The sequence below is a fragment of the Artemia franciscana genome, chromosome 10, assembly GCF_032884065.1.
Source record: "Artemia franciscana chromosome 10, ASM3288406v1, whole genome shotgun sequence".
NCBI lineage: Eukaryota > Metazoa > Arthropoda > Branchiopoda > Anostraca > Artemiidae > Artemia > Artemia franciscana.
In genome coordinates, this window is record NC_088872.1 from 21,584,130 (window position 1) to 21,706,716 (window position 122,587).

General features: G+C 34.4%; 1 protein-coding gene across 1 annotated transcript; it reads right to left on the reverse strand.

Annotated features, from left to right (window-relative positions):
• Positions 1–32,460: 32,460 nt before the first annotated feature.
• Positions 32,461–99,804, reverse strand: LOC136031909 (zinc finger CCHC domain-containing protein 24-like). Its single transcript, XM_065711904.1, has 5 exons — positions 99,779–99,804; positions 93,171–93,333; positions 72,807–72,905; positions 40,952–41,125; positions 32,461–32,638 (listed from the first exon to the last, which is right to left on the reverse strand). The coding sequence occupies exons 1-5, from the start codon at positions 99,787–99,789 to the stop codon at positions 32,513–32,515; spliced, it is 573 nt and encodes a 190-aa protein (XP_065567976.1). The 5' UTR covers positions 99,790–99,804; the 3' UTR covers positions 32,461–32,512.
• Between the last annotated feature and the right edge of the window lie 22,783 nt (positions 99,805–122,587).

Below are 122,587 nucleotides of genomic sequence, written 5' to 3' on the forward strand. Positions count from 1 at the left end.
AAATGAGTTTTTTCTTTTTTATTTTGATATTTTGTCTTTTTTAGTCAGTTTTTGTTGTTGTGCTATTCTTATGATTTTTTATGGTTTTATGACTCCGATATGCGAATTCGGCTCTCCAGGGCTTGTGACAGTCATTTTTTGAAGTTAAATATCTCTCACTCTCTTTAGATATCTCCTTCCTTAGTGTAAATTTCGTTTTCATTTCCTTCTTAATCGCTTCAGTTGGTTTCATTTTGACGGATCGATAATAAAAATGTTATAAATTTCAACAAAAAGGATAGCACATTTATCCAACGTTTTCAATTATTATGAGTAAAATATGTCCATAATTTCTCTTTGATTTTTTTTATTGAACCGTTCAACTATTTGAGCTTTAATTCACTTTCAGATGAGAAACAATGAATTTCATGGCTCCCAAATAACAAATGAATGTTTTTCGTAACAAATTCTTTACCTTTGATTGTTAGTAGTTTTTTAGGTTTTCTGTTTTAAATAAATCTGCAAAAGCCTTAATAATTTTCTTAACTGTTTTATCATTTAAAGAAATACACCGAGCACATTCACTAAAACAACCGATGAGATTAATAATATAATTAAAATTAATATTTTTACATTTTTGCTGTTGTATATCAACTCTGCTTGTCACTGATCATCGACACTATGAATGCAAACACCTCTTTTTTTTAGATCTATGATAAGATGAATGTTATAAATAATAACTATTTTAATTTCACTTCACTTCTTTGATTTTAGGTTTTCGATACATTAAAACCATTTTCTTTTGATTGTTTGGGTAAATCGTCAATCCCTGAAATGTTTGAATAATTGAGTTCTAAAAGTTTGTTTTCTATGCTACTTTGCCAAGACAAAGGCAGTTTCCTTTTATATTAGGATTTTTTCATTGCTTCCTTTTTTTAAAAAGAATTTTCTTGCAGCCACTATATGTACAAATACTTTTAATCTTTGGCATTTCATTTTTTTTAAACTTCCCAAGTTAAAGAATCGGTTGCAATAATCTGTATCACCTTCTGTACCAGCTTCTGTACTAGCTTTTGAACTAGGATTTCTTTTGAGGCTAATGCCTATGTAATGTGTTTTTTTTTTGTGTGTGCTAACCTTGAAGTTTGAGATATTTTCCCGTATACAAAAATATTTTCAAAATAATAGCTGTGAAGCGACTTACTAGCTCACCTAATATTCTACTTTATGACTTTGCGAAGCAAATGTTTTTGTTGGGTGTCCATATTTTGAATATTCAAAACAATTTTCCAAAATTCGCTCTCTTTTCTATGAAAAACGCCATAAATCTAATCCCTCCCTCTCCTTCAACTCCTAAACAAGTTTGATATCCACTTTCCATTATTTGAGAATTTATACTACTTATTTTTACTACCTCACTTAGTATATTATTTGATGAAAAACAGATTCTCTTTACTGAACGTCCATATTTTAGAAAATTTTAAATAATTTGTCAAGAGTACGCCACTTTTTCTGTGAAAAGCCCCTTTATCATTCAAACTCTTAAAATGCCGGAAGAAAATCTCACTTCTGTCAAGCCTTAAATTATTACTTTTCTAGATTTTTGGTTTGCCACTGATAAAAATATATTCCAAATATTACAGAAGAAAAAAACAATTCCTCACATTAAGTGTAAGGCCATATTACTTAGCAATGTTGTTAAGTCTCAAAAACGCTATTTACATCGCTTTAAATAACAAAATTGGATAACTATCAATATTATATACATCGCATTCAATAAATATCAAGTTATTGCAGATTTAAATCATTAAACAAATTAAAAATTTTAGACATATTAATAAACACTAACAGATTTCCACGGTCTCTATAAAGTCTTAAAAATGGCATATAGTAAGTAATAAAATTGTTCAGGGACGACTATCCTTAAGATTTACAATTGTATTTAATAAATCAGTACCTAATGAATGGCTGACATTGCAGAAGTGCTTAAAAATGCTTACAACAAAAATTCAAATTCGTCAAGATAAAAAATTAACCATCGCCTTAGAAAAACTATTTATAGATAAGAAAACCTAAAGATTTAATATTATTCCAGATTTAGAAACAGGATTAGAAAATGAAATAATAAAAAGAATAAAACAATATCAAATTTACGAAATTAATTGAACAATATAAAAAATAGCTATTATTGAATTTAAACAATTTCTAAATCAAAACAGAACCCAAATACAAGAAATTATAAAGAAAGTGAAGAATAAAGTCAAAGTTTTTTCGATGAACAAATTAAGATTAACAAGAAAGTGACTGGGGATACTCAAAAACTCAATAGTGATCTAAGCGGTAAAACTGTATTAAGAACAATAGGAATATTGACATTTTGAATTCGTTTATAAAAAAGAAAAAAAAAACAAGGGAAGTTCCTGATATATCAGAGTATACGTTAAAGGAAGAAGAATGCGATAGTGTTCCAAGTATTCGATGGATAAGAACATTTTTGACACTGTTGTTAGAGTTTAAAAAATAGAATGAATGACACAAATATTTGCAGATATCAATTTACAACACGTGCAATATTTCATTTACAGAAGGATAATGATGAACTCAAACCTATCAATTATCATATGTTGACCTGAATTTTTAGTAAGAAATAGTGATATCGATGAAAACCATCTAAATAGTCACCACTGGAATACACAATACACAAAAGTCATATAGAATAGGCTCAATCAGGCTTACGATTTAAAGAGTCGATGGAATAGACACATTACGAAATTAAGTGGGAGGTACATATAAAGAATTACCTGAATATATAATAAATACAAGCACTTGCATTTATATAAAAATATTCATAGTAAATGCTTTTTTTGGTCAGTACTCGCTTATATTATATTAATGATAGAAATATAGATAGATTATCAAAATGTAAATCCCTTTAGTCTCGCAACAATGAAAATAATGCCACTGTGATTATCTCCAAGGTTCCGCCTGATTTGTGCAATCCAATGAATCGTAGACAAGCTCTCGAGCAAGTTTGCGGTCATGAACCGATTCTGTCGATTAAACCTGTTGGTTACAAGATGATTGTTATTCATTGATAAAACTGCTGCCCCAGAATTTTGTGTCTCGGCCCAGTCTGTCTTACAACCCTCAATCGTGAAAGTGAAAGTCAAAAAGTATTATAGTTTAGTTAAAGGTATTGATAGTGATTTTTAAGTTGCTTTTTTTAAGGAGGTCCATGGGTTCACTGATGTTACTCGTCTTGGCAACTTGAATTCTGTTAAGTTCTGTTTTATGTATACCAGGTCAATCGACCATGCTTTAGAAGATGGTATCCGAATTTAGTATGAATAAAGTCAAGTATGTGTTTTCACGATCTTCTGTGATGCTTGAAAAAGTGTCATTCACCCAGCCACCTACAGGCGGTGTGTGAAAGTTCTTTCCCGAAATGCTCTTGATGTGCTGGTCTTCATAAGGCAACACGTGATTTGCCGTGTCCAATGTAAGCCAAATGTGCTAACTGTGATTGATCCCATGCTTTGTATAGCCTACGATGCCCTATTCTACGTTATATTGTTAACAGCAGAAAAAACCCAAACCTTAAATGAACGAATTGGACGTTTCAACAGTTTCATATAGCATAAATGGTACCAAGATAAAGATGACTCTCTTTACTTACTATTAATGACACTATGTGGCTGGAAAAGCATCTCCTATGTTCTTCATCAGTTAATTTCCTAAATCGAAGCAAAGATCATTTTTATTTTGTGGTGAGTGCTCGACGTACACGTGGTCGCCCTTCCGGTGGTCCTGCTTGCATAGTACACAAGAAACTGCCCTATTTATATCCGGTACAGTTTTTTTCAGATAGCTATTTTTTGGGTGTCCGGCTAGGCAATGCTGTGCTTGTAAACTGCTATTTGCCGTGTAAAAAAATACATTGTTATTCCTGGATACTCATGCAAAAGCTTGGAAACAGCTACAGAGCTTACTTAAGGACAATATTAAACGGTCTACAGTGGGTTGTTTTGGGGTATAAAAATACGGCTTTAAATGCAATTTTTCCACATTTAGAAATGTATCTGGATATCTTTCCTAACCCATACCATGTTGTCAAAATGATATAGGCTAAATGTACACTATGAATACACTATGATCAAATATTGATCATAGTGTATTAGGTGCATGCCAAGTTTCTTCTGTGGTTCATGTTGACGACGATTACTGTGACATTGACCACCTTCCTATTTCCTTGATACTTTTTTTGCCCTCAGTTCCTCAAGCTATTGCCCCAAGGAAGAAAAATTGGTTCGAAAAATCAAACTGGGTAAAGGCAAAACTGAGCACTTATTTAATAATGCTTGCTTCCCTTTTGTCTACTGTGCATGTGTCCTACAATCTTTTGCAACTCAGTGCCCCTTGCCCGAATAAAAAACTTTATTTGAATATTCATCATTTAAAAATAATTTATTGTATGAAGCAAGCGGAGGGTGTGGCAGTGCCTCTTGATCAATGTTGCATTAATACTTGGCAACCAGTGTGGAATATTCACCCAGCGCTTAAACCTATAAAAAACAAAGCGAACTTTTGCCTTCGAATTTTTGTAGAGTGTGGCACACCTCCTGCGGGAAAAGTGCTTAACTTTAAGCAGTCAACTAAGATTGCCGATAAAAGGTAACTCAGAAAAACATGTCTGAGTGGGAAAAATTTCCCTAAGAATATGAAAGACTAGAAAAAGATTTCAAATATTCCCAAGTTTTAACGAACATAATACTCAGTGTAATTTTTTTTTGTCTCAATGAATGTCACACTACTCACAAATTTTTTCGAAGTTAAATCATTCTGTGCATTCGGTGTTTAGTAAGTTACAAAACATTTGCTTACCTCTTAACCTGTCACAGCGGCATGTCTTACTTGTTTTGTATGACCTTATCATTAAGTCAGTGAAGTGGCTCAAATCAAAATCATATGATATAGATGGTATTTCTGTTAAAAATATTAAGCCTGATTGCACAGAACTGATGTTTCATTTGCTCTTATTATTTGAAATGTGTTTGGTTAGTTCCATAGTTCCTGAGAGTTTCACGGTAAGCAAGATTTTGAATACTTTTTACTTCGGTCATTCAATGAAAGCGCATTTCATGGAGAAAATCAGTTTGGGTTCAAGCAAAGAATAAGTTGTACACACACCCACAGGGTACTCACGAATATTCTACGTCAAGCCTCTCAACAAAATGAGCAAGTTCATATGTGCTTGTTAGATATTTCTAAGCTGTTCGATAGTATTGTTGATAGTCAGGCTTTCAATTCTCTTTCTGTAAATGGTGTAAATATTTCTATTATCTTTGTTCTGATATATTGGTGCAGTCAAGCACACTTGCGTTTAAGACTTAATGGGACTCTCTTGCAAGAAAATATTGCAGTCCATCGTGGTTTACGTCAACGGAGTATTGTCCCTTATATTTTCAGGATGTGTATTGCCAGGATTATTGCTAACATCTCTCAGACGTATCACTGACGTTTCATACAATGCTTACGCAGATGAAATTCTCCTTATCAGTAGATGTAAATGTTCCCTGTCCCGCACAGTTCAAAAGGCTAAAAAGGTTTTCCTTGATATTGGACTTTATCTGAATCTTGAAAAACTCTAGTACGTTCGTTTTAACTATACCTTGCCAAATACTCCTCTTTAAATTAAAAATACATATATTCTATCTGTGGAAAATTTTTGGTGGCTTGTTTTAACAATTTGTAAAAATATTTTGTCATTCCGTCAGACTGTAATATCTGGAACTTGTAAAAAAAAGTCAGATTTTGGTATTCTGAGATTGTGTCAAACCGGTCTAAATGTAATCGAAAGGCTCCTATTTCCTTGTATTCAGTTTTTTGTGATCACTCTGTACTTTATCTTTCTGGGACCTACTGAAAAAAACATTTTCTTGGACCTGCATTCTACTGAAAAAGAGTGACTTATGTAAACTACGTAATGCTGTAAATACTTGCTTTTACTGCCTCTATTGTAGCAAAATCGGAGAGTAATGCAAAAATAAAAAGCTCCCGATATAACTGCAAAACTACAAGAGCATCATGATAAGTTTTCGGCACAAGCATATCGACGGCTTACCCCATATTACGAGCTCATCCGTTTGTTCTCTTCACCTTTTCCCTTGTTTTTTTTTTAACTTATTGTGTTGTACCTCTGCACCTCTGTTCTCATTTGTTTGGTAGTAGTTTTAGCAGTAGTGACCACACATTGCCTTAGTCAAATGATCTTTCACTTTAAGCAGCTCCTGAAACTTCAAACATAATACCCTAACAAATTCTAGAGGATAAGCCTTTTTAACAATCTACCTGTATATAGTGTGTTCTGATTTATTTCGAATTTTTCCTTAATTTTTCTCTAAAATTTTTATCTTCATACCTTTAGCCTTATTAGTAATAGTATCCTATTGTTAGTAGTAGTAGTGTGACCAGTAATAGCACTAGTAGTGTTTGAATCATAGCAATAGTAACAGGAGTACAAGCAGTATTAATAGGTGTAGTAGCAAGCATATATTGCTTTTTAGTCAGTTGAAGATCCCCTCGTGATGCCCCGGAATCATTATATGGATATGGTAAGCCGTTCCAAAGATATTGGTGATGCGCCCATTTAACAATCTGTAGATACAGCATGTTTTGATTTAGTTTCACTTTCTATTTTATAATGTGAATAATGTCAACTGTCATCATCCTCATATCATAGAGACCTTTTTTCCTCAGTTTCTCCTTTTGATTTTTATCCTTATTATCCCTCATTTTGTTCACCTTAACTCTTGATTTACGTTGCCTTCATAAAGATTCTTGCAATGACGTCGGTACATATTCTTTCTAGATCCTACACTAGTGATATTTTCTTTTTTCAATTACATACGCCATAGAGTTTAATCCCATTTTATATAAATCAAAAGTATTTTGTCTTTTGGTTTTCTCTGTTGAGTGTTTTATAAATTCAACATTTCAGGTGTTCTTGTGGAGTTTTAGTTCATCTTGATTGTTCATTGAATTTACAAATCTGTCATTATGTCCATAACCGATATCATAGACACAGTTGAAAAATATTTCAAATTCATTACATTAATCGCTGTTAACCACTTTTTATTCGTTGCAGTAAGTTTTGCTTTACAATTGGCATATTTCATCTCATCTATATTTAAGAATCGCATATTTTTTATTATTTCTGTAAGACAATAATGAAAATTATTTAGTCAGTTCTTTGGATATGTAAGGTAACCATGACGTTTTTAATATAATGTTACGAAACTATGATAGAATATACTAAACATCAAACGTACTTTTTTCTAAATTGATGGATCAAAAATAGTTTATTCAAATATAACATGCACAAAAATATTATGTTAGAGCTTAATAAGCAAATGCTGAGAGAAAAGTACAATTATAAGGTAAATATATTTTCTCATTAATCTCATGAAATGAGGATGACTTTAAACTAATTTCGGATTTACTTTAAACTCCTAAAGGGTTTAAAGAAGATAAGTTGTATTTAGTACATGATCCTGAAATATTAATGAAAAAAGAACTTCGAGAAGAAAACAGTTTTATTAAAAATAGGTCAAACGAAAAAATATATTATTAGAAGTTGAAGAATATCCACTACGGTCACCATAATTACAGTTTACGAGCATTTCCAATTCCTTTTGTGGTCGTTGTTGGTAGTCTTTTTGTTGTTATTATTAGAATAAGTTTCGTTTTTCACAACGGGCAGATTTTACTTCATAAATGGGCAATGGCATATAACAATAATGTCATATATAAGGGACGTCTATTTTTCGATTGTAATAGTATGAAGATCGGGTAATCTGAACTCGATGCATGGCAAACAAACTCCATACTTTTCAAGATAATATTAAGCAATTTTATAAGCAATTTAAACACATTTTATAAGGCTTGGTGTAAAAACCGATTGTTTAATGTTAGTTAAATGAAAAAAGTTGTATTAGACATTAGCTAGCAGTCACCGAGGAAGAAGAACATTTATAAGATATACACACATTCAAATTCATTATATGCAGAAAAGGGTAATAAGAGACTTCTTTTAAATTCAGACCAGACCAATAAAATTTATTTAACGAAAGTTTGATCTATTTAGCATCTGGCCGTGAAATGTTAGTAAGAAAATAGAACGGCCAAGAAAAAAATTGATTAAAACTCTATTAATCTAAAAGAAAATAATCAGACTTATTATATTGTGATTAACTATAGAAGGATCGTTCTTAACTAGATGGAATTTGGCAAAATCTCTAGCAATTAATACATTATAAATAATATATTTCATTTTATTTTATTAAAATTTATTATAAATATAAATTTTGATTTTAGATAATCTTTCTTACATATTTTACACTTGAATAGATTTATCTCTGGACGTAACAAAACCACCCCTTTTAAAGTAACGAAAGAAAAATAAAAATAAAAAAGTAAAAAAATCAAGAACCTTAAATAATTTAAATTGAGAATATTCCAAGCTTAACAGATAATAAATCTGAGAAAAATTTTGAAGGCACCATCTAATTTTGTCTTGCCCGAATGTTAAAATTAGATCACTGTTTTGATTATGTCTTACAAATGTCAACCACAACAGATTACGGAATAGAGATAATCGCCTATTTTTTATTATTTTTGTAAGACAATAATGAAAATTATGTAGTCAGCTCTTTGGATATGTAAGGTAACCGTGACGTTTTAATATAATGTTACGAAACTATGATAGAATATACTTAACATCAAACGTACTTTTTTCTAAATTGATGGATCAAAAATAGTTTATTCAAATATAACATGTACAATTATAACAAATATATTTTCCCATTAATCTCATGAAATGAGGATGACATTAAACTAGTTTCGGACTTACTTTAAATTCCTTTTGAGTTTAAAGAAGCTAAGTTGTATTTAGTACATGACCCTGAAATATTAATGAAACAAGAACTAATGTAAGTTAATATATTAAAAAATAAGTAAATAATATATTTTATTCTACCAGTATGAAAAGAATATCATTTTATTTTTGCTTGACAAAATGAGGCACTGCTTTGTACTTGAAAAAGGAATTTAAACTATATTTTATTTTTTTGGTGATTTGGTATATCAATACACCTCGTATAAATTTTCAAATGCTTAGATGATGTTGACTTATGAGTAAAGTTTCTAGCAAACATCTCATATTTGTGTAGTTTGTCTACACCATAAATTCTAGTGTTGAGTTAAATTTAGATTTTAGATAATCTTTCTTACATATTTTACACTTGAATAGATTTATCTCTGGACATAACACAACCACCCCTTTTAAAGTAACGAAAGAAAAATAATTAAAAAAGTAAAAAAAAAATCAAGAACCTTAAATAATTTAAACTGAGAATGTTCCAAGCTTAACAGATAATAAATCTGAGAAAAATTTTGAAGGCACCGTCTAATTTCGTCTTGCCCGAATGTTAAAAGTAGATCACTGTTTTGATTATGTTTTTACAAATGTCAACCACAACAGATTACGGAATAGAGATAGAAATAGTCAGGAGAAGAATCTTTAAGAAAATAAAAAGAGCACAGATACTGGTAAAACGAAAAAAGGAAAATATGCTTGTCAAGATTTTTAAAAGCTTCCAGTTTTTGCTTTTGGAATCATATCAAGTCTGTTCACGCATGATTTGGAATTTTTTTTTTATGAAGCCTATGAGTTTCAGTTTCGTGAAGGCGGAAAGATCGTGAGAGAATCTCAGTTCTATGGCCTAGATGTAGTCCCAGAGCCTAATCTAAAAATTATAATTTATAGTCAGAAGTGTACGCATATGTTTCATAAGAATCCTCTCTTACCATCTTATCGTTCCTCTCGTTGCTAAAATTCCAATTATATCCCGATAATATGTTTTGACCCTTATATGAAGAACACAAAATTTATCGGGTATGCAAATAATTTCTTTTCCTATGGCCGAGTTTCTAAGGACCTTCTTAGTGTTATCAGAGAATGCCAGCAGCTCATCGAAATTGTTTCAAGAATTTGAAATACCTTCCCAGCGTCTAGTCCTTATTAGCATAAAGTCATAAAACTTGGGTTCAGAACATGACTTGCGTCATTACATTGGTTCAGGATTCGAGACGACGAGGGATCTACCCTTCTAGTTACAAGTACTAGGTTAGATGCAGATATGTTCCGGTGCCTCCATTCTAGCTTTTTTACGATCTAACTTACCTGGTATAGGTCCATCAAGGAGGCACACTCGTGCCTCTTTAAAGAGGCGAACCACGACAATGTTAAGCGATCTTCGGTTCCAGTGGTCACAGAGGGATGGGGGGGATGCATTTTGTAGCCCGAGCTCCAACTAAGAAACCTGTTAAATTTCATCCCCCTCTGACTTTTCCTTCATGGAGAAAATCTGGCTGAAAGTTTCGACCCGTCAACCCCACCCCCCCTTTAACGTTGTCCGATCGGGCTGATTCACAAGTTAAGGTCCCCTAGGGCCCAGGAGCTTATCAGCAAAATTTCAGCTTGATCCGATAACTCCTTCCCTGTTTTCCAGAAACCACGCATAGCCACTTAATGTTCATGTTCTTTTTTTTCTGAGACGCCTACAGGTTACAGCCGACATCGGATCTGGGTGTACGAAGACTCATTCGACGCGGAATTCTCCGAGTAATTTTCCTGGAAAGCTTCGTCGGAAAATCCTAACCCCCCGATTTTCTAGCTTAGAAAAACCCATTTCCCCATTGAAGGTAAAATTTTCTCTTGTAATAACAGCACTTGTTTGAAAAATGCTTACACTAACAGCAGCTTGGCACAGCGGAAGCGTGCTGGGCCCATAACCCAGAGGTCGGTGGATCGAAACCGCTAGCTGCTAATTTTTTAAAATTTGTAAAATTAGGTAATTTTGTCAGTTTGAATTTATTGATACAGAAAGGGAGAAAATAAACATGGAAACATGTGATCAGAATTACATACTGGAATGTTCACAAGAATTTATACTGAAGCGGAGGTAAGGCTTGATGGAAGCAAGTTAAAAGAACCATTTAAATTGATTTCCTAATTGAAGCCGTTGGTGAAATTTTCTATTGTAATAACTTGTTTGATAACAAGCATAACAGCAGCTTGGCGCAGCGGAAGCGCGCTGGGCCCGTAAACTGAAGGCGGGTGGGCAAAAACCACTAGCTACTAAATTTTTAATTAAGCTGCTAAACTATTAAAATTATCAAAATTAGATAATTGTGTCAGTTTGAATTTATTGATACAGAAAGCGAGAAAATAAGCATGGAAAATTATTATTAAATTACATCCACCATGGATTGTAGAAAAACGTACAGAAATAATATGAAAAAAACTTCGTTTTCTTGAAGAGTTAAAGAGGCTGCGTCCCAAAGTCGAACCTTAAAACGTACAGGAATTAGGAGAGGCAGTTGGGGGGCTGCCACCCCCCAAACCCCCACTTTTAAAGACTCTTTTGTACAGGTTTTTTGTTGTGGGGGGCTGCCGCCCCCCTACCCCCCGTTCTTGGCTTCGGAAAGGCCCTCTTTTAATTAATAAAAAATTGAAATGAATGAATAATGGAATAACTTCGAAAAATGTTAAACACAAGAGGACAGGAGAACCATTGCGCCGAAACTAGTAATTAGTAACAATGAAGTCCCCCCACAACAAAAAACCTGTACAAAAGAGTCCTTAAAAGCGGGGGGTTTGGGAGGCGGCAGCCCCCTAACTGCCTCTCCTAATTCCTGTACGTTTTAAGGTTCGACTTTGGGACGCAGCCTCTTTAACTCTTTAAGAAAAGGAAGTTTTTTTCATATTATTATTCATAGCGTCGAACAGTATATTAAGTAACTGAACATAAATTAAGAAAGAACAGAAAATCCTGAGTAAATGAAAAGAGATCTTGAGGAAGAAGAGTAGATTGAAACACGGTGTGTGTATCCAGCTCATCAAAATAGTTTATTTGGTATTTTCTATCACTAGTTCAAACCATATCTTAGAGAAGAGGAAGAAGGCTAAGAAATTTTTGCCTGTGGCCCAAAAAACAGTGTTTGGACTATAAATTCCTATGGAACATAGTCAATGTACAGATGAGTAGCAAAGTAAATCAAATAACATTGTACGTTGCCAAGTTAGCAACAGGTTACATTTATAACATTCTGGGAAAAGATTTAGAGGCCATATTTGAAATTTCACTTAGTTTTGATGAAGGAGTGTAAGAAGAAAAATTAGCCTTATATTTTGACTTTGTAGAGGGATTAAGTGATATCAAAAGACATTAAATACGTCCAGGTCTTCGAGATTGCAGTGTGCCGTATGATATTGAAACTTCAAATACCTTCGAAGAAAAAACTAGGCAGTCTTCGGGGTGACAGGTCTTAAGCCTTTGCACAGAGGGAAGAAGAAAGGATCTAACAGTTTTAGTGCCTGACCCACAAACACTTGGGCACAAAATGCAGCCATGGGATTTGTAACTTATACAGAGGTAAATTCCAAGATAAATCAAAAGATACATGCTCTATGTAATATGTCGTGGGAACGATTTAAAGTAAAATACTGAACCTCTCAGGGTGTGTTAAAGGGGTGTAGATACAGAAAACTGAGCCAAGATTTGGGGTGAATTAAAAGAAAACCAAAATGGAATTTGGGAATCCGGATTACTGGAATTTACAATATCTCAGGAGACAAGTGGTGGTAAGTCAGAGAAAACCAAATTGAAATCTCCTTGGAGGAGGAGCTAAATATGTTTTGTCACCATCCAATAGAAATATTTTTGAAGGGCATGCTGCTAAAAGACAAGTTATTATAGAGTACCTGAACAATCTAGGGATTTTCTTGGAAGATCAGGTTAAACCTTTCGGGATGTTTCTTAGGAAACGAAAGGGACACTTAGAACTTATATTTTGAGATTTGTAGTGGGGAAAAGAAGGGCTAGGTATGTTTCGTAATATTTCCGGGAGGGTCTTTGCTATTTTTGGGTGGGTCTGGTGATATAAAAAAAGTGTATTTGGAGAATTTCTAAAAGGATTAAATGTATCCACTTTAAACTTTTAGGGAGTGTTATGGAGGCTAATTGAACCTCAAGTTTATAATTAGGGGAGGAGGCAGAGGGATGTAGCCTGAAATATCGATTCTCTGACCAACTGATACATTCTTTTTACCTTAATCCTCCATGTGATCTACAATTGCGCAGAATTAGGTGTTAAACTGGAACGGTGACAGCCCTTCTACCATAGGTGTCACCATCTCGAGGCTTCTGATCTCGCATGAGGGCTATACTTTCATCTTAGCTAGCCTTCTATTTTGTATAGCTGGGTTGAAATTAGTCTATGTAATGCTCATTGTTGTTGACTCAATTACGTTAACAAAACGAAAGTGTTAACCAATTTTTGCCTAAACCTTTTCATTTGCTACCTGCTGGAACCTGTGCCCTTTTTTTCTTTTTCAGATAAACGCCCTTTTCCCCTTTTACATAAATTTACCTGCAGTATGGTTTTTGTTTACAAATTTAATGCCCATAGAGACAATGCTCATAGAGACAAGCCTGTTTTCATTGTAATTTTGCAAAAGGGAAGAAATTTCTTTGAAAATCTATCTTTACATAGCTCTGGCAATTGCAAAAAGAAATGTATGAATAAGGCTTTTTAGACTTGGAGTGATAAAATGTTTGATTGTTCCGTGTTCACGCGGGACAATCGTTTTACTTGGAAATATATTTTGTAAGCTAGTTTTTGCTGAGACTTCAAAGTCCGTTCTTAGAGTTCAGAGTTAGTTAAAGTTTGTGTTTAGTCTTCAGGGTCAGTTGAAATTCGCTTTTAGACTTCAGACCTCGTGTTCAGACTTCATCGTTTGTGTGAAGACATTGGAAATGATATGACAATAGGTACCAAAGTGAGCTATTTGCTATGACTCTATGCGATTATTTTTCGCCGAATCCTGGTGGAGTTACGAAAGAATATTGAGATGTGTCGTCATTTTAATATCAACCGAAGGACTCGTCCCCCACAAAGTATATGTTTATTGGTGATGACACCGGTTTTAGAACCTCAATCAAAACACCGTGGTACTTATCCCCCTCCACAGGCAATACAATAGTCATACCAACACTGACTGTAATATCAGTTCGGGAAGATAAGAAAATTACTTAGCTGGGTGGGGAGTTTCACAATCTGAATTACAAGCCTCTGGCGTAAGGATTTCAGCCATTGAGACTCTAATCGCAAATTTTTATGCTTAGCAGGTTTTTAAGACTCAGATTTGTTTAATTCTTGAAGTTCTAATTTAGTTGTAAATATATGTAAAGTTTGACTTTCAACCTATCTCCCAGTCTCTGTTGTGTTGAGGGTAAGATCCAAAGTCCCCCTCTTGAAAATTTATGTGATATGAGACACCGAAGAGGCTTCACAATAATAATAACTCCTATTTGTCATTCAATTAGACTCATATATGGAGACTCCAGACATTATTAGTACAAGATTTTATAGCACATCTCCCCGCCCTGAGTGCTAGATTATAGCTAGACTTGTTTCATTTTCGGATGAAGTCTTATGCTTAAGCCTTATATCCATGAAAATTTCAGCAAGTTTTGTTAAAACTGAACTGTTTTATTTTAAACCTCCCAAAATATTATCAGGATTTGTTATTCAAATATTCAGTTTTCCATAGTCACTTCTTAGTAAGTTAGAATATATACATAATTTTGAACAAAGGTTGAAAAAAAAACATGTTCTACACGGGTTCTGCGTCACTTACTATAGTAGTTTCTATTTTAAACCTCAGACCGCTTAGTTGTCTTTCCTTTCTATGGTACTAAACATGCTTTGAAAATAAAAACTATTAGGACATTGGTAAATATCAGAGAAAATTTCTTCTATGTTCTGTGATCTATTAATTTGAAAAAGTTCCTGCTTTTTTTCGCATGTATGTTTCCTTGCTAAAGTCTAAAGTTTCCGTGCTGAAGTGCCGTTCATGAGACAACACTAATTTACAATTGTAGTAAAGATACACATTTTATACGAATATACACTATATGCAAAAAGGATATTTAGAATAGGCATAGAAATTATATGCACACTATATGCAGAAAACATATTCAGATTAGGCATAAAAATCATTTCAGCGACAGGGAATGATTTTCCAATTTACACAAATTGCTATTATAATAGTAAACTTGTGTAAGGGGCCACCCTTTATGAGATGGGTTAGTGACTACTACTTGTTTGAGTATGGTAGCGTGTCACCAGTAGCCACAATACGTAAGAGTTCACTTCTCTATTTACGATGTCAACGGTTTATCTGTTTCCTACTCACGATCTTTCCATACGAGGAATTTTACTTTAAGGCCGTAACTAAGTGAACTGATGGAACTCGAGAATCCCATGTTAAAGTTGAAAATTTATATTTAAAAAGTACTCAAGTATTCATTGGCGGAAGATACCACTTTTAATATTAGGTCGTAGCTTCTTGAAGATGCAGGATTTTCTACAAAATGTTTTCTAGAGATCTTGCTCTATTTCCTCTAATTTCTTACAAATCTTAGAAAATATCTAGCTCTTTTTCACAAGTGTACTCTGTGAAAAATATTGCTTTTAGAACAAAATTGGTACTATCATCAGCAGAAAACAATAGCCTGTAAGATGATTGCAACCATTTTTCGATGTATTTTACTGTTTTCGAACAGTCCCATAGAATATTTTCAGCTACCTGAAATTTTTACAGGTTTTTTACCAGAAACAATTGTTTCAGATCGCTGATAACACCCCTAGAGACTAGATTAACAAGCTGGTATAATTAACCTGCTATTTATGGTAATGAATAAGAGCCATTTAAAGAGTTTTTGACAATCGACGGTCTCTAGAGAATTGAAAAACAGAAGGCTACCCTAACTTCAATTTTGAACCTCGATGTTTTCAAGTTCACTTAATCACGGCCTTAAGAAGAGTGTGTAAACAAAGCAGGTAAAAGAAATATAAAGTGGAAAGAAGTCGAACTGGAGAGTTCTTCCTGGCTGATGCAATGTCGTGATTTGGACGATGAAATATAAATCCGGAAATGAAAAAAACGTATGTTAAATCTTGTTTATACACACGACAGGCTGTTTCTCATGTTAATAGAAATGCTAGGATCCAAAGAAAGAAATATGATCCAATAGGGAAGTACATAAGCCAAATCAGAGTAGCAGGATATTATAACTATCTGTCGTCCAGACATTGTGAATCTGAACTTCTCGAATATGTTTCTAACATTCACACTTTAGAAGAGTCCTCTTCCATCCGGTTTTGCAATAAATTAGAGATTTGTGTTTAACCGTTGGGATAAAGTTAACCGGTCAACGGTCGAGAAAAATAAAATTGATTAATGAGAGCAGATAAACAAGATGAATAAATAAATATATGAGGACGTCAGCCTGTTGTAAAGTGATCATAAGAATGCAATAATTGTTCACAGTTTTGTGCCATATTTTCTGAAGTTTCTATTTCCTCCTTTGGGTATTTAGTGCTATAAAGAAATCTTTTAGTATTTTGGTATTTTCCATAGTGATTAGAATCTGTGTAGGATATTGGGTCTTCGGTTTTCTTTTTTAAAAGAACTGAAATTAAAGAAAAAATTTCTGCAATAAACATTTTCGGCTAGAGTTTATGTTAATAATTTTTAAAAGGCCCACATTACAAAAACAGGTCTGGATAGCTGAGTATTTCTAATTGCTCTTTTGATTTTAGCTTATAAACTTCTTATAGGGTCGTATATTTTATCTGTTTAATAAGAAAAGAAAAGTTAAATTTTTCTGTATTATGGAAATCCTCCATGTTATAGTGTTTTTATATATGTTTAAGGAAATATTTTCCGTCATCCATGAAATTTGATGTAGGGGACCACCCTTATCGGGTAGGTAAGCTACTGCTAGCTCTTTGAATATGGTGGCGTGTCACCAGTAGCCACTATGCATATAAGTTCATTTCTCTTTCTACTTTGGCAACAGTCAATCTGCTTCCTAAGGCCTATTAGAACTCAAAATCTCCCCAGACAAGGTATTTCATTTTAAAAAGATTATTTAAATAAACAGGTAAAAGAAATATAAAGTGGAAAGACGTCGAACGGGAGAGTTCTTCCTGGCTGATGAAATATCATGTCTTGGGCAACAAAGTGTAAATCTGGAAATAAAAAAAAACTTACGTTAAATCTTGTTAATTCACACAAGAGGCTGTACCTCGTGTTAATAGAAATGCTAGTTTCAAAAGAAAGAATGGTGATACCAAAGGAAAAAAGATAATTCAAATCAGAGTAGCAGGGTCTCTATCTTTATCTGTTGCCCAGAATCTCTATCTGTCGTCCAGAAATTGTGAATTAGAAATCCCCAAATATTATTCTAACATTCACTTTTAAGGGCAGTCCTCTTCGATCCGGTTTTGCAATAGATTACATAAAAAAAAACTAGTTTTTTTAACTGAAAGTAAGGAGCGACATTAAAACTTAAAACGAACAGAAATTACTCCGTATATGAAATGGATTGTTCCCTCCGCAATCCCTCGCTCTTTACGCTAAAGCTTTTAATTGTTTTAAAAAGCAGAATTGTGACAAAGAGTCAAACTTTAGCGTAAAGAGCGAGGGATTGCGGAGGGAACAATCCATTTCATATACGGAGTAATTTCTGTTCGTTTTAAGTTTTAATGTCGCTCCTTACTTTCAGTTAAAAAAACTAGTTTTTTTATGTAATTTCTGAACGTTTTTGAATTAATGCATGTTTGATTTTGACTCTCCACGCGTAAACTATTCAAATGAAATTTGTATATTAATTCCTTTTTTGGCTAAATGGCTTTCTCTTAGTTTTGATCATACGATTTTGAGAAATATGGGAGGGGAAGGAGGCCTAGTTGCCATGCAATTTTTCGGTTACATAAAAAGGCAACTATTAATTTTAATTTTAACGAATTTTTTGATTAGCAAAAAATATACGTAACATTAGAATTAACTTACGTAACAAACTTTTATGTTCTTTAATTATTATTATGTATATGAGGGGGTTTGTACCCTCGTTAATACCTCGTTCTTTACAGTAAATCGTAAGTTTTGTCCCAATTCTTTAAGAATGACCCTGAATCAGAAAGGCCGTAGAATAAATAGTTGAAATTACTAAAAATACTTTAGCATAAAGAGCGAGGTATTTATCTCCTCCTAAGTACCTCGCTCTTTATTCTAAAGTATTTTTAGAACCCCTCATATGCGTAATAATCTCAGTTCGTTTTAATTTTCAATGCTACTTCTTCCTTTCATTTGAAAAAACTTTTCATGTTTATTTTTCATTGTTTTCTTATAGTAATGCTAGAGAATCCTGCGCCCTCTTCATTGAATTTTTCTTCCTCCATGATAGATTCCTCCAAGGAAAGATCCTCCAACATAGCCCCCTCTCCTCAGCCCCACCCCCAAACAAAATAAAATCCCCCTGAAAACGTCTGTACACTTCCCAATAACCATTACTATATGTAAACACTGGTCAAAGTTTGTAACTTGCAGCCCCTCCCCCAGGGATTGTGGGGGAGTAAGTCATCCCCAAAGACATAGTTATTATGGTTTTCGACTATGCTGAACAAAATGGCTATCTCAAAATTTTGATCCGTTGACTTTGGGAAAAAAATGAGCGTGGGAGGGGGCCTAGATGCCCTCCAATTTTTTTGGTCACTTAAAAAGGGCACTAGAACTTTTCATTTCCGTTAGAATGAGCCCTCTTGCGACATTCTAGGACCACTTGGTCGATACGATGACCCCTGGGAAAAAAAAAAAAAAAAAAAAAAAAAAAAAAAAAAAAAAAAAAAAAAAAACAAATAAACACGCACCCGTGATTTGTCTTCTGGCAAAAAATACAAAATTCCACATTTTTGTAGATAGGAGCTTGAAACTTCTACAGTAGGGTTCTCTGATGCGCTGAATCTGATGGTGTCATTTTCGCTAAGATCCTACGACTTTTAGGGGGTGTTTCCCCCTATTTTCCTAAATAAGGCAAATTTTCTCAGGCTCGTAACTTTTGATGGGTAAGACTAAACTTGATGAAAGTTATATATTTAAAATCAGCATTAAAATGCGATTCTTTTGATGTAGCTATTGATATCAAAATTCAATTTTTTAGAGTTTTGGTTACTATTGAGCCGGGTCGCTCCTTACTACAGTTCGTTACCACGAACTGTTTGATTAAATATTTGAGTTTGACCGTAGGTGAAGGCTACTGGTCAAAAGGTCGACAAAAAAATTGGTAAATAAGAGCAGATAAATAAAATAGGTAAATATAGATATGAGGCCGTCAGCCTGTCGTAAAGTGATACAGCAATAAATAAATAAGAGAAAGGGACTGTTCGCAGATTAGAAACTTTTTTATCATGGCTGAACGAGATGTAATTTCTCTTGTCTGTATATGTATCATAGTCTAAATATTTTCAATGTTGCATATTCTTGACCATCCGTAGAAGATACAGTGCTCCCAAATCAGATTGAGCAAAATGAAGCTTCTGTCCAATGGGAACATATTCATCCCATTTATTTCTCTCACTATATAGTGATAATCAAAATTGTATGGCTGCAAAAGGAAAAAAAACACCTTCAAAAGTATTTTCTTGCGATTTTAATCTTCGTTTCCAAAGAAATATTATGAATATAAAAAGAAAACAAATTATGTTGGTTTGGTGAATATGATCCGAATGGGTGTATCGAAGCATAGCCTTCTCGGATCGCAATTGTATTTTTTTGCAGTGGACAACTGCCCATGTCAGTAAAAGGTAAACATAAGGGTCGCTGAAATGCTAAGTTAAGTTGCTATTCTTATACAGTGTTTTTTAACTTGCATCTCTTGCTGAGCAAAAACTTTTTTGCACTCTTTTTAGACTTTGACAGTTGGCAACCCTAGTTTAGAACAAAAATCCTTTGAAGCCTGAGCTATGGTAATAATAATAACAATAATCTAGGATTCGTATTCAGAAAACATTCGAAAACCCATTTATTTTGCTAACATTCTGTCTGATCATACTATCTTTATGAACTAAGTTAAAGGAGAGTATTACCTTCGTTTTTAAGCAATGCTCTTGCGTTCGTTTTGTCCCATCTGTTAGTTGAAAATAGACGGGCGTGGGACGTCTTTGAATACTGAATAGTTCTTATAGTTCTTACAGAATCGTGCAGGAAACAAGTATCTAATATTTGAGTGAAAATCTTGTAGCTATATTATCAGATACAAAAACATTTAAAGGAAAATGATAAGAGTTTTTAGTATGCTCATCTATAAAAAATACTGTTTTGTATGCAGATCAATTGTTTGCGTAGCGCAGATACTTTTTCTCTGATTCTCTGCCTTCAGTAGGGAGTGCTAAGGTTGGTTGGGTGCAAACCATCCGACACTTCCTGTTCCCCTTCCCCCAAGATTTATACCGGTACCCATTGGAAACAGTCAATAGATCTACCGAACTAAGATATTGAGTAGCTTCAAGTAATATGAACAGTGCAAAAAGAAGTTTAAGATGTTGACACAGTTGTTTTTAAGGTTTCACAAGTTGCAGTGACACGTGGCTATCTTGACTGTCGATACATTCTAATACTGGTTCTTCCTATGGAAGTTTTACCTGTTTCATTAAGCACTGGACGGAAAACACATAGTTGGATCCTCTTTGGCGTTGCATCCTTGCAAACCAGGTTGAAATTCTTGAAACATGCAATTATCAATAGAAAGAAGAAAAATGGTGGTGCTCTCTGATCTGTAACCAACCCAAATCACAGCCTAGTCATGTTTTCTGTTGTCTCTGCAGAGACTATTTGAGACATAAGCATTGACCCCAGGTCGTAGAAGAATGTGTCTCACACAAATGTGCTAAATGCAGCTCTTTGGTTCTGGCTAGTGTTTTGGGCTTTCAGATCTATAGTTCGCTATTTTGTGTAAGTTAGCCAGTCGAGTCCATTTTATCGTTTTGTCAACTTTTAGGGGATGTCAATGAAATATGTCTCACTCTTTTTTTTATGTCTACGGGCTATGGAGTAAACGTCAACAACAAACAACTTGCAGATCTTGACTTTGCAGATGATATAGTACTACAGAAAGATCGATTACAGCTGCTATTCGATGAAATCTCAGAAAAAGCCCGAGAGGTCGGATTGTCGATCAACGTCGATAAATCAAAAAGTATGCTTACATCTGGCTCCCCCTAACTCTTCAATGCTCCGATAAATCTGTTGAACAGGTCCAAGAATTTAAATACTTAGGAAGCTGGATAGAAAATACTGGCGATGTAACATTTGAAATCAAGAGAAGTATTGGACAAGCATCAGGTGCCTTCAACAGACTAACACCAATTTGGAGAAGCAACAAATACTCACTTGGTTTAAAATTGCACCTGTTCAACAGAAATATGTTGTCTATATTGATGTACGCCAGTGAATGTTGGAAACTCAACCAACAACTTGAGAAACGTATCCTTGGATTCGAAAACATTTCCTTTCGAAGGATCCTCGAAATCAGTTGGCATCAGAAAATTACCAATAGGGAAATCCGGCTGTAAACAAACCAGCCCATAGTGACCGAAGTTTTAAACGAAGATGGACATATCTTCGCATTCCCGAAGACAGACTGCAATCAAGAGTGTATCAATGGCAGCTTGAAGGAAGACGAAGACGAGGCCGACCAAAACACACACTGCGGAGGCAGTATGATCGGGACCTCAAAAGGACAAAAATTTCCCTCACTCCGCAATGGGAAGATATCACCGCAGCCACACAGCTTCGTGATGAATGGAGAGACTTTGTCGACGCCCTATGCACCACCGATGGCTCAGGAGGATCTAAGGTCTAAGGTAAGGTCTTTTGTTTATGTATTCAGGTATTTTTGTGCAGTTGACAAACTGATGACGATACTTAAAGCTCCTATTCTTAATTCCTTATGAATTTTTTTTTTATCAATATGTTCTTCGGCAAGCTGTAATTCCGCTATGGTCTCTTTACTGTTTGTAGCTTTAACTTTTACCTGTGCTTTTTCTTATTGTTTTACAGCATATGTGGTAGTCTACTTGTATGTCTCCATACGGCTCACCAGACCTAACAATTGGGCAAATATCTAAAGTTTTTAATTACCAAGTTGTAATTTTCTATTTAAATATATGAAACATCTGACAACTCCTGCTTTTTAAAATTGGTTGATATAGGTGAAGATTATCATGATCACAGTGTGAGGAAAGTGTGCAATGTAATTCTTGGGCATAGGAGCAGGGTTGTCACCACGGTCAGTTTCACAAGTACTACAATTGTCCTTATTTACGTGCGACACAGCGATTTTTGTGCTACAGTCATATAACTCACTTTAATAGTGCTAAAGTATTACTTTTCCGCTGCAGGTGGCAATCCTGTTTTGGAGCACCATTTAGGAATCTTTTGTAATTCACAAATATGGTCTTCTTGTTTGGCATATTCTACCTCAGGGTGACAAAAACATTCCTAGTTCAGTCTTGGGGGGGGGGGGTGTTTTTTTTGTCTCAAAAGAGACTTTGCTGAGTATTGCGTTTGGAATTTAGTGTTACGGATAAACTTCGATTGCTGCTTAAAAATGGAGTACATTAAGGCTTAGCTAATGTAATGGTAACCGTGTTTTTTATATTTCTTGTATTTAATTGGGCAAGGTATTGGTTTTTAATTGTTTCCTTGCATTAATTGTGTTGGGGCTGATTTACATGAATCAACCCCATTTAGACAGGATTAAATCCTTCATTGTGATTCTATTCATTGGTGTGATTTAGTTTTCGATGCAATTCTGACCCAAAAGAGGTGCTTCCTTCCAGCAAAGAATTCGATCAAGCTTTTAGGCTTAGCCTCTTCAGGACAGATGCAGGGTTTCTGAATTGCTAGCTTGCTCGTTTCATCGATTTTCAAAGCATTAAATCCTTCATTTACAACCATTTGTACTTTTTTTCCATGCTATTGTGACTATTAGCCTTTGGTATCCTTTAATCACAGACATAATTCAGTTTTTAGTAAACAAATAAAAAAAACGCCTTCAGGGTGTTTCCAAATATGTTTGGATTTTCTTATATTTGTTCGCAAGTGTAAGTGTGGAGAACAAACTGCTGAGGGACTCTGCTCAGGAATAAGTTTTACAAGGAGACCAAAAACTATTTTCTTATGAGTAATAATAAATGACAAATAAAATAATTTTTACCAGAAAAATTGGGTGCCTGAGACAGATCAATCTATGTTACGATCACAATGTTTCCTTTTTTTCAGAGGAATATCATTTTATTAGTATATTAAGTGAGCTTGTTAACGGATGAATAAGATATTTAAATTTACAATATTTTTAGCTTTCTCCAAAACCATCGTATTTTGTGTCTTCCACTGACAGTCCTAACATTTTGTCCTGTTAACAGGATTGACAAACAAATGAATTATTTTTGTCTTCTTCAAGTGTTTGTATATGGATATATTCCCTGTTCTTAGTGGCCCACATTTATTCCTGAATTGTTTTTAAATTCGTTTTTGCTTTAGATATTTTCTTCTTTGATTAATATACTATTTGACAAAGCTAGCTGTAAAAAAAAACCTGACTCTGTTCCTTCCACTAGTTTAAAATGATTTCTTATTTTTTTAGGTCTTGATTTATCACAATCCTTATTTGCACCCTGGTGACACCAGTGTTGTATAAGCCATAAATAGGTCGGAATATCAAATGTACTGAAATGTACTAATTTTTCCCCCGAAACTGAGTTGCAAGTACATTCTCTCTGCAGCTTGTAGTGGAGGTGATTTGGATGTTGATCAATTTTCTGTGATCTTAGACGCAAGACTTGTGCCACCAAAATCCGTGCTTGTATCTCCCTCCAATTATGCTAAATTGAAGATTAAGATGCCCTCTTGCACATTGTCTTGGAATCTAGAAAACCTTAGCAATATTTTTGCTAAGTGCCTATCCAATGCTATGCCAGGTCAATTTCAAAATCTCAATCTTGCTCTTTTTGATTAACTTGATAAAGGGGCTTGTGATTCCATTGCTATGAGATTGGCTAAAGCAGAAGCTTATGCTGTAGACTTTATCAAAACAGGAATACTGCCGGAGGTTCCTGCTGATTTATGGTATATTACTAGTACAAACAGTTACCCTGACTTTATAGAAAAAAAGATTCTCAAAAAAATATCCAAAAAAATAATTGGTCAGCTATATTAAAGCACATTGGCCTTCAATTATTCCAGGCATAAAGATTTCTTAATGCCTGCGTAGAAGGACTTTGAACTTTATTCTTTATCCTTATAAATATAATGTACCAATGTGGGTTTCAAGATGAATATAACCTCGTTATTGGAAATGATCCATTCGCAGTAGCTGAGAAATCTTTTCCAACCCATAAAACATCCATGGCTCAAAAGACAATTGACGATTTAAAAAGCACATTTAAAGCGAAATTCTATGACGTAATTGCTACAAATAGTCCCATAAAGGCAAAAGCCTTTGCTTGGTATAAAGTACTTGTACTTGCTTTTACCTGTAGCGGGACCAGACCCGGACGCCTCACCTGGCATCTAGAAGACTACGTATGGTTGAATCCCTTTTGTCGCTATCTTGTGCTAACTCTACTGCAAACCGGAGCCAGCAGCTCTCCCACCTTCTGCCAAATCTTCGAAATCCTCCAACGGGGTTGAGGTCGTTTTTTACAGTTGCCTACCAATTCTTAAATTGACCACCAGGTTGCCTGCGCTACCTGGCAACGGGGGAGCTAGAAGTACTTGCTTCACAATGCGTTCATTGTGTCTTCTAAGCATATGACCAAGCCAGCGCAGTCTTGTCTGTTTGACAATCGTGGCGGCGGGTTCAATTTTACAGCAGTGGTGGCGCACATCAACATTTGAGATTCTGTCAAATCTTCAGAATTCTTCATAGACAGAGGTGGTAAAATACTTCCAAATCATGGAGATGAAGAGCCTTTGGTGGCCAAGTTTCAACTGCATAAGAGAGGACAGATCTAACAGCCACTTTATATATAGAAATTCTTGTCTTCAGGCTGATATCCCACCGGTTCCACAAGTGGCGGCGGAGTTGTGAGAAGATAGCCTGGGCTTTGTTTATTCTGTTCTATACGTCAAGGTCGCAGCCTCCCTGAGGGTCTACTACTGAGCTAAGATAAGTGAAGCTATCAACTTTTTCCAACTCTTGTCCGTAGAGAACAAGCTGATAATCCGACTGTATATTTAGATCCATGACTTTAGTTTTGGCCGTGTTGATCTTCATGCTCAGTAGCTGAGAGAAATATGCTATTTCATTTAACATTGTTTGGGCAGTTGCTGAATCAGCTATAACAGCCTCAATGTCATCCGCGTAGTCCAGGTCAGACACATTAATGCCCAGTCCCAAAACAACACCATCAAAACTTGAGAGTGCCCTTATTAGAATCCAATACAATAGTTAAACAAAACAGGGGATAAAATACACCCCTGTTTCACACCGCTTTCTACACTGAAGGGCTCAGTTTTTTCACCCAGCATTCTTACGATCGATCTGCAATGGTCTTAGTAGGGTTTCAACAGTTCCACGAATCCAACTGACATACCGTCTTCCACCATGATTCACCAAAGGTTTTTGCAGGTTGCTGAGTCAAACGCAGCCACAAAATCAAGAAACATGTTAATTATGGGGAGGTTGTAACGTTCGCACTGTTTAAGAATAAGGTGAAAAGTAAAGATCTGGTCAGTGCACCCTCTCCCTCTTTGAAAACCGCAATCATTTTCACGTGTTTGCTCATCCCTTGCTTCTTCGAATCTTTTAAGCATAATCATTGCAAACACTTTGGTAGCCATATCTATGAGTGATATCCCTCAGTAGTTGCAGCTGTCGTATTTGTCCCCCTTTTTAAATACTGTGACTCTCACTGACACCTTCCAATAAGACGGGAATGACTTCTTCTCCCAGATTAGACTGAAGAGGGTTTCTAGCTGCTGTGCTACAACGTGTGGTGAGGCCTTGTAAACCTCAGGAGGGAGACCATCTTCTCCAGGTGACTTATTGTTTTTTAGCCGTTTGATCGCGTTTAGTATCTCTGAAGCTAAAAGTGTTGCCATGTCAATTTAATATGGTGGTCTTTCAGCTGCTGGTGGCAGCAAAGGCGTTGTATCTTGCCCATTTGTATTTGAATTAAGGAGGTCTTTAAAGTGATTATTTCAATGATCACGTTTATCTTGTACATCAGGGATCAAGCTTCCGTGACTGTCTTCTAGAGGATCAGCAATAGGTGACTTTTTTCCAGTTACTTCTTTGAGGGTTCTATACAGCCTTCTCGTATCATTATTTCCATCTCTCCATCTCTATAGCAAACTCATCCCAGAAATTGTTGGTGGTCTTGACGCAAGCTGGATTTAACCTGTTTACGTAGCGCCTTTTTTACTGCAATTGATGCGCTTGTTGCCTGTCTCCTAGTCTCGATTAGCTTCACAGTTTTCTGAGAGCCACAATTTTTCTTTGTCTTTACAGGAGAATAGCCGATAACTTCAGCAGCCACCTTTTTCGTGGTTTTCTGGCATTTTTTCCATCAGTAGGTAGGGTCTTCATCGCAGTCTGTCAAGGTTGCAAACTGGTTCTGTTACTCCAGACAAAAGTTTTCTTACACTGTTTGGATTTTCAGTTTCTACACGTTTAACTTCCTTTTTAGGGGTTTTCTCTTCCTCGTGCTCAACTTCAAGAGTATTATCGCACCTACAAGCGTATGATCGCTTCCAGATTTTGACCCCGTACACGCCCCTCTGTAACCTTGATGACTGAGGAGCACCAAAGCTGGCGGATCAATATATGGTTAATTTGGGCAGCTGCGGAACCATTATTTGAGTACCAAGTTATCCTTTGAGAGGGTTTGTGTTGGAACATTGTTTAGGTAACGAAAAGATTATGAGATCTTGTGAACTGGTGTAGTCTATCACCATAGGAGCACCGCTGGCCGTATGTGAATGAACCAACAACATCGCGAACATTGGGGTCTGTTGGGCCAACACGGGAGTTCCAGTCACCCGCTAAAATTAGGAAGTCTCGTTTAGGGCATTTCTGCATTGTAATTTTCAGATCAGAGTAGAAGGAGTCCTAATCAGTATCTGTTGCCAGTCTCGTTGGTGCGTAGACAGTTTTAATAGAAATGTTGAATAATCTTCCTTTAAGTCGTAGTCTGGCTATTCTCGGGTTCACTGGATCCCATTCAAGAAGAGTTTTTTGCACATGGTGTCCTATCATAAAGCCGACTCCATGGTCACCAGATCCATCATGCACACCAGAGTTGAGGAATAAGTAAGAGTTGTCAGAGTCACGGACTGGCAGAGTTCCTTCAGACACTCCGTTTAATCTTTTCTCTGATAAACAAAGAACGTCTGCTTGGTAACAATTAATTTCCATAGCCATCACTAGCCTTGTTGATTCACACTTCAAGGATCTCACATTCCAGGTATAGACTCGGAATTCATACTTCTGTAGATTTATTTAGCAGGGAATAGCTCGCACATTTTTCGATCTCGCTGCTATTCCAGAGAGCGAGTTCGTGTCGATTGAAACCGGGGACGCCGTAGCAGGCACATAATTTCTGGGAGTATTCATTTCTTCATAGATGTTTCATGGGAATTGATTTAACCGACGGGTCCCCTCCCCCGTCGGCCCCTCCTCCTTTCTCAACTGGGCTTGGGACCAGCTATGGTGGAGTTAAAAGTATCGGAGTTAAAAGTAAAAGGCAATTGACGATTTAAAAAAGGACATTTAATTCTATGACGGGTTTGTTATAAACAGTACCATAAAGGCAAAAGCCTTTTCTTGGTATGAAGTATCATAAAATACTTATCATACTCGAGCAAAATGTGGCTCAGTAACGTTTCTTAGTTTTTCTTGGCTTGTACCTGATGTACTTTGCAAGATTAAAAGATCAAAACTGCTGCCTGAAAATGGTTTAATTGCGAAAAGTTACTTTTTAAGGAAATAGGGGCTAGTGCTAGGTCTTATTTCTTTGAAAATTTTAATGGTTTAAAACAAGTGAACTCTCAGAAAACTAAGAGAGAAAACATGATCGCTGCATTGATTAAAGACAATTCAAGAATTTTCTTTTCCGACACTAAGATTCACGGCTCGATAGGAAATTTTATTTGTGATCTATCACTAATTCTGATTTATATCTTCTATTGAATGCTAATACTCTCGGTTCAGACATTACATTTGTGCGCTCGAATGGTCTGTTTCAGTACTTTCATATCATTTATGAACGGTATCCTCAAAAACTTTAGTCTGCCCAGTTTATTAATGACTTGAAAATGGAAGCAATTGAAAGATTCACTGCTGATATTTGCCATCAGTTTTCAAAATTCCCTATCCGCAGTTAGACTACTTGCTAATCTAAAAGTGATGGCTTGCCTTGGTAATTTTCTTTGTTTTCAACATATCCTCGCATAAAAATTTACAAATATCTTTCCAAAACAGTCATGTGTTTATCTCACGATGTTTTCTAAAGAGCTGAGTCGACAGTAGTACACTCACCATAGATATCATTAGCTGCTTGAAGACGATATCACTGATTTAAAGGTAGCAAAACTAAGGCCATAGGACCAGCAACCTATTTTGCAGAGTATAAAGCTCCCACAATTTTTGAACTATTGTATTACAATTGTAATAACCAAAAACCCAATTAGCAGTAGATTTATTTCAGGCTTTTAATTAATATCAAAAGTAATAAAAATGAAATGAAATAGGAGTGAGATAGGATTTTTCTCTACTAATATTCATTATAAGCCTCTAAAAAGAACTTTGTAAACCACAAGGGCATAGTTTTGGGGGAGTCTCGTTTGATGCGCGAAACTGTAAACATCTAAGAGCTAGAGGATAAACCTTTTTTTTTCATTCAATACAAAGTGTTATAGCTTGCATTGGTGTTTAAATTTGATTTCAAATTATGCTCCTTGATTTATTTTTAAGATATAAATCAGAAAAATTGAAGATGTTTTAACAGAAAAATATTTTGGTTAAGAATTTGTAGGGGGCCAAATTCTTTGAGTTCAATTATCCTAGGACCTAAATACATTTCTAAGAATTAAACGTTTTTCTTACAACCTTTATTGCAACTCCAAAAACAGCAAATACTTAGCCTAAAGTTTGGCACATTATCATATATTTATATTTGCGTTGAATTGCTTTTGGCAGTTCCATTAGTGTTTTTGTTTAAATTCAACGATCTCTACGTGGCATTGGACTTCAATAGAGTAAGTAGCGTAAAAGTTTGCAATTGATAGAGCTTTGATGATCGGCTTAGGATGATCCGCTCCTGTGTTAATTTGTTCTTACCTTGGCTTTGCTGCTCTTCCACCTTAGAAGAGCAAATCCCAGATTTAAATATGAAAAAATCCCAGAGGAAAAAGAAGCGAACATCCCAGAAATAATCACCAGGGTTCTTTAAAAAGTAAAGGTAAATTCATCATGGTTAACCAAGCAAATGACGAACAACGGCCCATCGTAAATAAAGAATAAAAAACCTGTTTTATAAAAATGGCAAGTAAAAAAATTGTCATTTCTATTTGATTCAGGAATGGCAACTATTATCTCGATTATTCTTAAAAGTAAAATTCTATTTCAAAAACAAATTTAAGTGAACTGTTTTAATTAAAATTAATAGTACGGTCTGATTTCAAATAAAAACGTGGTGTGCACTTTCTGTCTATCTGACATCTAACTAAGACAAGCCTCAGGCAATAGAATTAGGAATATAGGTAAAATTTTGTGCCCAAATAAAAATGTATCTTGTGTATTGCATAGGGAAGCTCTGTTGCCCAAATAAGGATGTATCTTTTGTAGTGCATAGACAAGCTTAGTGTCCAGATAAAGGCGTGCTAACTGTGGTATTGGCTAGATTTAGTGCCCAAATAATGATATCCTGTCTGGAGTACATACAGTCATACTACCTTCGTTTGTCTTAGACCAGTGTACTACATATCTAAGGAGTTGCCGCAAAAACTTCAAAAAGGGCTTATTCGACTAGACATTGAAAGGTCTGGTGCCCTTTTAATAAAGAAAGTGACTGGAGAGCTTCTAACCCCCCTCCCACGCCTTCCATCTAATAAAACATATCCAATCATAATTTTAAGATAGCCATATTGTTAAACTTAGTTGAAAGGTTCGGATATTATATCTTTGAGGATAACACAGTCCCACGGTCCTCAGGTCAATTGTTGTAAGTTATCCCCAAAGGGCATATAATTTTTTTAAAGAAAGGATGGTCATCATATACACTTCATAGGGGGCTCTATGCATTGGTAATCGGAAGTTCTAGTGCTATTTCCAAGAATCAAAGGGATTGGAAGGTAGCTAGCAACCACTCACGTCATATATTTTCAAAATAAATCCAATAAAAATTTTGAAATAGCTATTGTATCCCAAATAGTCTAAACATAATACAAAATGGATTTTTGGGTTGAAACAAACCCACAGAGCCTGAGTACAACGGCTGTAAGTTATGCAACAAGGCCATTTAAGGTTTAATATGGCACGGATAGTTCTATAAAATCTAGAAGAGCCTTATTTGGGTGAAATTGAAAGTTCTAGTTTCCTTTTAAGAGCTAAAAGTGATGGAGGGCAACAAGCCCTTTTCCCAAACAATTCCTCTTCACCAGACGCATCTGATTGAAACTGTGGGACAGATATTTTGTTCAAAATAGTCAAAAAATATATAACAATACTTCCAGGTTTGACAAAACCCCCTAAAGCCCTATGGCAAGAGCTGTAAGTTTTGCCCTGGGAGCATGTAAAGTTCTTTTGGAAAGTTTATTTGGTATATTGCCCTTTTTAAGAGTCAAAAATGATTTGAGAACAAATAACACCAAAAAAGATTATGCATTTGGGGATGTCAGCCCCCCCCCCTCCTGGGCCACTGAGCAAGGACTATATGTATGTTAGTATGTTACTAACATATTACTCGTATGTTATGCTATTTCTTCGTATTTTACATATGCTATATGTTATTGATACAAGGTATGCATCTTTGACTTCTTCTTTCCTAAAATACGAAGGGCATTAAGGCAATTCTTTCATGGAATTTTGAGGGGAGTGTTGAAATTCATCAAAATGTGTTCTATGTATATGGTTTGTCAAAAGGGCGTAGCTCAGAAATAACTGAGTATATTATAATTTGAAATGAAAATTGGTAATTTTCACGAAATGATCAGGGAGATGATCAATTGACAAAAAAGGCAATAATTGCACATTAGCTCTATGGTCAATAGCTTTAATGTGGATATCCCACTTTGAATTAGAGGAAATTGTAACCCCAAGCAAATTAAAGGAATATACAGGTATATCTGAGGGGATAGAGTTAAGGAAGAAGAGTGGGGTTCTTAGGAAACATATTGGCATTATCGTAGATTTAAAAGGACTTAATCTCATGCCCAAGACCGCAGTGTCATCTGCAATATAATTAAGAACACTTATAGGGTAGCTTACAAAGTTTCATTAGCAGGTTTCAGCAACTGTTAGGTAATGCACAAATTTCCATCTGTCGGGAAATTCCTTAACATGGTAATTTATCATAACAGAAAAAAGGAGGGGGCCTTGGGGTTCTCCATTGTGGACAATAGGGACTGGGATAATGATTCTGATATCTGACTACCTATGATCTATTTGATAAAAAGGAGGCAACCAATTTAACCAGGAATGTATCAATATTGAAATCAGTTACAAGTTTCTCAACCAAAATATTGTGGTTGACAATGGCAAACGCTTTTTAAAAGTCAATGGAAATTAAATTTAGCCAGCAATCTGGTTTTTCATGAATTTTTACAAATGAGTCAATAACATTAATAAGATAATTGGTAGTTGAAGTGGATTTGATATTCCCAAATTGTCTCAGGTCAGTAAAAGGTAGAATTTTCTCCTTTAGCTAATCCGCAAGGAATCCTTCAAATAGCTTATAGGGCTTATCCCGCAAACATATATTTAGGGGAGAAGTTACGCTTCTATATTAGTATTTCGTATTTATGGGTGAGGACAGAACGGCCCTCCCTTCACTCAGATGGGTCTTAGAACATATATATTTTCAATTGCTCTTACAAATCCTCATTAATCTTTATGCCTTAGAATTATATCCATGATTCAAAATCGTTTGCTCAATCGAACCGTTCTCTTTGCTAATCAAGCCTTTCACTTGTAGAGTCACGTTAGGCCTCCTGCTCATTTTGGCCGAAATGTTGCTTGTCAAAAACAAATACCAATTCTCTGGCTTGTGCTTGTTTTCCTGATTCCTTGTATTGTCAAATATGACTGTTAAAAGGCTCAGATAAATCCCTCAGAGGTTGAAGAATTTCAACCAGAGGGGTTAATATGGCTCCAAAAATTAACACCACTGTCTAGCATGTGTGATTTAATTTTCAATTTCTGTTTTTTTTCAGTTTTATTTGCGCTTTTACTTAAAAACATTTTATGAGAGCTTTCATTACATTAATTACCTAGTAAAAACCTTAAAAAATTGTCCTTCAACCTTTATTAAAACTTAGGAAACAGAATATTAACCTTTTAGTTTACACATAATCAGGTTTTTTAAAACAGGGATACCCAAGCTCTTGGCACTTTCCGCAAAGATGTTGGGGATGTTTCTTACGTTTGTCAATGTCTTTTCCAAGTGATTTTGGGTTATCCAAAGGCTCCTGCAATACAAAATATAGTAAACAAAGGAACACATGCAAAATAAGTATAAACTATATATGATATTTTATAATAATGTATTAACTTGTACTGAAGAACATGATGCAGGTGCTTCAGCGAGCTCCTTGGAGGTTTTGACTGTAATACCATTAAAAGTTTCCAAATGTATCTAGAGCAGTTTTGTTGATAATGCATTTGAAAATAATATGATTCCTTTAACTGTTTTTGTAGATTTCCGTAAGGCTTTTGACACTGTTGATTTTAATACTCTTCTTAGTAGACTAAGTGGGCTTGGGTTAGGTAGTACTTGTGTAAAGTGGTTTTCATCGTATTTGCATGGCCGGACTATCAAAGTTGCTTTATCAGATATATCAAGCAGAGAGTTCGGTGTTAAGTGTGGAGTGCCTCAAGGTTCCGTGCTGGGACCTCTACTTTATCTTATTTATGTTAATTCGTTGGCTTCACATGTTGGAGTTGAAGCGCTGACCTCTTTCGCGGACGACACTACGAGGACGACACTACGAGGACACTACGAGGACGACACGTGTCGTCCTCTTTCGCGGACGACACGCGGACTAACAGTAATTGGTAGTTGTTTGGTGCAGGTTGCACATAAGGCTAATTTGGCACTTGAACGTTTGCGCAGTTTTACAATAGGTAGTTCCCTAGCAGTTAATGCATCTAAAACAAATTACATTATATTTAGTAGAACAGGTAGGTTACTTAATGATAATAATAACATTTTTTTTGGACATTTACCCATTAAACAAGTTTTGGAAATTAGGTATTTGGGGTTTTATTTAGATAATAATATTAGTTGGAAAAAGCATTGCAGTGTTATTGGTGCTAAAATGGCTAGGGGTCTAGGAATTTTGAGACGTGTAAAAAAAACTTTTCCGTTCAAGATTTTAAAAATCATTTATTTTTCCCTTGTTCATCCTTATATAGATTATGGTTGTGTTCATTGGGCTAGTAATTTCTTCTCTAATTATAAAAGGATCCAGATTTTGCAAAATAAAAGCATTCGATTGATTGCGGACATAAAAGAGCAGGTTGAATCCAAAACTACTGCTAGCTTTTCCCGGTGTAATGTTTTAAATGTTGGTCAGATTCGTGACTACCAGGCATCAATTTTTGTGTTCCAGAGCATGAAACATATATGCCCTGAGTATTTTCATGATTATTTTTCCATGAATCAGGAGTACCATAATTATGATACAAGAAATTCACAACTTTTAAGCCATGAACAAAGAAAAACAGTTCGATCATCATATGTGGTTCGGAATCTGGGGCCTTCTGTTTGGAATAGTTTGTCGGCTGGCATCAGGGAGTCTGTCACTTTATATAGGTTTAAAAATAAATTGAAAATGTTTTATTTAAGTAATAGGTTTTGAAGGGCAGAAGGTTTTTGATGTCTTTTTTTTTTTGCAGTTTATTGATGTGGGGTGGGGACTGAATACCTGTAAATGATATTTAATATGATTATTTTGTTGTATTTTGTTCATGTGTATGTGTTGTTATTTTTTATATATAAGATAGGCTAGGTGGTTAATCATGAGATGTTATGTTTAGATATTTATTTATAAGATGTAAATCATAATATGAAATTGCAGCACAAGTCCTTATGACTTTCTTTTTGCTGCAACATTTTATTAGTGTTGTCATTTTTTTATTTATGTTTGTATTGTGGATAAAATAAAACTTACCTACCTACCTACCTTAGACCTGGTTTATAAAGCACTTGTAATCATTTTTTCGTGTGCGTGTACAGACTGTTTTAGGGGTATAGAGGGCCCTATTTTAACTATTCTGAAATAAATTTTACTTCCCAGCCTTGCTGCTAGGAACACACGTGCCAATAATGTCTTTCAGAGCTTCTATGTATTGGCTTAGAGAATCTTGCTTATTATTTTATAAGGTGAAACCTGAGACACACATTTCTGGCCTTTAATCCATGAGCCAAACTCTAGCCAGTATTAGACTTTTAACCCCAATAGCCTGAGAGATACTTACCGCCTTTTTTGTGCACGAGTATATTCCACATGGTTATGGTACATGATATCACATGCACCATAAGTACATGGCGCAAGACATATCATGCACCATAAGCACTTGGTAGTAAACATGACACGATTGAATTCTAAGCGGATCAGAATCATAAACAAACTTCAGAACCAAGCTGTTAGACTCCTAGGTTTAGATTTCTTAAGGCATTTTAGGACTAATGGATTGAAGAAACAACGCTTCCTCATGGCGTTAAATTAAAATAGGCTAGTCCATATGGCATTGATTTGAGAGCATAGGTTATTGCTAACAAAATTGCATTAGTACATAGGATGATTTTGCACACATTGTTTTGGATTATAGAACATATACGGACAGAGTCAATTGGGTTATAGAGGATATAGAGACACTATGCCTTTTTTGAAAGTCGTAACCCTGACTTTTCTAGTTTTGCCAAATCCTTCAGGGTGGCCACCGCCTATCGCTCTATTTCACAAGCTTTCAGACCATAAGTATTATTCGTTTTTTATTAGCGATTAAACTTTTTTCAAATTCGCACAGTTCCGTAACACAATAAATATAAATAATCTTTATTTTATTTTTTTGAAAAACCATGTTCTTCATTCGAATTTCCAGATGTAAAGGGGCCCTGCATCATGAATTTTTGACCGCAGAGCAAGTTCTCTGCGGTCTTGCTCTGCAATCTGCGGATTTTTAACATCATATATCCAAATATACAATGGAACTCTACTCTCATTATATCTCTTTGCGTAGCCAATGATTATTTTTTGTTAATACTGTAATATTCACGTCTTACATTCTGTTTATTTGAAGAAATATCACACAGAGTATCTCAAATGAAGATTCACTTTCTATAACTCCCAAATAAAAATCAGTAGACTTTTAATCATAAAACCATTGTCTTCACAATAATGACATAGAAACCAGATTCTCTTGTTATTCCAACAATTGAATCGTATACCCGGTTCTTCCTCCAAAAGAAAATAAAATAAATAAAACACGATAATAGCAGTCTCATAGATTTAAGCTAAAATTTTGCTAATACTTTTTTTCAATCATTCCAGGATAGATATTTTCTGACTGATAAAATTTATCATAGCTGCAAGGAAAGCACGGGAATCCTCTAGTTCCAAAGCCTCAAACCTCTTCAGTACATGAATTGTAATCGCCAATTAGTACTCCGTATCCTTCTTGTAGTCTGCAAGGATTTTATAATCTACTCTTTTCATCGTACTCGTCAACAATAGTGCAGTTCTCTGTTGTTACGTTCTCTATTAAGAACGTAACAATTCAGTAGAGCAACAATAGAGAACACAGCTGTTCTCATTTAAGATAACCAGCTGCCCAATGTATGCAAACAAAGTGGAAATATGTTGAACATTTTTCGTTGTTTACTCTAACACCGCTGATCACTATCCGACATGTATTCAAGACAATCATCCTTTACTACTTGTAACGACTTAAACTGATCACCTGCATGCTCACCGAAAATATAGAAGGAGTAATTGAAACTCTGGGAAATTTCGCAACTAACCTTCAAGTATCTCTAAAAACAGTTCAATAATTTGGCTAAACGCTTTGGTACAATGGTATCTAAGTCTCCTCCAATAATCCAAAGCTGTTGACTCAAGTTTCATCATGTCCTCAATCAATCTTTGACTGAATATTCTCTTCTAAACAGAAAGTCTTTTAAACTTATCATTTAATTTTAACCATTTTTCCTATAAATTTTGTCTCTCCACTTTATTAATTTTTTTTTACTGTTCATTACAAACAGTGAAAATTCAAAAAGATAAATACTTTATTTCGGGTATCAGTTAAAGGTGATCGACTATTGGTTTCCAGAGAGAGAGAGAGAGAGAGAGAGAGAGAGAGAGAGAGAGAGAGAGAGAGAGAGAGAGAGAGAGAGAGAGAGAGAGAGAGAGAGAGAGAGAGAGAGAGAGAGAGAAAGAGAGAGAGAGAGAGAAAGAGAGGGATAGAGAGTAAACGAGTGATAGCCAATTAAAATACTTAACAAGAATATATAAATCATATATATATATATATATATATATATATATATATATATATATATATATATATATATATGTATATATATATATATATATATATATATATATATATATATATATATATATATATATATATATATATATATATATATACATCTTTATAGGACCCTTGGTCCTGCCAAGTTTTCGGGAATACGAATTACGAATGCTTTTCTTTATCTTGACTACGCCCAAATAGCCCAAGTACTTACAGATATACATTTTTAGTCAGTAAAAAACATTTTTTTTCTTGACTTTTGAGAGGCTGGTTCTTTTGATTTCTTTTGTTTCTAAGTTATATTTTTCTCGGCCATAGACTTAAAAAAAATTTAAAGCAGTTTAAAACAATAACTCTGAAAACAATGGACTGGATATCTTGGGCAGTTCCATCGGATCAGTTGGATGGAAAAGACACGGAGGGCCGGCTCCTCTCCACTCACTTTCGATTCTTTAGAACAGGCTTAAATAATCGGTTTATAATTGAATGATTCCATTATAAAGTTTTTGTGACTTTCTGTTTAATACGAAGTGGTAAGAAAAAAAGGAAGCCACCTTTTTACGCCAGTTTTACGTCACCGTAAAACCGATTACTCAAGATACAGCAGTAGATAGCCTCGGATTGACTTCTTCTTTGATGACGACTAACGCACGCCCCCGGACAGGATTCTTGAATACGACCGAGTGTTTTCGTATTGGATACTGGAATGTTAGAACAGTTAATCAAGAAACACAGCCAGGAAAAGTTAACAGTGCTATGAGAACCCTTGATAAGTTTCGTATTGACATTGCTGGACTCTCTGAGACCAGACTTACCGGTTTTGATACTTTGAATAATGAAACATACCATATTTTGTATTCTGGAATTGAAATTAGAAAAGAGGCAGGTGTTGGAATGGCATTAAGTAGTCGGGCCAAAAAATGCCTAGTGGACTGGGAACCTATTAATGAGCGGATCCTTCGTGCTCGCTTTGCCACTTCTCAGGCCAAATTGACAGTTATTGTTGTGTATGCCCCAACCAATGATACCGTTGATCAGACCAAAGATGATTTTTATCGTGTGTTGTCAAATGTTGTTGCAAAAGCTCATCGGCACGATATTGTGGCTTTGTGTGGGGACTTTAACGCTAAAGTTGGAAGTGATGCCTCCAATGTCCCAGCTATTCTTGGTAAGCATGGACTGGGGGAAATCAATGATAATGGCGTACGTTTAATTGACTTCTGTGCGACTCATGAACTTATCGTCGGGGCATCATGGTTCCCTCATAAACAAATACACAAATATACTTGGAACTCGCCTGATGGTGTAAGAAGAAATGAAATACCCCATATTTTAATTGCCAAGCACAGGCGACGTTGTTCAGAGGATGTTAGGACCTTTCGAGGTGCCGACTGCTATTCCGACCACCAATTTGTTGTTGCTAAGTTTAAGCTGAAACTAAAAACTGTCATAAAGCCCCAGCGGTCAGTAGAAAGATTTAATGTAAGAAAGCTGCAGGACCCGGATGAATTACAAAAGTATACATCTACTTGGTCAAATAAGTTTTCCATGCTAAGGGACGAGTTGTCAATTGATAATCAACGGGAAAAGATCGTCGAGTCCCTTAAAGAAGTGGCACAAGATGTTGTGGGATATAACAGGAAGAAGAAAGAGAAGTGGATATCTGAAAGTACCTGGGATATCATTGATCAAAGGGCAGAAGTCGAAATTCTCGTAGATAGACATGAGCATAACACGACATGCACTAAAGAATATCTTGATGATTTAAAAACGCAGTATAAGCGTCTCAATAAACAAGTAAAAACACGGACTAGGAATGAAAAGAGGGTGTTCCTCGAAACTATGGCTGATCAGACTGAAGTAGCCGCCAGGCGGGGAGATAGTCGTACTGTGTACGCTATAACGAAGGAGCTTGCGGGTATTTCAAAGGCTTCTTCAACCCAAGTTGAAAACAAAGAAGGCATCTTAGTAACCCAGACGGATGACATAAACCGACGCTGGATGGAGCATTTTACCGAGGTATTAAATCAGGTGCCTCCCACAACTTCTTTAAATATCCCTGAAGAAACACTGTTTGATCTTTGAATATATTCCGGACCTCTCTTGCTGAGTGAAGTAAAAGAGGCTCTAATAACTTTGAAAAACGGAAAGGCTGCCTGTAACAATGACATACCCTCAGAACTGTTGAAATATGGTTGAAGCGCCCTAGCAGTGCCCATGTTTGAACTTTTGTCACGTATTTCGGATGATGAAAAAGTCCCGAGTGAATGGTCAAAGGCAGTAATTGTAAAACTATTCAAAAAAAGACAGAAGACTAAATTTGATAATTGGAGAGGCATCACTTTACAATCAGTTAGCAGCAAGGTTTTGTGCCAAATTATTCTCAATAGAATTTAAAGTAAAGTGGAGAAAGTTCTGAGAGATGAACAACATCGATTCCGCATCGATTCCGCCAAAACAGATCGTGTTGTGACCTAATATTTAGCCTGAGAGTCCTGCTCGAAGAATCTAATGAATGGCAGGTTCAACTACTCACAGTATTTATTGACTTTCTCAAGGCCTTCAACTCGATACACCGCGAGACCATGTGGAATATTTTAATACATTACGGGATCCCGATTAAAATCGTAATAATAATTAAAGCTCTATGCCTCGATATTATGTGCGCAGTACAAACCGAAGGTGGCCTAACGGACTGGTTTACCGTTCAGTCTGGTGTAGGGTAGGGCTGCAGTCTATCGCCACTGTTATTTGCCATAGTCATAGATTTTGTACTTCGTGGATGTAGCTTCAGTGGGGGTCTACAATTAAACCCACTAAGAATCCTTCATGATGGTGTTTTTTGCGGACGATATTGTACTCTCCGCTCACGAATCAGAAGCTATATAACACAATATAAATGAACTTGGGCATGTGGCAAATACTGTTGGACTCTCCATAAACGCTAACAAGACTAAATCAATGTCAAATGCGGTCATTCCTGACTTAGCTGAGGGACTTTTGGTCAACAATGAGGAAATTGAAGTAGTGAGAGAGTTCAAATATCTCGGCAGCATTCTTCCGCAAGATGCCAATCCTGAAAGAGAAATTTTGTGCCGAATTGCATTGGCTGGCTCTGCCTTCAGTTGTCTCAGAAATGTTTGGAGAAATAGCAAATATTCCCAGAACCTAAAACTCAGAATTTATAATAGCAATGTCCTCTCCGTCCTTACATATGGTTGTGAAACTTGTAGTATCACTGCGCAACTAGGAAAACGACTACGGGCATTCTATAATAACTGCCTAAGATCTATTTTGAATATACATTGGACTGAGAGAATAAGAAATGATGATATTTATACCATAACAAATCATACCCCCATCCTTGATGCCATTAGGAAGTGACGATGGATGTATTGGGGGCACACGGTGTGAATGGGTGATGGAAGGCTACCTCATGACATATGGTGTTGGATACCCCCTGGCCTCCACAAGTCAGGGAGACCCAAAATGACCGTTGGCAGGATGTTAGAGAAGGAGGCGAAGCTGGCAAGGTCTTCGACGGAGGAGCTTTGGTCGAAGGCTCAGGACAGGTCGTCGTGGCGAACCACTGTTGCTGCCTTATGCGCCCTCAGGCGGGGGAGGACCGAAATCTAAGTAAGTAAGTCATTTTGCGTAAGCAGTATTTAACTTCATAAAAAAGTATTTATAATGATCTTTCCCCTTTATTTAAGACAATGAACTTATTTCTATGATGGTATTATTAAGTCCTCATTGCTATCATTGTTACATGAAAGCACAAGCACTTTTTCATTATTATTATTAAGCTTAAATTACAAATGACTTTAAAATTTTAATTCTTAGAGGAAAAGACTAGCTATGGTAGGACGATTTTTTTCACCATTTCTAGCAAAAAACTAGATTTTGTTACGAAACAGTTTCTAAGCCATATCGTAATGCCCTTGCGGTGCCGAACTATTACTAGTCTCATATTAGTCAAGACACAAAGTTTGATATCCCCAACCACACCGCTTTAGATAGAAAAATTTAAGTAAACTAAAAAACAATGAAGCCTAAAAAAATAAAAACTATAAAAAATAATTTCGTATTGTATTTTTAAAAGACTTTCCTCAGAATGTTTTATTTAATTTAGATACTTCTTATTTTCGTTAGGTTCAAAAAAGGACTCCAATGCTCTATGAAGTCCATGTAATTCCCTAGCATTATGTTTATGCATCTAAAATTTCTATAAAGAAACCAACCTGTCGGTAAGGGTAGACTTCAGATTTGCAGACGTTGCATTTTTGCCAAGTGTTTGCATATGAGAAACATGACTCCCAGTATTGATTGGTACAATATGAACACTTGTACGCACCAAAACATCGCTTTTTACCTTGGTACGGGGTAATACCTTTACCTTCAGCTTGATAACGACACTGGATAAAAATGATAAAATTAATGAACATATAATTTTAATGAGTACCTGAGTCCAGGTGAGTAGGTTTTTATTTTATGACTCAAATTAAACTAAAATAAAGACAGATCTTCAATTTTGCTTTCATTTATTTTTGTGCCCTTATCAACTTAGTGTTTTCTACATGTTTGTATTTTTGGCGTGTTTTTGTATTTATAGTCCAAATTTACTGCTTTTGCAGATTTTTGTTTTCTTGGGATCAGCTTGGGATGTCCGAAATTTGAAATGAGTTTTATTATCCTAGTACGTTTACAATAGTATGGAAAGCTGGACTCATGTAGATCATTTCTTTTCTTTCAGAACCTCTGGAAAGCATTATTTATATTATTTTTATTGATTTTTACTTTCCAAGAAATAACTACAGAAAACTGGATTAAAGAATCTTTTCTTTTCGTTTTGAAAAACAGTCAACATAGGCTGGATTGAGCTGTTTAAGTTTCTTAGATGTGCCTGTCAAGGTCGGTAAAAGGTATTTCTGTGCCTGTCCTTGTGGCATTAATCTGCTGGTTGGTAGCGGAGTTCTGCATTTGGTAACCAGAGATTGATCATTCGCAACACGTAGCAAAGGTGTCTCCGTCAACAAACTTTTATTACACATGTCACAAGAAGCTGGTCAATTTTATCGTGGATGAATTGGTTGGTTATGCTTTGCTTGCCATGGATGTTGAGAATTCTTCTGATACACGTTTTCTCGAAAGAAAGCGGACAGCTTGAGGAAAACTTGCATGACGTTACTGTTAGAGACGCGATTTCAGCTGTTTCGAGAATCATTGGCAAAACGAAACTTTCCGTAGTCTATTTAAGGCTCTGTTGTCTTGACAAATTCTTGTTTTCACTTCTTTTGTGTTGGATCTTGCGTTGTCAATTATGCATTATAGGTATTTTAATCAGACGACTTGTTCTTACTGTTGGTCTACACAAACGACCCCCGGAAGTTAGTTTGCTCTTACCATGCATTCTGTTTCTCAATCTTCATTTTAGGCCAACCTGGGAGCCTATCTCCCTCATTTGGTCTAAGAGTTTTCGAAGTAGTTGCTTGCAAGATTATAGCATGGCAACGTTATCAGCAATACTTAAATTCTTGATGCGTACTTTGGGATTTAACTGGATGCCATATTAGCTGGTATTTTGCATTGTGTAATCAGTTGCAACTAGAAGAGTAGCAATGACATGATTTGGCCATATTTTTGGTCAATAAATATTGAATTTCAGTTTTGTATTTTGTTCAAATGTTCAAGTTTATAAATTGACTTTATTGCTTTGACTGACACCGTGGATTGCAGATTGGCCCACGTTGGCTTTGGACGCAGATTCACGGTCCTGTGTCCATTCTAAATTCTTGGTCAACCTGCATAAAAAAACTCTAGGTGGGCATGCCCTTCTAAAAGCTATAAACAAATAACGGTCCAATAACAGAGTCATATATATTTTATATTTTATAAAAATCCTAATTGTGGCTTAGGCCAGATATTTTACCTTTCACTACATCCAACTATCACTGTCCTGGCTTTTTCTTTACAATTGAGCTATGGTTTTATGGCCACAACTTACTTGATTTTTAATACAAAAATTAAACGCGTGCACCCGAGCAATGTAAATTTTGCTGATAACATCACCATAATAAAAATTTTGCGAATAACTCCTGACAGGGTGTAAAAAATGGGTTTGGCCAGTTGGCGCCTTTAAATCACTTTTATTGTCTTCCTAGAGATTAAAGATCAGGAGAATTATTTTTACGGAATTCCGTAGTATAGTAAGAGTTTCCACTGATTCAAAGATATTCTCAAAATCGATTCAATAATATACAGATCTTTGATAGGAAATCTCGACTTCCTTTTGTCAGTAGCTGTAAAGTGAATATCAGGTCCATCAAAGAACGGTGAATCCAAGCTGCTTATTACAGAGATGTCTATTGAGCTGTAAGCTAACACTTTGCAGTAATATATGTGACATCAATTTGCCAGGCACCGGGTCCACGCGATCTGCCTGGGAGGGTTGTGTCCCTTTTCGTGAAGATCCTCAAAATGGTAGGCTACTGTGTTCAAAGTCAGGTGCGTGAGAACCTTCATTTTTAATCATCCTTGCGGAAATATGTTTTTTGCCAGTTGAATTCCATTTCCAACTTTTTTGCTGCTGCCTTTAATTCATTGGACTACGGAAGATTCGTATTAGTATTTAAGGAGAACAAAGTTACCTCTCCTCATAGCTTCTTCTGCCTGTGCTGCTTTCCAGTCGATTAATTTTCTCTTGTCTTCTTTGACACTCTTTTTCACTGCTTTACCCATGGTCCCATGTTTGATCAGACAGCCAAGAGCCCTCTGAAACCTTGTGATAGCCAAAGTTAGCTTTTGGAGAATCGTAGTAGCAGAGGTTTATGCTTTCATAGGTATTTTCACTGTTGGTATCTTCCTGTAAAGACTCGGTTTCAAATCTCTTTTGCATCTCCAACTTAAAGGCTTTCTGAAATTCTCCCACCCAGAGCTTCTCTGAGTCAATGATCGGGTTTGAAGGAGCTATTTTGGTGCTTTGTTTGCTTGTAGTTTGAAGAAGACTTTTCCTGCTATAAGGATTTGGTCAAGGCCAACGTTGGCTCCTCTTTGGCGAGTTATATCAAAAAGTCTTGATATCTACTTCTTACTCCAGAGACAGTGGTCAATCTTTTTTCTCGAATGGCCATCAGAGGATGTACATGAGAGTTTGTGCACACACCAGTGGACAAACATAGTCCCTCTCATTACAAGGTCGTTAAGGAGTTTGAAGTCAATCGGTAGTTTCCCGTTTTCATTTTTTCGGCCCAGACCAAGCTCACCAAGGACTTTTGGAGAGACCAATTGGTCATTCTCAACTTTTACCTTAAAGTCTACGAGAGAACATAGTATGTCTTGCAGTGGTCTGTCAGTTGGGTGCTCTGTAGATTTTGTCTTTTAATTTGTCAGGGGTGTCATTGGCAGGTGCAGAGCACATTGCTACTGTCGTTTACACAGTTTCACCCTAGAAGTGACTCGGAAATTTAGGTAATATTGGAGTTCACTGCAGTAGAGATTGAGAGGTTTGGTCTGTCATTATAAGGGCAACTCTGAATTTGCATTTGTGCTCAGATCCACTATAATCAAATCATTTATAATGAAATAATATAATTATAATCAAATAATGTATATTTGAAATAATCAAATACAAATTATTTGATTATTTATAAAATAAATATCGAAGCAACTCTGCAAAAACCGGATGAAAAGAAAAACAAAATATCAAATATATGATATTTTATTTTATTTTAGATATTTATTTTAGTTTATTTTAGATATTTATTGAATTTTATTTTTAGAAAAACTAAAACATCTTAATATCAAATAATTATACACTGTCCTAACACGAACAAAAACTAATAGGAAAACCATAAATATCATAAAAACCATACAAATAAACACACTTACGAATTTAAACTACACACGACGCATTAGTGGTGGGTAACAAGTATAGTTCACTGTTTTTGCATTATATTTCCTGCTTCATGAGGATATAGCTTCCTATCACAAACTTCTGAACTCTTCTAGAGTTTAATGACCATGGAGAGCATAAAAGTAGGGATTTAGCGGATGGAAAGAAACATGAACGGATTTATATTATACTGGAAGCAGTAAAATCTCCCGAAAAGGGGCAACATACAAAAAGTGGAGAAAGACGAATGAATTAAAGAGAGATGCGGAATGTGAGGGTTGAAACAAAATTTCCCAGTAATCATAGGTCTTTTTACAGTGGCAATTTTATGAAAAATATAGCTTATCAGAAATTGGAAAGGGTTGAACCAATCGGGAGGCCAAAGTAAGTGATACTTTCTACAGGCTCAGCCATATAGAAACCACCAGTCATAGATGTGACCAGGGTCCTTTCAAAAAAGCTGAAAACAAGGAACTCACGTTTCCCAGTATTAAATTTAAGACCAACGCTTAGGTATTCATCTTACGGGAAGATTTCAGAAAGTCAATTAGTTTCCGGCTGATAGCCTGTGACACAAAAGAAGCATTGACATAATTGGAAAAGCAGGAAGATGGGGTTTCTTCTCAGGGATCAACGATGTTTTTAAGGAGAAAAAAACAAAAAAATTGCACCATTGCAGGCTGCAGTTCGGACAAGGATTCTTCTAGCTTGGTGAATTGGCTTCTTAGATTTTAAAAAAGGATCTTAGGACAAATTTGAAGGCGAGAATATATTTCACGAAAAGGGTTCATTGTGCAATAGTTTAGATCCCTCTTAGCAGAAAAAGAAGCGTATAAGCAAGTAAAAAGGACTACTGACATCAAGTTCTCCAAAAAACAGTGTAAAACATGAAGCACCAGATTCATTGAGCAATTTGGCAACTTGAGGAAGTATCTCTGGACAACTGAATCCGCGCTAAAAGTTGAACTAATGAGGTGGAGCAAAAAATATAATCTAAAACTAACCTATTACGACTATTCCGAATAATTTTTATGGAGTTGCTGAAACGGCGAAAACTTAGTGCAGTGAGTGGTAATTTTACCTTTCTTGGAAATGGGTTTGACGTCACTAATAAATATAAAAGACCAGATTCAACGAGCAAGTTAGCAACCGTAGAAAGTATCTCAGGGTAACTAAATCGATGATAAAAGCTTAACTGATGAGGTGGAGTAGAGACCGTAGTCTAAAGCTAACCTATTACGACCAATCTGAATAATTTTAATAGAGTTGCTGACACGGCGAAAACGTTGTACATTGAGCGGTAATTTTACCTTTCTTGGAAATCGGTTGGACGTCACTAATAAAGAATGATGGTAGGACAATACCTAGGATAAATATCATCTGAGTGGACATTGTTAGATGCTGCAAGAGAGAAGGGGAACCATATTTAATATAGAACCACAAACCTCATTCATACAAGAAAACAACTTTGGTTTTACCATCTTAATTGCTGACTCAATCACAGATACCATAACCACAATATGCAATAACCACAATGCCATAGCCCTTGATTCAGAGTTCATGGTGTGAGGACCTTTTTTTTGGATATAACCTATCACTAAAGGATTATAGTCTCTCCCTGACCTGCAGCTAATATTTTGATAATAATTAATTCAGTGAACAAAAGATTATAATTTGAATAAGCAGATAATTTTGCTACTTGGGTGAAAATTCCCTCGGGAACTGTTGATTTTCTTATTAGTATTTCTTTGATCAGTGACCTATATAATATAGGTCGGGATCAAGCAGTAAAAATATAATTAAGACCATCTGATATTTATAGACCATCCGATATTTATAGACAATTACGAGAAAAATAAGCAAAATAGGAAATGAGAGAGTTGTTAAATATGGTGCCCGCCAGACCTGCCTCTTAAATTGCAGAGACAAAGTAGACAGCCCCCAACGTTTCCCTACTTCTCTTACAAAGTGTTGACAACCCTGTTTAGTTATAGCGGAATAAATTGCAGATTTATTTCATTTGAACTATATTGGCAACTGGCAGTCCCTGATCAAGGGAAGGTTATACATCAGAACTTACCCTTTGATGAGTACGGTTCATACGTTTTCTCCAGTTATTCTTCCAAAATTCGATCAATCTTACTGAAGAAAGTAAATACCAGTATATCTATCTTGAGGAATAATTTCAGAGTTTAAAATCAGTGTTGCCAGAGACGCGTCAGAGCTTTTACGCCGAATCAATAGAAATTGATTCGGCTGTATCAACGGAGTGTTGGCAAACTGAATTTTGCGTCGTTAAAGGCCATACTGGAAAATCATCAGCTTGATATTGCTGGCATTAAAGCAGAGTTGTAACTACTGGTGAATTTGCTCTTATAGAAATGCGATCAAAGGAGGATGATTAAAGGTTGTCTGCTGTTGAGTAAATAACGTCACCCGTAAGAGTTGTTAACCTGGAAGAAGTCACTCACGGAAAGAGTCACTGACCGCTAAGAAAAATCATTCAGTATTGAATGAGAGCTGAAAACAGAATGAATTGAATGAATAACACCTAGCTGAAAACGGATATTTTATTGCCTTTAAAATAATGAACTGGTTTCTTTGACTAAACGGATTAAAATACAGCATTCACTTCGGACTTAGATAGATTGCATTACAAGTTCAGTAAGTGATTACAAAATGAATTCAAATAGGATATTGGATTGACAAAAATAATTGATGAAAGGTTATGCATTAAAGAGAGATTCACTTGATCTATTGTTCAACTTTTTTAAGCTTGACACATTACTAAGGACAGTTTTGCTGACTTTTAAGTCTATGGTTCAACCACTCAACGAAAAGGTACGATCTTTTTTGTGTTATCAAAGCTATTTTTCTTACTAATTTCTGGCTAGTTGAGCAGACGGCTAAATTTACTGTTTATATGCTGGTATTGGCTTGGTTTAGAGGCTACCCTGAATGGCCTGTACGTATTGTTGAAGTAATAGATCCAAAGGGAAAGAAAAAAACTGGAAATTACAAGTATCTAGTTTTTTGTTACTATACACCTGATACCCAGGTTGTAAATGAGTCTCAAATTTTAGATTTTGAATGCAATAAAGCATTCCAAAATGTTTCCTGGACGCTAAGAAGTTTTTTCATCGGCACCAGTTTGGTTTTCGGGAGAAGTGCTCAACAGAACACGCATGTAATATGCTTCTTCATTTTGTACAACAGTCTTTAGACTTCGGCCTTATCCCTGTGGCAATATTCTTTGATGTGAAGAAAGCCTTTGACAGCCTTATACACAAGATCCTTATTGGTAAGTTGTCACATCAAAGTGTTCGTGAAGAAGCTCTGTCCTGGTTTTCTTCATTCCTAACTGGCCAATCCATTGCAGTTGAAGCTTCTGCTGAGCATATTCTAGTTGAATATGGACTGCCACAAGGCTCAGTTCTTGGACCGTTCCTTTTCCTCATATATGTGAACAACCTCAATCAACTATTTAGCGGCACACGATCTAAGTTCTGTTGTCATTTGTGCCAAAAAAGAGATGCTGTGGTTGGAGCCTTGGATACGCCTGGTCAACATGAAGAACTGTTTGCATTCACCTACGACAGCACCATGGGGGCTGCAGTACCTGATGAATCAACCCTTACCCTCAAGCTACAATTGACGACAGAAAACATATATCATTGGTTTGATACAAATTTATTAGCTTTGAATGTAAAAAATTCTTTCTTCTTATATTCTCCCGCATAGCCAAAAGCTGCCCTACAGTGACAGAGCTTCAAACATTTAATGGATCCAAATCCCGCCCAGCTGACTAGTTTGTTCGATTCATTGGGGTACTTCTGGATGAAAACCTATCTTTCAAGCGACATATTGAGTAAATGATATTAAAGGCTTCTCAAGGCCTTGGATTTATTCAGAAGCTAAAGCGAGTCTTTCCTTTTTCTATCCTTCGTCTATTACACTTCTCTCTTATTAACCCTTATTTATGTTACTGCTCGTCAGTGTGGATATCTATATTTCCATCTTTACTTACTCCTTCACATAATCTCTAATTGAAATCAAGAAAAGTCCTACCACCCATATTTCTGTTGAACTTCTGAAGATTAAAGATAATCATACATTACACCTCTCTTTCATTGCATTTCAATATTTCTGTGGAGACCTTCCATCAAGTTTTTCCAGGCTTCTTGAGATTGTTAGAAATTTCAGTCCTTATGAAACTAGGAACCAGGATGACATGCTAGTGCCATCCACCCCTGCACTGCTCTCAGACTTTGGTCTGATAGTTGCTGTCAACGTGCCTGGAATTCCATTTATATTAGGATTTGACGGTCCTGTACCATCAAATCCCAATATTTGAGTAATATTTCAGTATATATATATATATATATATATATATATATATATATATATATATATATATATATATATATATATATATATATATATATATATATATATATATATATATATATATATATATATATATATATATATATATATATATATATATATATATATATATATATATATATATATATATATATATATATCAATTTTATGGAACAGTTGAAGAATTTTCTAATTAGAAAAAATAAATTAGATTATAATATTGGTCAGTTATTTATATTCTTTAATTATTTAGATTTTATTGGATTGAATTATTTAAATTTTAATTATTTGGATTGAATTTAATTATTTAGATTTGGGTAGTGTGAGTTACGGTTCCTCGATGTATATATATATATATATATATATATATATATATATATATATATATATATATATATATATATATATATATATATATATATATATATAAATATATATATATATATATATATATATATATATATATATATATATATATATATATATGTATATATATATATATATATATATATATATATATATATATATATATATATATATATGTATATATATATATATATATATATATATATATATATATATATATATATATATATATATATATATATATATATATATATATATATATATATATATATATATATATATATATATATATATATATATATATATATATATATATATATATATATATATATATATATATATATATATATATATATATATATATATATATATATATATATATATATATATATCGCGGAGCTCGGTTGTATTCGGGTGAGGATTGGTGAGTAGAATCTAAATATATTTTAAGTCTGAGTGTGTTTGATAGTTATTTATATTTTGTTTTGTTGTTGTGTTTTTCCGAAAAAAACGGGCCATTGAGCCCTTTGGGATATTTTTGTTTATAAATGGATGGATATTACTAATAAAAGAAACTTGAACTGGAACATAGTAATGTGCAAAGACAAACTTAAAGGGCAAGCTTCTGGATATATCAATTTAAATAAGTCTTTGGGATCAACCTCTCTTATTTACGAAACTACAGCAACGGAACAAGAAGTTTAGTCTGTCACGGAAAACCTTGCTCAGAAAATCGGTCAGAGAATAGATGTAAAATTTGCAACTGTTGGAGGCAAACAGTCATATTCTAAGGACACAGTTAGTGCAATCAAAGCGCAAAGCTAGTTGATTTCAAGTGAAATTTACAGAGCATTAGTTGTTGAATTCGAGCCAAAATTTGTTTTTTCTTATCTGATGATTCAAAACATTTACAAAATCAATGCTCATTTATGAAGGAACGGATTAAAGTTGAAGAGCAAAAGCTTGATGAGTGTGAACAAGAAAAAAGATTAAATAGTCTCATGTTCAATTGGGTTAAGAACCCTCCCAATAGTGACTTGAAGTTAGTGGTTCTTGATATAGTATCAAACACAATTGAGCTTGAAATATCAAATCAGGATGTGATAGAAGTTAAAAGATTAAATATAAGCAAAGGTAAACAGAATGCAATTGCTCCTGTAGTTGTAACATTCAAGTCTAAAGACCTTGCTTCTAAAGTGTTCAAAGAAAAGTCAAAATTAGCTCGCAGAGGTATTTTTGTGTTGGAAAATCTAACAAAACAAAGACGAGATGCTATGAACTTAGCACGGGATAAATATGGAAATAAGCAAGTGTGGTCTCGTCAAGGTCGAATTTATGTGTGTCTATCTAGTGATTCGTATCCACGTCGCTTATAGTCTATCGATGATATTGTTTAATAGTGTGTGCTAATAGTTAAAAGTTGTTGTATTCTCACCTTCTTTTCGTTTTTTGTTCGCTTATAGCCTCTTAGTTTATATATATATATATATATATATATATATATATATATATATATATATATATATATATATATATATATATATATATATATATATATATATATATATATATATATATATATATATATATATATATATATATATATATATATATATATATTGCTGTATTTTTTCTATTTGTCGTTGCGCAGGTTTGATCCAACATCTCTTTAAGTCCTGTGATTTTTTCTAGCTCAGGCTCTGGGGATGTTTACTCCATTGATGGACGTCTACTTCAATAGCAAAGTAATCAATAGATGTTTTTAGTATTGTTTATAATTCTATTGGCCAAATTCAAAATAATTCTTTAAATTTTTCCCTTTCAATTACTAGTAAGTATGTTTTCAATTTAAAGTGGGCTACTAGACGAGACGATAATTTTTCAGTCCTTCAACTCAATACTCAGGGACTATGTTAATTGATTGATCAGTTGAGGCAGATAGTTTCTGATGGACAACCTGATGTTGTCGAGGTACGTGAGACCTTTCTGAATTCTAATAATGAAATACTTCTTGATATACGGGGTTTTAAAATGGAACGACTACATCGCAGAAGGATGGCAAAGGGTGGTCTAGTCTTGTATATTTCTGATGTTGTTCCCTATTTTGTTTGAAGTAATCTGTCAAAGAATAATGAAGGGGTTTTTCAATCCCAGTTTATTGAAAATAAATTACAAAACAAGGTTTGATAATTGATAATATTTATAAATCTCCGAGTGGATCCATCCCTTCTTTTCTTCAGGTCTTTGATGGGGTTTTGGATTTAATAGGGAGACATTCAAGTGAACTAGTAATAATGGGAGACTTTAACACAACTTTGATTGATATGGCGTCCTCCACTACTGTGGATTTCCTCTCAATTATGCTCGCCGCTTGGGTTCTACCAACAGCCTGTATTCCGACACGTTTGAATGATGCGTCAGCGTCTTTAATTGATAATATTTTTTATCTTTTAGTGTGGTTCAGAATTCTGTTGTAGTGAGTGATATTTCATACTATTTTCCTGTATTTTCCAGTTTTAATTTAGAATAACGTTTAGTAGGAATACTCCAGCAGCTTCTTTTAGGTTTGGTCTAAATGAATTAATCCACCTCAGATCCCATTTAGCTGAGAAGACATTGAATATTTTTAATGAGGATAATGATTTTTGTTCAAAGTTTGATTCTTTTTATGAGTCAGTGAAAGCGTTGATTTTTGAAGTATGTGCTCTGAATTCCTCTAATTCAAGGTAAAAAAAAAATATCTATTCCTCTTAACCTATGGATGACACCTGGGCTTCTAAGGTTTTGGAGAAGAAAAAATAATCTTTGGAAAGCCTTTGAGTCAGCAAAGCCATATTAGAATACTGCACGTCTTCAGCAGTTCAAACTCTATAGGAATATTTTTAACTCTTTGTGCCGGAAAGCCAAATTACTTTATTATTTCAAGAAATTTTCAGATTGTGGGAAGGATATTCGTAAGACTTGGCAAGTGATTAATTCCGTTCTTAAGCGTTCAGCTCCCTCTATCCCTCCGAGTCTTGGGGCTAGTGATGTCTTTGTTGAGGGCGTTCCATCGGTTCAGGAAGCATTTACATCATTTTTGTTAATGATGGAAAAACTAATGCTTCTTCAGTCAGGTCTTGTCTGTCACAAACAGATTAAAAATCTTATCTTTGTCCACCTTGTCTCAGGTCGATAGTGTTGTATCCTACTACTGATGTAGAAGTAGCCAAGGTTGTAAATAGCTTGTAAGGTTCTTTGGCGTCTGACACTGACTGCATTCCGCCTATGGTAGTTAAGTTCTTTTTTCCTTCAATTATTTCTCCATTTATGAAGCTTATAAATCTTTCTTTTGAAAATGGGATTTTCCCCAGTTCTCTTAAACCAGCTAAAGTAATTGTTTTGTATAAAGGTGGACCTCGAAACGATCCAGCCAATTATCGCCCTATATCCCTGCTGTCTGTTTTTAAGAAAATTTTGAAAAGGCCAGACTTTCCAGACTACTAGCTTTTCTAGAGGCTAAAAGTTTTTTTTTTCATGATTTTCAGTTTTGCTTTCAAGCTAAACATTCTACGGAAGATGCATGCATAGAGCTTTTAAAATTTTCTCCACACTGCATTTGACTCTGGTTTGATCCCTGAGGCTATATTCCTGGATATCCGTAAGGCTTTTGAATCCTGAATTCTTGGGATCCTTCTGTATAAACTATCACACATTGGTATAAAAGGACATGCTCATAATTGGCTTGATTCCTATTTGTCCGATAGAACTATCTTTATCGATTCTCTTTCTCACTTTTCGTCTGAAGTTAAGTTTGGTGTTCCTCAAGGTTCTGTTCTTGGTCTGTTTCTGTTTTTGATTTATGTTAGTGACCTTATTGTTACGGTTAAAAATCAGAAATCCTCAGTTTGCTGTTGCCTATGTCATCCAGGATCTTGCAGTTCAAAAAATAAAAATCCTTCACTTTCGCAGGATGAGGACGCTATCTTTGCCTTCGCTGATGACAGTACTATTTGTGATGGAGTTAGAACTAAGTCTGAGATGCGTCCTAAACGATTGAACCTCTTCGAGAGAGTCGTTCTCTGGTTTGATGCTAATTACCTTGGCCTAAATGTTGCTAAGTCAAGTTTTTAAATATTTTCCCATATTTCTCTTGCGTGCCCTTAGTTAACTGATATCCCGCTTTCTAGAGGCTCTCTCAGTAGACCTAAGGATCGACATATCCGATTCATTGGTATTCCTCTTGATGAGAACCTTTCGTTCAAGCTTTCTGTTTTTGATTTATGTTAATGACCTTATTGTTACGGTTAAAAATCAGAAACCCTCAGTTTGCTGTTGCCTATGTCATCCAGGATCTTGCAGTTCAAAAAATAAAAATCCTTCACTTTCGCAGGATGAGGACGCTATCTTTTCCTTCGCTGATGACAGTACTATTTGTGATGGAGTTAGAACTAAGTCTGAGATGCGTCCTAAACGATTGAGCCTCTTCGAGAGAGTCGTTCTCTGGTTTGATGCTAATTACCTTGGCCCAAATGTTGCTAAGTCAAGTTTTTAAATATTTTCCCATATTTCTCTTGCGTGCCCTTAGTTAACTGATATCCCGCTTTCTAGAGGCTCTCTCAGTAGACCTAAGGATCGACATGTCCGATTCATTGGTATTCCTCTTGATGAGAACCTTTCGTTCAAGCATCATATTGGACTAATTAATATGAAGACCTCAAGGAGTCTTGGAATTCTCAGGAAACTAAAAGATATTTTTCCTGGATCAGTTTTAAAAATTCTGTTCCATTTCTTAGTTCAGTCCAACGTCCGTTATTGCCCTACTGTATGGATGTCAACTTTTAATTTTTTTTTCTGAAACCACTATCTAAGTTGTAGTATAAGGCAACAAGGCTTATACAGGAAACTAATTGTTCTACAATTAACCTAACTATCTCTTTACTTGGTTTGCAGCTACCCTACATTCTTTTTTGTGTGTCATTTACTTTTCATCAACTTCATGGTGATGTTCCCTCATTCATAAAAACTACTCCTTCTTTCGTCACTGGTAGGTCTGCATCACCTCCGCAATTCAAGGAATATTAATATTTTGTTTACTGCATCGGTGAGATCCGACTTTAATCCGTTAATCTACTTATCATATAGTATGGAACAGCCTACCTGATTCAGCTCAAGAATGCCACTCGTTTGGTAGTTTAAAAATAATTTTGAAAAATGTTCTAATGTACTGATATTCTATGTTTAAAAACTTTTTTAGGGTCTTTCCGATTGACCACGTCCAATATCCAAAAAATCAGCTACCTCCTCCCTTCTCCCTCTTTTTTCAATTTATATATTCCAAATGCTTTGCTTGGTTTGGTATGATTTTCACTTTTTTTTCTATATTCAGTTATTGATTGATTTTAGTACAAAAGCAGATATTTCATTATTTTGTTTTGTTATTTTTCGTTTCTTTAGTTTACTATATTTTTTTCAATTCCTTTATCAATTGATTTTGCTACGTTATGACGCATATATGACGCATATAATGACGCATATATGTCATTGTTTCATTTTTTTTCTATATTAATTAATGTAATTTTAGTCTCCCACCATTACAGGTCAAAGAGCCTTTGTGGGGGTCTAAAGCATTATAATTTTTCTTTATTTTCTCTTAATAAACTGATTGATTAGCATCTCTTGTAGCACCTGAGCAGAAGACACAGCAGAATTCGACGCTGCCTGTGGCTAAAGACGATGTTGAGAATACTGTCACAGCAGAACAAAACAAACAACAGAATCTGTAGATTTTTTTTAAAGGCGAGTATATGGAGAGCAAAGATTGCAAGTTCTTTCATCCCTGAAAACCTTATCTAGATGGAAAATTTACCAGAGAAAATGCACATTTGATCAACCCAAAATGTGCAGCATGGTTCATTCAAACAGTTCCCACAAAAGAAAAGTTGTAGGTTCTTAATAATGCTAGAGTTCCTAAGACCAAACCAACAAAATAGGCCTAGAACCCTTGATGTTGTCAAGTACAGTAATGCCGGTTTGGATTTCAGGCCTCGTACATTCTTCTCTTCCACCCCTTATGACCGTTTTACTGCCCCTTTTTTCTTGCCATAACGTTCAACCCAACCCAGTTACTCTCCCCACTTGAGTATGGCAAATCAGTGGCCAATCCTGAGCAGCCATGCTGCCCATCCACCCCCTCTTCCTGTTCCCGCTTCAACCCACAGTGCAGCCAACTGGGGAAACTAACAGCTACCAGCCTTCGGCAACCCACTTTAGAAGCTGAATTTCCCTATGTCATGCTGTCGAACGTCTGTTCAGTAACAAGCAAGATCTAGGAACTGGACGTTTTAATGTGAGGTAAACAGATAGACGTTGTCTGTCTCACTGAAAAGTGGCTAGCAAATAGCAAAATACTCAGCATCGATGGATGTATCGCTTACAACTTACTTCGAAAGTCGTTAGACCAAAAGGAAGTCTGCCATGATGAAGGTGTTAATATGCCTAGCCAAGTAGTCGTTTCACCAATACCCAAGTTCCTAGAACTGTACGTGCTATGAGTCTGGGTAAGACTGCGCTTCGTGTACTACCCACCCAAAGCACCATTCGGAAAGTCTCTAGTAAATGACCTACAGCTCTCTGTTGACCACTTTTGGACGATATTCACCTCTGCTAGTATTGTGATATGCGGAGATTTCAGTGATATTAAGCCTTCTTTGCTGGAGTCCTGTCTATCAGCGAAACAAGTGGTAAAGTCTCCAACCCGTGGCAGTTACTTATATGACATGGTCTTCACAAACCTTGAACAATACTACAAATAGCCAGAAATGACAACAAGCATTGGCCTAAATGACCACCTAACAGTGATTTAGAGACCGTCACATTTGCCACGTTGAAAGGCAATTAAAAAACTGCAACCTACCGGCCGATCAAGGATGAACACATCCTGACATTAAGGAAAAATTAGCACTGCAGAACATGACATTCATTTACAGACTACCGTCCGCTGAAGGCATGACAAGCGCCTTCTGTGACCAACTTCAGAAAATGTTCGAAAAGCATTTTACCGAGGAGAAACGGGTAATAAAAAATGAAACAAAGCCCCGGATAACACCAGATGTAAAAGAGCTTATCCAATGGTGAGATAACTTAAACAGCTCTAACAGACCAGAGTCCAACAAGTTGCGTAATATCGTGGTGAGAAAGATAAAGTATTCTCGAAAGCAGCACAGCCACTTAACTGTAGAGAAGCTTTTATCTTCAATCCCTAAAAAGTTCCTTAGCACGGTTCAGAACGTTCTTGACCGAAAGCACGAAAGCATCGGACTAACAAACAAAAAAGGAGAGAAACTTGCCGCTAAGAAAATTAACGATTACTTCGCTACAATCTGTAAAAAATATCCTGGCCTTACATAACTTCTTGACCTCCCGAGAATCACTGAAATCCCAGTCATTTAAGCAGAAACCATCCAGACCGCTTTCTCAAAACTGGGCGTGTCAAAAACCTCATTTCCAGGAGTGCTATCGATCAAACTGATCAGAACATGCAGCAATGAGTTCGCAGTACCTTTTACTGCCGTAGTAAGCCAATACTTGAGTGAGGGCACCTTCCCAACAAGATTCAAAACAGCTGTTGTCACCCCTATCCGGAAGAAATTAGCCGTAGAATCTGCAAATGGTTTAAGGCCTCTCTCAAAGACATCAATCTTCTCTAAAGTCCTGGAAGGAATTGTTTTCAAATGGCTCTTAGAAGATATTGGCGATCAGCATGATCCTCTGCAATACAGCATCCGTGTAGGCAACAATACTCTGACCACCAGGTCCACCTCATTAGATACATCCTGGAGCATCTGGAGAAAGACGGCGCTTATATTGACTGCTTCGTCGTGGACTTTGTGAAAGCGTTTGACTTGCTTGACCACACAGGTGTTATCAGCGAGGCGACATCTTTTAAGGCAAGGCAAATCGTCTTGCGAATGGTCGGTAGTTTTTTGACGAACCGAAAAAAGAATGTCCCACTTCCAAATGGTGAAGTTACTGATGTCAGGGATTTGACATGCGGTGCATCACAAAGGTCGAAGCTAGGCCCTTTAGCTTTCCTCATATTAATTAACAAGCTTCAGCGCGAAATCACTGAACACTACAAATTCGCAGATGACCTCTCAACTCTACTTCCCGGACTACTTTCAAAGAGCATACAGCCAGATCCAGTCCTCACAATAATGCAAAAGATCGAAGAAGAAGCAAACCAAGTAAAGCTTACACTCAGCCAGGAGAAAACTGTCTTGTTAAGGATTAACTTCCTTAAACGGCCAGTTCCAGATCCGCCATATGATGGACCGAAAGCTGTAAAATCGGTGAAGATTCTAGGTGTCCACCTTAACTCCGACCTCAGATGGAATACCCACGTATCGTCAACTGCTTCTAAAACCACATACCCCTTAAAATCTTTCGCCTACCTTCGCGATTTTGGCATGACAACTAAAGTTGGAGTGCCTTAAAAAGAGAAGGCATAAATTGGTTGTGGATTTCGGTCGAAAACTCATTGACTCGGAAACACACGGTGATCTTCTTCCGGGTTTTTACACATGCCAAACTCAACATTCCACTAGGCTTAGAGAGAGAAGAAAAACGATGCAAAGCTGGAACAACCGCCTATCCACTCATCTGAGCAGTACCTGAAGTCATTTGGTCCGTACTTCGTAAATCATTGTAAGAGCGACTTTTGATTAACCAAGTGTGAATAATTTAAATTTGTAAGTGCTTTAAATTGTTTTGGCCTCCACTGTTATTTTTGTAATTGACAAGAATATTAAGGCAAAATAAAGGGGATTTGAATTTGAATTAAATTGACACTGAGGCCTGTTAAAATGTCTTCTAGAACAGACACAATTTGACTTAAGCAAGGAAGATGACGAAGAGAACTAAGCTGTATAATAATTAAATCTTTAAGTATTAGAATTATCAGAAGTAAAAACTGATAGATGACAATCAGGTTTACGAAGCACCTTCCTGAGAAAATTTTTATTCAAGGTAGCCTTAGAGTAAATTTTTAAATGAGAATTCTCTAATGGCTTGCTAATTCCTGAGCAAATTTTGCTTTAGTATGTGCGTGAACAGAATTAACGAAACCACTACAAGGATGACCACATTGATTCCCCAAAATCAGTTAAAATTATGAATAATGATCACACTTCCGTCCATTTAACTAATCCAGAACCTAACCATCAATTTTCTAACAGAGCCAAAAGGTCGAGCTGGTAACTCTCCAGAGCTCTCACCTCTTGTTTGGTCTTGGAAGCTTGAGAAATTGTGCGGGTGCCCCAGAAACCAAATATTAGGAATTATTTCAAAGGTGTATGGTAGTCGTTATCAAAATGGAGTTTCGAGCTGAGGCTCAGCCGTGGTATTTCAGTTGCAGTAATATGTTCCCCTGAGAGCAGGCCCTTATTGTCCAGGGTCAAGGTGACATGTTCCTAGCCCAACCCTCCACATTTAATAGACTTGGGACTGTCATGGTCCAATGACCTCTGTGAGGCCAGGTTTTTTACATGGTTGACTTAATTAGTTGGATTGAATTACAATATTTGGAAAGAATGCAAAAAGATGCTTCCAGTGGTGCATCATCTTTATTCTAGACATATAAAATAAAATTTCAAAAATTTACTATTCTGACTATAAAGTGATGTGTAAGCTATAAAAGTGTCAATCAAGATGGTTAAACGAAGTAAAAGATAAAAGAGCAGAAAAGATCAGAATAGGTCTTATGATTAAATCTAAAACACTCTAATATAAAACATGTGTCATCTAATACAACTTAAAAGCTGTTACCAACATTTCTTATTTGCAAGAACAATGAATATAAAAATTTTCAATCATGGAAGCGACACTGAAAAATGTGTATTGTGACATGGAGTTGCCCTTTTTCTCTAGACTGAAACTTGCTTTTCTTTGACTCTTTAAAAAATTACTTTTGAGCACGAAATTTATCTCGTAAACGTAATTAATGATTTGTGATAGCTCTGTTTTGCTATGTTTTGATTATTGAAGAGTCTAAAACAATGATGCGCAAGCTAAAAGGGTCAATCAAGTCGATTAAATGTGGTAAATTGAATATAGGAGCACAGTATAATGCATAATTTTTATCATATCACTCTGAGGCGATATACGTTTCATTGCAATTTCCAAAAACTATTATTAACAACTTTGACGGTTGGCAGCTGAATAACCCTTCCCGAGCAAAGAGTAATATTGGCATTATATATTATTTTTGTAAACCCAGGCGTCCTGCATAAAAAGAGATTTAGCACAGACATTTGGAGGACCACACTGGACTAAAAATTGAAAGTTCTTGCTCCCTTTTTAAGAGTCAAAAGTGATTAGAGCGAAATCACCTCGCCCTCTCTTGGCAATAAATTTCACAAGAATATTCAATCAAAATTTTGAGAAAACCATTTTGTTCAGCCAGTTAAAAGGTCCAGGAACTATTTCTAGGGAGATGTCACCATCCCCCCTGCTCCAACAGCCCTTGGAACAAAAGTTAAGCCTTTTGACCCTTGTGTATATATAGTATTTAATATTTAAAAAGATCGGAATGCTTGACTTTTGCTATCTTAAAAGAAGGAATATATTCAGGTAAATATTTTAGAGAAAACTGAGCGGGATAATAAATCAAATCAAAACAAAATATGTGCATAGAGATTGTCAAAAGGGCAAAATCCACGAACGAATGATTGTATTTTTGAACTTTCAGAAAATGATGAGAGGGATGATGAATTGACCAGAAAAAGTAGTATTAGCAAGCTGTTGAATTCGTCCAGTTAAGACCAGTTTTGAAAAAAGATTATAAATTGAATTATTCAGATAGTGATTTCAGCGTTTCGCAATAAAGAAAACTTATGTTTTGTAAAATTACTGGATTTAATTATTCAGTGACCAAAAAATTAATTTTTTCCCGCTACATTTAAACAGATTGACTATCATAAACTGTTAATTGGATAGACAGCCGATAACTTGGATTATTGGTTTATTAGGCGGATCTTCAAACACCTTCCTTGGCAGCAAGTCACTTTGACATGGCTTAATATAAGTTGGGTGATCTTGCTTTTGCTAAATTCGTAGGTTATTCTCAATGGCCCGTCGGATTTGAAGATTCCATGAGGATTATATAAGGTGGTTAGAAATATTTTGTATATTGTTATGGGTCTCAAGATAAGCAGACGCTAGCGAAGTGTAAGCAACTTAATTTCAAATCAAATGAGAATGACGCTTCGAAAAAAACTGCAAAAAAAAATGTTAAAAAAATTTTGGTGTACTCAATATAATGCATGATATCAACCTTGAAAAATTTAATAAGACAAAAATGAACTGACCAGTCTCTTTCCTTGGTTCCAAAAACTGTGGCTGCTTACAGCACAATTGATGTTATTGAGACTAATGAAATATTAGTACGATTAAGGGTGACAAAAGAAATTAATCGTATTAAGGATAACTTGAGAAAATACAGTGAAACAGAGGTTTTTCGGAGAGGAAAACAACGTTTCGGAAGTCTATCAGTCTATTATTGTGGAATAAACCCCAAAATTTACTTAAATGAAAAAACAACTGAAGTCTGTGAAAGATCACCTTGAATCTTGATGATAGAAAACTTCAGATTGAGCAGTGTATAGATATCAACCAAGACTAGAGAATAGATTCGCTCATGTTCAATGGCGTTAAATAAAACCCAAATTTGGACCTGAAAATTGCCTATCTAAATATCTTCCGAGGAAAGATGGAACTCACTAGAATATCTGATGCTGATCTAAGCAGAGTGCACCGATTAAAAAAAAAATCAGTTTGTAATTTCGGTTCAGCCTGATAAAATTACCACTGTGCTGACTACGTTTCGTGACAAAGAAATCGCGAAAAGTGTTTATACAGTTAAGAACAAACTTGTAAAAAGTGGTACGTTCGTTTCGAAAAATATAACCCACTAGCAGCGGGATATTCATACTGCGGCTCGGGACATATATTGAAACAAGTGCGTACGGTCTGATCAAGGACAAGTTTTTGTCCGCCTTCCCAATAAAAACCCTCCACGTATACTTGGTCAATTGAGTACATGTCTTAGCATTTCATTGTTTCACTTTTTTTAATTTCCCCTTGTGGTTTTTTTCGTGTTACCCTTCTCCTATCTATGTTGATCTTATTAAATTTGACAAGTTTCACTTATGAATTATTTTATCATGTGATTGTACCTATTAAATTGAAAAGCCTTTTCTCAAGGTTAATCCCTTGTTCAAATTTTACCGTTAAATGTTATCAAACAATCAAACAGTTCGTGGTAATGAACTGTAAGGAGCGACCCGGCTCAATAGTAAACGAAACTCTAAAAAACGGAATTTCGATGCTAAAAGATATATCAAAAGAATTGGATTTTTATGCCGATTTCAAATATACAAGTTTTATCAAGTTTAGTTATTGTCATCAAAAGTTACGAGCCTGAGAAAATTTGCCTTATTTTGGAAAATAGGGGGTAACACCCCCTAAAAGTCATAGGATCTTAACGAAAATTACACCATCGCATTCAGCGTATCAGAGAACTCTATAGAAAAAATTTCAAGGTCCAATCTACAAAAATGTGGAATTTCGTATTTTTTGCCAGAAGACAAATCACGGGTGCGTGTTTATTTGTTTGTTTTTTTTTTCCCAGGGGTCATCGTATCGACCAAGTGGTCCTAGAGTGTTGCAAGAGGGCTCATTCTAACGGAAATGAAAAGTTCTAGTGCCCTTTTTAAGTGACCAAAAAAATTGGAGGGCACCTAGGCCCCCTCCCACGCTCATTTTTTTCCCAAAGTCAACGGATCAAAATTTTGAGATAGCCATTTTGTTTCGCATAGTCGAAAACCATAATAACTATGTCTTTGGGGATGACTTACCCCCCACAGTCCCTGGGGAAGGGGCTGCAAGTTACAAACTTTGACCAATGTTTACATACAGTAATGGTTACTGGGAAGTGTACCGACGTTATCAGGGGGATTTTTTTGGTTTGGACGTGGGGTTCAGGGGAGGGGGCTATATGGGGGGATCTTTCCTTGGAGGAATATTTCATGGGGGAAGAGAAATTCAATGAAAAGGGCGCAGGACTTTCTAGCATTAGTATAAAAAAAAACAATGAAAATATAAACATGAAAAAGTTTTTTCAATTGAAAGTAAGGAGAAGCACTAAAACTTGAAAAGGAACAGAGATTATTACGCATATGAGGGGGTTCTAAAAATACTTTAGCATAAAGAGCGAGGTATTTAGGAGGAGATAAACACTTCACTCTTTATTCTAAAATTTTTTTAAATAATTTCAACTATTTATTCTACGGCCTTTCTGATTCAGGGGTCATTCTTAAAGAATTGGGATAAAACAAGATTCAGTGTGAAGAGCGAGGTATTAACGAGGGGATCAACCCCCTCATATATATAATCAAAAATATAAGAATATAAAAGTTTATTACGTGAGTTAATTCTTAAGTTACGTATTTTTTTTACTAATAAAAACGTTCGTTAAAAATAAAAGATCTAGTTGCCTTTTTAAGTAACCGAAAAATTGGAGGGCAACAAGACCTCCTTCCCCACCCCTTATTTCTCAAAATTGTCTGATCAAAACTAAGAGAAAGCCATTTAGCCAAAAAAAGAATTAATATGCAAATTTCATTTTAATAATTTATGTACGGAGAGCCAAAATCAGTCATGCATTAATTAAAAAACTTTCAGAAATTAAATAAAAAAAAACAGGTTTTTTTAAATGAAAGTAAGGAGCGACATTAGAACTTAAAACGAACAGAAATTACTCCGTATATGAAAGGGGCTTTTCCTCCTCGACACCCCGCTCCTTGCGCTAAAGTTTGATTCTTTCTCGCAACTCTACTTTTTAAAATAATAAAAAACTTTAGCGTAAGGAGCGGGGTGTCGAGGAGGAAAAGCCCCTTTCATATACGGAGTAATTCCTGTTCGTTTTAAGTTTTAATGTCGCTCCTTACTTTCATTTAATATAACTTGTTTTTTTTATTTAATTATAATTTAGACCGATGTTCACAGCTTCAGCTGTTTGAAAGTAACCCTATTCAAGCGGATAATTCTTTGGCATCGAATATTGCGAATGATGTTGTATATACAAATGTTAAACTACCGTGACAGAGTAAATATGAAGGTTTTATGAGTGGGGATACATATGTATTGGAATATTTATCACTTTGTCTTTCACAATGGAATTGCCGATATTACGTCATAATTTTCAGGGATGTCGAGTTTTCAAGAGTCTTTTGATGGTCGAATTGATATTTTGGCGTGTGTGAGTCTTTTTTTTTCAATGGATAGTTTTCTCTCCTCGTATTCATTTCCAGTTTATTCATCGATTTCAAAACTAGAACTGTAATACAGCGGGGTGGATTTGCTCTAATACTGAACGATCGACTATGGAACAGGGATAGGGATGATGGTTGAACTGAAGGTAAGCTTGACACTGTTACAATAAAGATGCAGCTAGAAAACAAAAAGATTTCGTTTTTCATGGTGCACTAGCCTCCTGGCGAGGTTCCCGAGGAGTTCTTTGGGAATTTTTAATGTTTTATATGACAAAAAAAAGCGAGTAATATAAATTGTATTTATATGGGTGATTTTGATTTCAACCTATTACCTCTTAATGGAGTGAATCTTGATCTTTGTGGTTTGATGGTTTCGCCTAATTATTTTCCCGCAGCTGGAACTCCAATTTAGTAATTCTAATTGATAATTTTTGTATCTGGAACTTGTATTTCTATACGTATTTACAAGGTTGTGATTCAAGTCCTTGAGTTAAGAGAAGTCTGGGAGTCAAGAAAAAATGGAAATGCGGCAACTTAAGTCGGCAAGTTTGAGATGATTTCAAGAGACTATTAGCTGTATATCATAGGATGAAGTTTTAGAAAAAAAGAAAGATTTTTCAATCGCTCTCGATAAGCTTTTAAATCGATAAGCTTTTATCGGCTTATGATTCTTATTGCCCCTTAAACATTTTGAAGAAAAGGGAAAAAGAATCTAGAAAACCATAGATTAGTGTGGCGATTATAGAAAATATTAAAGATTGAAATAAGTTTTACCGTTTGTATCTGGAATCTAATACGCAAAAAGACTGGGAAAGATTCAAGCGAGCAGGGAATTCGGTGAATTATTTGAGAAGATCCTCCGTCAGAAATTATTATTCTGAAAAGTTTAGTGAAAAAGTTGGTGATACAAAATGAACCTGACAAATTATAAATGACGATTTGAAGGGTGAACATAGAAAGTGTAAAAACTGATGAAATTATTGTGAATGAAAAACGAGTGGTTGAACTGAAGCATATTGCTGATGAGTTTTGTAAATATTTTTTAACGATTAGGACTTTAATTAAAAGTGATATTTCTCAGTCTAGTGATGTGAGTGTGAGTAAAGGCTTCATTGGTGAAAAAGAATCTGGAAACACGAGGATTATCAAGCCCTGAACTATGCTGGAACTTGAAAAGGTTATTAAGACAATTACATCGAAATCTCCTGGGACAGCTGGATTTTAATAGCTTTCGAAGTTGTTGCATACTAATTATTGCTATCTATTTTATTTTCATTAATCTTTCAATGGAGAAAGGCTAATTTACAGATGCTCTAGAGCAGGCAAGAGTCATGCCACCGCACAAAGGTTAAAATAAGCAAGCGATGACTAATTGGAGACCAATATAAATCCTACCTTTATTTTGAAACTTTTTTGAGAAAATTTTGCATGGGTGACTATATAGATATCTTGATTCCCTGGGATTACTCTGCAATACTCAGTTTGGATTTAGAGAGGGCTACTTAAAAAGTCATGCGTGGCATCATTGGGTTGATTGTATCAACATTGCATTTGGAAGTGGAAAAGTTCTGTTGACAATTTTTATTAATTTCAAAAAGGCTTTCAATGCGGTTGATTTTGAATTATTGCTGCGTAGACTCAGTCATTTGGGTATCAGGGACACCTGATACCCAAATTCTTTAAATCCTTTGGAAAAGAAGTTAATGAGGGCTTTGATTAATGGTACTTCAAGTGCTGTATCACAAGTAAATTATGGAGCTCCACAAGGATCTGTTTTAGGAGTGACTTTAATGTCTATACGTTAAGATTCTTCTCTTTTAGGAGGAATTTTTACATTATTTGCAGACAACAGAGCAATAAAAATTGTAGAGGCAAACTTTTAGGTCTCGTATTTCACGCAAATGATATCCTTCAGCACCTGTATACATTTACTAGCCGTGTCAGTATTGCTATTTCTATTTCAAAGATTGGCTAGTTACGAGATCACCAGTTATTAACATCGGTATACCAATGTTAAAATTATGTTTTACCGGCTTGTCTGGGGGATATTTTTCTACTATTTCTGACTATCATTCCTATCATACTAGGAATGTGGCTGGACTAATATATTAGAAGATAAATACACTGCGATAATCTCATGTGTTCCTCACGTAAGTTTAACCCTCTGGAATAGCCTCCCGGACAATATTACGGGCTCTAAATCAGCTTCTTTATTTAAATCCTAGATCAAAAAGTTCCTACTTGGTCGATGTAAAGGGTGAGGTCTGGTCCCTTATGAGGGTTTTCTCTTTTTTTTCTCTCTCTCTCTTTTCTTTTTCTTTTCTTTTTATTTCTTCTCATTATTTTTCTTTATTTTTTTTAGTTTATTTATTCAAATGCTATTGATTATAAAAGAATTTAAAGGAAATGGGGAAAGCGTTAAATCATGAACTAAGGACTTAAAAAGTGGAGGCAATGGATAAAATTGCCAAGAATCTACAAGATTCAACTAGACGGCATAATAGTAAAATATTGTACTGGCGTGTTAATAACTTAAGAGGGAATAGTCAATCCGCCATTTTTGCAGTTATAGGTAGGAACGAGGCCACAATTAGAGATAGTGAAAAAGTTAAAGAGATAGGTGGAACATTTTGAGAAAGTGCCAAACCAAGATACAGTTGCAGGATACGATGTAAAGGAAAATAAAAAAGTTTTTTATAACTTGGATGGGAAGCAAGATTTGTTTAGTGAGGAAGAATTGGCGACATTAGTAAAAAGACTAAAAAATAATATGCTTCCAGGTGCTGATACTGCTGCAAATCTATTTTTTGCATAAGGTGGCTCCGAGGTTAGAAATAAGTTACTGAAGATTTTGAATATGATTTTGGAAAAAAAGGGATGTACAGAAAGATTTTAGGAAAACATTAATTAAACCACTCTATGAATAAGTGTCATAGTTATCAAGGCATTAATCCGTTCTGTGTAGATAATAAATTACGCAGTAATATGTAATTTTTTAGATTGAGGGATTCTTTAGACACAGTTTTAAGAGAAGATTAGTGCGGTTTTAGAAAAGGTAGAGGATATGTCGACCTATATAATTTCTTCTCAGCTACCGCTTCTGTGGCAACTACTATCAGGGCTGAGGATATCGAAGTAAATTCTAAGGAATATTGAGGGGAAAGTAGAGCTAGATCAAAATATACTATTTGCATACATATTGCGAAATGGCCATATTAGCAATATTCTAGGAACGGCTTACAATATCAAGCTGATATTTACGCAAATATGTGCATAGTACTGCTGTTAATACTGCTGGTACCGTGGTTAATACTGATACTAATCTAACACTACTACTGCTCTTACTACTGCTCTTACTACTGCCACTACTACTAGAATGCTGATGCTATAAAGGCTAAGTGTAAGAAGGTAAAATTTTCAGAAGATATGAAGGAGAAATACGAAATAAATCAGAGCACATTGTGTGCATGCAGACAGTCAAAACAGCGCATCTCAGGATCAGATTAAGGTATTAAGTTAAAACTGTCAGTGAATGTTTAAATGGAAATATCAATTAACCGAAAGGCACTATGTGTTTGTTACCGCTAATGCTACTAACACTGCTAATAATACACTCTGAGTACTACTTCTATTGCTTTTTATGTTAAAAATGTTAAGATGAAAATCTCAGGAAGTGTTGGGAGGGAAGCTGAATTAAATTGAAACTTACTTTGGACATACATTAGGGAATATTGGCGATAAGGTAACAACGCCTATCTGTATTAAATTGAAGCTTTCACTACTACAACTATTGCTACTACTCAAGCTAAGGGTATTACGATGAAAATTTCAAGGAATGCTTAGGTGAATCTAGAGCTAAATCCTAACAAACTACTACCATGTAGATATTAAAAAGTTTTTAACAGAAATATCTCTGGAGTGGCATATATCATTAAGTTGGAACTTTCTGGGTATGTGTTGTATTGGATTTTGAACCAACCAAAAGGTATTATATGCATACTACTTATACTACTACTAAGATTGTTGTAACTAATGAGGTTAAGAGCATAGAGGTGAAACTTTTTGGGAACAGAATTTTTGTTAAACCAAAAAACAAATTATATGCGTGGATGTTTTAAAATGAGTATATAAAGTACATCAAAGATATCAGAGCGCTATAATAGAAACTTCTAAAGGACCTCATTTGATTTGAAATTAAAATTTCTTGTCAACCCCTTCAGATATCAGAGTAGGGATTGTAAGTTATGCAATTTTTCTGTTGTTATATATAGTATTTGTTATAGGGAATAGAGTGTATTTAACCTTTGGTGTCGACAATGACCAAATGCATTCAAATGAAGGTTTTAGATAAAGTTGACAAGAGTGCTGAATTGAATTAATCCATAATATGTGCATGCAGATTGTCAAAAGGGAAACTTAGGAATGACTTTGGATATTAAGCTGGAACTTTAAGGGGACTCTGGGGACGAACATTTGACCAACATTTGCTCTAATATTTGTTCAGGGGGATGTTGAACTAACCAAAAGGCTCTAAGTGCACGCTACCACTATTTTTACTACTGTTTGTGCTTCGATTACTTCTTAGACTTAGACGTTTTATCCTTTAGATTCATGCATGGAACATAGGGTGTCTACGATTCCTTGGAAGCTGTATCAGAACTAATCTGCAGCCAAGACATCCTCCCATTGTGGTTGAAGAGACAGCTCCACATTTCTCAGGTCCCGTTCGCGTGTGTCTTGGCCGACCTATTATGCACTTGCCCTCGGGGAACCACTCATGTACAATTTTTTGGAAACAATCATCTGGCATGTGAAGGACTTAACCAAGGTGAATCCATCCCCCACCAATAAGGAGCCTGGTGATATTTTTCTGCCACAATCAGTTCAGGATCCTTCCAAGACACATGTTCTCCACAGCTTGGACACCTTTTTCCAGTTAAACGTTTAATTTCCAACATTCGCTAGCATAGAGGAGGATGGACATGATATTACTATTTAGGAGTGACAGTTTTAAGCATAGAGAGAATTTACTGCTGCGCCAAACTGTTTATAACTTGTTGAAGGCCAATGTCACTTGTCAAATTGTCCTCTTGATCTCTTTATCTATTTTGTCATCACTTTCAATCCAGGTCATAAGATACTTAAATTCTTTGTACTGATCAATTGCTTTGTCTTTACGTTTCACTATAAGGGGAGAGTCAGATGTGGCCATTCTCTTTGTCTTGCTGACATTCACTGTAAGTCCTTATTTCTCAGCATCTTCATCTACAGTGTTGAGTTACAGCTACTGTCACTGTTTCGCTTCTTTGAGTAACAAAGCGCCATATGCCCTGTCCAGATCAGTGTCCAAATGCGTTGTCCTGCTACTAATCTTCACTGAACAGACTGAAGCGTGCCACAGAATTATTCCCATTACAATGGCAAAAAGGAACAAGGACAAGACACATCCCTGTTTGACTCTAAATATTTCTTGAAGAAGAAAATCGTGTCCTTCTTTTCTGTGTGAGTCAATTTTAAAAAAGGAAATATCGGTTACTACGTCTTTAGTGATCAGACTAGGTCTATTTAAGGTCTTTTAAGTGAGACCCGTCTCTTGTCAGTTTTCTTTGGATCCGAGAGTACATCACCACTTTCATCTGTTACATTGGATGTTTGGCTTATTTCCTTTACAACTATCTCGTTTGAAAGTTGATACACAATTTTCGAGTCTCCTTTTTAGCAACTTTATCTGCATGTGCTGCTTTCTCCTCTATATCGTTTCTTTTGTCTTTCCTAATACTTCTTTTAACCACCTAGTCCTCTACTCTTTGATTGAGCTAGCTGGGCTTTAATCAGGGCTCAACACATTTAGAGTAAGATTTCTGGTCTTCCTGAGTTACTGATATATCTCTAAGTGTTGTCCGATATCCATTCTTCCTTCTTTCTAGTTTCGAAGCCAAGGCTTGCCTTTATTACGGCATGATATACAATTTTAACTGAGGTTCACATATTTTCAAAACCAGATTCTTCAGCTCCATCGAACAGGTTTAACACTTCAAATTTGTTGCAAAGTGATATGCAGAGGCTTCTGCGCATATCACTATCTTTCAGCTTGTGAGCGTCTAACTGTATGTGCGTTGTGGCGTTAATTTTCGGCTTCTAAGCTTTCAGGTTAGTTTTTACTTTGGCTATCCCCAAAATGTGTTCTGAATTCCTATCCACTCCTTAGTCAATTCCAATTCACGCCAAAAAGGGTATTTTTCCAACGTCTTGATATGAGGAAATTAGTAGTTTTTTGTCCTACCGCCGGAGAACACCCACGAGTACATGTGGATTGTTTTATAGTTGAACATAATATCATCAGGTCGTTGCTTAGGCCGTAGTTGAGGAGAAATGTACGGTTTTAATTCCTAAGAACTTTGTATTTATAAAAACTATTATGGCATCTAATCCCAACATATTTGGCTATTATGGCAACTAATAACAACATATTAACCAAAAGGGGGTTCTACAAACAAGTGATCAAGCCTTATATTGAAAGTGGTACAGAACAAAAGACTGTTCAGGAAGAAGTGAAGAAAATAGCGGCTTTTTGGAACTAAAAAATTAATTGTAAAAGATAATGCTCCTACAGATAAACTTTTAACTGAAAAATTTGAACCTTATATTTTACTTTTTAATTTAGAATGCTTTTTACGGTTTTCTGTTTGATTAGCTTAGGTTAAGCTAGTGTGGAGTGCCTATTTAGCCTACCCTATGCAAACCTGACTTAAAAGCATTAAATCAAACCTATATTAGGCATTTTGGGCTTTGTAATTCAAAAACGTTAAACCTAACCTAGCTTAACAGTAATAAATGTAAACCATCTTAAAAGCAGTAAACCTAACTGCAATGAATTATTTTGTACAGACCACTTTATATAAACTTTTGATTTTTTGCAAGAATTATTCTGTATTTTGTACGAAGTATTTTCATATTGTGAGAAACCTATTTGTCGGTTTTTTAAACTACGTTGAATTTTTATAGTGCTATTTCACATTCTATGGAAAAATCGTGTTAGAAAGAAGTCTTTTTTTTATTAGGTATTCTGTGAGAGGTATTTGGGTGTGCTGTTATAACTTTTGTTAAACCACTTTATAAGAATAATTTTTGTTTTGTAAGAATTATTTTTTTATCCTGTAATAAATATTCTAAGCTGTTTATAAAGTTTTTTGTAAAAAGTATTTTGATTTAAGAAATTTTTTCCATTTTGTAAGAACTATTTCATATTTTACTTCTATTTTTTTTTCCTCTAGGAACTGCTTTTTATTTAGTCTGAAGGGCTACACAATCTGCAAGAACTGATTCGAATGCTGTGTTGAATAGTTTTTTTTTTATTTCTTAGGAGCTATTTCAAACGTTATTTGAGTTTTTATGTGTTTTGTAAGAACTATTTTGTATTTTGTATGAATTATTTTTGTTTTGTAAGAACTATTTCATATTTTGTGACATATTCTATATTTTATCATAATAATTTTGTATTCTGTCTCAACTGTTAAGCATTTTTTAAGAAGTATAGCAAATATTGTAAGAGCATTTTGGATTTTGTATGAAATATATTTTTTTTGTAGTAAGTATTTTTCTACATTGTAACAATAATTCCAGTTTTGTAAAAACTCTTTTGTATTTTCTAAGAGCAACTTTGTATTTTGTTAGGGCTATTTTGTCTTTTTGTAAGAATAATTTTGTATTTTGCATGAAATGTATTTTATTTTGTAGGAACCAATTTGTATTTCAAAATCTGTAAGGACTCTTTTATATTTTATGCGAGTCACTTTTGTTCTGTAAAAAACATTTTGTATTTTGTAGAAATTATTCTTTGTTTTTCAGGAAGTGCTTTGGAGTTGTATGAATTTTTTTGCATATGTCAGAAAAATGTTTTGTTTTTCTAAGATCTATTTTGCTTCGTAAAAATTATTTTGGTATTTTTTAAGAATGACTTTTGTATTTGTAAAAACTATTTTATATTTTTCATATTCATTGTGTGTTTGGTCATAACTATTTTGTAAGAAGTTAAGAAGTATAACAAATTATGTAGGAGCATTTAGGATTTTGTTTGAAATATTTTGTATTTTGTAGGAAGTTTTTGATTCTGTATTAATTATTTTTGTTTTTTAACAACTATTTCAAATTTCTTCAGATCTATTTTGTAATTTATTAGAACTGTTTTGTATTTCACAATAGCAATTTCGTATCTTGTATGAAGCATTTTGAAAACACTTTTTTTTTGTATTTCATAGGAACCATATTGAGTTTTGAAAATACCTCTTCTATTTAATAAGAAGTATTTTGGTTTGTAAGAACTATTTTTTATTTTATAGGAATTATGGATGCAAGTTATGATCACGACGTATCAGCATTATCTTAAAAACGGCTTAAAATATTATATTGAAACTTCATGAGAACTAGGAGAGGATGATTTATTAGACCAAAGAAACCCAATGTTATCAACTTTACTACTTACTGTTAGTACTAGAGCTGATATCACTACTGCTCCTATTGCTAATGTGTAGAGCAGACAGTTATAGGATATAACAAATACCCTACAATGGCTATAAAAAAGAAACTTTCTTGGAATGTTTGTATTCCTTTAAATCTGAATCAAAATCGCTATTTGTATGTTAAGACGTCTCAGCAATATCCTAAAGAAGAACCGATGGTATTAATTTGGTATTTCAAGAGTTAGTTCTATTCATTTTAGTTTCTGCTGGTTTTTAGGCTGATTCGGTTATTTATTGCAATTTGTATACGTAATAGCTTTATTTTATTTATTGTTGGTATTTCGGATTGCATTACGTTTGGAATATTATTTGACTTTTTATTTGGTCGTTTTTGGTGTAATATGGCGTTTTCGAGCCTCAATAATCGAGTCTCTACCCTTTGAAGGAGCCAGAGCTGAGAGTCCACTAACCTTATTTTGAACATGTAAGAAAGCTCTTTTTAGTTGAATAGATCCTATTTAAACTTCTACTTTGTAATCCTCCGAAAGGTCATTGACAAAGGTCTACATTATAAAATCTTTCCATTTTTTTAATTTAAAATGAGTGACCTTTTTTTGTAGAATATTGTAAAATAAAAAGAAAAAAACTTAAAACTACTACTGTAGCCTGTAGATTTATCTCTTACCTCAGTTTCACTTTCCGGTGGATTTTCGGTTAATTCAGTCAATAATTTTGAACCAGCATAGACAGCAGCAGCAGCTGCTCCAGCAGCTACAACAATACTCTGAAAAAAACTAATATTCTATAAAAAAGCACTTGAATAGTTAAGCCTAAGAGGATTTTTCTTTCTAAGGCTTTTTTCCCTTTCTAAAGAGTTTTGTTTTTGCAGAAACCCCCCCCCTTTAGAAAATAATTGTCAGATGAACGTGATAAGGTTAAAACACAAAAATAAAAAGTTTAGAAAATGAAGAAAATTAAAGTACATTATTTATTGTTTATAGTCTTTGTGTGATGTAGAGGTTTGTGAATATCATACATTTTTTTACATACCTCACTGTTTTAGAAGCAAGGTGTAATTTATTTTTCTTGAATGTCACCTGAAATTCATTGCACTTATAAACTAGAACGTTGGCTTATTTATAACTACACTCGTTTTTAGATATAAGAGCTATCTTTAAAATTGTGAATTAACATTTGCTTAACATTTTCAAATATAAAAAGGGTTAACCCCCCCCCCCCTATATATTTCGGTAATATTTGATTTTGGATATTTCTTTATAAATAAACCTAGGTAGTTTGTCGTAAAGTCTTCCATGATTGTTTGATGTACAAATCTGATACGTTATGTAGCTGAAACTTGTCGTCCAACATCTGCTATCACGCAAAATCTCCTAAAATCAATAAGTGTGTGTAGATTAGGTAACCATGGATGTTAGTGTCATTTCTTGGAATATGATTAGTAACAAGCGCCATATTATCGAAGAATTCTTGAGGAATTAGGATGTGTTGTGACTGCCAGCATATTTTATGATGGAATGCAATAAGAAACTGCAAGAATTTCCTGAATCCCACGTGCTGTTTATTAGCTCACGCCAAACGTCTTCTAAGTCACAGTAGACCTCTGGTGGTATTTGCAGCCTGGTTCACTACTGGAGATTTCAGCAATCTATCGAAATTCCCAGCGAAACTTTTATTAATATTTACCTTTCAAAAACCACACATCTAAAGAGTCCGACAAAGGCTTTGATCTCACGGCTAAGCCACCCGAAGAATTTATTTCCACAATACTATGTTCGAAAATCTTCTAGCTGGTGACTTTAATTATGATATATAAGACCTGGGCTCTTGCTCAAATCTGAGTCTATAGCTTAGTGGTGATAAAAAGTTCTAAAGGAAAATCGTGACACAGCTAATCTTCACCATACTGAGACCACTAATAACATCCAGAATTTCAAAATAAGAAAATCTGTCCCATAACCAAAAGAAACACTTGGTCTCCAGATATAATCTTAATCATTTTCTGACAACAGTCGAAAGCTAAATTTTTGCTGGAGCCCCAACAGCCAAGCTTCCTGAGTTATATGTCACAAAGGGTTTGAGAAGGATATATCATCTATCAAAATCCTCTGTAATCTTAAAAAGATGTATCATCTGTCCAATGGATCTCTGAAACAATCCACCGTAAAACTAAGATCCCTTTCATCCTATTAAGAAAATCCACTGATCCTTTCCTTGATTATGCTCGTCTGCTTAAAAGAATTTAATCTGCTCTTAGATAACCCCGAAGACAATACAGCTTTTCCATGACGAAAATATTACAGTTAGAAATAGGCATGTAACCTTTTAATTGACAGCAAAACAATTAAAAAATTTTTAACTGGATATTTCGAACACATATACAGTGTCTATTATCAACAGTAAAACTGCTCTTATTCCATCACCAAGCCATTAAATGAAGCATGAAAGAAACTATGCCGATAGGTATGAAGCACGATTCCAAGGTTATCCTGAAATTTCCGAATTGAAAATCTTGTATGAGAAATCGAGGCACTGGTCCTAAGTCGGGCTTGATTGTCATAAACCACGAACATGCTAGGTTACTTTGGTCTGGATATCTGCAAACAATTACTATGTTGAAAGCATAGGAACGATATTATAAAGCAATTTTCTGAACGTCTTATTCTAAGTCCAAAGTCCCTGTGTAAGAATGTCAAGTAACCGCAATTAAAATCTACGCAATTCAAGTCGACGCTAGGTTCCGTCCCTAGCGAGAAATCTCGAGGCTGAACACTAACAGCGACAATTTTCACCTCCCTCCTCCACTTTTAGTACAATTCTTGCTGAAAAACTTATCTACATGCTTTGGCACCATACAAATAATGATTTGTTGTGACGTGAATCACGGTTGATTCTGGTATAATGTAGGACATTTCAACCTATTGTTTTAAATGATATTTTTTTGTTGAAATGGAGGCAAAGTTTTCTATGAAGGAAAAATGATTCCTGTTTTAAATTGAAGTAGATCTCATTGCCTTAGGAGTTTCTACATACCCATTAGTGGGAGCATTGTTTTTTTATGATGTTTGAATGGCCTACTAGTAATAAAATTAGGTCGAAACATTACGTTGCTTCGGCGCAGTTTAGTTTTCAGAAGGGATTAGGGTGCGGTCATACCTTGTCAGTGTTTTGCGCTATGCTTTTGGACGATACGACAACATATTTAGTTCTTGGCAGTCATGATGTATATTCCACTCGCTGGCAGATAAATATATCCTGTATTTCAAAACTGTTCCGTGTAATAAAGTCTATGTAAGGAGCGACTCGGCCCGATAGAAATCAAAACTCTTAATAAGTATTTGACAATAACTAATGGTTCAAAATAGTTTGCTTTTCAATCTGCTTTCAAGTGTAGAAAATCTTTTTAAGTTTAATGTTAATTTTAAAAAGCTACAAGCCTGGATTTTCGAAAAAGAGGGAAAATGTCCTCAAAAAGTCAGGCAATCTTAATGGAAATCACACCATAATATCTAACACATTAGAAAACATTGCTATAGAGGTTTCAAGCACCTATCTACGAAAATATGGAATTTTGATTATTTTTTTAAGAGAAGAACGATTATGGACACGTGCTCATTTATCTATTTCTCTTTTAATTTTTTCAGAGCCTATCGTTCCGAGGCAATGGTGCTATAAAATAGGAAGAAAGTTCAATTAAAAAATTAAAAGGTCTAGTGCCTTTTCTAATGGTCAATAGTGATATAAATAGTGACAATGACTACAACAGCAAAAAAAAACAAGAAAACAATGGGGAATTTCTTCTGCAACGCAGTGGAAGGTAACTTTAAGTGAGTATTTCTACCTTATATCCAAGGGAAAACCAATGAGATAAAAGAAACACTAAAATGAGATCATTTAAACTAAAGTCTGTTACTTTTTTATCTTTTTAAACAGTCCTGGTATCATTACTTCAGGGAAGTTCAACAGGGACTTGTAAATCACGTAAGGTGAGAAAACGCAATTCATTCGAGTGAAATAAAAGTAGTTAAAAACAAGCTTTCAATGTTAATCATGCCTTTTTGGTAGCTAGCCTCAAAGGTAATAGGTTCAGTGGTATTTTTGACTGATTTTATAATATAACTTGTTGAATACTTTCTAATAGAATTTGTATATAACACATTTAGTGAGCACTCCCCCAAACGGCTATTTAAATAAAAATTATATTTTAATTTGAGTGTAATTTCAATTCCTTCTCGAGCAACCTTTTTTTATGCCTAATTCATTGCTAGTACAGGAAGTTCCTTCGAAAGTATTTTATGGCTAGAGTCATAAAAATATGGCCGCTTAAAGCAAAATCTACAGATCTATTAGCACTATTAGAATTTAAAAATATAGTTTCATTGTCTTTGTGGTAATGTAGGCATTTTTTTTTTAATTCTGATGGGTTCTACCAACATTGTAGTTGACACAGTCAAGTGATATTTCATATACCCCTCTTTTTCCAAGAAACTGGAGTTTTATTTTTACCAGAGTTTAGGAAGTTAACGATTTTTAAATTATTAGTAAATACTACATATAGATTGTCTTGTGTGCAAACCTTTTTTAAATTTCTAGTGACTTTTGGTATTTGGAAGATATATTATATTCTAGGGCTTGACCGGAGCCTCATATTCTGGAACGCCCTTGGTTTTACAGGAGTGTTTTTCCAGTCTACGGCTAATTGTATTATAGACTGGCTGTTGAGGTGGCACTTCACGCCACCCCAACACCTAGTTAGTGGGGGCGTTTCGCGCCCCCCAAGCCCCCCCGCGAGCGTAAGTCGTTACGCGCCATATTAGTTACGCGCCATTGTAGTTGTGTCCCTGTGTACCACCTATGAATATAGATAGATTTATATATGTGTTTTGAACGACGTAAAACTTGCGAATATACAACATTCTTGGCTTTCCCATTGTCTGTGCATATACAAAGCCTTATGTACTTATAACGACGTCATATGCAAACGCTCTTTTTACAAACAAACATGCATACACACAACTCGTTTTAATATAGATTAAATAAAAAAACAAGTTTTTTTAAATGAAAGTAAGGAGCGACATTAAAACTTAAAACGAACAGAAATTACTCCGTATATGAAAGGGGCTTTTCCTCCTCGACACCCCGCTCCTTACGCTAAAGTTTTTTATTGTTTTAAAAAGTAGAGTTGCGAGAAAGAATCAAACTTTAGCGCAAGGAGCGGGGTGTCGAGGAGGAAAAGCCCCTTTCATATACGGAGTAATTTCTGTTCGTTTTAAGTTTTAATGTCGCTCCTTACTTTCATTTAAAAAAACTTGTTTTTTTATTTAATTTCTGAAAGTTTTTGAATTAATGCATGTCTGATTTTGGCTCTCCGTACATAAATTATAAAAATGAAATTTGCATATTAATTCTTTTTTTGGCTAAATGGCTTTCTCTTAGTTTTGATCAGACGATTTTGAGAAATAAGGGGTGGGGAAGGAGGTCTAGTTGCCCTCTGATTTTTCGGTTACTTAAAAAGGCAACTAGATCTTTTATTTTTAACGAACGTTTTTATTAGTAAAAAAAAATACGTAACTTAAGAATTAACTTACGTAACAAACTTTTATATTCTTATATTTTTGATTATATATTTGAGGGGGTTGGTCCCCTCGTTAATACCTCGCTCTTCACACTAAATCTTGTTTTATCCCAATTCTTTAAGAATGACCCCTGAATGAGAAATGCCGTAGAATAAATAGTTGAAATTATTAAAAAAAAATTTTAGCATAAAGAGCGAAGTATTTATCTCCTCCTAAATACCTCGCTCTTTATGCTAGAGTATTTTTAGAACCCCTCATATGCGTAATAATCTCTGTTCGTTTTAAGTTTTAATGCTTCTCCTTACTTTCAATAGAAAAAACTTTTTCATGTTTACATTTTCATTGTTTTTTTTTATAGTAATGCTAGAAAGTCCTGCGCCCTTTTCATTGAATTTCTCTTCCCCCATGAAACATTTCTCCAAGGAAAGATCCTCCCATATAGCCCCCTCCCCTGAACCCCACACCCAAACCAAAAAATCTCCCTGATAACGTCGGTACACTTCCCAGTAACCATTACTGTATGTAAACATTGGTAAAAGTTTGTAACTTGCAGCCCCTCCCCCAGGGACTGTGGGGGGTAAGTCATCCCCAAAGACATAGTTATTATGGTTTTCGACTATTCGGAACAAAATGGCTATCTCAAAATTTTGATTCGTTGACTTTGGGGAAAATATGAGCGTGGGAGGGGGCCTAGGTGCCCTCCAATTTTTTTGATCACTTAAAAAGGGCACTAGAACTTTTCATTTCCGTTAGAATGAGCCCTTTTACAACACTCTAGGACCACTTGGTCGATACGATGACCCCTGGGAAAAAAAAAAAAAAAAAAAAAAAAAAAAAAAAAAAAACAAATAAACACGCACCCGTGATTTGTCTTCTGGCAAAAAATACGAAATTCCACATTTTTGTAGATTGGACCTTGAAATTTTTTCTATAGGGTTCTCTGATACGCTGAATGCGATGGTGTAATTTGACTTTTAGGGGGTGTTACCCCCTATTTTCCAAAATAAGGCAAATTTTCTCAGGCTCGTAACTTTTGATGACAAAGACTAAATTTGATGAAACTTATATATTTAAAATCAGCATAAAAATCCAATTCTTTTGATATATCTTTTAGCATCGAAATTCCGTTTTTTAGAGTTTCGTTTACTATTGAGCCGGGTCGCTCCTTACTACAGTTCGTTACCACGAACTGTTTGATAGATAGATAGATAGATATAATACAAATTAACTGCGTAAAACTTGCGAATATACAACTTTCTTCGCTGTACAATTGTCGCTGCATATAAATAGATTGTCATAGAATAGAATTTTTAATATAAAAGATAGATAGAATTTTTCAGGCAAGCATTCGTTTCGTCTGCAGGAGTTGATCTAGGTATTATAGGTAATGTTTGCCTGAAATATCCCGCAAGCAATATTAATGTGCTGCCAAATGGTTTCAAATTCCCTTGCAAATCTTTCAAACATTGATCCAGAGCCTCGAGAGATTTTTTGTGTGCCATTGTGCACTCGTCCCAAATAATAAGTTTGCATTGCTGCAATACTTTACCCATCCCAGATGATTCGGAAATATTGCACGTGGGAGTTTCTGTAGAATGCAAATTCAGAGGCAATTTCAAAGCGGAATGAGCAATTTTTCCACCAGGCAGCAACGTTGCGGCTATTCCGGACGATGCAATTGCCAACGCTATATCATTTTTTGAACGAATTGATGCCAGAATCAGTTTTATCACAAACATTTTACCAGTACCTCCTGGTGCATCCAAAAGGATAATTTCTCTAACGTTGTTATCGACACAATGCATTATCGTATCATAAATGTCTTTTTGTTCCGATGTTAAATTGGAAATGTTATTTTGTACATACGACAATAGATCACTCGTACTGTAGCTTTGTTCAAGATCCAATTCTACACATGTCGAAACAGCAGCGGTACGATTAGGTGAAAGCATTCCCAAATCATGAAGAGGTTTGTTTGCCATACATACGCACAAATCTTCTATAATAACGAAAGTGTAGTTATATAAATTTCTGATGTAAAATCAAAAGTCATATCTGACGTCTCTAACCGTTTTCGATGGAGTATATCTTCGGACATTTTTGATTTATATTTTTCCCATAACTCTGTAGGAACTGATGGAGAGCAAGTCGTTAGTATGATGCCAAACAATGCAAGAATTTGACTTGGAGTTGATGTTTCGCACGCGTCATTGATGCAGTTATCCCAGTGTTGGTCATTCTCCAATAAATTCAGAGCTTCGCATGCACTACGGTAAGTGTCATGTATAGTACCGTTTACAGTTCTCAAATACTCAAAGGACCTCGGACCGGGTACATTCACCAAAAGCAAGCGTAGAAAGAAGCATTCATGTTGATTGGGGTGAACGGTGTAGAGTCTTCCTATCGTGGTATCTTTGAAGATGGTAGGTTGGCCGTCGACTGACTTACCCTGTTTTCGACGTTCAAATACTTTATTTTTAGTATTCCACGTGTAATACGAAGGCACTTCAGTATACCGCCGTTTTTTTTTGCAAAAGAATCATTTTTGCTTAGCGAAAAGAAAGCAGTTAACTTTGTATCCGGTGGATTCAGGGCTCTTTGTTGCAGGTTGGATTCCGAAAAATAAACACGTTGACCATTCTGTAAATGTACCGCTAAGTGAACAACAGCTGGACTGTGTTCATTTATCGTAAATGAAAGAATTCGCCAAACAGCTTCATTACTGCTTATGTATCTTCCAGCCTGATATTGTACGAAATTGTCGATATCTTTGATTTCGGACTGCAAGCCAAAAACTACTATGTCACTGCCTTTGTTGACGTATTTACATATGTATTTGATTGCCTTTACGGAGTTACAGTATTCAACGTTTATGTGTGCCTTAAATGTTTTTGATAATAATGGGGAATATGGAACAACCCACTGGTTATCTACGTCGATGGTGGTACCGTTACGGTTCTTTATTATTGCTGTTTTACCACCATCTTCAGTAGATCTTCTTCTATATTGTGGGTAACCATCATTACCAGTAATTGTGTTGGATACTAAAAGTCGAGGATATTGCTTTGTGCACCTTCCTTTGGCCATGCATGGTGAATTTTCGTTCAGTGCACCGCAAGGTCCATGTATCATATTTTTTCCAACAATATCATATAACCCCTTATTGACATTCATCAGGTATTTGAGCAGAAATCACATCATCAATTTCGTTAGAAGTAATATTATAATGTAGCCAGATTAGTATATGTGCGTGTGGCAAACCTCGTTTTTGCCATTCCACTGAGTACAACCAGCATCGCACTGACCCAAACACTTCAAGTTTTACTATGTAGTTTATCAGTGATTTCAACTTTTGCCGGAAGACACGGGCCGTAATGTCATGTCTATGAACCGCCGATTGTCCTTGAAGTAAAAGCTGCTGTATCTCGTCCCAAGATTGATTACATGTAAATGTAATAAATAAATCTGGACGACCATAGAGACGAACATACGCAATAGCATCTTGAGCATATTCATGCATATGACGGGGACTGCCAGCATATGACGAAGGTAATCGTTAATCTTCCAACGTTTGTGGTATTACCGTCATTTACAACTGCATCCCGGAAATGAATATATTGTTCAGAGCGGAGCTTGGTCTGATTCAGAAGGATAAATAGCAAACGTTCTGATTCAATTTTTGCATGTATATCAACGACGTACTGGTGAAACAATTGACGGCATTTTAAAATATAATTGTCTTCATCCTGCTGAATCATTAGTCTATAGGAATAATAATACTTTGCACTGCATTTCTTATTCATTTCTTTGTTAGTGGCTGGATTCATCAATTTAATATTAAAGTGGTAGCCCTCGGATCCATCCCAAAAAATGATAGGATATTGTAGGAAATCGTAGCATCGATGAGTTTCAACAATTCTTACCAACTGAGCGTTTCGTTTATTAAGAATAATATCTTGAGGTAAAAACTGATCACCGACCATAACGATTGCCGCTTCGTCGATAGTTGGAGGATTGTATCTACGCACATGTTTGCCAGGAGGCGTTTTGTCAGCGGAAATAACAATTTTATGCGAATCAGTAGGCATCAAATCGATGGCTGTTTTGAACAGACGCACTAAATTATTATTTTCGCGGAAAAGATGTTGCAATTGGGAAACGATTGTCCTTTCAACTTTGGGAGAAATTTTGCAACGTGCATTCAATTCAGAATTTCTATCACTGATGAAGTACAATTGTAAAAATTTATGATTCTCGCCTGAGAATGGTAGAAGGGACCCTGCTCTATGATAAATTTGCCCTTTTAATTTGAAAGTAGGCATAAATTGATCTGGATTTTCGATTTGGGCACCAAACGACGTCATTTGGAAACATGAGTTATATTTTCTGATCTGTGATAAAAAACGCTTAGATTCTGACGCAGTTCCAGTAAGCAAAGTCTTCAATGACTCTGGTGGTGCAGCCAATAGAGGAAGTTTAACTTTTCCTGAGGCGCAACACATTCCCATTGTTTCACCATTGAATTTCAAGGCCTTGCAATAGGGACAAATTTTAGACATAGTCCCGATTTGAACACATCTACTCAAGCTATAATCATCGACTGTGCTGTACCTGAATGCCAGGCGATAATTTTCAGGTTGCTCTTGTGATTCCTCGGCACGCTTCCTTTTCTTACTTTCTCTATCAGCCGCAAGCCTGTTTTCTTGCTGTTCTTGTGATTCTTCGGCACGCCTTCGTTTTTCACTTTTTTTTAGCAGCAAGTCTGGTTTCGCGTTGCTCTTGTGATTCCTCGGCACGCTTTCTGTTGTTACTTTCTCTATCAGCCGCAAGCCTGTTTTCTTGCTGTTCTTGTGATTCCTCGGCACGCCTTCTTTTTTCACTTTCTCTTTTAGCAGCAATTCTGGTTTGGCGTTGCTCTTGTGATGCCTCGGTACGCTTTCTTTTCTTACTGTCTCTATCAGCAGCAAGTTTTTTGGCATAGACTCTTTGAGCAGCTTCCTCGGCTGTTGACATTGTAGGTTCTTCAGTCATTTAACAATTAAACATTTTTCCGTGAACGAATGTCTTAAATACCTTTAATGACGTCATTGTCATAATGACGACATGACGACCTGATGACAGTGACGTCACTCGACACACAGACACACAGACAACTTATTTATATATATATACTAGCTGTTGGGGTGGCGCTTCGCGCCACCCCAACACCTAGTTGGTGGGGGCGCTTCGCGCCCCCCCCAAGCCCCCCCCGCGCGCGTAAGTCGTTACGCGCCATATTAGTTACGCGCCATTGTAGTTGTGTCCCTATGTCCCACCTGTGAATATAGATATATATATATATATATATATATATATATATATATATATATATATATATATATATATGTTTTTAACTACGTAAAAGTTACGAATATACAACATTCTTTGCTGTCCCATTGTCTGTGCATATAAATAGATTGTCAGGTTTACCGACTCTTGAACATGCAACATATAATGGTCCATGGTAAAACAATCCGTATTCAGATCTATACCTCATGATTCTAATGATTGCCCTTGAGCTTTGTTGATGGTGATTGCTAATCGACCATTCCCTGAGTCGCCATCGTCATTTATATATCCCCCTGTGCACCCCGGCGTTCCCTTTGTAGTTATTTCCCTGTGTCCCAGTCGTCGTCATTTATACTCCCTGTGTCCCGGTGCTTTGTTGATTGCTAATCGAACATTCCTTTTGTCCCGGTCGCTTTCTCTTTGAGTGTCGTCATTTATTTAGATTGTCAGGTTTACCGACTCTTGAACATGCAACATATAATTGTCCATGGGAAAAACAATCCATATTCAGATCTATACCTCATGATTCTAATGATTGCCCTTGAGCTTTGTTGATGGTGATTGCTAATTGAACATTCCCTGTGTCCCGGTCGTCATTTATATTCCCAGTATCCCGGTCGTCATTTGTGTCCCAGTGTTCCCCTTTTAGTTTTTTTTTATTGGTTTTGACCTTTTTTTAGGTTTTTTAGTTTTTTCTTTTTTCTTTTTAGTTTTTTTTTGAAGTTTTTATCTTTTTAGTTTTTTATTTTTATTTATATTTTTTTTTTAGTTTTCTTTTTCTCCTTTATTTTTCAGTTTTTTTCCTTTTTTTTAGATTTTTTTTTCTTTTTTAGTTCTTTTAGTTTTTACCTTTTTTAGTTTTTTTAAGTTTTTTAGATGAAAATTTTTTTTAGTTTTTTTCATTTTTTTCTTTTTAGTTTTTTATTGGTTTTTACCTTTTTTTTTAGCTTTTTTAGTTTTTTTCCTTTTTTCTTTTTACTTTTTTTTTTAGTTTTTATCTTTTTTATTTTTATTCTTAATTTTATTAGTTTTCTTTTTCTCTTCTATTTTTCAGTTTTTTCCTTTTTTTAAGTTTTTTTTTTAGTTTTTAGTTTTTTTAGTTTTTTTTCCTTTTTTTCTTTTTAGTTTTTTATTGGTTTTTACCTTTTTTTTTTAGCTTTTTTAGTTTTTTTTCGTTTTTTCTTTTTACTTTTTTTTTTAGTTTTTATCTTTTTTTTTTATTTTATTCTTAATTTTATTAGTTTTCTTTTTCTCTTCTATTTTTCAGTTTTTTCCTTTTTTTTAAGTTTTTTTTTTAGTTTTTAGTTTTTTTAGTTTTTTAGTTTTTTTAGTATTTTTAGTTTTTTAGCTTTTTTATTTTTTTTATTAGTTTTTAGTTTTTTTTGTAGTTTTTGCCTTTTTTTAGTTTTTTCAGTTTTTTTTTTAGTTTTTAGTTTTTTACCTTTTTTAGCCTAACCAGGATTTGAACCTGGGACCTTAATTCTCCGTTCTGACACCCTCTCTCACCGAGTGACTACTCCAGCATGTTCATTTTGGTGTTTTAAATGGTATATTATTAACCAAATTAATGTGTTTTACAATATACTAAGCATCGTCAAAGCAAAAATGACGACAACTAATTTCATGACGTCAGCCGAAACATGACGTCACCTGATCCACAGATCCACAGATCCACAGACAACTTATTTTTATGTATATAGATATAGATTGAGATAATAAGAAAACTGGTTTCCAAAGAGTATGTCTCTGATAAAGTTTATCTCATCTTTGATATGATATTCGGAGAAAATGTTTAGGGCACAATCGATTATAACAGCTTATTTAACTTTTGGGGGTATTTTGATTTAAAATGGAGATACTGGCTGTTTTTTCTGGATTTACTGTAGCTAGTAAAATCCAGTTATCAAAACCACGAATCATTAATACATCTGGAAACGGTAATCTATTTGTATTTTCAATTTCAAAGGCAAATTACAAGTTTTGGTCATCTGTATTAAGGTTATCTGAAAAATCCCAGGTATATCTTCCCAATAATTCCATTATGTTATTACGTCATCTGTGTGACGTCCCCAATAGATATGTTTCAAAATATATGAGTTTATAGCCCAATTTCTGAGGTTTTCTACAAAAATATTTGCCAGTAGCCTGGATAGAGTTTCCCCATTAGTAGACCCTTTTTTTATGATACACAGAATTAAGGAACTAAAAAATATACATTGAATACTAATTACTAAGTTTATATAGGGACATTTTATTCCTGTTGTTTAATCTTCGATTAAATGATAATCTGGATGTATTCTTTTTTTAATAATTGCTCAGATAATGCCACATCAAAATTTGTTTACATATAAATTATGTAAAAACTATTGTTTTTTTTAAATACATACATTTTAAGATTTTCCAATAAATCTACCAAATTACTCACGTATTGTTTTTGGGAATAAAGCAAATGCTTGAAGACTGTTCGTACCCACTTTTTGATATTGGAAGCAAGGGCTTTCGTACATGCTACGATGGGCCTTAAGGGAATATCTTACTTATGTAACTTTGGTAAACCGTAAAACTTTGGCCAAAAGCTGATGTGGGGTAAAAATTTGTTTTATAATTGTGGCTTGATTTTACCGTTTTGTTTTAGATTCTTTAATTTGGTTATAATTTTATTAGCAAAGCGATCAGTATGATTGTGAGTCATTGTTGTATATGTATGTTTGTCTCTTAAGTGTGAATACAATTTTGTTGTCGCAATGTATCGTATCCATGACAACAAGTAAATTGCTTTTTTCTGCTTTAGTTATTATAAGAGGCGGGTCTTTGGAAAGATTAGATAATGTTTTTAAGGTGTACGAATTTTCTGGTGACAAATTAGTAGGGAACATAATTTTTTTTGCTGCTGTTAAGGGTGTCTATAATACAAGGTCTAACTTCATCTGGGTTAGAAACAGATGTATTGTATTTGTGCAAAGAGGATTCTAGGGAGAAAACTATATCTGCCAGTGGAACTTGTTTTGGTACAAAATAGAAATTTGAACCTTTCTAATAGTTTGGATAGCCGAAGGTTTAAGTGTTCTAGAAGAGGGATTAGCAATAGCGGGTCCATTTCGAACATAAACGCGATGTGAAGCGTCTACTACCCTTCTACATGCTGGGAGGAAAGACGCTTTCGTTTAATATCTTCATAACCCCCATTTGGCGTTCTATCCGAATATATAATTTTTTTTCCATATTCCCTTAATCGATTTAAAATATGTATATTCTCAAAAAGACTTTTTGAAAAATCTGATGACTTTTAAAACTTACACAAATGAGTGTCAAATGATTCAAGTCGTTAACGATTTGCAATCAAATCTGATACTAAATCAATTAAGTTTTAACTCTTGCCATGGATATAACTTCATTCCTTTGACACCAATAAGTACAAGTTCATTTTCAGCAAGATGTGTCAAGAGTCTTTTACTTTGGTCACGATAGGTTCAAAGTAAAAGGCATTAGGCCTACAACACCTGATAAAACTTTAGATAAATCTTCTTCCTGTTTTGGCACTTTCACAGTTTCAGAATTTTGAGCTTGATCAAAGACATTTACTCCGAGCGGTCTTTCACGATCAGGTTTATGCTTGTCGACATCTCGAATGGCATCTTGAAGCAAAATTAATTTTTCACCGTCGGCTACCAAGATAATCTTTAAAGTGCTCTTTTGGTGAAATAGTGAGTTCAATTGGCGGTAATTTGTAAGACTTAGCCATCTTGAGAAAGGTGTTCACAAGTTCCACGATTATCGGGAGTAACATTGAAGAGAAACTACCACTGGCTTGAACAAGCCGTTTTCTTTTAAAGTCTTTTCCTTTTCTTTTGCAAGCTAGGGCACGTGCACGTGAAAGATGTGATTTGTCTGTTGCATAGCCACTTCTGGCAGTTGAATAATGCCATTGGTTAAATTTAAACCAAGCTCAGATAGGAGATTAATGAATTCATTGTCAGCACCATGTTGGAGTGTAACTTTCCTAAGTTGCGGTTTTGAATTACCTAGGAGGGAAAATAAAGGTCTGTTCTGATGTAGTTTCTCGGAGTATAAATACGGTTACTCATCAAAGATAGGTAACTCGGGCATTAGTCGTTTTTTTACAGGTAAAAATCATGACTAATTAAATTCCTTTCCAATCTAACCACCTTAGAAAAATAAACTGTGAATAGAATTTTGAATAGAAATTCTTCAAGAGATATTCTTTTTGAGGAAATAATATGTCTTTTTTGTTTTTTGTCCTAAATTTACTGTTTTTACTTTCTGTGTATGAGAAAATTGTGCTTCTTTCCGGGTATTTAAGTATAATTTGCATCTTAAAGACTTATTCATTTCTGATGACTAAAGACTAAATCATTTCTATAGGATTCTAAGAATTTTTGTTGATTGATAAACTTAGTGTATTTTTTTCCTAAGTTTTTAAATAAACGATGTCATACCTAACTACTCCCCATGAGCTAGACGTACATAGTGACGAAGAAAATACTGCCTTTCCATCATAAAGAACAAAATACATTGATTTTAAGGGGAGTTTCTTATGTATTTTTTTTATTTGTTTTGTTGGATTTATGGATTCATTTGCAAGGATAGCCCATGGACATAGGGTCAAAATATTGATTTAAAGTTCATGTTCCAATGTCTAATAGAAAAAAATTCTTATTGTTCAACTTGTATTTTGTTGTTTTTTCAAAAGTGATGGGGTTGCAGTAATATGCAACTTAAAAAAAACGCCTTTTTTAGCATCAATTGCAAACTGCTACAAGGGCACCGGCAAAATGTTTTTCAAGGGGGTAGACACCAGAATAGCCGTGTTGGCTGGGGGACTATAAATATATTATTTTTAAGTAAAATTAGGAAAAGAATCTCAAATAAAAGGAACGAATAAATTTACATACAATTGAAACAAAAAATAAATTTCCAACGACAAGGATTCCTGGCAAAAGGATCAGTCCATTTATTTAATAGTGTGTTTGATTATAATGCATTTAACATTAAGAGAAAATCAGGCTCAAATTAAAGTTACAGAAATTTCAATTGCTTCCAAAGATTGAAATTGATGCGGACATGTCTTTCCACAATTTTCTAAGTCTTAAAATAGGTTACAAAAGGATCAGATATAATCAAAAATTATCCTACCCGCATAGATACCAGGTTAAGATTTTATAACGGCCTAATCCTCCCGCTCAAACTGAAATCTTTTATATCTTCAGACTTTAAAAAATTACAGAATAGCGAAAGGAAAAAACTAAATTTGCACTTACAATCTAGCTGTCAAATGAATCCTTTTCTTTTGATTGTCCAATTCTTCTGAATAAAACAAACATAGATAAAATGTCAAAAAATATTATCACAAGAGAATCCTATCAAATAGTTTGTGATAACAAATTGTAAGTAAAGCGTAACTTGGACCAAAATTCACTGAAAATAAAAATGGATTTCTTTATGACAATTGGTAAGCCAACAGAACTGGCTTTAAACCCTGATTCTAGATGTGTAAAGTTAATTCAGTTTTCTTACCCACCAAAAGCAACGAATCTGAAAAATATTGTCAAATTTTGGAAAACGTGGGAGCATCCTCCCCCCCCAAAAAAAAAGAAAATCTTAGCGAAAATCTCTTATCAGATAGACCATATCAGAGAACCCCACCGTAGAGGATTTAATTTTCCATTAGAAAATGTGGAACATCGCATTTTTTCCAGAAGAAAGATTTTTTTTTTGTTGATGCATGTTTTTGTTCCTAGGGATGATCGTATCAAATTGGTGATCCTAGATAATTGGGTTAGAACTCATTTCAGCATAAATTTAAAGGTCCTTTTTAGTTGACCATAGGATTTTGCCAGGGGATAATGTTGTTTTCTGTCATTTTATGGCTCCAAACTAAGACTCTGTCCCAAACAAAACGAATTTGCAATCAATTTAGAATTATGAGGTGACTAAATGATTTAACAGTATCAAAAACTATATTTTAGGCTTCCTATTGTAGAAAAAATAGTGCCCTGTAACAGTGCTCGATTAAGCCAAGTTGATTCACATTATTTTTTAATGAAATCACGTTTGGTGATGTGTAATTGCATATCAGCTATAATGGAGGATAGGTGAGTTGTTCTTTAGGAGGGGCAGGGGTACATGCGTATGTTAGCGTATTTTAATGGCCAAACTGATTACTCTTCATGAGCCTTCAGATAAATGTTGAAAGTGGTAGGAGAAGGAAGTGGGAATTAATATTTCTCGATGGAGCAAAAATATTCCATTCACTTGAATACACAAACAGGGGGGAGGGGTTTAAGAAGGGCTATCATAAGCTCTACTAGGAAATTTCTTTGTGGTGGTGAATACTGCTAGGACCTTTTTTTCAACAATTTTAAATGGTAATAATTTGCTATTCTATATATGGGAAATTTTTCAGTGTATATTCTAATAGATAAGGGATTTATTTATTAATCAGAAAATTATACTGTAGAGGTTTTGATGGCTAAAGCTATGTAGAACATCAAAAGTCTAACACAATTTCTATCTATATAAACAATAATACCCCTCTCCATTCAATTGAAATTTTGGAGTAGAAATATTAACCAGGACCTTTTCACCAAAAATACTTTGGTGAAATAGATTTAAAAAAGACTTTTTCCAACTGAAAGCAAGGAACAGATTAGGAATTATTAAAAAAAATATTTTTATATGAAAGGGACTGTTTCCTCCTTACTAGTTACCCTGAAGTTTGGATTTTTGTCCAAATCCCTTAAGAACATCTACTAAAATATAAGGGCTATTAAATTGCGAAAATTTTATTTTTTAAGCACTTAAATGCTTTTTTCATAATAAGCATGGTATCTAAGGGGGGGGGGGTAGTTCTTCTTATATACAGATCAATTTCTATTTGTTTAAGTTTTAAACTTGCTCTTTACTTCTAGTTGATTTTTTTTTATTTGTTTAATTACATTCCATGAAACGGTATATTTTAATGAACACAATACTTTTGCTAACGCACAAAAATCAGTCAATATTTCAATGATCTTTGTTTGGTTTTTGATTTAAATGTAATTTTAAATTTAGAATTTGATTTAAAGCTTAAGGACCAACATTTTCTCAAAGGCAGAGAAAAAAGTATGCCAAGTAAAGCAAGATTATAGAAAAATAAAAAAGTAAAGTAATTACAAAAAAAAAATACACAAAACAATAGCCTAGTTATGAGAAATGTAATATGAGCTCCCAGCATTCAGTTCAAATGAGCAATTAAATAAAAAAGACAAGTTTTTTCAGCTGAAAGCAATGAATGGGGTTTCCCCTCCTCAAAACCTTGCTACTTACGTCAAAGGTTGCTGAGGAAGGGGCAACCCCTTTCACATGAATAATAATTTAGGTTCGTTTAAGTAATAATGTTGGTCCTCCTCCAAATTAATTTCCGATCGTTTTTTAAATAATGCCAGGAAGTTTGGCCCCACCTCCAAGGAGAAATCCCTTCTCCCCACGGATAAATCATCTAGACAACTCAGTACTGGTGAAAATTTTTCATGGAAAATTACCCTTACCGAAGCCACGCGTCAAATTAAGACGGAAAAGAGAAAGCAAGACATGTAAAAAGAATTTTGTATAGGAATTCTGGCAAATTCCCCCTGTCTATAATTTTACCTGAAAATATCACCCCTTGGAAACCTACCACCCAATGAAAATCCCCCATTAAAAACCAAAAGCTGAAAATTCGTCCCCTCAATCCCTGAAATGGTATGTATATTTCCCAATAGCAAATACTATAGGTAAACAATGGGCAAATTTTATAACTTAAAGATCTTTCCACTGGGGCTATCTGTCAGTACAGTGCAAATGGTACCAAGGCTTTTTGTCAAAAAGTTCTTGATAACGATCAAACAGTTTGTGGTAGCTATCTGTTGGTAAGAAGCGATACACCTCTACAGTAACCAAAATTCTAAAATAGGGAATTATACGACCCTGAGAATACTTGCCTGATTTGCGAAAAAAGAGCAATACACCCTCTAAAAGTGAACGAATCATAGTGAAAATCACACCATCATATTCAGCTTATCAGAGAACCTTGCTATAAAGGTCACAAGCTCCCATCTGTAAAAATATGGAATTTTGTTTGTTTTACCAGGAGAAAATCTCGGATGTGTTTTTTTTCTTTTTTCAGGAGTGAGTGTGTCGAGCCATAGTCCTAAAATATCGGGAGTGGCTCATTCGAACGGAATTTGAAGTCCCAGTGCTTTTTTTCCAGTAACAAAAAATGTTGGAGGGCAAATAGTTCCCCTCCCAATCCCCTTTTCCCCATAGTCATAAGATTGAAATTGTAAGATTGCCATTTTGTTTAGAATAGTTGAAAGGGGCAAGTAACTATGCTTTGATGAATAATAAGAAACCCCATATCCCCTGGGAAAAGGTCTGTAAGTAATGAATTTTGCCTATTGTTCACGGATAGTAACTGTTATTGGGAAGTATACTGACATTTTTTTTTTCAGTGGAAGGATTTTCTGCTTTGTCGATTTTCCATGAGGAGAAGTTTTCGGGAGACGAATAGACTCACCAGGGGAGACTTTACACTGGGGGAATCATCCAGAATTCCTTAAAGAAACTCCTTTATTTCTCTTACTTTCAAAGTTCGTGGTAAAGAACTGTAAGTAAGGAGCGAGCCGGCTCAAAAGTAACCGAAACAAATAGATACATCAAAAGAATTGAATTTTTATATTGTTTTTAATAGATAAGTTTCATTGGGCTCATAATCAAAGATTATGAGCCCAAGAAAATTTGCCTGATATTTGAAAAAAAGGAAGAAACACCTCCTAAAAGCCTTAGGATCTTAATAATAATTACACCATAAGATTCAGTGAATCAAGGAATCCTACCATGGAAGTTTCAAGTTCCTATCTTTAAAAATGAGGAATTTCGCATTTTTTTTTGCCAGAAGACAGATCACGGATGTGTGTTTATTTTTGTTTGTTGTCAGGGCTGATCGTATCGACCATGTGGTCCTTGGATATCAAAGGTGGGCTCATTTGAATGAAATAATACATTATAGTGTCCTTTCATATGACCAAAAAGCTGGAGGGCCTCTAGGCCCCCTTTCACGCCACATTTCTCTCAAAATCCCCCGATCAAAATTTTGAGACATCCTTTTTGTTCAGTATACTTGAAAGGTCAAATCACTATGCCTTTGAAAATATCATGACCCCCAAAGCCCCTGGAAAAAGATCTTGAAGTTACAAATCTGCCCAATATATACGTATAATATTTGTTATTGGGAAGCATGCAAACATTTTGGAGAGGGAGGCCAATTTATCGCTTCTGGGATTTTCTACGGGGATAATTTTTCATGTGGGAGGGAATTTTCAACATGGTAAATTTCTTAGGGGTGATTTTATACTGCAAGATTTTGCAAGAATTCCTATACAAAATTCTACTTCTGTCTTGCTTTGTCTTTGCTGACTTGATTTTACGCGTGGAAATATTAAGAGTAATTGTCCGGGGTAAATTGTCACCCGGATTGAGTTTTCTAAAAAGTAAATCTGTGAGGAGGAGGGATTTTTCACTGGGTTGTTGCTACAGAAAAAGCAAAAAGGCCTTTTTCCGTGTGGGGTAGACTTAAGGATGAATCCACTAAATCTTGGCCACCACCCAAGTAAGGAACAGGTGAATTCTGGGCTAATAGTATCTGAAACTTCAAGAAAATGCATATAAGATGGGTGTCGAGCCTTCGCTCCTAGGAACGTATCAAGATTAGTATGAATTCTGGTGGCCCGTAGATGTTAAGAAATGGAAGTATATCTGGTCCAGGTGTTAAGAAATGTTCTGTATTGTTTGTGGTCATTTTTCTTAATCCGTTTGTGGTCTTTTTTGCTGTTACGAACTGACGGGTCAAAAAACAAAAAAAAATAATAAGTAAATAGCTCAGGTGTCTCTCATATTCCAAATGTAAACTCTTTCTCCCTTGAGTCTATTGTGCTTCAAAATTCATGAAGGTTTTGAAATAAAGAAATTTGAATATACCTGAATGATTGGCATCACTGAGTTGTTGGGTATGTGAAAGAAATAAGGTAGAAAAAACAAACTAAAAAACTAACTATCTTTAGCTTACACGGAAATAGTTATTAGAAACTAACCCCAAAGTTCCACTCATTTGTTCCAGGAGTATTGGACGTGCCCGCATTACTCGTGTTTCTTCTGTTGGTGTTTGAGCTATTGCCGTAATCTGTTGCATTTCTGGTATTGCTAATTTCATTACCCATGTCAAGCAATACCTGAAAATTTGGCAAGACGAAAAAACTGTAAAGAAGAGAAAGACAAGTATAATAATAGCCAGTGAAAGAACGAAGAGCACTATTCAAACATTTCAGTCATGACCTGCATTTGATCGTCTTCAGTGCAAATGGCCAAAAAAAATCCCAAAAATATAAAATAAAAACTAAAACTTAAAACAGAACCAGAAACTAAAATAGGAAAGACACTTTCAAAGCAACGTTGAAATGGGAACTCACCGTTATACTTTCACTGTCGAGGAGATTTGAGTTACCCTTATGTTGCCTTTTGGGGTTACAAACCATAATAAACATTTAAAATCTCAAAATGAATTACAAAATGGACCTGTTTGAGTACATAACAAATTGTTGAATATATAAGCAAGAAAAATCTGATAAATACTTTGGTTATTTTCATCTAACGAAGTAAAAAAAAAAAATGAGCTATAGATCGTAGTTGTAGCGGAATGCTATGAAAAGTCAATAATTAATTTTCAAAGTTTCATTTGAGCTATTGAGATGAAACTATCAAGAATATGATAGGGAATAAATTTTGAATTAAATCTATGAACTAAATAAAAGTTCAACCTTCAGTGGAAAGTAATGAGCAGTACTTAACTCTAAATAATGCGTAAATAAAACCTTTGAGAGGTTTCCAAAGATACCCCTTGAGGCAAACTTCATTTATTTCAAATTCCAAAAATTTTCGTATTTAGAACCTGCTCTGCATCAGCATAGTGTATTCAATGGATTGAATACATGTATTCTATGGATTAAATACACTATTCTTCTTCTCGACCTTTCACACAACAATTTTCTCTGTTGGATGTTTTCTTCTGGATGTTCAACGATAGATACAAAAAAAGTCGAAACAATATCGTTTTCGATATCGATGTTTATGTTTCGATATTCGATATCTACATTTGGTAGATTCAACTCCTCTGCTTTAATTCCACTCCTCGGCAACAAAATTTTTAAATTTCTATTAAATAAGCCTTAAGGATAAATTTTGTTATTTAGAAGGGGGAAGGAGGAATAGATTTGGGTTAAAGCAGCATTAAAAAATTACATAAGAATTAAGTGATGAATGAAGACCATTTCATTTGAGCTCGACCTTGTTTAACTTAACCCCAAATCAACCCCACCCGTGTGCAATTTGACCTTCATTTAAAATTTCCCTAAGATAGCTCAACCACCCACTTACTAAAATCCCATTTCACTCCAGCATTATTCAACTTCACAGCTGCAGCCATTAAATGCAAGTATATGTGGAGCCTGGTCATGAAACATTTTGCAAATTTCAAATATATAAGCCAGAAGGATAATTTTTGTTTTTAGAAGGGGGAAAGAGGAACAGAACTGCGCTAAGACAGCATAAAAGAAAACACTTGCATAAGAATTAACGATTGAATAGAGATCATTTCATTCGAGCAACTCTTATTACTTAATCCGAAACGTGCTGGAATACCTTTTCTAAGTATTAAAAAAAAAAAAAACGTTCGGAAAAAGAAGTTTTTCGAAGAAAAGTAAAGCCTGCATTCAACTTAAGATCAGCCAAATTAAAAATCTATAATAATTCAACCTCAGAATGACTAAAAATTACTATAAAAGAATAAATGTACCCGAAAACGAACAGAAATTGTATAAACAATCATAGCAAACAAATATACCAGAGGAAATAAATGAACAAATTAATCTTAGAACGAGTAGAAGTTAAACTGAATATGCGAATCAATCTTAAAACGAACAAAAATCGCTACAAAAAAGAGTTTGGCTACTGTCTCTAAAAGTAAAACTATTAAGCCTATTGAAAACGAATTGCATTACAAACACTTTCTTTTTCACTTTTTACAACATTGACAATAAAATGAAAATTACTATCTTAAACTGATCACCTTTCAGCAATTAATATTTTTTTACATCAAATATTCAGGTTAATTTATTAGTTCTTTCCACGACTGTACAAGACGCATATAGTTTTCATCACAAACAAGAGATTGCCTACTGCCTGTTTCTCTAACCTTAAAATTCTAAGGCCTTCTGCGTATCTTGCGCTTTACTAAAACAAATTATATATTCTTTAGCACTTATCACAGTATTGAAAATAAAAGACAATTACATTGGAATAAAATCTTGAACTAGTGAGCTGTCAGTAATTAATATCGATGTATCAGTTTGATTTTATTAGTTATTTCCACGGCTGTTCAAGACAGATATAGTTTTCAGTAAAGACGCAATAGGCTTTATACTCTTAGAGTTAGGGTAGGGGACAGTATCAAAACTCTCGTTTGTAGTGATTTTTGTTTGTTTTAAGCTTGATTTCAATATTCAATTGAAGTTCTATTGGTTTTAAGATTTATTTATTCATTTTTATTAGTCCCTGTTGTACATTTGTTTGCCATTATTGCTTATTTTATTTTCTGTTCGTTTTGGTTTCATTAATTCTTTAATAGTAATTTCTAGTTGTTTTGAGTCAGAATTATTATAGATTTTTATTAACGCTGATTTTTTGCGTAATAAGGCCTTTTTTTCTTAGAAAAGCTTCTTTTAAGGAAAGTTATTAAAATTTATTTCTGTTTTTCTTTGATTGCAAAAGTTTCACGTTTTTCAAAATTACCTATTTCAAAATCAAATCTTGTTTAAACATCAAAGTTTCATCAAACTGTTAAAACTAGTATCAAAGTAACAAAGTAAACGAAGCATCCAAGCAGAAAACAAGCAGCTTGCATAGCTTACAGCCTTTGCGCTGTAATTCAAATTTGCCCTGTAAATAAGGAATTCCAAGTATCAAAGTAACAATAAGGAGCTTTAATAGCTCACATTTATTTGGACTATTTTCAACAAAAAGGTTATCTCAAAATTGTGACCAGATACCTTTGGGGATAATTGGGATGGGAGCAGATTGCCCCTTTATCACTTTTGAATTTTAAAAAAAGAAATAGAAGTTTCAATTTCCAATCGAGTGAGACCACTCCGAACTTGTGAAAGTTAAAAACCTTGCCCCTAAATCATAATTGGAATTTTCAACCCCCTAAATCATAGTTATTTGTATTTTAGGACTATTTTCAGCTTGATATTTAAAAAAATTAACTGGGTGCAATTGGGAAAAAGCGCACGAGGAGGGGGGCTGGTTATATTCTGATCACTCGTTGATATTTTGACTCAAAAAATTCGGGGAAAGCGGACGTGGTGGTGGAAACCAGTTATCCTCCGATCACTTGTGAGTTTCAAAAGGAACTAGAACTTGCAAATTTGAAACAAATAAGCTTCCTTCAAAAAGTTTCGACCATTACTGCATTAAAAACTTGATATAATACTGAGGCATAACTTATAATGCTTGTCCTGGGCTTTGTGGGGTTATGTCAAGCCCAGAGGCATCGTCATATGATACAGGGACTATTTTGAACAAAATTGTTGTTTCAAATTTCGACAAGACTCATTCAGGTAAAAAGGTCATGGGTAAGGGGCTAGTTGCCCTCTGATAATTTTTGACTATTAAAATGGAACAAGAATTTACCTCCTAAGATTCTCCCCGATCACTTTTAACTCTTAAAAAAAGAACTAGAAACATTCAATTTGCAAACAAATAAGCCTTCCTCGAGGTTTATAAGACGACTCATAAAATAAAAACCTTTTATTCTCCAACAAAACTGTCTTGTGACCACAAACAACTTCATTTCGATTTTTAAAAGAAGACAGAAAAGTATGTTCAGTCGGTCAGACATGGCGAGGAAATCGCAGGATGAGGAAAACTATCAAAAACTTAAGCTCATAGTTGAAACTGCAATAATGGGCAGTGAGCAACAGGTTACACTTCGTACAAGATTTGTCCTTCTTTTTTGTCGTGGAATGAGAACTCCTTTCTGAACAATGGCACCTTCCAAACTCTTCTGATAATGAGGACGAGAAATGGTGACAAAGGTCTGGCAGAACATCTTCTCTAGAGAGTCAAATGTGTCACATTTCTTTCAGAATGGCCTGATTTCTGAATGCCTCGTTTGTAGGACTTCTTGAGAAACCCATTGTAAAAACATAAGCGTAGCCATTGCTTTTAGGTGCATGCTGATGAAACAGCCGATTATACCGATGGTGACCAGCTATCTGTCTTCGTCCACTGCCCCTGCGCCGAAAGCATTCATGATGATAGTGTGTTAGTTACATATTTAACTGGACCTGGTCTTGGTTCGTTATTCCTTCAGTTTTTTTTTTTAGTTTTTGAGATCTGGAAAAGCTGGTTGATCAAGGCTATGACTGAGCAGTAGTAGCGAGAGGTCATCTTAAAAATCTTCAAACCGTTATAAGCGAAAAATGCCTACCGGCACTTTTTATGCATTGTAGTGCACACAGTGTCAGCCTTGCAATCTCTTCTTTTCATTCAATTACAGCTCTTAAGCATTTCTTCAGAATGTTATAGCAAATCTAAGAAATACATGGTAGTTTGCCATTCAGAGCAAGGAATCTCGAGGAAAAAAATACTGATGTTCTGCTTGATTCTCAAAAGCAGGATCAGACTAGTCTTTTTTAAAATAAGACGGAGAGTGCCACAGATCAGTTGCGCGTCTTTTTTTAGCACTTTTGATTTATTTTGCGATCTCTGAAAGTACTTTAGAAGAATAACAATGCAGTAACGTCTGTAAAGGCATCGCTGGACTCTTTCAAACTTCTAAGGACTGTCCTATCCAAAGCAACAGAAGTGGATAAAAAACAGCACCACTACTTTCAATTCTTATTTTGACGAAGTTCGGTGTTTTGTAAAATCACTAGGACTTGAGATGACTCTTTTAAGACCAAGATATGGAAATATTATACATCTAAACAATCATAATATGTAAGTTCAGCAAAAAACCTCTCAATCTACTGCTTTTCTAGACCACTAAATATTTATTCACTTTTTACTTTCATTATTTTGATCCCTACACCATGAAATAGGGATCTGAATTGTTCAGGCTGAATCGTCCACAAGACATTTTACGGGGGCAGAGGGGAATTTCAGGGAGGAAGGGACTGTCTGAAGGGAATATAATGGGAGGATACATCCTAGATAGCACAAAATAAAGCGTATTGGCATCCTTACTAAAATTATCTGAATATTCCTCAGTACTTAAACCTTTATTTGCACTAGGCATCTTTCACTCTTGCATAGGAACCGGGATTTTTCATGCCATCTAACCCCAAACTCTCATCTGACCATTTTTTCAACAAAGTATTTAGGTTACTAGTATTCATTCAACTTTGCATGCAAAACATCCTGCATTAATTAACAAACGTTCAGGAATTAGATAAAAAAAACTTTTTAACTGAAAACAAGAAGCGATATTCAAACTAAAAACCAATAGAAATTATTCCGTAAATAAAGGGGGTTGACCCATCCTCAAAACCTGGCTCTTCAAGCTAAAGTTCTAACTTTTTGTTCCAATTCTTTAAGAACAATTTCTGAAACACTATTGCCGATACTAGTATAGAAAATGTATGTTCTGGACCACCTACCTCATCCATTTAGTTTGCATCGTTTTCAGACAATTTTACATCATTTTAATATCGATTATTGCACATTTTGAACATTGTTGAATGTTCTTGAAAATCAAATTTAGTCATATTCTTATAAAATTTCTCAATTTGAATCCGGGTTCTAGATAAACCCAACGGTTTACCCTCTTTTCAATTGAATGGACACCATTTTATATTAAATTTTTCGACATTTTTATAATTTCACATCCTGAGCTTTAAGATCAAAGGAGATCCTGTGAAATAAGGGTCTAATGATATTCCATTTTTCCTGTACTACCGATAAAAATAATAATTTAATGTTTAGTGGATAGGTCGATATTAATATTTAAATATTTTATTTTATATTTATTTTTTCTTTCAATAACCTTTAAAATCATACCTTTATCTAATTTTTGAAATTTCTTTTCAAGATCAGCTGCTTTAGAATCAAAAAGCTTAGGTGCAAATAGATAAGCAATTTCACCTTTAAAATCGACAGTAATAACGGGTTTATTTTCATATTTAGATTTAACACATTTCAGTCGTGTAATCATGTATTACATTCCATGATAAACGACTTCTTTCCACTCATGCACTCAAGAAACCAGTTTCATAATGAGCACATATGACGCAAGTCTTACATACATCTCGAGCCTAAGAGACTCCACGTGATATTCAAAACCATTTAACTTCTCTTGTTTATTATATTTTTCACAAGGAATAAACTGTAATGTTTTGCATAATTCATTTTCTCGTATAATTATTTCTTCATAAGCCAATTCACCTGATATATACATAGCAAGCAATTCTAAACAAAACCGATAAGCAATTTTATACTCAGCCTTTCTTTTTGTTATTCTGCGACATTTCTCAAGTATTTCAATTAGAACTGTCCCAAGACTTAAAGAAGCAAGGAGTAGCAAAGCAAATGTAGATAAACTTGATGCACTAAATAAAAATTTTGATAGTAATAAAGCATTACTAACATTTTGATCATATTTAAAACTTCTGCAATAAACCAATAATCTCTTTTCTAATTCTTCTTAAATCTTCTTTTATATAATCAACAAATAAATGACCACAATTCAAATCATTAAAATTTTGATAGAATGTAGAATGATAGGCAATTTAGCTTCTCTGAACTCTTTAAATAGTTGAAATTCCATTTCCAGGTTGAATTCCGAAAGAATCATAAAATTCTACAAATAAGTACTTGCGATAATTAAAATGACAAGTCCAATGCGTCCCAGGCAATTTCGTAAAGTCATGATTGATTACACCACATTCTTTTTTCTTTATTTTACTTATTAGGTTATCTTGAGAAACAACTCGAAAATAAGGAATATGATCTAATTCTTTCAATATATAAGTAATTGTCAATGCTAGCATGTGATTATTTATTATTTCTAACGTTCCTTATTTTTTGGGAGTGAACATTCTTCGAATTGTTAAATCTAAGATTCAGAAACTTCTCTTTCCACACTGTTTGGGTACTTTATTAGCATCTAATTGTATTTTCTTGGTTCTTCCCTTGTCTTCTTTTATATAGTCAACACGCAAATGACCACAATTCAAATCGTTAAAATGTTGGACTTGAGTAGAATAATAGGCAATTTGCTTCTCTGAAGTCTTTAAGTAGTTGACAATTTCATTTCCAGGTTGAATTCTGAAAGAATCATGAAATTCTACAAACAAGTACTTTGGATAATTGAAATAACAAATCTCATGCGTCCAAGGCGATTCCAAACAGTCATATTTGATTACACCACATTCTTTTTTCTTTATTTTACTTAGAAGGTTATCTCGAGAAAAAAACACCTCGAAAATATGGCCTAACTCTGTCAATATATCAGTATTTGTCAATGGTATCATATGATCATTGCTTTTTTCTGACGTTCCCCGTTTTTGGAAGCGAGCATTCTTTGAACTGTGTAAGCTAAGCTCCGGCAACTATTTTGTGTCTTCCACGCTGTTTAGGTACTTTATCTACTTCTAATTGCATTTTCTTGGTTCTATAATGTTTTTTAAATGCTTCAAGAGCCACTTACGATCCAGATCCAACAATTTTGTGTGTACCTGATAATTTTAAACCTCAACTTTTAGGTAACGTTGCCGGTGATGTTAAAACTTCGCCTTTAGCGTTGAAAGAATCAAGAATTTTATCAACAATTTCTTTCCAGCATGTGTACCTAATGCAGCTACACTACTTGTAAGAGCAGCATTACCTTTGCCAGTTGCTAATGGTATTGAAAATAGAAGTAAGCCACCATTTTGAATTAGTTGATGATACGATATAATTATATAGACATCCTTATTCTTTATGCATCCTTCCTCAATTTCTTCAATTTGTTTTCTTTTAAGCAGTAATTTAACAGGTTCTATAACAACAATGATATTGTCTATTCAATAATTTTTTTCCATAAAATGCTTGTTTATTTTTACTTTATAAAAAATAGATAAATGAAATGTGTATTCAATCAAGTCGGATTTTTTATTGATTTCAAATTTATCAAGAAGGGATAAGAACGATAAGCTTGAACGATTTTGAAATAGTTGTTTGAAGGATAAATCGATATCACATTCTTTATTTTCATTTTTATATTTTTCAATCTTAGTCCCCTGTCTTTTGTGAAGTAATAATTTAACAGATTCTTTTTCATTCACTTTTGTATGCGTAACTCAAACTTTAAATTTTTGTTCTAAATCAAAATAGATTTTGTTTTAAAAATTCTGATTAATAAATTGTATTCTCTTCCATTTATTAGAGAATTATTTTATAGGTAAAATTCAAAAATAGATAAAATTCGTAATACTCTTTTCAAAAAAACTTCATAGGATTGATTTTTACTTAAACTTTCCTTTCATTCTCTTTTCAAATACTTCGTAAGGATCTTTTTCAATTAAATCTATTATAACATTTTCCAAATTTTCTAAACATTCATATAACTGGATAAAGCCATTCAAGTATAACAATAAAGTTGAAAAATTAATTGCATCTGCCCCAGTTTTTAGGTTTGCAACATTTCAAATTCTTCTATTTTCTGCGTTAAAATCTTATTTGGTTACTTTTAAGGTAGATTTTACTAATGGTCCTTTATCATCAACTCTACTCAATATATTGTCAGGTGATTGATAAATATTAGTTAGTCTGTTAACATCCTAACTTAAAAACTGAGTTGTAAGAATTTTCCGGTAAACATCTTCACCCTTAGAGTCCTTTAAAATAATTTTCACATTTTGTGAATTCATGGCATCTTTCTCCTACTTTGGATCACCTATATTAGGTAATCGTTTCAATTGTAAATCGAGATTACCATCATCATCCAGTAATCTGCTTTCGTTCCTAATATGCTTCTGAAATTTACATCCTGACCATCCAAACTTTTCCATTTATTATATCCAAATTTTATTAATTGAATATTCAAGTTCTTTCTGTACTTGAAGGATCCATCGTTTATTTTCAAATCAATTTGTAAAAATCCATGATTCTCTATTGCCTCATTGAACTACTTAATAGATTTTTCTTTTTCATGTATGATGCATGGTTTTGTTGGATTCTATAAATTTTGTTTGGATTACCAAATTTGAAAAATGCAAAATAGTTACAATTTAATCGTATTATTTTAGGTGTATCAAAATAGCTCTGGCGAATATAGATTATTTATGTATATTGCTTTCTACTTCTCATGAATAAATCTTCAAACTTTCTGATCTTTTTCTATCACAAAATTGCCCAAGGTAACCAAATTTTGAACCTTCATATCTAGGTCATCTACGCAATTGATGCCACTTTTGTCATTACTCGTAAATAAAAATCCATGTCAGTTTCTTCTTCCAAGACATTCATGTTACTCATTAAATCTTTATATATGTCTTCTTCAAGAATTTTAGCTTACGGATTAATTTTTTGAATGTATGGGTAATCATAAATCAAGTTCTGAAGTAAATTGATTTTACCACACCCAGAGCTACCAAGAATCCATACTCGAAACGACTATTAAGGTGCTATAAATGTTTATATTTGAAACGATCTTTATTTTTCCACATTCATATACTTTAATAGGTACTTTTCCGTCCATTTACTTGGAAATTTTTTTGCTAAGTAAAATTCAACTAAAAAGCTTATAGCTTTGAAGCTTATAGCTTTGAAGCTTATAACTCCAAAGCTTGGAGTTGAACTTCATGGATTATAGCATATAGCTTCAAGTGATTAAATGTCCAGGGTACCGTAATTACTTTATTTTTCTAACCCTTTCTTTTAATGTTATTAGGGTATAGAACTTTTCTATTTTGGTTTTTAAGAATATTCTATGTTTGTTTGCTCTTCAAGTATACTGAGATTCTGATAAGCCTTCCACTTTTCCGAATAATACATCTTTATAAGTCTGTTATGTAATTTTATCTATAACCGATTTTTTACCTTTCTTTTTATTCTTTGCTGTGGTTTCATCGCCACCCTCTTTTAATTAAGCATATACTTTTGATCTTAAACCTACAAATTCGAAGATTAATGTTCCAGATAATTCATCCTTCATCATACCAGTCACTTTTTTTATTGACTGTAGGGAAGTTATATAATCGGATATTTCCGATCTTATAATCGGAAATATCAAATTTTTCTCAGAGGTCAGATTTAATGTCTTCATAAAAATCCTCAGTTTGAATATCATAAATGAAGCAATCTGTATCCATTTAACATAAGTTAATATTTTCGTTATTCTTTGGTTTTCGGATTTCATAATGAAACTCATTCATCAGTAACTTGAAAACTCCAATACACCAAATCCAGTATAAATAAGTTTATCTAGATTAATTTTTTACTTGGCCATTCTGGCTACTTAGAAATTCTCTCTAAGCCGTATTTGCGATCTTAAGTTATTTTTTTAAATATATTTTGTCTTTTTTAATCACTAGTGATTATTTCAATACTAGCTCTTTTTCTAACATTTTTCCATGGTTTTCCAAAAACAAGCATTACTCATAAGTTTAAAAAAAAAATTATCCAGAAAACATTTGTTCCCTTTTGTCGTAATTTACTACTATGATTGATAGATTCTTTTGAATAGGGTGACTCATTAGTTGCTCGTATTCTATGTACGTTTTTGACAACTAAGCAATGCTTTGAATAACATTCTAAACTCTTATAATTCAAACTATAATTTATTTTATTTTTAAAGTTTTACTTAATTTATATTTATTTATATTAATTTATACTTAAGATATTGAAAAGGGTCAAGAGCTAGTAGTAAATCCTTATGTAAATTGTGTAACTTTCTTGGACATTCTGATTCAGCTTCGTAAATGTCTCCTACGTTATCCTTATTCATTTCTAACTGAACTTAATCTTTATATTGTTTGTAATAGTCTGAGGTGTTATTTCTTTTAGATGGACGGGCATATTAATAAAGGTAAAGTCTTCTCCAGGTAAATTTTGTGACATTGTCCAACCATAAAAATTATTAAAATTTAAATATATTAAATTGTGTTTTTAATTGTTTTGTTCAATTGTGTTTGATTGAAGCTTTTAATTCATTTATTAGTTGCTTTAGCAAATCATTTCCGATTTTGAGATACACCACCTCTTATTCCGTTTTAAATAAAGGTATACATATCTTCGTCAGAAAATAATGGCAGTTCAGCTGTAAAGTGTTTGAGAAAAGCTTCCCATGCTAATCTTGGTGCTGAGAAAAAGTGCAGTGGATCTATTTTATAATTTTTTAAATATATATTCTTAAAATGTTCAATAACATCTGACAAAATTTAAACATCAGTTTTTAGGTATTCACTTTTTTAAGTACTTTTCACTTTTTATTTCCAAAAGATTTCGAATATATTCTTCTTTAGAATTATTTTCCCTTGTTAATCCAGAATAAAACTTGTCTATTGAAGGTAATTTTATATCACTCATTGGTGTCTTAGTTATCAATATATTCATATGGATATGTTATTTTATTATTTTTTTGAATTGTTCAGTATTTTGAACTGCATCAGAATTATACTTGAACTTACTTATTAAGCAATTACAATTTATTTGACATTCACATTTAGCTAAATTTTCAAAAAACCGATCTAACGATGAAGCTATTAAATGGAGTTAATCTATGAATCGCATTTTGTATTGGGATTCATTAACAGTTATTGTCTTTTAAAATGATATAAAACCCACTGCTGAATCAAAACTACCGTTATCAGTTACTAACACTCCTAAAAATAAATGAGGGTCATACTTTGAGAGATTATGCATTAGAATAGGGATATACTTAGGAATTCTAGAGTTTTTATTTCATTCTGCATGATTAAATTAACGTATATTAACAGTCATATGGTCGTGATCTAAATGGAAATTATTATCTACTATTTCCTTTTCACAATTATAACAGCTCTTATTACTTTCATTATTCCATTTTTCTCTTACTTGTCCTTGTTTATAGCCATAATCTCTCCGTCAATTTTCATATTAATTGGCTATTTCTATCAAAATTCGGTTTTGGCATTTATAAAATGTCATCTAGTATCTTAACCAGAATATTCGTAATATTTAGTCTTAGTTGTATCAAAAGGTGTATCAAATTCTTCACTACACGATTCAAAATAAGCTATAATACAGTAAGGTGTTTTCGTTTGCTTAGCTTATTTTGAAAATCAATTTTAGATTCTGTTTTAGGCATAATGATGGCTAATGGTATTGAAAATAGAAGTAAACCACCATTTTAAATTAGTTGAAGATACGATATAATTATATAGACATCTGTATTCTTTATGCATCCTGGCTTAATTTCTTCAATTTGATTTCTTTTAAGTAATGATTTAACAGGTTCTATACCAACAATAATATTTTCTATTCAAATTCGACAATTTTCTTTTTCCATAAAATGTTTGTTTATTTTTACTTTATAAAGTTTAGATAAATGAATTGTGTATTAAATAAAGTCAGCTTCTTATTGATTTCAGATTTATCAAGAAGCGATAAGAACGATAATCTTGAACAATTCTGAAATAGTTGTTTGAAGGATAGATTGATATCGCATCCTTTATTTTCATTTTCATATTTTTCAATCTTAATCACCTGTCTTTTATGAAGTAATAATTTAACAGGTTCTCGTACATTCACTTTTGTATGCGTTACTCGAATTTTAATTTTTGGCCCAAATGGAAACAAGAATAGGTTTTAAAAATTTGATTAATAAATTTTATCGTTTTCCATTTATTAGAGAATTATTTTAATAGATAAAGTTCAAAAGGAAACATTTTCGTGATACTCTTTTCAAAAACAAACTTCATAGGTGATTTTACTTAAACCTTCCTTTCATTCTCTTTTGAAATGCTTCATACGGATCTTTTTCAAGTACACCTATTATAATATTTTCGAAATTGTCTAAACGTTCAGATAACTAGATTAAGCCATTCGAGTATACAAATACAGTTGAACAATTAACTGCATCTGCCCTAATTTTTTGGGTTCGCAGCAGTTCTAATTCTTCTATTTTCTGAATTTAAATCTTTATTTGTTAATTTTAAGGCGGTTTTACTAATGGTTCTTTGTCATCAACTCTAGTCAATATATTGTCAGGTGATTTATAAATATTAGTTATTCTGTTAATAACCGAAGTTGAAATCTGAGTTGTAAGAATTTTCTGGTTAACAGCTTCACTTTTGGAGTCTTTGAAAATAATTCTCACATTTTGTGAATTCATGGCATCTTTCTTTTATTTTTGATCACCAATATTAGGTAATCATTTCAATTGTAAATCGAGATTACCATCATCATCCAGTAACCTGCTTTCGTTCCTTGTATGCTTCTGGTATTTACTTCCTAAGCATTCAAACTTTTCCGTTTAGTATATCCAGATTTTATTAAGTGAATATTCAAGTTCTTTCTGTACTTGAAGGCTCCATCTTTTGTTTTTAAATCAATTAGTAAAAATCCATGATTCCTTATCGGCTCATTAAACTAGTTTATACATTTTCCTTTTTTCAAGTCTGATGCATGGTTTTATCGGATTCTATCAATTTCTTCTGGATTTCCAAACTTGAAAAATGCAAAATGGTTACAGTTTAATCGTATAATCTTAGGTGTTTCAAAATAGCTCTCGCAAATATAGATTATTAATATATATCGTTTTCTATCTCTCATGAATAAATGTTCAATTTTTTTTATCTATTCTGTTACAAAATTGCCAAAAATAACAAAATTTTAAACCTTGAGATCTAGGTTATCTACGCAAATGATACCACTTTTGTCATTACTTACGATTAAAGATCCATGTCACTTTCTTCTTCCAAGATATTCATGTTACTCATTAAATCTTTATACCTGTCTTCTTCAAGAATTATAGCATACAGATTAATTTTTTGAAAGTATAGGTAATCATAAATCAAGTTCTAGAGTAAATTTGATTTTACCGAACCCAGAGCAACCACAAATCAATAGTTGAAACAACCATTAAGGTGCTAGAAAATGTTTATCTTTGAAACGATCTTTATTTTTCCACATTCATATACTTTAATAGGCACTTTTCAGTCCATTTTCTTGGTTCAATTTTTTGCTACGTAAAATTCTTTGTTCTTCAGTTCATGGGAACCCTCTGGATTTTTAATATTTTCTTGTAGAGATCACCCATACGTTAAACCTTGCTGAACTTTCAGAAAACTCTGCGAAAATGGAAAAAGAATCAAGTCTCATATACATTCCAGTCAGTGCAGAGCAATATGTGGTTGCTGCAGAAAAAGGTGACTCACACATTCCAGTCAACTTTGATACATCATATTACCACAGCTACCAAAAATTAATTTTTCGTCAATGTTTGCAAGTGATCCATCACCAATTAATACAAAATCCCAAGTGTTACTGCAGAACCAATTGCCAAAGGTAAATCCTAAGAAAAACCATCTCACCATTACACATCCCATGATCCTTCCACAATACTTGTATCCTCCAAGCAGAAGAACCTCTGCTGTAGATAGCCTACAAGCACAGCAGTTGCAGTAAGGTTCTCATTTGCTATTTGAATACTTAGGTCTGACATTCCAGATAATTCTGTCCCGACAGTATGTTCCTAAGCCACAGTGTGGAGGGCTAGTTGTAAGTGCGTCTAAAAGAAACAGAGATCCGGCACATTTTAACTCTTTTAGACCAATACCCCATTCTTGGTGGTTATTAAGTTAGTTGAAAAAGTAATTTATTCATTTCTCTGTGGAAAGTGATATTTTAAGGATCTTCAGTTTATTTCAGACACGGGGTTTGATTTCCTAAATGGTAAATCAGTGTTTTCACTGATTTACCATCAGTGAGCACGGTCGATTATCTAAATCGACCATTTTATATTCACAAGCCATCTTTGCTTTGTTAAACAGTGGGAATACTTGTTTTGTTTGTTAGTACCTATGTAAATGGTACCACAATTCAATAATCCATACTTGTGATGATATTATAAGCCCCATCCCTGTGAAGCTTGAAGTGCAGCAGGGTCCTGTATTAAACTCTTTAATTGTCAAAAATCCACTTAGAATGTTCCACTTTATATTATTGATGATCAAATTGCCCTTAATCACCGTTCGTATGCATTTAAAATACAGGATTTTTCATTCAGTGCACCGCAAGGTCCATGTATCATATTTTTACCACAATACCATATAAGCCCTTATCGACATTTTCATCAGGTATTTCAGCGGAAATCACATCGTCAATTTCATTAGAAGTAATTTTATCATGTAGCCAGATTAGTATATGTGTGTGTGGCAATCCTCGTTTTTTCCATTCCACCGAGTATATCCAGCATCGCACTGACCCAAACATTTTAAGTTTTACTATGTAGTTTATCAGTGATTTCAACTTTGCCTGAAGACAAGTCCCGTAATGTCATGTCTATGAACCGCCAATAGTCCTTTAGGCAAAAGCTGCTGTATCTCGTCCCAAGATTGATTACATGTAAATGTAATAAATAAATTTGGACGACCATAGAGACGAACATACGCAATAGCATCTTGAGCATATTCATGCATATGACGGGAACCACCAGCATATGACGAGGGTAAAATCGTTAATCTTCCAACGTTAGTGGTATTACTGTCATTTACAACTGCATCTCGCAAATGAATGTACTGTTCAGAGCGGAGCTTGGTCGGATTCAGACGGATAAATAGCAAACGTTCTGATTCAATCCTTGCATACATATCAACAATGTATTGGTGAAACAATTGACGGCATTTTAAAATATAATTATACTCGTTGTGACGAATCATTAGTCTATAGGAATAATAATTCATTGCGCTGCATTTCTTATCCGTTTGGTTGTTAGTGGATGTATCTATCAATTTATTATTAAAGTGATAGCCGTCGGCTCCATCCCAAAAATGATAGGATATTGTCGGGCATCGTAGCATCGATGAGTTTCAGCAATTCTTACCAACTGAGCGTTTCGCTTATGAAGAATAATAGCTCGAGGTAAAAACTGATCACCCACCATAACGATTGCCGCTTCGTCGATAGTTGGAGCATTGTATCTACGCACTTGTTAACCAGTAGGCGTTTTGTCAGCGGAAATAACAATTTTATGCGTATCAGTAGGCATCAAATCGATAGCTGTTTTGAACAGATGCACTAAACCATGTGGAAAAGATGTTGCAATTGGGAAACGATAGTCCTTTCAGCGTCGGGAGACATTTCGCAACGTGCATTCAATTCAGAATTGCTATCTCTGATGAAGTACAGTAGTAAAAATTTATGATTCTCACCTAAGAATGGTAGAAGAGACCCTGCTCTATGATAAATTTGCCCTTTTACTTTGCAAGTAGGCATAAATTTATATTGATTTTCAATTTGGGCACCAAACGACGTCATTTGGAAACATGAGTTATATTTCCTGATGTTTGAAAAAAAACCGCTTAGATTCTGACGTAGTTCCAGTAAGCAAAGTCTTCAATGGCTCTTGGGGTGCAGCCAGTTCAGGAATTTTAACTTTTCCTGAAGCGCACACATTCCCATTGATTCACCATTAAATTTCAAGGCCTTGCAGTAGGGACAAATTTTAGGCATAATCCCGATTTGAACACATCTACTCAAGCTATAATCATCGACTGGGCTGTACCTGAATGCCTGGCGATAATTTTCACGTTGCTGTTGTGATTCATCGGCACGCTTTCTTTTGGCATTATCTCTTAAAGCCGAAAGCCTGTTTTCACATTGCTCTTGTGATTGCTCGACACGCCTTCTTTTTTTACTTTCTCTTTCAGCAACAAGTCTGGTTTCATGTTGCTCTGGTAGTTCCTCGACACGCCTTCGTTGACGTAAATTGAACATTCCTAATCTGGCCCTTTCTCTTTGAACCGCAAGCCTGGTTTTGCTTTTTGGTAACATTCTATCTTTTTCAATGTTTTTCAATTTGTCAATGTTCATTCTAACATTGACATTTGGAAAAATCTTTACGTGCCAAGCATGCTAAAGCTCAACAATTTATAATAAACCTCAAAATTTTGGGTATCTGTTTTAAGGTTTTCGAATTACTTTAATCTATTGTCAAAATATATTGAAATATTTGTGCAATTCCCAGTTTTTTACATTTTAAACATTTTAAGCTGCTCTTTGAGCAGTTTCCTCGGCTGTTGCCATTGTAGGTTCTTCAGTCATTTTAAAATTAAACATTTTTCCGTGAACGAATGTCTAAAATACCTCTAATGACGTCATTACAGTTAAAAATTTGTCTTTGAACCATTTTCTTAAATACTTTTAGCCTTTTTTTCACTTTCTCTTTTAGCAGCATGTCTGGTTTCGCGTTGCTCTTGTGATTCCTCGGCAAGGTTTCTTTTCTTACTTTCTCTATCAGCAGCAAGTTTTTTGGCATAGACTCTTTGTGCAGCTTCCTCGGCTGTTGACATTGTAGGTTCTTCAGTCATTTTACAATTAAACATTTTTCCGTGAACGAATGTCTTAAATACCTCTAATGACGTCATCGTCATAATGACGACATGACGACCTGATGACAGTGACGTCACTTGACACACACACAGAGACAACTTATTTTATATATATATATAGATAGATATAGATATAATTTAGCGTAATAGACATAACAGACATACAACTTATTTTATAACTTAATAGACATACAAGTTTATATATATATATATATATATATATATATATATATATATATATATATATATATATATATATATATATATATATATATATATATATATATATGTATCATGAAAAGAGAAATCACCAATGCAACAGCACAAACACAAAAAAAAGCGAGACAGAAGGAGAAAAGGAAGACTGTTTTCCTAAATTAGTGATTAATATAGACCAGCACTTGAATGAGGCCTTAACCCTACTCATCCATACAATCACATAGGTCAAACAGCATAGCCACACACCATCAACCATAAAGAATAATCCATGGACAGGCAGTCATGTCGTCAATAAGTATAAGTCGTCATTTACCAAACAATAGAAAAAATAATATAGACAAATAATTCAGAGGCAACACCCAACATAAGGGGTCATCAGGAGAATACACTGGCCTATATAGGGTTTCGCCACTCTAAATTCTCTACCCAGCACAGTATTGTGGCTACCACAGAATATCCATGGCATCCCCGCGTCAGGTATCACCCCCAAAATATATGCCTATGAAAGAAAAAAAAAACAGCAAATGTAAAACAACCAAGTAAAACCAAAACAAGCTTTTCCTGTTAATATATCCCTCCCTTTAGCAACAATAGGTAAACTAAATATTATAAATTTTAACAAATCACAAATATTAACACATTGCAAAAAACCCGAATGAACTAAACAATTATAGAATTCATCTTTACCATGTGGCTAATTTTTAAGAAAATCCGCTCCATCATATATATCTATATACTAGCTGTTGGGGTGGCGCTTCGCGCCACCCCAACACCTAGTTGGTGGGGCGCTTCGCGCCCCCCCAAGCCCCCCCGCGCGCGTAAGTCGTTACGCGCCATATTAGTTATGCGCCATTGTACTTGTGTCCCTGTGTCCCACCTGTGAATATAGATAGATTTATATATGTGTTTCAAACTACGTAAAAATTGCGAATAAACAACATTCTTGGCTTTCCCATTGTCTGTGCATATACAAAGCCGTATGTACTAACAATGACGTCATATGCAAACGCTCTTTTTACAAACAAACAAACATGCATCCACACAACTCGTTTTTATATAGATAGATAGATAGATAGATACAATACAAATTAACTGCGTAAAACTTGCGAATATACAACATTCTTCGCTGTCCAATTGTCACTGCATATAAATACATTGTCAGGTATACCGACCCTCGAACGTGCAACGTACAATTGTCCATGGGAAAAACAATCAGTATTAAGATCTATACCACATTTTTCTAATGATTGTCTGCAGGAGTTAAACTACGTAAAAATTGCGAATATACAACATTTTTGGCTTTCCCATTGTCTCTGCATATACAAAGCCGTATGTACTAATAATGACATCATATGCAAACGCTCTTTTTACAAACAAACAAACATGCATACACACAACTCGTTTTTATATAGATAGATAGATAGATAGATACAATACAAATTAACTGCGTAAAACTTGCGAATATACAACATTCTTCGCTGTCCAATTGTCGCTGCATATAAATAGATTGTCAGGTTTACCGACCCTCGAACATGCAACGTACAATTGTCCATGGGAAAAACAATCAGTATTAAGATCTATACCACATTTTTCTAATGATTGACCTTGAGCTTTGTTAATGGTGATTGCAAATGCTAATCGAATTGGGAATTGCAATCTTTTAAATTGAAAAGGCAGATCCGTTGGAATCATTGGAATGCGAGGAATAAGAACAGACTCACCCTCAAAAGGCCCTGTCAAGATTGTGGCCTCTATAAGGTTTTCCATTGTTTTTTTTACGGCAAGTCGAGTGCCATTGCAAAGCTTTGGTGGGTTTATATTTCTTAAAAGTATTATTGGTACGCCTATTTTTAGTTGTAGCACGTGTGGTGGAAACCCTGAAAGATCTATGGAATTTAAAAATTCAGATGGATAATTAACCGCTTCATTTGGTTCCAAAACTGTGTTGGCCAGGAGGCGTTTTGTCAGCGGAAATAACAATTTTATGCGTATCAGTAGGCATCAAATCGATGGCTGTTTTGAACACACGCACTAAATTATTATTTTCGTGGAAAAGATGTTGCAATTGGGAAACGATTGTCCTTTCAACGTTGGGAGAAATTTCGCAACGTGCAAGCAATTCAGAATTTCTATCACTGATGAAGTACAATTGTAAAAATTTATGATTCCCGCCTGAGAATGGTAGAAGGGACCCTGCTCTATGATAAATTTGCCCTTTTACTTTGAAAGTAGACATAAATTGATCTGGATTTTCGATTTGGGCTCCAAACGACGTCATTTGGAAACATGAGTTGTATTTTCTGATTTGTGACAAAAAACGCTTAGATTCTGACGTAGTTCCAGTAAGGAAAGTCTTCAATGGCTCTGGTGGTGCAGCCAATAGAGGAAGTTTAACTTTTCCTGAGGTGCAACACATTCCCATTGTTTCACCATTGAATTTCAAGGCCTTGCAATAGGGACAAATTTTAGACATTGTCCCGATTTGAACACATATACTCAAACTATAATCATCGACTGGGTTGTACCTGAATGCCAGGCAATAACTTTCAGGTTGCTCTGATTCCTCGGCACGCTTTCTTTTCTTACTTTCTCTATCAGCAGCAAGCCTGATTTCTTGCTGTTCTTGTAATTCCTCGGCACGCCTTCTTTTTTCACTTTCTCTTTTAGCAGCAAGTCTGCTTCCGCGTTGCTCTGGTAGTTCCTCGGCACGCTTTCTGTTCTTTGTTTCTCTATCAGCCTCAAGCCTGTTTCCTTGCTGTTCTTTTGATTCCTCGGCACGCTTTCTGTTCTTTCTTTCTCTATCAGCCTCAAGCCTGTTTCGTTGCTGTTCTTTTGATTCCTCGGCACGCTTTCTGTTCTTTCTTTCTCTATCAGCCTCAAGCCTGTTTCCTTGCTGTTCTTTTGATTCCTCGGCATGCTTTCTTTTCTGACTTTCTCTATCAGCAGCAAGTTTTTTGGCATAGACTCTTTAAGCATCTTCATCGGCTTTTGCCATTGTAAGTTCATCAGTCATTTTAAACTTAAACATTAATAGATTTCTACGTGAACATATGTCTTAAATATCTTGAATGACGTCACCGTCAAAGCAAAAATGATATTTTTATATATATAGATGAAGTAAACGTCAAAGCAAAAATGACGACAACTAACTTCATAACGTCAGTCAACACAGAAACATGACGTCACCTGACAGACAGACAGACACACAGACAGACAACTTATTTTTATATATATATATATATATATATATATATATATATATATATATATATATATATATATATATATATATATATATATATATATATATATATATATATATATATATATATATATACAAAAAAGAAAAAAACTAAAAAAGCTAAAAAAAGGGTAAAAACCAATAATAAAACTAAAAGACATAGGGACACAACTACAATGGCGGGTAACTAATATTGGTAGAGTGTTATGTTTCAGGTTGTAGATCTGAAAGTTTCAACCCTGAATACAAAAGAAGAAAAAAAAACTAAAAAAGGTAAAAACTACAAAAAAAAACTAAAAAAAAAGAAGAAAAACTAAAAACAAAAAATTTATTTCATAAACCAATTCAAAAACGAATGTATTCAAACCCGAGTAGCTGAGTTGGTAACGCATTATGTTCCAGGTTCTAGGTCTGAGAAACTACAAAAAAAAAAATATAAAAAAAAATAAAAAAAACTAAAAAAACTAAAACAATGTAAAAACTACAAAAAAACTAAAAAGAAAAAAACTAAAAACTAATAAAAAAATTAAAAAAAAACTAAAAAAGAAAAAAAGGAAAAAAAGGAAAAAACTGAAAAATAAAGGAGAAAAACAAAACTACAAAAAACTAAAAAGGTAAAAACTACAAAAAAAACTAGAAAGAAAACAGAAAAAAAAACTAAAAAAAAGGTAAAAACCAAAAAAAAACTAAAACAAAAAAGGAAAAAAAACACAAAATTTATTTCATCATATACCAATTCAAAAACGAATGTATATACAGACCGGGACACAGGGACACAAATGACGACCGGGACGCCGGGGGGCACAGGGGGATATCTAAATGACGACAGGGGCACAGGGAATGTTCGATTAGCAATCATCATCAACTCACCATCAAAGCTCAAGGGCAATCATTAGAATCATGAGGTATAACTAAAAAAACTAAAAAAAAGGTAAAAAACTAAAAACTAAAAAAAAGACCAATTCAAAAACTAATGTATATACAGACCGGGACACCGGGACACAGGGAATATAAATGACGACCGGGACACTCAAAGAGAGATTACAGACTGGGACACCGGGACACAAATGACGAGGGAAGAAAAAAGAAAAAAAAACTAAAAAAAAGTAAAAACCAAAAAAAAAACTAAAAAGAATATAAATGACGACCGGGACACAGGGACACAACTACAACGGGGACGCCGGGGGGCACAGGGGGGATATATAAATGACGACGGGGACATAGGGAATGTTCGGTTAGCAATCACCATCAAAAAAGCTCAAGGGCAATCATTAGAATCTTGAGGTATAAATCTGAATACGGATAGTTTTGCCCATTGAGAATTATATGTTGCATGTTCAAGAGTCGGTAAACCTGACAATCTATTTATATGCACAGACAATGGGACAGCAAAGAATGTCGTATATTCGTAAGTTTTACGTAGTTAAAAACATATATATATATATATATATATATATATATATATATATATATATATATATATATATATATATATATATATATATATATATATATATATATATATATATATATATATATATATATATATATATATATATATATATATATATATATATATATATATATATATATATATATATATATATATATTTATATATATATATATATATATATATCTATATTCACAGGTGGGACATAGGGACACAACTACAATGGCGCGTAACTAATATGGCGCGTAATATATATATATATATATATATATATATATATATATATATATATATATATATATATATATATATATATATATATATATATATATATATATATATATATATATATATATATACATATATATATATATATATATATATATATATATATATATATATATATATATATATATATATATATATATATATATATATATATATATATATATATATATATATATATATATATATATATATATATATATATATATATATATATATTCAATTACGTAAAACATGCAAATATACAACATTCTTTGCTGTCCCATTGTCTGTCCATGTAAATAGATTGTCAGGTTTACCAACTCTTGAACATGCAACATAATAATTGTCCATGGGAAAACAATCCGTATTCAGATCTATACCGCATTTTTCTAACGATTGCCCTGGAGCTTTGTTGATGGTGTTTGCTAATCGAACATTCCCTGTGTCCCCGTCGTCATTTATATATCCCCCTGTGCCCCCGGCGTCCCCGTTGTAGTTGTGTCCCTGTGTCCTGGTCGTCATTTATATTCCCTGTGTCCCGGTCGTCATTTGTGTCCCCGTATTCCAGTCTGTAATCTCTCTTTGAGTGTCCCGGTCGTCATTTATATTCCCTCTGTACCGGTGTCCCGGTCGTCATTTGTGTCCCGGTGTCCAGGTCTGTAATTTCTCTTTGAGTGTCCCGGTCGTCATTTATATTCCCTGTGTCCCGGTCGTCATTGGTGTCCCGGTGTCCCGGTCTGTAGTTTCATCTTATAATGACGTCATATACAAAGCCTTATATACTTATAATGACGTCAAATGCAAACCCACAAACTGCATATATACAACTTATTTTTATATATATATAGATACAGTTTCTTCTTTAGTTTTTTTTCTTTTTTAGTTTTTTCTTTTTTTTTTGTTTCTTCTTTTTATTGATTTGTTTTCTTCAATTTGTCAATATTCATTCTAACATTGACACTTGGAAAAATCTTTACTTGCCATGCATGCTAAAGCTCCAACAATTTATATTAAACCTTAAAATTTGGGGTCTCTGTTTTAAGGTTTTCGAATTACTTTAATCTATTGTCAAAATATATTGAAATATTTGTGCAATTCCCAGTTTTTTTTAGTTTTTCTTTTTTTAGTTTTTAATCTTTTTTTAGTGTTTTTCTTTTTAGTTTTTTATCTTTTTTATTTTTTTACGTTTTTTCTTTTTAGGTTTTTTCTTTTTTTAATTTTTTTTTTAGTTATTTCTTTTTAGTTTTTTTTAGTTTATTACCATTTTTCTTTTTTTCGAATTACTTGAATCTGTTGTCAAAATATTTCGAAATATTTATGCAATTTCCAGTTTTTACATTCTAGTTTGTTTTCTTTTATATATTTAGAAGATATAATCTGGCGTAACGGACATAACAGACAGACAACTTATCTATATATATATAAAAATAAGTTGTCTGTCTGTTACGTCTGTTACACTTTGTCTGTTAAGCCAGATTATATCTTCTATATATATATAAAGATAAGTTGTATGTATTTTTGTGTTGAGGGTTTGCATATGACGTCTGAAAAATAAAGAAGAAAAAGAAAACTGTTAAAAGAAAAAAAAAGTAAAAACTAGAAAAAAACTAAAAAGAAAAACAAGAAAAACAGAAAAAAACTAAAAAATAAAAAAAAAATTAAAAAAGAAAAAACTTAAAAGAAAAAACCTAAAAAAATATAAAAAATAAAAAAAGGTAAAAAAACTAAAAAGAGAAAAAACTAAGCCTGAAAAATAAAGAAGAAAAAGAAAACTGAAAAAAGGAAAATATAAAAAACTAAATAAAAATAAAAAAAGAAAAAAATCTCTATATATAAAAATAAGTTGTCTGTGGGTTATGTCTGTGACACTTTGTCTGTTACGCCAGATTATATCTTCTATATATATAAAAATAAGTTGCATGTATTTTTGTGTTGAGGGTTTAAATGTAAAAACTGGGAATTGCATAAATATTTCGAAATATTTTGACAATAGATTAATGTAATTTGAAAACCTTAAAAAGATACTTAAAATATGGAGGTTTATTATAAATTGTTGAGCTTTAGCAAGCTTGGCACGTGGAGATTTCTCTAACCGTCAATGTTATATAATGTTACCAAAAAGCAAAACCAGGCTTGCGGTTCAAAGAGAAAGGGTCAGATTAGGAATGTGCAATTTACGTCAACGAAGGCGTGTCGAGGAACTACCAGAGCAACGCGAAACCAGACATGCTACTGAAAGAGAAAGTAAAAAAAGAAGGCGTGTCAAGGAATCACAAGAGCAACGTGAAAACAGGCTTGCGGCTTCAAGAGATAATGCTAGATTAGGAATGTGCAATTTACGTCAACGAAGGGGTGTCGAGGAACTACCAGAGCAACGCGAAACCAGACTTGCTGCTGAAAGAGTGAAAAAAGAAGGCGTGTCGAGGAATCACAAGAGCAACGTGAATACAGGCTTGCGGCTGACAGAGAAAGTAAGAAAAGAAAGCGTGCCGAGGAATCACAAGAGCAACCTGAAAATTATCGCATGGCATTCAGGTACAGCCCAGTCGATGATTATAGTAGATATGTTCAAATCGGGACTATGTCTAAAATTTGTCCCTATTGCAAGGTCTTGAAATTTAATGGTGAAACAATGGGAATGTCTTGCGCCTCAGGGAAAGTTAAACTTCCTCTACTGGCTGCACCCCCAGAGCAATTGAAGACTGCTTACTGGAACTACGTCAGAATCTAAGCGTTTTTTTTTATCAAACAGCAGAAAATATAACTCAGTGTTTCCAAATGACGTCGTTTGGTGCCCAAATCGAAAATCAAGAACAATTTATGCCTACTTTCAAAGTATAAGGGCAAATTTATCATAGAGCAGGGACACAAATGACAACCGGGACAGAGGGAATATAAATGACGACCGGGACAGTCAAAGAAAAATTACAGACTGGGATACCGGGATACAAACGGCAACCAGGACACAGGGACACAACTACAACAGGGACTCCGGGGGGCACAGGGGAATATATAAATGACGACGGGGACACAGGGAATGTTCAATTAACAATCACCATCCACAAAGCTCAAGGGCAATCGTTAGAAAAATGCGGTATAGATCTGAATACGGAAAAGAAAAACTAAAAAAGAAAAAAAATGAAAAAAACAACTAAGAAACAGAAAAAACTAAAAAACAAAACAAAAGAAAAACTAAAAAAAAGAAAAAACTAAAATAGAAAAAAAAAGAAAAAAAAAAGAAAAATACAAATGACAACCGGGACACACAAAGAGAAATTACAGACAGGGACACCGGGACACAAATGACAACCGGGACACCGGGACAGAGGGAATGTAAATGACGACCAGGACAGTCAATGAGAAATTACAGACTGGGATGCCGGGACACAAATGACGACCGGGACACAGGGACACAACTACAAAGGGGACGCCTGAGGGGCACAGGGGGATATATAAATGACGACGGGGACACAGGGAATGTTCGATTAGCAATCACCATCAACAAATCTCAAGGGAAATCGTTAGAAAAATGCGGTACAGATCTGAATACGGATTGTTTTCCCATGGACAATTATATGTTGCATGTTCAAGAGTCGGTAAACCTGACAATCTATTTATATTATTTGTGCTTTGGTAAAATTTATCACATTCAGTTTACCTACTGCTGCTAAACAGAGGAATATATTAACAGGATAAGCTTGTTTTGGTGTTACTTGGTTGTTCTATATTTGCTGGTTGCTTTTTTTTCATACGCATATATTTTGGGGGTGATAACTGAAACGGGGATACCATGGGTATTCTGTGTTAGGCACAACACTTGACTGGGTAGAGAATTTAAAGCGCCGAAACCCTATAGGCAAGTGTATTCTCCTGATGAGCCCTTGTGTTGGGTTGTTGCCTCTGAATTTTTTGTCTTTACTGTTTTTATTGTTTGGTAAATGACGACTTATACTTATTGACGACATGACTGCCTTTCCACGGATTATTCTTTATGGTTGATTGTGTATGGCTATGCTGTTTGACCTATGTGATTGTATGGATGAGTAGGGTTAAGGCCTCATTCAAGTGCTGGTATATATTAATCACTAATTTAGGAAAACAGTCTTTCTTTTCTCCTTCTGTCTCCTTTTTTTAATGTGTTTGTGCTGTTTCATTGGTGATTTCCCTTTTCGTATATATATATATATATATATATATATATATATATATATATATATATATATATATATATATATATATATATATATATATATATATATATATATATATATATATATATATATATATACATATATATATGTATATATATATATATATATATATATATATATATATATATATATATATATATATATATATATATATATATATATATATATATATATATTATATATATATATATATATATATATATATATATATATATATATATATATATATATATATATATTTATATATATGTATATATATATATATATATATATATATATAATATATATATATATATATATATATATATATATATATATATATATATATATATATATACTAGCTGTTGGGGTGGCGCTTCGCGCCACCCCAACACCTAGTTGGTGGGGCGCTTCGCGCCCCCCAAGCCCCCCCGCGCGCGTAAGTCGTTATGCGCCATATTGGTTATGCGCCATTGTAGTTGTGTCCCTGTGTCCCACCTGTGAATATAGATAGATTTATATATGTGTTTCAAACTACGCAAAAATTGCGAATAAACAACATTCTTGGCTTTCCCATTGTCTGTGCATATGCAAACGCTCTTTTTACAAACAAACAAACATGCATCCACATAACTCGTTTTTATATAGATAGATACAATACAAATTAACTGCGTAAAACTTGCGAATAAACAACATTCTTCGCTGTCCAATTGTCGCTGCATATAAATACATTGTCAGGTTTACCGACCCTCGAACATGCAACGTACAATTGTCCATGGGAAAAACAATCAGGATTAAGATCTATACCACATTTTTCTAATGATTGACCTTGAGCTTTGTTAATGGTGATTGCAAATACTAATCGAATCGGGAATTGCAATCTTTCAAATTGAAAAAGCAGATCCGTTGGAATCATGGGAATGCGAGGAATAAAAACAGCCTCACCCTCATAAGGCCCTGTCAAGATTGTGGCCTCTATTAGGTTTTCCATTGTTTTTTTAGCGGCAAGTCGCGTGCCATTGCAAAGCTTTGGTGGGTTGATATTTCTTAAAAGTATTATTGGTACGCCTATTTTTAGTTGTAGCACGTGCGGTGGAAACCCTGAAGGATCTATGGAATTTAAAAATTCAGATGGATAATTAACCGCTTCATTTGGTTCCAAAACTGTGTCGACTGACTTGTAAAGGACTGCCTGGTCTCGTATCTTGTTCAAAACAATATTGTTGATTTCGTGGACGTCTATATTTTTGGGTGCGAGAATCGCTCTTTCACTTAGCCATTTATTATTTTTATAATTTTTTAGAATATTCGGAAATACTTTTTCAATCAATTCATTTTTGGAGGTCACTAAATTACAGAAATCAGCAGGTAGTTGTATACGTCCTGAAATTGACTGTTTGACCAGAGTCATCGTTTTGCAATCGGACACGCATATTTGTAGTTAATTTTAATATTTTTACGTGTGCCTATAAATTAGAATTTTTTTAGGCAAGCATTCATTTCGTCTGCAGGAGTTAAACTACGTAAAAATTGCGAATATACAACATTCTTGGCTTTCCCATTGTCTCTGCATATACAAAGCCGTATGTACTAATAATGACATCATATGCAAACGCTCTTTTTACAAACAAACAAACATGCATACATACAACTCGTTTTTATATAGATAGATAGATAGATAGATAGATAAAATACAAATTAACTGCGTAAAACTTGCGAATATACAACATTCTTCGCTGTCCAATTGTCGCTGCATATAAATAGATTGTCAGGTTTACCGACCCTCGAACATGCAACGTACAATTGTCAATGGGAAAAACAATCAGTATTAAGATCTATACCACATTTTTCTAATGATTGACCTTGAGCTTTGTTAATGGTGATTGCAAATGCTAATCGAATTGGGAATTGCAATCTTTTAAATTGAAAAGGCAGATCCGTTGGAATCTTGGGAATGCGAGGAATAAGAACAGCCTCACCCTCAAAAGGCCCTGTCAAGATTGTGGCCTCTATTAGGTTTTCCATTGTTTTTTTACGGCAGGTCGAGTGCCATAGCAAAGCTTTGGTGGGTTTATATTTCTTAAAAGTATTATTGGTAGGCCTATTTTTAGTTGTAGCACGTGTGGTGGAAACCCTGAGAATAATATCTCGAGGTAAAAACTGATCACCGACCATAACGTCGACCATAACGCCACTTCGTCGATAGTTGGAGCATTGTATCTACGCACATGTTGGCCAGGAGGAGTTTTGTCAGTGGAAATAACAATTTTATGCGTATAAGTAGGCATCAAATCGATGGCTGTTTTGAACAGACGCACTAAATTATTATTTTCGTGGAAAAGATGTTGTAATTGGGAAACGATTGTCCTTTCAATGTTGGAAGAAATTTCGCAACATGCATTCAATTCAGAATTTCTATCACTGATGAAGTACAATTGTAAAAATTTATGATTCTCGCCTGAGAATGGTAGAAGAGACCCTGCTCTATGATAAATTTGCCCTTTTACTTTGAAA

Excerpts from the sequence above, each read along its gene's own strand:
- LOC136031909 (XM_065711904.1), bottom strand. Across the intron at positions 41,126-72,806 it reads CACCGGAAAGTGAAACTGAG|TGTCGTTATCAAGCTGAAGG; the intron begins GTAAGAGATAAA and ends ATTTTTATCCAG. Across the intron at positions 32,639-40,951 it reads AAGTCTACCCTTACCGACAG|GAGCCTTTGGATAACCCAAA; the intron begins GTTGGTTTCTTT and ends TTTGTATTGCAG.